Genomic DNA, 144,179 nt, shown 5'->3' on the forward strand with positions numbered 1-144,179 from the left:
ATAGAGATAAGTAGTTAAACAATAAAACATGGCTCATCCTCCTGTCCTGTTAATTGGTATAACACGAAAGTGAAACATGCCTTCAGAGAGTAAGTTGATCATTCATTGTGCATTGTTCCGCCTGAACGGCGAAGTAATGAATGCTATAGCAACAAATTGTAATGTCGCGCGAAGAACGTCAAGCAACTACAAACATGCAACGCACTGCTTACTTACAAAGGACTCATGAAAAGGATATACACCAGAGAAGCGCGAACTAACAATTGTCACCGTTCAAAAAACTAATTTGAGCGCAAACACACGACACATTAACGCACACGCACACCGAGGCATCAAACACGGTGTTTGATGCCTGCGTGTGCGTGTGCGTGGATGGGTCGTGTGTTTGCGCTGTAATTTTTTGAAATGTTATACCAAGTAGCCAAACAACGCATTCTTTTACAATTGTCACAGCTGTACGCCAACAGCGTGCTGCTGAAATACTAAGGAGAACGTACGGAAACAAAGCGCAGATGTACACCGGTCAAGCGTGAACTAAAAGCTGTCACAGTTGTTATTTGCTTATGTGTGAGCGGCGCGCTCCTTATGTGAGAGCGGCCGCTGCAGTGAGCGAAGTTACCTTCCTGCTCTCACTATCTCTTGCGACGGGAGCACAAGACGTACAAACTGCTCCCATCGCGAGGTAAGCACATGAGCATCGCCACGCGTGGGGTGACAATCTTTAAAGCGGACCTTTCGAGCATGTCTTGCCATATCGCTAGGGATGACGAAAACACGCTGAAACTAACGAGTTATCGACAACGACAAACATAAATAGCTCGCCGTTAGTACGCTCTAGAACGTGTTTTTTATCGAGTCGTTTCGCGCCGGGGCTCATAGGCTGGTTTCACGGCGGCGAAACGCTCAGGGGCGAAACTTATATGGCATAGGCTCGTTTGCCGTAGTTGTCTGTTGCAGCCACCCCTAGTACTCAAATTGTTTACTGGATGGGGCTCGCATCGCTCGAATCGTTCGAGATACTTCGATGGACGGACAGACGGATGGACGAAACTTCCCTAGCTTCGCCCACTCATCGTAATTCCCTCTTTGGAAATGCTGTGATTTTTTTTTCTGCTTTTGCGTACATTTTACAAAGCGTGTACATTTTTACGTGACGGGAATGCGTCTGTGGAACCATGATGGACCCAGGCATAAAAAAGCTTTCGTGTTAAAAGAAAGAAATTACACAGGTTGAGAAATAGAAATAGTGAGAAGCAGAAAAAAAGGCAGGTCCCATGTATTATACTTTGAAAACTGACGTTACGCGAAGCATGCGGATAAAAAGGACGTTAGCTACACGCAGTACAAACGCTAACAGCATGAACTGTGGCATGCTGAAATGTCTTATCAGCACGTGATGGTGGTTACGTGTGCACACGTAGTGAATACGCGTACATATGTGACGTATGTCCATGTGTTCATGGGTCATGAATAGGTATCCAGTGGGCTTCTAACACCTCCTCAACCTGCGCCTAATCCCTGTGAAAGGTCAGCACCGTCATCAGAAGTAAAGTTGTTCCTATAATCATCCGTTAATGCGGCGATGAGGGGACTAAGTACACTCAAGTATGACGTATAGTTTAGTTGCTTGAGATAGTTGGTGTCTGTTAAGAAGTGGTCAATGACACATCCGTTTGTCGTCGTTGGCACGAGATGTTTGGAGGCTCTGTATACATACAAGATGTATTTCATGTATTGTGTGAACCAGGCCTGGGTGTGTTTAGAAACGCCCACATTAATGTCGCCAGCAAAGAGGGGTGGCATGTTCCTCTCGGGAGAATTATTGCTGGTTGGAATCCCTGCGGTTGTGACGTAACTTTCAAGAAACGCGCGTAAGAATGTTTTCACTGATTCTTTTGATGCTCCGGGGCTCGAGTAATTTTTTATATATTTGAAATGACGGTAAGTGCGATGTTTGCTGTCGTTGTATTGATGTGGAGAATGCAGACATGGCCGATTCGGGTGCTTGAGTCTGTGTCTTCGGCGTGGGGAGGTTGGCGCAGTGTGATGCCAGTAATGTTACATTTGCAAACCACTGTATTGCTATATATAATCACGCCGGCGTATCTGCAGCAAGGGCGCTTGCAGTGGCCAACGCACTCGAATCCTGTGACCTTAATGAGATCATCACTCTAGCTTTCAGAGAGGACCAGCCCGCCAGTTTGTTGCATTCCAGTGTCTTCTTCAAGGTCTTGAACGAGTGAGTGCATGGTCTGTATGTTGAGAACGGTGAGCGTCAGGTTTTTCCTGTCATTGTGGTGGGGCACAAAAACGTAAGCGTGGTTCAGAACTGTACCAATAGCGTTGTTTATAGTTGGGTAAGTTCATCGGCGAGTCGCCTGTCGATGAAGCCACGAAATTTTCAAAGTGTATGTTCGTTGTTATCAATCACCTGTGGCACAGAACCGCATACCATTGGCACATATCTGGTGGCAGCCATGTGCCGCTGGTCTGGTGGAAAGAGTTTGAGGCCGTACGCGACGGCATTCTGACATTTTTATGTCATGACCCGCCAATCATATTCGTCAAATCATCTTGCACTAGGATACTAATTTTGGTTAACTTCAAGATGATTGGGTTTTTTCGAGAGCATCCAGACGTAGACGGATAGCTAGATAGACGGATGGATAGATGGATAGATAGATAGATACCAAAGTGTTGGCAGTACGCAAAAAAATGCTTCGCGTTTGATACGTTGACAGAGAGCGAAAGATGGAAAAAGTAATAGGCAGACACAAACGAACAGAGGTAGAGAAAAAGAGAGGAAGAAAAAAAAAAGAGAGGAAGAAACAGAAAAAGAGAGACAATCAATAGTTTTGTGCCTGCTTCATTCGTACGTAACGTGTATTTTGTCCAATTTTTTTAGTGCCTTGATGACTGAATAACTTTTTTTCCTTCATAAAATTTAATTTTCTTTTCTCTATTATATTAGCTGCTGATTTAATGGCTAATCTTTCGTAGTGAGTTCGCGTCAAAACACAGGTTAAAGCAAGCAAGCAAGCTAGCTGTAGTGTCCATCTAGATCAACATTTCAGTCAGGCTTGGACCCCCCGCTGGAAGGCTGTATTTATTAATTATTTCTATCTGTTTATTTTACTAATTATATTCGTAGCACCTCCATAAGCACCGCTCTCGATAGATCGAAGGCTTCCTCTGAAATCGGGCTTATCCAGCAGAGTGGGTGAACAGAGCGTGGTTTATATTGTCCTGTTTGGGTTCAGCCATCGGTAGGATTCAACTTTAACTGCAACTGCGATAAATCTCGTCAATCCGAACTCAGGTATTTCGAACTTACAGCTATTTCGAACTGACGCCCGGTCCTGGCACAACTGTGTATTTCTAAGAGAAAAACTTCCGATAATTCGAACGCATCGGTATCCACGAGGGAATAAATACCAACTGGGGGCCCCCAGTTTTTGTCGCTCCACGTAGAAGTCGGAGTATTCACAATATGTTGCAAAAACTAAACCAAACGAAACTTACGAGAGCTGAAAAACAACAAAACAGTAACATTTCTCAGGAAACGAGATTAATTTTAAGGCTTTTATTGTCCCCCTCGAGTTCAAATTAACGAGCTTCCACCGTACTTGCTTAGTTCTCGAATTACATACTTGTACTTGCAGTACAAGTATACAAATACAAGGCAAATTTTCACAATGTTAAGCAATGACTCAGCGGTTTGAGCTCTCGATATTGTTTCCTGGAGTGGTAGCCTATTGACCTTCTGATAAACTTAGATTAGAGTAGGCATAAAGCCCCGAATTCAAAAACGCTACGTGACTTGAACTTGCCGCCGACTTCAATAAAGTACAAAGGCGTTTCGAACACGATCTCTATAGGCGGTGCCAAGGCAGCACGAACACCCAGACGCGTTTCAAACTAGCTGCATTGAAGCTGGTTTCAAGTCAAGTTGTAGTCAAGGAACGTTTATGAGTACGGGGTTAGTGTTGGATTGCATCAAGTGTGAACTGTTGTTTCGCAAAGCTGCGTTTGAATGTTTACTCCGAAGCCTTGGCTGCTATCCGAAGGATTAAAACTTCACCTCACAATGCTTCTTTTCCCTCCTTTAGAATCTCCGCAGCTCTGGTTTGCAGGATGCTTCCGGAGATACGGAAAACAACTGACATGGCTTTTCCACTTAGCAGTTTGCATAATATAGGTTTTTTTTTGTCCTTACAAAGAAAAGCAAAAACGGCAAGACATTTATACTACTCTATGCGAACACCCGTAAACTCAACCGTTTACATTTGTTGGTGAGGTGGTGTTCCCTGCCGTGCCCTTATTCTTTTCATCCTGTCTTCGTGCTGCCAGAATTTAACGTGTTGCCTGTGCCAGAGACTTTTTCATTTAATAAAGTCTATTCGTAACGCACCGGGGCTCTCCTGGGGCATGAATTTTAAAGACGTTCGTTGCTTAGTCCCAATACTGTACTCCTCTACGCGCTCTATGTTACCACGAGTTGCTATATGCAAGAGATTTTCCAGAGCTTTGGTGAGACATGCACTTTCATGCCTCGGGAAGGCCAGAAAAACCTAAGAAAAAGAACCCACTGTCTGTGGACGGCGCTACTCGGTTAGCGAGTGGCGGACGTCAGTAAGTTAACATATATGCTTGCGTGTCACGTCTGTGGAAATGCCTCCCAGCGTGACTCTATTTCCGTTTCGTGTTTTTGTTCGCGTTCTTTTTTCTTCATTTCTCACTGTTATTGCTTGTGGTGCTTGCGCGCTGTTGTCTGCGTACAGGAACGTCTGCGGCGAACACGGCATGGGGATGGATTGGCAGACCTTATGCTGATCTCGTCTCGGCCTCTTGTGCGTGTCCGGCAAGGTTCACTGTTAGTAACCTGCAAGTACGCGCCTAGGCGGGGAAGTGTGTGCAAGTAATGTATATACACGTAAAATAAAGAAGGGGAACTCTAGAGGGGAGCTATAAACATACAAGGTAGTCATAAATTGACAAAAGAGTTTATTCGGACAGGTGCCAAATGTGAGCGGCAGTTTCCGCACGTTCGCACAGATAGACTGAACGCTGACTGAGCGGGTGAAAAAATTTGATTGCCACGCAAACGCAGGCAAAGCGTCTGTGGTAGTTGTATATGTAAAAGGTGTCGCTGTGGCCGCCACAGGCTTGATTTGCGGACGGCGTGTGCAAATATGTACACGTGCCTTACCCACATGCTAACGCGCGGATGTCCAAAGTGGGATTATGTGGCCCGTTTTTTAGTCGTGGTCGTTTTCAAGAGCGGTTTACTTTTCGGAGTAACAAATGGTAGTACTGACTCGAATAGTGGCGACCTGTCAAGTGATATTGGGTCAAGTTACATTAGAATAAAGACGTCTGTGGATTGTTTCTTTCATTGGTTAAACATTCAGAATATGTATTGGTATGGATAATATGTGTTTATTTACAACCCGCTTCGGTGGTCTAGTGGCTAAGGTACTCGGCTGCTGACCCGCAGGTCGCGGGCTCAAATCCCGGCTGCGGCTGCTGCATTTCCGATGAAGGCGGAAATGTTGTAGACCTGTGTGCTCAGATTTGGGTGCACGTTAAAGAACCCCAGGCGGTCGAAATTTCCGGAGCCCTCCGCTACGGCGTCTCTCATAATCATATGGCGGTTTTGGGACGTTAAACCCTACAAATCAATCAATCAATCAATCAATCAATCAACCAATCAATCATCAACCAACCAATCAATCAATAATTATTCAACGAATTAATCAATCAATAAATTGACGAAGTAATCAATCAATCAATAAATTAATCAATAATATAATCATTCAAATAATCAATTAATCAATAGATTGATTAAGTAATCAATCAACCAATCAATCAATCGATTGATTAAGAAATCAATCAATCAATTATTCAATAATTAAATATTACGTAATTAATTTTATAGTTGAATAATGGATTGATTGATTGTGCAATTGATTGAATGCTTGATTGATTGATTGATTAATTGATTATTTGATTGATTGATTAATTATTCATTCAATCAATTAATCAACCAATCAACGGGTTTATTTACAATGCGGCAGGCAAAAGACAAGGAACGGTCAGTCGCGGCCGATCAGCCAAACCTCTCGAACCCGTTCATCATCTTCTTCCTTCTTTGTCCGTACTCTTCTAGCACCGTGTTACATTTATATCGGGGCCAAACAGAATTGTCCTAGCTAGTCAGAGGGCTCGCTGAGTCACGGTCGAGCTAGAGAAGCAGCACGTGCGCACTTTTTCGCGCGTGCCGCACTTCTGGCCCGGCCGCGGCTTAGCGTAGGGCTTCAGGTGTACGAAATGAAGGAGTTTTGTCTTGCGTGGAGGGCAGTTGCCAGCTGTTACATTTGTGATGACGTCGGTGACGGCTGTCAAAGTTTTGATGAGGACGAATAGGCCGGTGTATTTTGAAAGAAGCTTTTGGCGCGGAGTCCTTGCTTTCGCACTGGTGTCCACAGCTACACGAGATCAATAGTTGCAAAGGTGACTGAAAGATGTCTAGTGTGCCACTTTTCAAGGACACAGTGACGCTGTATAAGCACATGGATGAGCGCACCGGAGTTATCGGCGAGGCCGCGCATATGGCACGCGTACAGGTGTCATGCATTAGCAAGCCCTCCGTGTCTCTCTGTCCGAGAAGGAACTAAGGCTCCTCGAAGGTTTCGGTGCACGCAAGTAGCTATAGTACTCTTACTTTTATTTTTCTGTTTCGTTTTCCTATAGTTTTTTGCATTTTTCTTTGCTTTTGTGTTTTTCCCCTTACTCATGCATTGCTCCTTCTGTCACATTGTTTTTGTCAGATGGTTTACGTCTCCTCTATATGTTTTCACGCTCTGCGCAATAAACTCAGTTGGAAGTTAGCGCTCGTCTCCTAGCTGTCTTTTTGTCGTTTTTCTGTTCTCGCGCTATAAATATCGTCATGTCATACCGACTGGCCCAAACTGACACACCTATAATGTAGCAGTTATAATTTGCCCCCCACTTTTATACAAATATAGCATTTATTGAAGGTAGCTTCCACTTAATTTCAAACAAAAAAAAGTGCTTTGAACATGCCTAGTTTCCATATTTAAGGACATATCAGGTAGGTTGAGCTGAATGCTCAATGTTCTGAATTATGTGTAGTATACGCTGTTCAAGCTATTGCTTCGAAACTACTCGACAAAGTTCGCTTCGAATTTCCTTTAAAACTCAAGCTTACTATGAGGCCATCGCTCGTGATAACAGCAGCACGACACCGTTGTTTTTCTTTCAGGCACTTGTAATGTTGCACTTATTTCGGGATTTATAAACATTCAGACATTCTGTTTTGATGAATAAAACTGATGCAAAATGGATGTTTTGGTTTAAAGTAAGAATAATATTGTGTACATATCATATCAGAGCAAAAACTTACACTAAACGTGCGTGTCAAATAACTCAGAATAATTGATGATAATAAGGTAAATGAAAGAGTGGATGTCTTTCTATTGAGAAGCTTAGGGTACCGTGATGCGTGTGCCTCCTCTCGCATCCATGTACCCTCTCGCAATTCCATGTACCCTAAGTCGCTCCACCGAAGCACGATGGAGCGACTTAGGGTACATGGAATTGTTTCCTGTGTCTTGGGGAACACACCTGGTCACACACATGCCGCAGTACGCGAACTACTTCCAGATACGCAAATCGAATACTATGGCTGCCTTTATTTTTAAGGCCCTGGCTTGTATGAACAGTACAGGTATACTAGCATCGGAATAATGGTACAGTGTCTGGAATTCAGTTTCCGCATTGACACGCCCAGAGTGGAGATTGTGGCCTGGCTTACTCTCCCTTTAACGTTTTCTTGCTCGATCACCTCCTTCGTTGTGGTTGCTGGCTTGCTGAGCTTTCTGAGTTCGCGCCTTTATAAATTGCGCTTCCCTTCAAGGCCGGGCAAAACGCGCCTGAAAGTAAAATAGTAAATGATAAATGGTGGTCGGTGGGTGGTTCAATTACACGGTTAATAAATCAGAGGAGTGCTATGTTACGGTTATTAATTTTCTCCGCTAGCGCGCGAGATGTATTCTGTTACCTACGCACAAGTTTTTTTTAATTTTCCAATTTTTGCTGCAGTCCTTCATTACGATCACTCGTCTTGTGTAGCATCACGCGTGTGGTACAGGCACTGTTGTGGAAAAGCTTGTGTGGGACGGTGGTACAGTGGCTGTGGTGGTCGGATACTGGATTGAAAATCACGGGTTTATTTCCGGCCACGGCAGTCTCAATTTGTAGAGTACACCTTTTTGTGCACGATATTTTTCATGACAATAATGACAGTCAGACTTGTCTCGTTTTCATGAACTCACCCTACATTAAATTGGAAATACTGTGCCGAAGCTAATTACCATTTAAATGAAAATTAACAAATGCTAAACTAAAATTGATTTTAGTATATTGGCTCAAGAGCATTTGTTTTTATGGAGAGCTTGGAGGCCTTTACGGCACGTTTTCTTTTTATTAACATATTATCATTGAGGTTTAAAGTTCTAAAACCTCCTTAGGATTGTGCGAGACGCCATATTGGAGAGCTTTGGAAATTCCAACCATTTAGGGTTCTTTAACGCGAACCTAAATCTAAGTACACAGTATTCAATAATTTCTGCATCCATCTAAAATGCGGGCCAACGGCCGGGATTCAATCTCGCGTCTTTCGAGGGCATGTCCTTTTTCAGGGGTTAAGCTCCTTATGTTAGAGGCTTGTTTGTTGGTGTTGGCGTCGGCGTTGTGCTTGGTAGCTGCGGCCGACGATGATGATGATGATGATTGTGCTGACGACGGTGAAGAACAAGCGCGTTCCAGGCTACAAATTCTTTTTCTGCCATGACGACACAGCGCATGCAAGACACCCACTCTAGCCAATGACGATGACGATGATGAAGATAATGATGATAATGATCACGGACAACGACTTGCTTGGGCAGTAGGTGACGTCACCAAACGATCCCGTCGCTTTGCCCACTTATCATCGTTCACTTCGTAGATATGCCGGGAGGTTTCTTTAAAAATATCGAAAGTTGCACGTGATTCCAAATATTCATCGTCGAATTTCAAGGCCGATATTGAAGCTAACCACGCCAGGGGCGCAGGAAGTGGTACCACTCTGTTACGTCAGACCAGGAGTACGCGTGAAGGGGAGGTGACGAAATTAAGTTCGTTATTCTCGTTTTTTGTTCTTAGTATCCACAGTGTCGGGATTGCTGACCCTGTTGTTACAAAGCTATGTTTTGTTTTTAAATTACCTAATAAGAAAGAGTAAAAAAATTGCTGTCTTTTCAAAAGCTTTGTCATTTTCAAGAAAACAAAGGCCGGCTAAGCGTTTCCCAAATTTAGCAAGTGGATCTGTAAGGCCTTTTATAACGAACACACAAAGTGGATTAATTCCACAAATAGATGATGTTATAGAAAAATAGAAAACACGAAACCATGTTCACTCACACGCCCTATTTTTTTCTTCTACCCGCTGCACCCAAAGAACTACCTACCAATCCGTTCTTTCATTGCAGTGGATCGACGATAACGAACTACGAGTCCTCATGAAACGAATATTGGTGACCGTGTCACGTGCCCATATGACGTAACGAGGCTCGTCCTCCTCCTCTCCCTCGTTCAAGTTGTGTTGATCTTCAGCACGAAGAAGATGAGGAGGTAGAAGTGAGAGAAATGAGGAACAATAAACAGGCCGCGCATCTGCGCCTCTCTACACGAGCGCAGTAGAAACAGTGCATTACGTTAATTAGAAACGCGTCGCCTGTCTCGACGCTCGGGGATGTTGTCAGTACGACGTCCTGCTAGTCCTTTGTTATCCAGCCTGAGGACGCCCTCGCAATGGCGGCAGTATCCTGTAGCTTGGAGTCCTGATAGTAAGTTCTGTAAGTTGAGAATAAAAAAAAGGAAAATACATCTTGTGTGTCCTGGCGCAACTTTGTGCCACCGCGAACAGCCAATGGAGTGCTGCTGTTCTATTTCAGCTCTCGGCTTAATTACGAACAACCACCACGTCGACCATGGCGCGTGCGGCAAAATAGGGGGTGCCTCAATGGACGTGTGCTTCAAATATTCGGTAAATGACATAAAATCTTCGAGAACGCTAACTAAGGTATAATACTGTAGTTTATTGGTTATATTGTATGACTTCATTGTTCACTTCTGTTTGCTTACTGCATCGTGAAATAACGCACGACTTTCTCTTACTGTAACATCTTTCTTCGGCATGGGAGTCACTCCTGTCAATTACCCTTTTCCCTTTACCCCAGTGAGGAGTAGCAGGCCAGAAACCCGCTTTGAAGGCTGACCTCTCCTTCTTTTTTTCATTTAACACCTTGTTTTTTTTACCTATCTTCTTCAGACAGAGTTGACGAACTGATTTGAAGAGAGAGAGAGATGTAAACATTTATTGTAGAAAAAAAGGAGAAGAAAACATTTTGGGACGAAAACATGACGCTACAATATGCTCAGCGTCCCCAGGATACTGGCCACGACCTTTTGAACTACGAGCAAGCTAACATCGGCTAACATCAGGGGCTGCGTGGGGTCATTATTAATGTTTTCGTTCACACTAAAAAAAATACCGGAATTCACCTGTTGCACTAGCAATAGGTCAATGAAATTCACTGCCATCTAGCATTGCCACTATCAATGATCATCAGTCTTTTCAGTCAGTGCTCAACTCGTTTCTCAAGCGCGATAACCTTTTTAAATAGATCCCTTCATCGTATTTTATACTGCACGCGATATTTGACTGTGTTCATTTGCGAATTGTTATTGTTTATTTGTGAAATGTGATTGGTTATTTTTAAATGGTATTGTTTCTGTATTACATATATCTGGTTCTCCTTTTCAATTGCTGTATGCCTGAAATGTGGTTGTATTTCATTCCTAATAGATACCCCCTCTTCCCATGTATATAATGTCTTCCGAGCCCTTAGGGCCATAGAATATACTTTTACAGCGCAAACATAAAACGATCCACAAAGAAAGCGACGACACACACCAGCGCTGACTAACAACTGACTTTATTTCGGGATATGTCAATGCATAAATACCTCCTGGGCAACCTCACCGCACATGCGCCACACATCTCGACAGATAACAGACACTCAGAGGAACAATCAGAGTTGACAAAAGAAATGAAACCGTGTATTACATACGTGATGAAATGAACTGAAACTCAGATGGGAGCAGCGTCAGAGACGTGTCGCTTATACAAAGCTGAGCCCTTTTTCTGATATGATAGGCTTCCAAAGCCAGCAGCGCATGTTCATTGTTACTCCTGCCAAGGATCGACGTCCCTTCAAAACGTGGCTCACAATTGCAGCAAGAATTAATATGAGCCACAAGATGGGCTCTTTATCTTCGTTCTTGTTAACTTTTTGAGCGTGTTCCCTGAGCCGCTCGTTGATACATCTTCCAGTTTTTCCGACGTAGAACTTGCCACACGAGAGCGGGATGGCATAAACCACGCCGACGGCACACGGGACATAAGTCACACCGTGTCGGATTTTGCAACCTCCTCTGTTCATACCGCAAGTGCGGGAGCACAGCTTGGAAAGCTTGTTCGGGGCAGACAGCGCCATAGCGACCCCATGTCTGCCTGCCACTTTCTTGAGCTGATGGGATATCCCATGCATATAGATATCATATAGATGGGATATCCCATGCATATGGATATCCCATCAGCTCAAGAAAGTGGCAGGCAGACATGGGGTCGCTATGGCGCTGTCTGCCCCGAACAAGCTTTCCAAGCTGTGCTCCCGCACTTGCGGTATGAACAGAGGAGGTTGCAAAATCCGACACGGTGTGACTTATGTCCCGTGTGCCGTCGGCGTGGTTTATGCCATCCCGCTCTCGTGTGGCAAGTTCTACGTCGGAAAAACTGGAAGATGTATCAACGAGCGGCTCAGGGAACACGCTCAAAAAGTTAACAAGAACGAAGATAAAGGAGCCCATCTTGTGGCTCATATTAATTCTTGCTGCAATTGTGAGCCACGTTTTGAAGGGACGTCGATCCTTGGCAGGAGTAACAATGAACATGCGCTGCTGGCTTTGGAAGCCTATCATATCAGAAAAAGGGCTCAGCTTTGTATAAGCGACACGTCTCTGACGCTGCTCCCATCTGAGTTTCAGTTCATTTCATCACGTATGTAATACACGGTTTCATTTCTTTTGTCAACTCTGATTGTTCCTCTGAGTGTCTGTTATCTGTCGAGATGTGTGGCGCATGTGCGGTGAGGTTGCCCAGGAGGTATTTATGCATTGACATATCCCGAAATAAAGTCAGTTGTTAGTCAGCGCTGGTGTGTGTCGTCGCTTTCTTTGTGGATCGTTTTATGTTTGCGCTGTAAAAGTATATTCTATGGCTATGAACCAACTAGGCCCAAAAGAAGTTTTACTTGAGCCCTTAGGGCATCCAAATAAATAAAACGTTGTTTCTATCTCTGTATCTTTTTATGTTATCATTACACGTATAATACGTTTACAGAAAACCATACTGTCTGAAATGTAAACATGGGAATTGTCGAGTAATGATTCCGTAATATAGCCACAGTTACGTACTGCTTTCTGATTGTCCAATGCGCGGTGCTCTTCACGGGGGATCATCTCAGAGCATGAACATGTTTTGGGTCGTGTTGTAAAGTTCCATAGAAAGTTCGAATTTTCAGGCGGCTTTTTTATGAACTCTGCAATTTAGGGCGCTCATCATTCGCATTGTCGTGGCGCTCTGGATAATGAAACTTCAGGCCTGATATATTAAAACCCCTATCAACGTGAAACTCGACCAACTAGCCCTAATAGCTGTTCTTCTTCACTGCTTAATTATTGTTCATTGGGGATATGGTGCGTGCGCCACAGCAGATATAGAAATGTTCATCACAGCGTTGTAGTGGTAAATGATCACACAGGGAATGCAAGGCAAGGTTCGTGCAATAGGAAGGATGAATTATCTTGCTCCTACGTGAGTAGTATTGCAAGAAATACCTGAGATAAAGGTACTCTATTAGTCGCAAAACAACATAGCAATGGCAGAACTACACATATAGTGTCGTGCTGCTGTATGCGTGGACTACCTCGCATGTGACCTACCCTTGTAACTAATTGGGCTGTAGTACTCGTTCACTGTAAGTGCTTTGTAAGCTTAGACACAATAACCTGAATGTATGCTTCGTACCCCAGTCTTTTTTTCACTCTATAGATCTTGCATTACTTTGTGAACACTGAGAAACGTAAACGGTGCAGTGCTATACCATCTGCATTTTTGTGTGTCATAGTTTGCGGGCTTCGTTCAATATCAGCATGCAGAACAGATACTTAGACCGCAGGTCAAAACTGTAAAGCGAAGAAACGAAAGTGAACTTTTTTTGAGTAGATGACATAGAAGAGGAGAGATCGTTATTGTAACGTCCGTGTTCGAAGGAAAATGACCATTGTATACCAGGTTTCCGCACCGCGCAGGGATATGTAGAATAAGATAACGTGAACTTGGAAGCGAAGGGGTCGGGCCGGCATAATGGACGAGGCTATTCATAGGTAAAAAAAAGTAATCTAAAAAAGTATGGTGGTAATAGAAGGGTGCGGTTTGAGGCCGGTTCGCGTGGAGGCTGGGTCAATGCGCGTGAATAATGGACGGCCGGCCGCAAACGGCAGTTTTTCCCCTTGGGGACAAGGCGTTGGTATCGAGCTGATTAGCGGAAGCTGCCTGTGGTCGATGGCTGCCGCCGGGTCATTTCCTTCGCTACTCTCATTGCTCCGTTGATATTCCTCGTCGAAGCTCGGGCGACGTTCAAATTTCATGTCTCCTCGCGAAAGTGCGTGATACGGGAGGACGACGCCTGGGACATCCGGGCACCTCGTTCAGAAGTTTCCTGCGAACAAAGCACGCGCGATGAAGTAAATTGAAAATCTCTAGGCACCGTTTTTTCTTGTATTAGCTTGAATTTTTTGAGCTAGATAGTAGGAAAATGATTTATTTGCATTTATCGTTGCTCTCAAAATTTGTGCAGAAAGAGATCGGGTCGTTGATGATAGATATTTGTTGGGTTTTAGATACAGCAGAAATGAATACGAGGAAAAGAGGGACATCCCCTTTTCTACCCAAAGTAGCAAGTCAGCGATTGGCATACCCCGGGCAAGCTCTCTGCTTTTCAATATTGAGTTTCCTATGTCTCTTTCTATCGCTCTAAGAATAACCTAAAGCAGCGTGCGAGAGATCTCAAGATAAAAAAAAAAATAACAAACGCTTATGTCTTCAGTGCAAAAGCCACTGTTTATTATGATGCATAAAGTTCCTTCAATCTTTATCATCTCGGTATTTAACGTACAGCTAAATTTAAGTAAAGGAGCCTCTAGCATTCTTGTTTCCGTCGAGAATGAGACCACCGCAGCCCCGATTGAAGCCGCGACTTTTGCGTCACTATAGCTGTGCGCTGCAGCTACTGTACCAACGCGACAGCTTAGATTTCAACCCAAGTTGATCGCGATATTGAAGCTAAAGAAATAGAGAATGCACAGCAAGCAATTCGGATCGGATGATCGCTGTTATCAAGTTACCATTAGTGTTACTTGGTAACGTTACTCAGCGCAAGTTATTGATAGCTTAAGCAACTTCGCACTTAGCAATCACGAACGCTCCCATGCATCCTGGCGTACCCAGTATAATGATGTAGTGGTTATGTTGCCCGGCGGCCGACCCGAAGGTCGCTTTGTTAAATCCTGACCGCACAGGCCGCTTTTTTGATGGGGGTGAATATATTTGATTGATTGATTGATTGATTGATCTGTGAAGTTTAACGTCTCAAAACCACGATATGATTATGAGAAACGCCGTAGTGAAGGACTCCGGAAATTTCGACCACCTGAGGTTCTTCAACGTGCACCCAAATCTGAGCACATGGGCCTGCAGCATTTTCGCCTACATCGAAAATGCAGCCGCCGCAGCCGGGATTCGATCCCACGACCTGCGGGTGAGCAGCCGAGTATCTTAGCCACTAGACCACCGCGGCAGGGTGGAGGTGAATGTATTGGAGGTCTGTGTACTTAGATTTAGGTGCATCTTAAAGATGCCCAGGAGATCAAAATTTCTGCAGCCCTTCCCTACGGAGTCTTTCATAATCATATCGTGGCCTTCGGATGTCTGAGACACGAAATTACAATTATCTTCTGGCGGGGCTTGCGCCGATTGAGAACACGTGTAACAGCCTGGACCCAGAATTGGAACAAGCTTACCTAGCAGAATTGGAAAAGTCTGCATGGAAGGTGTGAAAACTAACACGAATGCAGTACACCCCCCCCCCCCCTCCTTACGCGAACGACCCGGTTTGAAACCTCATTAAAATCCAAAATTTTAATTATTTATTTTATTTTCATCTTTATAGATTTTTCGGTCGTGCACAAGATGATTTTTAGCTCACTACCAACGACGCCGCGACTGACACCGGCACTTCTGCGAAACGAGCTCTTTTATTCTATCGCAATAATGATTGACCCAGTTTCATTTGAAAGATCAATATTTGTGTCTTGTTGAGCCAGCCATTTCTCTATCGCGATTGTCCCCGTTGCATGCCGTGCTGCGTGTGAGAGGCAATAATAATAACAAAAAAGTAGATGTTCCGGTACCTTCTAAAAGAATCGCTGTTGTAAACACAAAAGAATCAGTAAATAAATGGGCATTCAAAAAGTTCGTGAAGGTATTTATTGTTCAGATTAACGTGGCTAGCTCCTATTTTAATAAAAATTCTTCGTTGGTTTTGCTGGTAAGCAAAATAAAATAAACTACAAAGTGAAACAGGGCGTACTTTAAAGAAACGGGCGAGCCTTATCATTATACTGCGAACCCAATCTCGTTATGGCAACCTTTATTATGTCTGCTGTCGGGGAGGAGGTGGAAAAACTTTAAAGACAAAGAAAAAATCATTACTATACCGACTAAAACAGTAGGTGCTTTATGGAATTTCTCAGCCTAAAAACTCACTTGGCAAAAAGTATTTCGATAACACAAAAGGCACAAAAAAGCTCGATTCAAAGGAAAGGTCTTCATAAATAGAAACCGTATCTGAAAAGCGGAATGTACCAAAAGTTTCGTAAATGATCCCCGCCCCCCCCCTCCCCCCCGATTCTGTGTATCTACGTGTGTGTTCGATGTACTCTTATCAGGATTCTGTAATCAGTTTTTTTTTAGACGAGGCGTACTGGTACACCGGTTGGCTTTGATCGCGGCGTACATTAAGCCGCGTCGCATGCTTCGTTTATTTTAAGGACGTCACTTGCTTATTTCTCATTGCGTGCTCATCTTGTCCGTAGTTTTCTATCGTAGAGGAAATGAGAGAACATTTTTCACTCGCTCTCTAACACTTTCAGTTATTACTTTTTTTTGCTGGGCGTATATCGACGTTCTGATCGACAATGCAGGTTCAATGAAGTGTGGCACGGCCATTTTTTTCTGTTATGTTCGTTTAAACGCTACCCATTCGTTTGATGCGTTGGCATCCGTGTCGTGCCAAAGAGCCTTTTCAAGCGGCTCTCTTTAACGAATTGTTTTCCAGCGCAAACGCGAAACAAGCCTGAACCTCTGCGTGACGACTCCTGTGGATCTCGTCATTTGAAAGTGACGCTCTTTTACGCTTCGGTTACCACTCTTGGGCTTTGTTGATCCCGGTTGCCAAGTGCTACTGCCGAAGTGCGAAAGTTTAGTCCCTAAAACGTGACTTGCCCTGAAACACGAGCCTGACACATCGTGTTCGCATGCTGGCGTGCTTATAGAAGTCTGAGTCACCACGGGCGTTTGGGTGTGTTGCTTACGCTACCCAGTGCACCAAAGGTTGGACCGAATTGATGCCGGTGCTCTGGCAAAGCGTACAGAAAATGATCCACTGCTTCGCGTGCTGAAGTGTGGGTCTTGACGGGCGATTGGGTATGTTGCTTGCGTCAGGTAGAGCACCAAAGGTTGACAGTAAGTCATCTTGGAGCTCTGGCAAAACGTGCGAAGTATGGTTCAACGCCAAATCTTGCTATTTACAGGGCAGAAGGGGGAAAAGAGAGAAGAACGAGTTTGTTACACGCAGTGAGTTGTCAGTTTGGTGTTGGTGGCTTAAAGTTGCGGCCCCAAGTCCCTGGACTCGGGCGGCGTGCTCGTGCCCTTCTCGGGTACATTTATTCGCGTTTAGCAGTTCCCTTTCTATTTACGGCGCGTGCCGTACAACAGAACCTTTTAAAAATTCAGCACCACCTGTCGAACAAAACCAAGAACACGTTTTTGTTTTCATGTCTTGTTCACCAAAAGACATTCGTTGGCGTACCATCCAAGCGAGGTACTCGTCCTGCAGGAACGCAAGCAGAGTCCATTTGCATTGCAGGAAACGCTCATCGGCGTCGCTGGGACACACAGCCCGGCTAGTGTGTACTAGAAGCTTTTGAGTGGCGCGAGTGGCTGCCTGGGAGCGGCCATTTCGGCGTGGAATGATGCGGTGGCGCTGGCGTCGACCAATCTTCCCGGGGGAAAGCTGGCAGGCGTTCCGCGTACGTGTTGGTACCTCTCTGTCGTGCCAAGTGTGAAGATGATCTCCCTCTTTTTTTAGATGCGGAAGCATCTTATACTCGCGCCTTGTAGTGCGCCGTCCGCGCCGTCCGCACCGCTTCTCGAACATTCGACAGCTGACGCGCGCGCATGCGCCGTTGCGCCGTCGCCCACTCTTCCACCATCTGTGCATCCCTTCCTCCTCTACACACCGCGCGCGCTTCACTCCTCCACCATCTGTGCACCCTTCCTCCTCTACACACCGCGTTTGTCATCTACAATTCTCCTGATTCTCCAGTGGACGCGCATGTGGCGTCGCGCTTCGAGAACATTCAACAGCTGACAGTGCATGCGCCGTCGCGCTGTATATATACTCAAGGTCGGCGCTCGCTCGCTCAGTTGCCGCTCGTCCGTTGGTTTGTACGGCGCGTCGACGTCCGAAGTCGCCGTGAAATGAATGCCAACGAATCCACAAACACAATGATCGACGTCCCTTCGACCAGCGCCGCCTTTTCGCATACGTGTGTACGTGTTCACTCATTTAACACCCCCTCCTACAACCACGTTAACCAATTTAGCCATCGACCCAAGTAAGTCGCAATTTAACACCCCATTTCACAACCACGTTAACCAATTTAGCCATCGACCCAAGTAAGTCGCACTTTAACACCCCGTTAACCAATTATATGCTCCGCATCCTCCTCAGTGTTCCCCCGAGGGAAGCTGCGGGCAATTTTTTTTCTTATTCACACGCGCAAATAAAGGTTATTTGACATTATTGTTATTGAAGTTGCTGCTGACCACACTGCAGCCCGAAGCAGCATAGTACATTGTACAATATAACGAGCGCGTTTTTTTTATTTTTAAAGTGTACATATTTTATACGAGAAACCAGCTGGCCGGTACACACCAGAAGCGCCCCCCCCCCCCCCAAGAAAAGGAAAAGGAATATGCTGCACACAAAACGAAGAACTCTTGGTCAATTCCACGTAAAACACCAAAGCTGGACTCAAATAAAAGGCTCGTTGCTTGTGGCTGCTTGCACAAACAACAAAAAAGTAGGCTTTATTGATATTATTTGAAGAACAGCAGAGTTTTTCCAAATTTCTTTTTGGTTTTGAAATATGGGAATAGATTAATTGTTGTAGGACCCACAGAAATGCAAATACGTAATACTGCAGAAGAATGTCGTAGGTGAAACATAGTAGTCGAAGATTTTGAGAGTTTAAAAAACGCAACAATACTGCAAAGCAAAGTGGCAACTAATGATAATCTTAATTGATAACATAAAAATGCAAGGTTTACATATTTATAAAACAATACATTTGCAATTAGGTAAATTGTAAAAAACATAAAATATAGAGCCAGGATACAAAAGATAACATAAAACAAAGCAAACAGAACGACAGAGTTTAGGTTGTCTTTCCAAAATGCATTTAAATAAAAAAAGATGTTATGGTCGAAAGCTCGTTTGAAGGGACACTATATCGCAACAATGAATTGACTTAGATCGATGAATTATGCACCGATATCCCTAATGCTGCTAAATTTACCATCACAGGTTAGATACAAAAAGATTCAAGATCAAATATTTATTTTGAGATTTTGCGTCATCATTCTGCACGTTCTCTCGCTTACAAGCCTCTTCTAAGAAAAATTGTTTTTCTTCTTGGTGCACCGCCAAAAAAGTAAGAGTGTAAAAAAATATGCACGAAAAATGACATCATTTTTACGCCACTGTAGCAATTTATAGCCTACTCAATTTTAATTGCTGCTGTGCGCTTTTGACACTGTAGAAGATTTCTCCTCTTGAAGTTCATTTGCGCGTATGGACCGTGGGTAAGGTCTGATGGTGGCAAAAATGAAGTTTCTGCTGCTTCACAACAGAGTGGGATGCTTGCAACAAGCTGCAGAGCATCTGAGGCTTCTCGAACATTTACTAAACTGGACTTGCTGATTAGTTTCTCTTGCACGAATGCTTTACACTGCACGCTTCCATTGTCTGCGCAGGTGAAGTATACGGCTCGTTGAATGCAAAGTTCACGAGTGCTAGGATTCAGTGAGCCCGCTACGTACGACACGCCGGCAAATCTAGGAAACTCGTGCAGCGCCCATGACTTTGATGGTAGGACAAGACCACGAAGGTCACCGAGAGTGACAACCGCGTCAGACGAGGGACTTGAGCTTGCCTCGTCAGCTTCGTCGCCATCTGCAGAAGTTGCACCGTTGGTATCCACAAAGAGCTGTGCAGGAGTGCTAATGCGTCGCCGTTTTCTGTTGTCATTCTCAGCCGGCACACACTGATGCCGCCGCTTTGTTTGGGTCCGCGGAGCCGGAGTTTTGAGCGTCAAATATGCAGGCAGGTTGGGCAAGATCGTCGGGACTGCATCAGGGGCAAGTGTCGGCGTTCCCCTAAGAATTCGGACTTGAACACCATTGATTACATGTACGTAGTCTCTCACAATGAAATGCGGTTCGAAATGTAACTCGCACACACCACAATCGGCGTCAAGCGGCTTGTCAAGCCGATAGAGGTTCCGCTCCCAAAGAAGTCGTCGTTATTCGTCTTTCGGGGCCTTAAAAAGCGAAAACTTCCGACTTTGTTGCACACGCGGATATCCAGTTGTGCAACCTGGCGCATAACAATGATTTAGACGCTGGTTCTTCGTCATTTCGCGACTAAAACCGAGATGCCGGCCATGCCGCAAAGCCAGCCGAGTAAACCAAGTGGGAAGATTGGGCGATGGCAGCGCCGCCGCTACTTTCGCCGCAAGTTGGAGATGGAGAAAGCAAGGGGAGAGCGTTTCGGTCGCGCCACTCAAAAGTTCTAGTACACTCTAGCCCGGCACTCACACGAGTGAACAAGATATGGCGGAAGAGCCATGTTGCCAGAGTGAATTTTCTAAAGTGCCTGTTGCTGTTCAGGGGTGACTCTGATGCTTCGGCACGGGTGAGGGCGCCCCTGGTGGTCTCTCCTGTCCCTATATCAAACTTTCGCAGAAACTTCATGACCACTAAAATATTGTACAGTGAATCCCTCATAATGTTTTGTGAATATTTAAGCTACATGAGCGATTTAGTGTTTCGCTCCACTCACGCTACGATGTAGTGCATGGCAATTGCCTGCAGTAGTAATTCTGGTCTCCAAAATTCCAGGTGTGTTGCCATTTGGCTTCGTTTAAATGGTCTGAAAGAGCTGAGAACTGTTAGGAGATAGTATGGTACTACACAGTACACTGAATCGTTCATCAGCTTTCTTCGAATCTTAAGCTAGCTGTACCCTTAGATGTTTATCTTCATTCGCGGACATTGTAGCGAATGTGCATTGCCTCCAGCATCAGTTCTGGCATCTAATGATGCAGACATGTTGTCTTTTGAAGACGATTGAAAGGTCTAGAAAAGCTTAGGACAATTCTCCTATAAAATGTGTACTGCGTACACATTCTATGAGAAAACTGCTGTCTGAATCACTCACTATTTTTCCCGAACACTTATCCTTTTGTGCGACGCTTTGTTGCTATGCAAAAAAAAAAAAAATACCTGCGTGGAAGGCGCAGCACAGTCACAGCGAAAGCTAGAAGAGCGGCCTTTCATAGTCTTTTCAAAACACTCATTGGGTAACTACTGCAAGCACACTTGCTTGACACCCACTAGGGCATTATTAATAAACTTTTGGGTAGTAGGCTGGAATTCGGTATGCTATTTTTTGTCATTCTTCTGAGAAGCGTGGTATGCGCTAAACACTCAAGGAATTTTGTGCCAATTGTTCGTGCAGTGGCTGACGAAATGAAGAATTAAGGCTGAAGTGGGTATGAGCCACAGTTAATAATAGGAACAAGGACGAGCTTTTTTAATGGGTTCGAGCATTGGACGTCCCACTGGTTACACTATTCGCATTGTGCGACGGCTGGTTGCTCTATAACTGTCTGAAAAGGCTTCGTAAGTTGTATTAACGTGATTGATTTCCCGACATCAAATTTGCCCAAAACAACTTTGCCAACAAGTCACAAGTACCGGCGTAGCTCAGTGGTAGAATACTGGGCTGGCACCCAGCAGACACGGTTTTTGAGACCCACTGTGTATGTGGTGCTAGGTTTTTTTTTTGTCGCGTGATGTGGTTATAGACAACGCTGGCGGCGGCGGACAACTGCGCGTCACCCGAGTTGTGATCTCATACTAGCTTTTGCTGTAAAAAGTCACGAGAATTGAGAGCGTTGCGAGCAGCAGGTACATTTATATAAAAGTTTCACACAATACTCTTAAATTGTATACAACACAGGCCTTACAGTACAAATCTAGTGCACATAAACACACAAATTACTTTGCCTGAAAGAGCCGCTAAACCACCTCCAATAATTTGATAACACTGCAAGTAAACGAGCGTGTTGTGATCAAAATACCGTCATAATCGACAATTTTAAACACGGCAGCGCTGCGAGCAGCGAGTGCACAAAAAAAAATCCAAAATACGTTTCCTTCAACACTCTAGCCCTTTCGGCAGTGCGCATTCCATAAAGTGAATATCAGCTCAACATCTATAAACCTGCTGAGAGGTACATGCGCTCACCGCTCTTCCTCCATGAGCAGTGAGGAGAAGCACTGAGCCAGACGAGAGACGAACTGACGAACGAAGCAAAGAGGGAGACGATTGAGGGCGTATTGCCCTGTCGCGGTGGTCTAGTGGCTAAGGTGCTCGGCTGCTGACCCGCAGGTCGCGGGTTCAAATCCCAGCTGCGGCGGCTGCATTTCCGATGGAGGCGGAAATGTTGTAGGCCCGTGTGCCCAGATTTGGGTGCACGTTAAAGAACCCCAGGTGGTCGAAATTTCCGGAGTCCTCCACTATGGCATCTCTCAATATCATATGGTGGTTTCGGGATGTTAAACACCATATATCAATCATTGAGGGCGTATTTTTTAATATTAAAGGCACGTAACTGCGCTATTACGGCGCCCTCGTTAAAAATTCTTACGGCTACGTGTTCGTTGTAGACTCATGCGCAATGGCAACAATGCCAAAAGAATTAAACTTCTGGGTGGTTTAGGTGCCCTTAAAGCAGGGTTCTAAAACACACTGTCCGCTGACCTTTCCGTAAGGAATGATGGCTCATATGTATACATGGCTGTCTTCGTCCCATGGTTTTTTTTTATTGTGATAGCAAATATATGGACACTCTCCGCGGACTTTTGCCGCCACCGGGGTGTTCCGGAGATGTATATGTATGTGTATATGCATAAAAGGCACAAAAATAAATCCGTAAAGACATTTCCAGGCCCCCTGCCGGGAATTACCAAGTGATTCCTCGCTCCTCAGCGAGCTGCGTAAATGCGTTAAAAAACTAGATAGGGTTAGTCATCATGATATCCATCTCACTTACGGCGAGCTATATATATATATATATATATATATATATATATATATATATATATATATATATATATATATATATATTATATACGAAAGGAGTGTATACTTTGGCCTCGTTTTTCCATGTTTTGGCGCAATAATAATGAAAGCTAACAGTCAATGTCAAGAAAAGTATACGGGAAGTTATTAGACCCAATTGTAATGTAAATGTGAAGAAATAAAAGTAGGCGAAAAGATGAAAAGTCAACTTGCCGTGAGCAGGAACCGAACCTGCGACTTTCGAATAACGCGTTCGATGCTCTAACCACTGAGCTACAATGGCGGCTATCCCCCCCGCCACTTTATTGGGTTTATATGTGAATTTAAACGTGGGGTGTCAGTGAGCGCCACCTGTAGCCATAGCAGCTATATATATATATATATATATATATATATATATATATATATATATATATATATATATATATATATATATAGATGTTTCAATCTGGCTTGTTGTCAACGGTTGAGTTCATTGATAGTATTTAAATATTATTTTTCTTCTCCCTCTCTTCCCTCTTTCTCCTCTTTCTTGTCCCCTTCCTTAATCCCCCAGTGTAGGGTAGCCAACCGGATGTCTTTCTGGTTAACCTCCCTGCCTTCTCCCTTTTGTTGCTTCCTCCTCCCTTTATATTAGACGCGTGTTTCATGTCCAATTCCCCGTGGTGCTTGGGAGCTACATCTCAAGGAACAGGCAAGCAAGCAAGCAAGCTTCTCCCATCTCCAGCTGTTTCCGGCGTCGACGCCCACACTGCAATGTCTGGGACAATCTGAGGTGGACGTTTTGGTGAAGTGCATTTAAACTGTACTTTTCGCTACCGTCACCGGTATCATTGATGTCAACTGACGCCAAGGAAAGAAACGCCGAACAAACACCGGTTGAGACGTTGTATGTAGTTCGCCTTTGTGATGCCTTTGTTGTACGAACTCCTGTAGAACAGATCAACGCATTGCTAGTTGCGCTGAAGCAAGGTGGACTAGTATAGGTGCCCAAACACAGTAAAATTGTACTGCTGCGCACGCGAGAAGCATTGCAGCTCAGCGCACATTCGATTGTGTTCCCTACCTATTGTATGGTTCCTAAATCTTCCAGCCTTACTTCATATAACAGTCTGATCTGGTGCTATGCATTCATTTCTTCGGCTTTGTGCCGAAACTGTCACTTCTTATTAGTCATAACAATGCCTATTGAGACATAACTATAGTCTCAAGCGTTTTTTTTTTCGCGAGGCACACAGCATGGTCGACATGTGTTGAAGCATAACCATGGAACAAGAACTGTATACTTCAGAATCAGCGTACAGATTTCAGTCCTCTTAGAAATTGGGATCGACATGTTTCGCGAATCCCGACCCCAAATATCTTAAGAGTGGTTAAGTGATGAAATATAGAATGGGCCTACTTCGTAGTGGCAATCGTCAGCGGATATTTTTTTCTCTGCCCCCCCCCCTCTCCCCCGCATCAGCATTTTCCCTTGAGCTGGCCTTTGCGGTACTAAAGTTTGTTACTTCGGCGCGCTAGCTGAGGCAAGTTTGAAACGTTTGAAACTCCTGCCTTAAGAGGTAAGCCTTACCGCAACAAAAAATTTTGCGCGTAATGATGACAGTGAGGCGCCAACGGTGGTTACTATGGCAGGATGCTTGTGTCATTACGACAAATGTAATTTCTCCAGGTCGAGAAGCATTGTAACTTGCCTAGTTAAAACGGTGAAATAAAGAAAAACATGTTGCGTTCTCGCTCATATTTCAACTGTTAGAGCTCGAAAGAGTGGCGTAAGAAGCGAAACGGGTCGTTGTGTCGATTTGATTGCACCGAAGAAAAGTTCCTGAAAAGACGCCCCAACCGGCCTTATGATACATTACGCCGAACAATCGATCTGATTTTTATGTACATAAAAAATGCTTGTTACAACGCAGCGGGACGCATATGAGAAACAGGTGGCACATTTCATTTCTGCGCGTCTGTGGCCTAATAAAAATAAGTGCGCTCATCCATGCTCTCAGTCTCTAAAGAAATTATTAGAAAGTAAATTCCCGAATCCATTTTTTTTTCGTGGATGGTGCTGTAGCACAGTAATTGATTCCATGAATTTTCTCCAGGTCATGATCTCTTTCTTCAATGGTGTCTCATAAGCTGTGCTGTTTTTTTTTCTTTTTCCGTCTCTGTTTTTTTCCCTTCACGGGGAAGTATAGTAACTGTGTCTATTTAAAAAAAATCATGATGGGGCTCTGACATATACCTACGAATATTTTAGTACTTCTGTAGAAAAAAAGGAGGGAGTTTTAGTTTAGTGCGCTCACATTCCACGCTTCCTGGCTAGACGAATTCTCCTTTCGCGATCCATTTGTCTGCGTCGCCGAAGTCCAGAGGTCTCCCCGAGGAAAGATGTTTTAGTGCAAAATAAATAGGGGACTCGGAGTGCGGCTAAGTAGAACAAATGTTGGTCTCGCAAAGATGAACGGCGGCATGACGAACCGGCACGGACGGGACCTCTTATTGATGGATGGCCGGTTGTTCTGGCGAAAAAGTTTCCTCACATACGACTCCCATGTTGCGCCCTCAGTTTTATCTTCTTACGCTGCCACCACTGCGACTGACTTGTCCTCCGAGATTTTTAACGCTATCGCAGCCTTTACTTGCGCCGCTCCAGCTTCCTTTTCTCTCTGTACTCGTTAGATTTGTTCCTAATTTTGTTTCTTCGCCGCGGCGCCACTCGCCGGCTCCCGTTATTGGCGAAATCAATCAGAACGAAAGCGGTTCCCGCTCACTCGCACGCGCGCTTCACATCGGTCTCTGTTGTGATGAGTTGACGTTCAGTTTTGGATTAAGCCATCGCTCAGATTTCCCAGCCGTATGTCACTCGCTGCTGCCTCTGCAGCTGTCTGGACCTAGAACTTTGAATTGTTCGTTGTATGCTTCTTAATGTGTTTTTAGGTCAGCACGGCAGTGCTGTCTAACTTCGTGTCCTGTGCATTTTCCGCTGAAGCCAACAATTGAAGAAAACCGTTGTAGGGTATCTTGCTGAAAAGCCCGGGTGTGTAGGTATGCAGAGGACAGGAGAAGAGAAGGGTTTGAAGCACTGCAGTTGCATTTCAATGGACGACTTCTCAGACGTTTGTTTCAGTTGACTCTCATTGAGGTGCCCCAATTTTTTTAGCCCGATAGTGTCTAACGTTGCTTGCTTAGCCTAGGCGCGCCCTTTCTCCACCTTTAAATTGTCCTATGTGGGCCTAAGGGCGATGCAGTTTATACCTGGTGCTTATTTTGATGACTTTTTTGTGTACTAATCAACTATTGCCAAAAGAAAGTCAGTGGGTTTTTCTCGCTTAGGAGAAGGCTGGCGGAGGAACAACATTCTGTAAAAACTAGGCTCCAATATATAGGACGGAAACTTAAAACGAGTTTCGTGTCATCTGCTGAGCTTCCGCACTAGGAACCGAGATCTACGGCATCCTGAGAGGCTCTCGGCGAAAACGAGCATTCGGAGCATGTAACATTCGAGGGAAACGTTTTTCGAATTTTCAAATAATAATAACAATAATGTCTGGGGTTTCACGTCCCAACCGAAACCACTATGTGATTGCGAGAGATGATGAAGTGGAGGGCTCCGAATGTTTTGAACACCTGGTGTTAGTTAACGTGCACTTACATCGCACAGAACACGGGCTTCTACCTTAATGAGTTTCATGGATTGGATTGCCAACAGACTTGTGTGCATCCTCTAAGTGTGGTTGTTTACTGCGATCGCTCATTATCGCAGCTCCTACAGCAAGCTTGAAAGAAAAAAGGGTAATCTGAATGGATTGTTTTTTCTTATTTGGATGCAGTAATACAGAGAGATAACGAACATTGATGCCAAAGAAAGTATCGGTGATGTTATTAGCAGCACATGTAATGTAAATCCAGTGAAATAGAAGTGGACGAAACTAAATCTTGCTGCAGGCAAGGACCAAGCTGGCGACCTTCGAAGCACGCGTCCGACGCTCTCTTAAGTTTGCTACAGCGGCGGTTATCTTCCCGTTCACAATATGGGTTATGTATGTGCGTTTACACCCGAGAGCGTCGAGGGTAGCCGCGATGGCGAGGGTGGAACCGCGCAGTAATCTTATAGCTCGTTGCTATTTTTGCTGCTGTATAGACGAAAGAGCATGCACCGACAGGTCACATCTTTTTATAACACGTCCCATGATTGACGAGCCCATGGACGAGCTCTCATCCTGTGTCCTTTGTGAGCCTTCGTACTTATTAGCGCTTGTTTCATCGTGAACTTATGCCAACGTGCCCAACTAGCAGTCATACTAAACGTTCAAAGCCTTTGCGGTTACATGTGTTGCAGTGCTCGGCTGCTGACTCAAAAGTCGCGGGTTTGATGCTGGCCGCGTCGGTTTCATTTCGATGAAGGCGATGTGCTAGACGCCAGCAGAGTTGACTTGGGTGAAGATTAAATGACCCGACGTGAACAAAACTTCCGAAGCCATCGACTACGGCTTTCCTCATTGTGGTTCTGAAAAGTGGAATGCCCGAAAACGTGGTCGTAATGTCGAATTGTTTTACGTATACGTCCGTAATCCAAATGTTAACTTCTTAAAATTGTCCACTGATATTTATCTTACGTTTATCCTGACGCTCATAATCAGCCTATTCTCACTGGGTTTGGCGGGAAACCGTGAAATAAAAAAACGTCATCAATTTACTAACACACATCAAAAATCTCAGATTGGAGCACAAGCATTTAAAGTTTGCATTACTTCAAGCAGACAGCGTAGCCGCTGCATACACGGAATTATTAGGTTCAGAGAAAATCCGAGCATGGGGCCTTCCTTCAGTGAAAAAAAAAAGCTCCATCGAATCCTGAATTTGATCTTTGCATAGGTTAAAGGAGCCTCGAGGCGTAGTTTGTTGCTTTGCTCCTGTACCACTTCCGAAGAGTGCAGGCTTTGCCATTTCCGATGAATGTATTTCAGTTATGTATCGTAGCTTTCCTACAGTCTATCCTTTATATCGGAGTAAACCTAAACGCCGGAAGTCACCCACTGCGCCATGGTCAGCAACGCTCCAATAACACTTGTCCCGTGCAGCCAAAAACGCGACCTTCAATTAGGCAAAAACCCGTGGTGCTACCGTATATTGCACGCAGTCTCGCGGAATTGTCTGTTTTCCGTTCAGGCGTCTTGGAAGCTACGGTTTTTCACCCGTACTTACTTACGCAGTGTGGACGAGAGAGCGTTTTGAACTTTGCATGCATGCACTTTTGTATCACCTAGCCTTCTTTTCTAGGAAACGCCGTTCGCAGAGAAGTAGGTTTCTTTTCTTGGGCGCTGAGCCATGCTCCCAATTAGGGCTGCAGAAGTTGCGTCTTTTCCTTTCCTCAACCACTCTCTATTCTTGCTGCCACAACCTGAGACTGCGAAGTTTTTGCGCTTCGGTAGGCTTTCGGGAATGCATGCACCATCCCCGAAATGCAGGCAGCCATGTCCTAGTTTGCAGAATGAAGAAGAAGAGGTTCGAAAAGCCGTTCCTGCGCAGCGTACGCGAGGGGCTGCTGTAATAACTCCGGTAGAGACATAGATCAGGCTTTTGGGATTATTGCGAGCAGTGACAAGGAACGCGAAAAGCTTGTCCTTCGCCGTTGGTTTTAGATAACAGGAAAAAACGAGATCGTGGCCACCGTTCATGCCACTTGGAGGAGATTGGACATCTAGCGACGGCATAGCTACGTAAATTTTTATATCCTGGCAAAAAATAAAAAGAAATGGTGCTACTGCTTACGCACTACCAGGCTTTGTAAAGCAAGATGTGCAAGTTGGTTTTAGGGCAGCTGAAGTTGTGGCTTAGTGGTCATGACTTCGGGCTGCTAAGTGCGGCTGCATGACTTGGTTCACGGCTACGGCAGCTGTGTACTGATGTAGGCTTGACACTAATACAAAATAAAAAAAATCGCAGTAATTTAAGTTGCACTAAAATTCACACCCTCCCCCAGCTTCGTCTTCCTCCCTTACTTGATGACATGCTTCATAGTCGTATTGTCTTTTGGGGAGGCCAAATCGGCTGCATTTGTTCTAATTGAAGGATTGGAACTCTGGCGCCCAAAAAGTGGCTTATTCTCATGAATATGTCGTGAAACCTTTTCTAATGAACTGATAATTATACGCCAGCCTAGTAGCTTACTAGTTAAGGCGTCTCACTGCAAAACTGCTGGACGCGAGTTTGATTCCCGGCCAAGCCAGCCAGCACACACTACAGACTGAAAGATTTATTTTGATATTATCTCTCCAGACAAATACGACTAAAGCTTTATCGGGCATTTGGCTGACAAAATATTGCCGCTGGCTGTACCGTTCTCTACTTGTCTAGGTTATGCATATAAAAATTTTTTGTAAACTTTTTGTCATATATGAATGGTGCTGAGCCCTCAAATGTTCTGTATTATTTCTCGCTGTAGTTGCGATAGTGGAAAATGACGTTCATAAGCTGTGTATAACCAATCATAATAAATATGTTTATTGTAATGACCTACTATGATATACTTGTGGCTATGGGCTGCATTGATTTTGTATAAAGCCAGGCATTTCTGTGATTCACGACTTTGGCAAACCGTGTAAGCTCTTCGGCAATTTTTCATAGGTTAGTTCACTCGTTTCATCTAAAAACTACTACGGAACAATATGACGTTTTTTAGGCCATATTTCTTAGCTGACAGTGGCAGTGTCTTACTTTATTCATTGTCCTCTTTTTATATAACTTTCAAATAAATTGAAACAGAGGGTGCCGTAGCATCATATGCAATAGACATCACGTGGTAGCGGGAAAGAGTATGGTTGTTAAATGTCAGACCTGTGTACTGTTAGAGCACTGCCTGTGTAGCCTGCGCAAAAAATATTTGCCTGGGTCTGCAAGGTTGCAAATTACGTGCTTCAGCAATATTACAAAGACATTGGAAATGCTTATACACAAAAATCCATAGAATATCAACTATATGCTGCATGCGGAGACAGTTATTCCACAGAAGAGAAACTTCAAAGGAGCAAAAAACAGGGATAATGCTGGCAAAGGGGTTTTGAACCAAAATTGAATACACTGACTCCTCAATTATCCACAACTAATCAACCACAATTTTCAGATTAAAAACAGCGTAAATATTTTATCCTGTTTCAAAATTTACAACCACGTGTCGTGTTGCACATAGCGTTTCCTAAGATTAACTTGAAGGAACTCTGGCGCTGCGATCGTTCAGCCACTGTGGAGATGATGGGTAGTATACAGATTTGCCTAGTGTTCGCGCTATCGAACCTCAAACTCACTTGTGGCTTTGTTTATCGCTATCTTTTGGTTTTGTTTTGAATGAAAGCTTGGACGGTCATGAACTTCGCGAGCTGATTTGAAATGGTGAGCCTAAAAGGTTAAAGTAGTGAAGTGCAGCTACTGAACATTTGCCAATTTTCGTTTGGTGACACTTCAAGCCAGGCGAAGCCATCCAGAGCCAAAAGTACAAAAAATAGACAAATCCGTGTCATCATCATCATCATCATCACCGCCATTATCATCATCATCAGCCTGAATATGTTCACTGCACGACAAAGGCATTTCCCCTGTTCCTCCAGATAACTCGGTCCTGTGCTTGCTGCTGCTAATTTATACCCGCAAACTTCTTAATCTCATCTGCCCACCTAACCTTCTGTCTCCCCCTAACTCGCTTGCCTTCTCTGGGAATCCAGTTAGTTACCTTTATTATTCAGCGGTTATCCTGTCTACGCGCTACATGCCCGGCCCATGTCCACTCTTCTTGATTTCAACTATGATATCCTTAGCCCCCGTTTGTTCTCTAATCCACTCTGCTCTTTTCCTGTCTCTTAAGGTTACACCTACCACTTTTCTTTCTATTGCTCGCTGTGTCGTCCTCAGTTTAAGCGGAACCCTCTTTGTAAGTCTCCAGGTTTCTGCTCCGTAGCTAAGTACCAGCAAGATACAGCTGTTATATGCCTTCCTCTTAAGGGATAGTGGCAATCTACCTGTCATAATTTGAGTGTGCTTGTCAAATGTGCCCCACGCCATTCTTATTCTTCTAGTTACTTCAAACTCGTGGTTCGGCTCTGCGGTTATTACCTGCCCTAAGTAGACATAGTCTTTTGCAACTTGAAGTGCACTATTACCTATCTCGAAGCACTGCTCTCTTCCGAGGTTGTTCTATATTACTTTCGTTTTCTGCAGATTAAGTTCAAGACCCACCTTTCTGCTCTCCTTGTCTAACTCCGCAATCATGAGTTGCGATTGGTCCCCTGAGTTACTCAGCAATACAATGTTATCGGCGAAGCGCAGGTTACTAAGGTACTCTCCATTAATTCTTATCCCTAACTGTTCCCATTCTAGGCTTCTGAAAACCTCCTGTAAGCATGCGGTAAATAGCATTGGGGAGATAGTGTCCCCCTGCCTTACACCCTTCTTGATTGGCATTTTTTGTACAAATCCGTGTACTACTCATCATTCCCATGCACGCCGGAGCGCCGTACTCTGCTGCTCCCATAAACACTAGCGTCACAGTTCCCTCTAGTGTATTCAAAGGATAGTCTACGGTGTCGCAGTTGTGCCTGTAGAGCGTGCTTTGCCAGGCACGAAATAGTAAATGGGAAAAGCTAACTTTACAAACAATTCAGTATGAGTGTTTTGATAAGATCGTTACTATCAGCATTGTAATGCAGTCTGATACTGCTAGCTCGTGTATCTGACCACCTGAAAGATTACACACCTGATGATTTTTCACTCTTTAATAATATGTTGACATTGTGCGTGCTTTTGTTTAGAGTTTGCACGGCCATGCACACTCTGATATGATGAAGAAAGAAGTTTTATAAAAAAAACTACGAAATTGAGGCATCGACTATGTTGCTGTTCTGTTATGTCCACTGTAGGTGCACGTACAGATTCAGTACACATACCTGCGATATATGCTGCTGGGGTGGAGCTACGAATTTGTAAAACATACGTCTTCACTTATGAATATACAGCTATTCTCTTAAGGCACCACAATCCCCAACTCGACCCTTTTCTTTCTGCTCTAGATAATGCATGTTTTCTCTTTACGTCGAAATCAAATATTTTCCACGTAAATTTCTTGTGCCATTCCAAGGAAGATTCCCACGGATGTTGAGCATTTGAGTAGAAGTATTAGCATTGCTTTTTTTTGTTGAACTCAACAAATTTACGAGCAAGTTGCAGCTGCTTGATCCTAGTCAAGATAAAACATTTATGGGTGGGCTTAAAATGCATATAAACAAGGAATTCGCTATAACGGACGTGGTTATATTTAATATCGAAGTTGGGGCACCCCTGAGGGCAGGCAGGCTCAGATCTTAAACGTCAGCACCTGTACTATTTCAGAAAAAGACGTATTCGAGCGTATACATTCGCTTCAGTGCCCCATTTTTGAGAACTGAAAACGCATTAAAAGAAGAACAAGAGAAGCTACACAAATTTCATTGTTGCGAATGTCAGCAATGCGTGTGCTTAAACAGCAAACGAAATTGAAAGTTCCCTTTGACTTTTATTACTTCAAGACCCCACGTCATTTCAGTTCGTGGCTGCCCGAAAGAAAAAAAAAAAAACCAAGCGAAAGTGACAATACGAGCATGATGACGGGCAACGTTTAATGTTTGACCAATGCAAAATGATATGCTTTCAATGATGAGGCATGCAAAAAGTATGTGAAAAAATTAATACCAAAAAACATTGAAATAACAGGGATGACTATTTAGGGACCCTAGTAATTCAAAACTTAATATTGAAAAACTCTTATAATGTTTTCCCAAGTTCAGCCAATTGCCAAGAGTGAAGTTCTAGCAATTCTAAGCCCCTTCTAAAGAACATATTCAAGCCATGCATAACAGAAACTACATTAACTTCAATATTTCAAGCGTGAACAATGGCTACGCTCAAATAGCAAAAGTAAGTGAACGGTGAGGCGTGCAACGAATGCACAAATATTGAAATAAAATGTGCATGAACACTACAATGAGGGAAATGATTCTTTAATGCGCTTATATTGTGCAACTCTACATCGCAAGACTCTTCAAGCTTTCTTCTACATTCTATCAATGCTTTTCGCCATGCAGGCCAAAAGAGACCCGAAGAAAAGCTCTAAATGAAACCTCTCATTCTGCCCTCTTCTGCATTCATTGTGGCAGATATCATTGTCGCTTGGATGAATACCTGGTAAACGGCGCCTTTTTGTTTTCTGATGTTACAGTCCACTATGACTTTCTTTATTCTCTATTTAAATTCAATACAGGGCACATCATACCTTTCCTTTTTATGCCTGCTTTTTCACATTCTCTCTTTTTATTATACAGCATAAATTTGAGTTAAAGGAAGTCGCATGCTCCATCATAGAGAAACATTTTGTGTGTCTGCTGTGGCACATCAATAAGTAGAAAGTAGCACTTTGGTAATATAAAAACGAGAATAAAAATCTTTGTCTGGCACAATAACTGCGCTAATTATTCTGAAGATAAATTCACACTGAACTGATGGGGTACGCATGCGTGTATGGAAGGCTCACATTAACCATACCTAATTCCCAAGCGTCCGTAACTAGTCGCATGACAATACAACCACCTGAAAGCGTTGATTGCTTTTGTCGATAGGCAAAGAAAGAATAGTGGAGTGCGTATATTCGTTGCAAGGGTCCAAGGAAAGCATTTCGTTTTCATTATGGACATCTCCATACCTTCGGAACACAGCGATATGAAGATCAATGTCGTCGGTTTGAAGGCCACTGCTGGATGTAGGCTCATATTTATTATGGGAATCGTAAGGGATACTAGCGGTGGTTGCCTGCACTTTTTTTCAATAGAAGCAATTTTACTAAATGTGAGCTAGTACTCAGCAAGCATGGCGTGAACTACGTTTTAAATGCGAAGCATTTTTTAGCGAACTTCGGCGACCTTGAGCGTCTATCTATCTATCTATCTATCTATCTATCTATCTATCTATCTATCTATCTATCTATCTATCTATCTATCTATCTATCTATCTATCTATCTATCTATCTATCTATCTATCTATCTATCTATCTATCTATCTATCTATCTATCTATCTATCTATCTATCTATCTATCTATCTATCTATCTATCTATCTATCTATCTATCTATCTATCTATCTATCTATCTATCTATCTATCTATCTATCTATCTATCTATCTATCTATCTATCTATCTATCTATCTATCTGTCTGTCTGTCTGTCTGTCTGTCTGTCTGTCTGTCTGTCTGTCTGTCTGTCTGTCTGTCTGTCTGTCTGTCTGTCTGTCTATCTATCTATCTATCTATCTATCTATCTATCTATCTATCTATCTATCTGTCTGTCTGTCTGTCTGTCTGTCTGTCTGTCTGTCTGTCTGTCTGTCTGTCTGTCTGTCTGTCTGTCTGTCTGTCTGTCTGTCTGTCTGTCTGTCTGTCTGTCTGTCTGTCTGTCTGTCTGTCTATCTATCTGTCTATCTGTCTATCTGTCTATCTATCTATCTATCTATCTATCTGTCTGTCTGTCTGTCTGTCTGTCTGTCTGTCTGTCTGTCTGTCTGTCTGTCTGTCTGTCTGTCTGTCTGTCTATCTATCTATCTATCTATCTATCTATCTATCTATCTATCTATCTATCTATCTATCTATCTATCTATCTATCTATCTATCTATCTATCTATCTGTCTGTCTGTCTGTCTGTCTATCTGTCTGTCTGTCTGTCTGTCTGTCTGTCTGTCTGTCTGTCTGTCTGTCTGTCTGTCTGTCTGTCTGTCTGTCTGTCTGTCTGTCTAGCCACCTATGACTTTGAGCTCTCCTGGCCATTTCGATAGTGGTATTGATACCAAGCTTGGATGGCATAACATTACTGTGCGAAGAACATATTTGACTAGCCATAATATGAAGATCATGACAGATGATTTGAATGTAACGATTTACATTTCATGGTCCTGCAGCTCTGGCAGTGGCTTCGATCACATGACATGTTGCAAAACTGGTATAGTATGACATGATTGCATGGCGAACACAAGCGACAGACCCTAACATGAAAATCGTGGTATGCGTGTCATGTAACAACATGGCTCATGATGCGCTCGCGGCTGTTTCACTAGCGTCACATATACCAAATTTAGTAATACTGTACGTAAATGGATGACTAAGGTACAATCCTGGTGCAAACACAATAAACTTGAGAGGCGTGTCATGTAACAATATGACTACATGCTACGCTCATGATGCACTCGTGGCCGTTTCGCTAGCTCAACATGTACCAAACTCGGTATTACGTGACGCTAACGGTCGACATAGGTAAATGAAACATACAAACATGATAAGCACGACATGCGTGTCATATAACAACATAACTACATGCCCCATACATGATGCGCCCGCGGCCGTTTCGCTGCTTCACACATGCAAATTTGGTATTACGTGACGTCAATGGATGAAGGAGGCATTTGACTGGTGCAAACATCATTATCGTGAGATGTGTGTGATGTGAGAGCATTACTACATGCCACAGTCAAGGCGCCAGTACATTTCGACGGGACGCGGTGTGCGTTCTCGCCGACGCTCATTTCGTCGCGTCACGACGGCGTTGCCACGCCAGGCGCCAGTCCTGCTATATACTCGCAGGCATGCGGCGTGCTGCGCTGCTTTGACGCATGCGCATTTCAGCGCGTCCGGCGTCCCTCCACCACAAAAAGAGGGAGACACAGTGTTGTCTGGGTAACACATCGGTGCAAAATGCAATATCTCGCATTTCGCACCGGTCGCCGTCGGGCCACGCGGATGGACGCTGATCGCTCCTGGCGTCAGACTACAGATAGAGAGCTCGAGTTTTGCTAACGTATCGTCACTGTGCCTAGCGTCCACACGCGTCAACGCTACATAGGAGTATATTGGGATTTTCATGATGCACTGGCGGCCGTTTTGCTAACACCACATATACCAAATTTGTACCAAATTAGTTGTTAAGTGACGTCAATGGATGACGAAAGTACATGATTGGTGCAAACATAATAATTCTGACACCCGCGTCATGTAAGAACATGACAACATACCACGCACATTGCGTGCTCGCGCTGGTTTCGCTAGCTCCACATATTCTAAATTTGGTATCACATGAGGTGAATAGATGACGAAGGTAATCGACACATTCAAACATGATAATCATGACACGGAAGTCATGTATGACATGATTTACTTTCACCTCGTAGCGTTGTGTTGATTTTAAAGATGACATGTCAGCATTTCTAAATCGTGCTTCGCATATCATCGATTCTCACTGTACGTGGAATCTGCCTATTTTTAATGAGTGACTTACTAATCATAACTTAATACCTACTTTGTAAAAAAAAGTGTGTAAACCTTTCCCTGTTGCGAAAATGCGATCAATCGAAATTTGGTGTGTGCTTGCCTGGCCAGCACCTCCTCTGTTTTTTCAACGCTAGCCGAATGTGCCCGATCCAGCCGTTCACCACCTTTTCCTACAGCATTTTCGTACTCTCTCCCATCACCTGGTCTTGGCGTATGCATAGCGTTCTGGAGGGAAAGAACACTTTAAGTGGTGTCTTACTACTGGAATCATATGAAGTAATTTTTGTTCAGTTGTTTACATATACGAGGAGCGGCGACTCGCATCCCTCGCGTTCACTATCTTGGCGATCACGCTGGCTCTGCAGAAGACATGGTGTCTTAAAATAGCGCGTCTCCTTTAATGGCGCCATGTGGGTGACCAATGGGGAAACGTCACTCCGACGCTGCAGCATACACGAGCACTGTGGGGAGGCGGAGACAGCATTGCTTCGAACAACGAAGAACGAGCATTAAAAAAGCTGACAAATGCATCATATTGAAAGGGTAAACGCCTATATCACTTCCCCATTGGAGAGCGCTTAGGCGCACGTGTCGTAGAAGCAGGCTCAGCAGTTATGTGGCATTGCACCACAATCACTCCCTGAACTAAGACGGACCAACCGCTGCCGTTGAGCAGGGCACTTTTGCACTGGTATCGAAAAACTGCTGCACCCACCTCCCTGGAGGGAATTATGAGAAAAATGCGAATGTATTTCTTGCACCGGGAGTGCACAGCGTAACCATTTTACTGGCACAAATTAATGGTGCGACGAGGATTTGTACTGTAACTATTCATTTAGACAATCATCAGCCAGTGAACGGTCGAGAGTGAGGCACGCGCTTCACTCCATCTTTATATACGTACGAGCGAGAGGACGGGAGAGTATGGCGCAGGGAGGAGAGAGAAAACGGCGAAAGAAGGAGCGGTGGACCATAAACCTACCCTCTCCTACACTCTCCCCAAACACGCAGGAGCTCCACCGAACTCCCGCGATGCGAGCGCCCTCACACGCCAGAGCACGCTCTTCCTCTTCACTCACTTTCTGCTACTCTGCTCGCACCAAGGAGGTTTGCCCACACCACCTGCTATGGTTGCTAGGGGCGAGGATAACTATGCGCACCCGCAGTTGTTGCTGTGGGAGAGAGAGTGAGAGTGAAGAGATAACAGCTGCCGGCACGTGGACACCGACCGACGCCTGACATGACCCAACTAAGTAATACAGTCACATTTGAAATATAAAGCAGGCATTAGCCTGATGCACCACTCTTTCTTTCTTTCCTTCTTTCTTGTTTTCTCTTTTTTATTGCTAGGCTCTCTCTTCTAACTTTTCCTTCCTCTGTGTCTGGAATTTTACTGTCGCTCATGTAGCGAAACACTCCTGTTGATACAGGCAACAATGACGGGCATGCGTGAAACACAGCAATAAGACAAGGAAAGCCAACTACAATATTTTGCAACCTGTATTCCAAGCGACCGCGATAAATATCCGATTGCTTCATCAGAAACGGCTGATCACTCAGAAGCCCATAGTTGAGACATCACTGATTGGAAAGAGACTCGCGAACACGCATGTCACTTTGAGACTCTTATTTGTGGACACCCTGATTTCTGTGCACTCGCAGGTGGAAGGTATTTGCTCAAATTATGTCACCATCACCGAAATATGTCACTCGTAAAAGCTTCGCCTAAGCTGTATTCACACGACGCACGAAATCGTGATTTCGCCTCCGGGATCGCGTACTACGTACCCACATATCACCTGTTCCCGCGTACCCGCTTCGGTCTCTGTGAAGCGATTCATGAAATGACGAAACTCCACATCGCAGTTGGGATCTTCGGGGAGCACTGCCGAAATTCTCGCTTGAAATGGGAATTCTCCCCAGTCGTCTGAATTCTGGCCGCGGAGGGATTCGAATCACGTCACATGTGACGTGACGGATCCGTGAAGGATCACGTCCGTCATGTGAATACAGCTTTGATGGAATTTGCGCTTCAAAAGCCCCGTACGCAGAAAATGACGCTTATATGAGCACGCGCTTATATGAAGGAAAAGTGCGGCATTTCAACCAATAGTGATTGTTCAAAACGAGTATAGAAAAAATTAGGGTACCCTAAAGATTCGCCTTTAGGATTGGAAGGCGATAGCGGCATTCTGTTTGTAGTGCGTACTTTAAACACTTACTGCGTGAGACCCTTTCAAACTTACTGCATGAGATCCTATCTTTGTAAAAGGCGATTTGTCCTGATTGGTGTGTTAGTTTCAAAGTGATTTGCAGGGATGTCATAACCTTGTGGTGGTGTGTGTCCCTGTTGGCAATCGGTGCCTGAAAAGAAAAAAAAGCAAAAAACCTATAGAACATAGGACTGAAGCAAGAAATAAAGCGAGGACTGCACTCGTCTGCTTTAGAGATTTTTTTATTTTCAGATGGCGATTCCCAACAGGAAGAGGTGCCACCACTAGGAGATGACGTCACGGCTAACCTCCTTAAAACTAATAAGCCAAGGATGGCAAGGCGCCTTCGACAAAGATAGGTCCTCCTATCGAAACTTCGGCCAGCCTGTCTTAGGCACTTCTACTGCTCATCCTGATTATCCCACTACGTGTTTACATCTGTCGGCTTCTATCTTGATAAGAAGATGTTAACATACAAGTAAGGCACCAGCTACTCCTTAGCCCTTCAGTGCATATTTGTTAAGACATATAATAAAGGGACAAATAAAGAGCAGTGCATGAAAAATAGAACACCCGAGCTCATATATACCAGAACACACTCATGAGCACATGTCAAACAACACTACCACAAAAATAAAGATATGCTCGAAAGCCAATGAATAATATTTCTGATAATGTCTCTATAGTTAACATTCAATCCAGCCTGCGTAAAATAGCAGAGCACACGTATGGTTTTTATGGAGATGTATTCGCTCATGTGTACATAACAGTCGACACGTCATGCACATCAGCACACACATACGATAGATGCCATATAATACTGCACAGATTAAGTACAATGACTGAATATATCAATACATCAGTTCTTCTAACCACAAAAGGCAAACAATGGAGTTCTATACTCTTGGTTGCAATCGCTGACTACTTCATTTTAGTACAAGTGTTGAAGACAATGAAGGAAGAAAAATGCCAGAACAAGCCCCTATGACCAAGGAATGGAGTTATTGTGGAACATTTTCATTGTATTTCTGAAGTGGTGCATGCTTTACTATGCGTTTATGCGCAGCGCAAAGCGCAACACATATGTTCGAACACATTGCTGAGAATGCGGTGGCAAAAAAGTTGCCAAAATAGTACTGACATATTTCGTTCAGTGATACTATAGCGTAATATTTAAAATAATAGCGTATAGTTACCGTCAAAAGCCTGGAGAGTAATACGCATGAGAAAACCTTGAACGTGCGAGGGATTTTTTAATGTATGAGGCCAGACTGCAGAGTACACGTTGTGTACACGTTTTAGAACGTGCCGGAAATGTAACTGCTAGGCTTTACCCGTGGAATAAGCATGAGTATTAAGCTTCCTTATACATTGCTAATTTTAAACTTTCAACGCTGACTGCACAGTTTGCAGCCTTCTCTCAGTTCACGTAATTCTGTGCTCTATGGATAACATACATGAACTTCTGAATGCCCAATTATCGCTCTTACTTTTTGTAAATGTGTACACAAAAAGTACAGGCAATAAAAAACGCTAAGCAAAGCACGGATGATTAGCTAACGTAATCGAATTTTGTATTAATTTTCTAGTGTTTTTATTTTCCTTATCAATATTTTTACCGTTTTTAATTTATAAAAGAAAGAAGAAGCGTTCTGGTAAGAAATCGAAGTGTTGTGTATTTTGCCGCCTTTCGCTGTCGGATTACCTTGCCACGGCTTAGTGAAGCAGAGCGACACGCGCACCTGGTGGAGACGAATGGCTTAAGTTCACCGTCTACACTAATGAGGCGTAAAAGACGGGCTTCCTCTCGAATCTACCGGCTGGTAATCCTCTTTAGTTAGGCGTGAATAATCTTTCCTCGCTCTGACACCCGCCGCCTGATTACCCTAGAAAAACCCAAGTCATCTTTTCGGATTAGTTTTGTGCTTTCTTTTGCTATTTTCTGGTGGCACGGGATCTCCCTTCGGCAGCTGCTCGCGGTCATCACTAAGAATTCCGCCCTCAGGTTGACGTACTAGCCCCTTTCCGCGATGGTAACCTTGCCTTCCCTTAATGATGTTTACTGAAACTTACTTCAGAAAAACGTTTAGGTGTATGCCTAAAAACATAAGTACCAACTCAAGTGTACTGAAAAAAAAACCATGGTTTGCCTTGACGTCAGTCACCAGCAAAAGAATTGGTTCTACCAGATCTCTAGAGGAACCACACACAGAAGCAAAAATAGAGCAACTTACTGTGCATTGCTGCTACGTAAACCAGTAAAGGAAAGTCTCGTCGAACTTAAGAAAACTTTCGTGTAATTATATTATAGTAATTGCGTCTGAAGTAATAATTTTGGTGCAGTAGAGGATAGGTAGGAAAGCAAGGTGATCTTATTTCGGCGAAAATGCGGGGAGATGTACTAGCAAGTTATCCAAAACCGTCATTTTTTTTCAAAAGAAACACAATGATCCACGCCCACGCATATCACAGCAGTTGAAGCTCAAGCGAAGAAACATATAAGAGAAGGCACCACTCTGCAATCAGAAAACGACATGACGTGGTATTCAGTGGATCTTGTCGCGGAAAAGGCAGGCCTGCATGAACTAAAAAAAAAAAAAAAACTCATGACTATAGTTGAAAAGATGATTGCATTGCTGGGCTCAACGAGAGTGCCCCGACCCGTCAGTCTTATAAATGCACGTGGTCACTTTTCCGGGTCGGGGTTGACTCGGTGTGAAAGCAACAGCGTTCCCTTCGGTGGTGGCGTGTATACGATGTCGGGGCAGCCAAGATGAATCCACAGGAGAGAGGCGAAAGCCAGCGATGCTGGCCACGTTGGGTATCAAGTGACTTTCTCGGGGCGTAAATCAAGCGCCGAGATGGCCTCAGCGGACGCGGATGGAAGGGTAATGTTTGTACGTGTTTGGCGGTCGTAACGTTAAACGCGTCTCTCGCAAAGAGTAGGCTTCCTTCACCCTCTTTCTCAGCCTGCCTTAGTTTGTCGGACGATTCAGCAGAGCTGTCGTCCCTTCTTTGGCGTTGGCAATAACTTTTGGCTGAGGTAGTATGTGTGTCTGGTTTTCAGGAGATTGCTGTAGGCATGGAAAAACAGCCAATGATTGAGGGCCACGAGCGACTTCATGCTGCGTAGAACCATCGAGATGTTTGACTCGGTAACCAAATCCGAGGAATGCAAATGGCCAATCGCAAGAAAGTTACAAAACGACACACACACACGCGCGCGCGCGCGCACACGCACACGCACACAAGCTACTTACGCGTCTATTTCTTGCTGTATCACCCACCCATGGATTGCTATAAGAAAATTTCAGTGTTGTGTTATTCGCGCACCACGAGAAACATGAACAGGGAATTTCGCACGTAGTTTAGTCTGCAAAAATCTAACTGAATTTGATGAGGTGAGAAATACCTACTTTAAACCTACTCATATATGGAAGATAAGTCGCATAGATTCATCTAGTATGCATGTGTAGTCACAGTTCCTATTTTATAAAGCCAATATTCAACACGCCATTAAATCCAGTTGAAAGTTGGAGCGCGTAGTTGTGGAATTTGGACCTTGTGGTTAAAGCGTTGAGCAAGTAATGTGATAAAGTATCGGTACCAACTATATTGCATTGGATGCATTGCTTGTCACGCTGTTGAAGCTATGCAAAATGTTCGGCCAGCAAAATATGTAAGTTTGTGCTTCTGATGCTACGCCTTAGCCAGCATGAGAAGCCTTAAGGCAGCTTAAATGAGTCATTGAAGCTGGTAAAATACATGCATTACCAGACAGGTGTGTTATCGTGCCGTCAATTGCGATGGCGGATAAAAAAATTTCTATGTTTTTAGGCATCTTTGGTTTTTTTTCTGAAATTACGTATAAAATTTGTATGTAAAATCGCACGCTGCCCACTCCTGTTCCTCGAAAATTTTGATTTAGGCTTTGTTTGAAAGTGAGCGTCTGTTCCATCGACAACATTATGTCTCGCGCTGTTTATCAATTAATAAATCTACGTATAAGTAAAATTATCATCAAGACCGCATCTTGTCGGCAGGTCACTTAGCTTGTTTGTGATTCGTGAGTCTACCTTTTTGTACTGGTGGAGCTAATACAGACAACTTGCATGAACATACGAAGACTTAGAAAAGAAGAACTTCGTAACAATTGAATAAAAGTTGCTCAAACTTGCCGTGGCTAATTTAACAGAGTGGTTCCGAGGTTCGGCCAGTACATCCATAGCATATGCCAGATTGAAAATATGCTAATAGTTCAAGGGAACTTCAAGGCATCGCAAGAAATCGTACATTATATCGCAATAAAAATCTAAAAAAGCACCGCAAATAAACTAAATGTATTGTACAAATCGTTGAACCAACTATTTATTTGTGCAAAATTTAACTAAATTTATTTGCGGAAATCATCCTACTAACAATTTATTCACTAGAATGTTTTTTTTTCGGGAGTACTGTTACGTTGCTTACAGTGTTTGCTTTCACAGGCGGTCTTGAAATATATATTAGATCTCGAAATGGCTTTATATTCATTGCCGTGTTCGAAATGGCAGGCAATTTCAATAGGTAAGGAATGTCAAGCCTTTAAATATCCCGGAATACACTTCCACTGGTAATGTATTGGGGAGCACACAACTGCATAAGAATTGTTTGTTGGAAGGCATGCCTTGAAACAACTTTATCTCTATAGTGTCATATCCGGTGTTCACCTGTATACTAATGCGACATGCCCCGCCGCGGTGGTCTAGTGGCCAAGGTACTTGGCTGCTGACCCGCAGGTCGCGGGATGAAATCCCGGCGGCAGCGGCTGCATTTCCGATGGAGGCGGAAATGCTGTATACGCCCGTGTGCTCAGATTTGGGTGCACGTTAACGAACCCCAAGTGCTCGAAATTTCCGGAGCCCTCCACTATGGCATCTGTCGTATACATATGGTGGTTTCGGGACGTTAAATTTCACATATAAATCAATTACCAATGCGACACTTTCACCACATCTTCTGATGTACCATTTGAATTATGCTTGTTTAGGGTGATCAATCACGTGGCGGTGGTCATATGACTATGTATGCCAACCGTACCTGCTATCTCGCATTAGCTACGAGCTTTCGTTCATAACTGAGTTATAACTCAAGGACCTAGCAACCAGTATGACAATGTGTGCTTGGTACCATTAAGGCGTTGGTCGTTGCATATTTTTGCAATAAAAACAGCGGTTGAAGTTGCTGACAGGTCGGCCTGAATGTGTGATAAAGGCGGTAGATCTTTTCAACATTGTGCATCTACCAGTTCGCTTGAGCAACCGTAATTTCTTTTGGAGCCCGCGTGAGAATGAAAACGAACTGTAATGCCCACTCATCTCAGATAAGCACCTCAACGTATACAAGGAGTCCTTCCGAATGTTCTTCGCGCTAATCTCCACTCTAGGCTCTACTTCTCGACGTGCCATCGCTCACAAAGGCTTTGAGGTCGCTGCACTTTTCCGCCTGTCCGGATAATGACACCCGGTCAGGGGAGCATCTGTCTCAGTGTCTGCCGTAACAAACGGGGAGCCTAAGCCCAAGAAGTTGCCCCCGCTCACGAGACCCACCTCGACCAATTCGCTTTGTAGCGCAGTCCTGGCATTGACCATTCTAGCACACCCACATCTTCTGGCGACGAAGAATGGGCATGGTGCTTGGAGGTCGCTGGCCGTTTCGCCGTATGTCTCTAGAACCAAGCCTCCGATCTAGGAAAGCAAACCTTGGGCCCGAAGTGTCGGGCTGGAGACTACCGGTTGGTAAGATGACTGTGTTACGGGCATAGGCATCACATTCCAGTGTCTTACTTGGTGGCTTCGTGCTGTACGAGAAGCACGGGCATGAGTGAATAACGGCTGTGCCATCGCGTGCAATCAATTGTGTTCATGTTTTCTGCAAGGTGTCACGCCCACGGGAACGTTTCAATACACCGTTGAAGGTGCGGAGTATTTTACAACATTTGTTCAAACAGGCAGTTTATTATTCTTTCACAAAAAAAAACAATTGTAGTGCATTGCAAATGTTTTGTGCTGTAAAATACATATTTGACAAACAACCCTCTCGTTGATACAGATTTCTCAGAGAGCAATGCTTCTTAGTCGATGAAAATTTGTCGTGGTCCGGGTTTCGAATCCGGTACCAACTCCTTTTCTAGGCAGGTTGCTTTATGAATGCTTTGGATTTGAAAAGTTATGATTTTTTACATGTTGAAAGAGCTGGTTATAAGTTATCATTTTGATAACTCCATCGCCAGCCCGCATTTCCTATATATATATATATATATATATATATATATATATATATATATATATATATATATATATATATATATATATATATATATATATATATATATATATATAGCGGACATGACGGATCGACATGGTGGTGAAAGAAACAGGAGAGAGTGACAAATTAGTAATGTTTTACAGTAGTGACATCTGCTGTGCCAAACCGTTCTCGTCTCATCGGCCGGAGCTAGCAGAAGAGAGAAGGGTGAGTGAGGTCCCGGTTAGAGTAGGGCACGTGTCGTACGTTTAAGCAAAAACGTACGACACGTGCAGATGTCTAGCAAGATACAATAACTGGTGACCCAGCAGCATACCTTGATTCTGGTACTGAAAATACCAGCCAATAGTATTATGCATTGACGCCATTTGAGTAAACTCGTATGTAGAAGAATTAATGCAATCTATAGCTTTAATAAGTGACTGGCTGTGCACGCTCTGTTAAAATTTTTTCTCGTTATTCAAAATTATTATTTGCGATGTTTCCCAGTGCAATAAACAAACTGAACACCTTACAGACGCCTTTGCATGCATCATCCCAAATATTCCCGCTTTGTTCGTAAATTATTTGCATAGAGTATTGTGGTATAGGTTGCACTTTTTTATGCTTAGCCTTTTCGAAATTAAGCTTACACTACTGTATCCTGCCGACAGCCGCGTGTTTTTGCAGAGCGTGGCCAAGAGCGGAATGCTTTTTTGAGATTTAGCGGCCTGAAATTAATTATCAATGGGATAATTGCATGGAGCGGGGATAGCACGGGCTGGCCATTGTAACTAATCATGGCACACGAAGCGATCTTTCCAGCGAAGCATAGCACACGAAACTTGCGAGCAACTGAGCTTTCTGCGTTCCACATTTGAAAGCTTCTGGAACGGCCTCTAAGGCCTCCAATGTTATGCCTGCAACTTACAAATACGCACAAACTGAAGTTTCACCTCAGTGGTGGGCACATCTGTGATATTTCTCAGATGTTACTAGATCCTTAACGAGCGCAATTGTGCTCGCACAGTAATCGGTCGACAGAGACCAAAATATGTTTGTGCTAACTATTGAAACAGGGAAATAATCAATCACACATGTCTCGCAATCAGTCCCTTTCACGTTGAATAAAGGATTGATTTGCACTCCCATAATAATTTTAAGCCTCCATACCCACCCCATTATTTTACGCCAAAGTATATAGTTGTATACAAAAGTAGCACGACCTTCAGTTTTGAAGGTAATGAGCTTCAGATTCACTTGAACTGGGATAACAGAATTTTCAAGTGATTCCTAGATGTATTAAAACAACTCGGAGCATAACTATTCATAATGATTCGTGCCGGAGGGACGGTCTAGTGCTCTCCCATAGTGGAATACCAAGTTTTCTAAATCGTTCAGCACCTCTTTCTAAACAATTCAAGACGTAAATGTGTTTTTAATGAAAGAGTGGGGGAGTTTCTAGTCATAGTATCAGCACATCCAAGAGCTCTCAGTCCGGTGTTCTTTCACGTATTGACGTTTACGTAAGATCGCAATAACGACTCTAGTTTCTTTAGATAGTTTCATCACTTGAATAGTGGTGCCCACTATTGTAGGTAAGAAGAAGGAAATATGAATGCTTGTTCTGGGATGATTAGATAAGAGTATAGTGAACTGGAATATACTTTACTTCATTATATATGAGTGGTTTTTGCGATATGGGTTGTAGGGCTTGAACGAAAGCCTATATAAGAAGCATACAAAAGCTCTGGTTCAAAATAGCCAGTTTCGCCACTAGGGCGAGGCAACGAGGGCAATAGAAAGAAATTAAAATATCCTAGCGATTCTACGCTTTTAGCATTGAGTCTATGACGCTTTATTGAAGAGCGAACACAGGTCATGCGCTTAGCGATCCCAATCGGAGCACTCCCGAGCAGCGACAACAGTTCTTGTCCTCGTCTTTTGCTGGCACTATTGCTTGCGCCTTATCTATTGTAAAAATCATTCCCCTGCATAAAAGGAGCCACCCTGGCGACCAATGAAACAGGTACGAATGGCGGGTTATAGCGTGGCTTCAGTCGGTTGACGTGAATAATCTCACGGCCGTGACGGCGGCGGTCTGTGAATGACTGAACTGACTTGACAATATAGTTTACCGGGGATTCTTGACGCAGGTTGCAATAGGAGCCTTCGTACTTTGGCAGCAGCTTTGAAGAAAGGCCAGGAGCTGAGGAGGCAACGCCAAGTGACACCAATGTTCCTGGCGAATGTGAATGGGGACGCAGGCTGGTGTCTTGGTGGTCCTTTTGGTGTGCTTGGTCTTGTGTTGTTAACGATCGCGTTTGCTGCCTGCATTCTTCCGCATAGCTCGCTACTTCAGAGAGAGTGGCAGACTCTGAAGTATCCGGAAGATACAACGCAATGATATCCATAAATGAATAGGGTTCGCGGCCATATAGGAGAAAAAAAGGGAGAAAATCTTGTCGTACACTGTGTGGCGCTGTTGTAAGCATACGTGACAAATGGTAGTATGCTGTCCGAATTGGTGTGGTCAGCAAAGACATACATGGACAGCATGTCGCCTAATGTGCGATTAAAGAGCTCAGTCATGCCATTGGTTTGGGGATGGTACGCACTGGTCGTTCGATGAACAACGTTGCATTCACGCAGCAGGGCTTGTACGGCTTTTGAGAGGAACGTGCGTCCGCACTCGATGAGAAACTCGCGAGGAGCGCCGTAGCGAAGAAGCTTGTGAATAATAATAGGTCGACTTTGCATGATTTGGCGTCTGGCAGCGTGGCAGTCTCAGCATACTGTGTCAAATGGTCAATGGTGACAATCAACTAGTAATTCCCGGCAGGTGTGTATGGAAGGGGGCCGTAAAAGGTAATTCGAATACGATCAAAAGGTCGCGATGAACAGGGCACTGGCTGGAGCGGTCCAGCACGAGCGCACGTATTGGCGAACAAATCGGTACATTCCACGCCAGTAGTACCGCAGCCGGAGGCGTGAATACGTCTTTATTACACCAGCGTGACCGCGTTGGGGGTCTGCAAGGAAGGAGGCACAAATATCAGCACGTAGATGGCAAGGAATCACCGGCAACCACTTGCAACCTTCAGTAAGGTAGTTGCGGTGGTAAAGCAGGCCATCGCGCATGGTGAAAGGGCGGGCTGTGCGCCGCAGCTGGCGACTGGCGGTACTCGATGATGGCTTGGATAGGAACTCCGTTAAAGACACTATCTAGGTGTCTTGACGCTGCTCGGATGGCATGTCAGCGTGTGTTAGGGAAGCAGAATTGTAGGTTGAAATAGGTGCATTTGCACAGTCATGGGGAAACGGAGACCGGGAGAGAGCGTCGGCGTCTGAATGTCTGTGCCCTGACCTGTAGACAACGCGGATGTCGTAGTCTTGGAGACGTAGTGCCCAATGGACTAGCCGACCAGATGGGTCTTTTAGGGCCGATAACCAGCAGAGGGCGTGGTGATCAGTCATGACATGAAATGGGCGGCCTTATACGTAAGGTCTAAACTTAGCTATTGCCTGAATGATGGCTAGACATTCTTTTTCCGTGACCGAATAATTCTCTGCGGCTCTGGTCAGAGTGCGACTGGCGTAAGAAAAGACGTACTCGTCAAAGCCAGGTTTCCGCTGAGCAAGGATAGCGCCAAGGCCGACTCCACTATAGCGTCTGTGTGAATTTCGGTAGGGGCGTCTGGGTCAAAGTGACGGAGAATCAGCGGCGATTTCAGAAGATGACGTAATTTCGCGAATGCGTCGTCACAGGCGGATGACCATGCCGATATGCATTGGCTGTGAGCAAGTATACGTATTAAAGGGGCCTTTACGGATGTGAAGTCACGAATGAATCGTCGAAAATAAGAGCATAGCCCTATAAAGCTTCGGAGTTCTTTGAGTGTAGATGGCTTAATAAACTCGCTGACGGTGCGGAGCTTGCCTTGGCCCGTAGAACGCCGTCCTTGCTGACAACGTGTCGTAAGATGGTGAGCTTCCGTGTGGCGAAGAGACATTTCTTCAGATTTAGTGTTAGCCCAGCCTGTGCGAGGCATTCCAGGACACTTGCGAGGCGCTGGAGATGGGTATCGTAGTTCTTAGAAAAAAACTACGACGTTATTCAGGAAGCAAAGGCACGTGCACCACTTGTGACCTCGAAGTATGTTGTCCATAAGATGCTCGAAGGCGGCCGAGCATTGAAAAGGCCAAACGGCATCACGTGTAACTCGTACAAGCCGTCAGGAGTTACGAACGCAGTTTTGGCGCGGTCGGCTTCATTTATAGGTACCTGCCAGTACCCCGACCAAAGATTCAGGGAAGAGAAGCACTCCGCTCCTTGCAAACAGTAGAGTGCGTCATTGATTCTGGGGAGCGGGTAGACATCTTTGCGGGTGATCTTGTTAATGCGCCTGTAATCAACACAGAAGCAGATGCTACTGTCCTTCTTTTCCACAAGCACCACCAGGGATGCCCAAGGACTGTGGGACGGCTGTATGACTCCCCGACTAAGCATTTCAGTCACCTGGTCATCAATAACTCGGCGTTCAGTTTGAGAGACGCGGTATGGGTGCTGGCGCAGGAATGCATGGGTGCTGGTGTCTATACGATGAGCGATTGAAGTTGTTCTGCCCAAACTGGTTTGCTTATGATTGAAAGACATCCCAAAGCATCTGAGAAGCTTCAAGAGTTGGGTCCGCCTCGAACTTGGGACGTCCGAAGCAGTCGATGGTAGGAAGGCTTCTGGGCTAGATGTGTTGGCCGTTGTATCGAGATGAACGCTGACGACGTGAAGGCTTGCTGTGCAATAAGGTAGTGAGTTAGGACAGACTGAATCAATGTCCTCAAGTCGCGCCGTACTTTCTCCGCGGAACATAGTGGTTGAGACCGAAAGCAGGTTCATGACATAAATGGTTGCGCAAGAGTTTTCGATTATGATAAGAGGAAATGGGAGAAGAAAATGCTTACGTGAACTGAATTCTACCGACGGCGTAAAAAAGACAGTAGAGAAAACATATATAGTCGCAGGAGATTGGCACAAGAACAGACGACAAAGGTGGGATGTCCGTGTCCTCGGCAATGACGACACGAAAAAAAGATGACTTGGCAGGATCGACGTCAAAAATTGCTGATAATTCTAGCTTGGCACAGACACAATCGACAATAGAATGATGCGTGGAAAGAAAGTACCTCCCAGTATAACATCATGTGAGCAGTGCAGAAAGACAAAAAATTCAACTACATACAAAACGTCCTGAATGAGTAGGCGAGCTTTGCACGCCACGGATGGTTGTACGTGATGTGTGGTCGCTTTACGGAGAGAAGCACCAGAAAGTGGAGTCGTAATTTTTTTAACTTGCAGCACATTGCTTCGCTCAACAAAGAAACAGCATCTCCAGTATTGAGGAAGGCCGACACGGTAACACCTTCAATGTGGACTGTGATTTCGTTTGCAGGTTGGGAATGAGGCCTTGTAGATATTGACAGTGGCGCCGTTTTTGCTTCAGGAACTGCGATGGTCAGTTATCCGTGTGGACGGGTGGTGGACGACGAAGCATTGGTGATAGTGAGCGCCGAAGCGGGGAGGGTGATCGAGACGAGTTGGTGGTGACGCGGTCCGACAATGAAGTGTTTGAAGGAGCGTGGGAGGGCGTTGGCTGTTGCGGTTTTGTATGGTCGTAGCTGTAACAGGCGTCAGCGGCAGTTTCACGAGGAACACGGTGGCGACAGAATCACTCGACGTGCCTGGGTAGACCACAGTAACAGTAAATTGGTTGGTGCTTAGAGAGAGAAACGAGAAAAAAGGAAGGCAGAGAGGTTAACCAGATGCTAGTATCCGGTATGCTACCCACACTGAGGTTGGGGTATAGGGGGTTGAAAGAGAAAGGGAGAGTTAAAAAATAAATAAGAGAAAACACCGACACATACGCACACACAAAATCAGTCCACTCAGAGGCGTTCCGACAGGCCAGTAGTTCGTAAGAAGCCCAGTAGCGCTTGCACGGCTTTCTTCTGTGACGATGAGTCATGACGATGGCGCAGTATACTTTCTTCTGACAGCGGCTGGTCATCTAACCTGTTTAGTGTTTTAGAAAGGTGTTGTCTTTTCAGGTTGTATTTCAGGCAATCACACAGGATATGTCGAATTGTTTCTTCATCTCCGCAGTGTGCACAGCCGGCGGTGTCAGCCATCCCTATGCGGAACGCGTACGCACGGGTGAACGCGACTCCCAACCATAGTCTGCACAGAGCAGTAGCGTCACCTCGTCGAATGTTTGTTAGAAGCCGTAAACTTAACGTTGGATCAAGGGATCGTAATCTTGCATGCGTAATGAGAGGCTCATTTCAAAGAGCCATGGAGCGTTGGCGAGCAAGCGTGCGGAGCCTCCTTGAAGCGTCCGTCCTTGAGAGAGGTATTGACTGGCTGTTATCTTCTGAATGAGCTGAATGGGCAGCTTGATCAGCTCGTTCGTTACCGATAATAGCACAGTGGCTTGGCAACCACTGAAATATAACGTGGTGCCCTTTCTCTGTTATATGGTGTAGCATTTCTGCTGTTTCAAATACCAACTGCTCGCGTGGACCATGACGTAGATTTGACAGAAGTGACTGCAGTGCCGCCTCGCAGTCGCAGAAAATGGTCCACCGTTGCGTGATTTGGTCGCTAATGAAACGCAGCGCGAAGCGCTGCAAGCTCTGCTGCCATTGTTGTGGTTGCATAAGCTGTCCTGAATTTGATGGTTGTGGTATGCGTTAGAATAACGACTGCCGCCGTTGAGCTGTTTGGCAGGACGGAGCCGTCGGTGTAGACAGTGTCCGCGAAGGATTATTGGGAAGGGTCGCAGGATGGCGATAAAGTGGAACGTGTGGGCTTGCTGGTGCCTGCAGTGGGTAGAAGACTTGTGGGCGTCGACAAGAGTGGCAGTGCATGTGATGGCCTTCTCGCAACGTCAGCATAGGTCAACGGCACCGATACAGGTGGTGGCTGGTGCGTAGGTGGAAGAACTTCTGATACTTGCTCCTCAATAGTTTGGCGCAGTGACGAGGGGAGTTCATAACTATTACTGGGAAGATTGGGCGCAATGGGCAATTGTCGGGCAACCTTCTCACGGATGAACTGTTAAAGTTGGCACGTCTATACCCCGGGATCCGGAGAGATAGCGCCAACGGTCAGTGCTGACGTGCTGGCCATGTCGAAACTGGGACGTCGCGTGGAAATTGACTGCTTACGCAACTCGTCATAGGTCTGGCAGTGCTGAATGAGGTCTGTGACGGTTTGAGGAGTTTTCGCCACAAACATGTGGAGCGCATCGTCCTCGATGTCCTTCATAATATGCTTGACTTCGTCGGCTTCAGACATGGCAGGATTGAAGCGTCTGCAGAGGCCAACGACGAGCTCAACATAAATTGTGAAACTTTCTCCGGCCAGCTGGACGCGATCACGCAAGCACTGCTCTGCGCGCAGCTTGCTAACTGCGGGTCGGCCGAATACATCCGCGAAGGTCGTTTTGAAAGACGCCCACGCCCAGGTGGTAATCTCAGCCTCGTGTTTGTTAAACCAAAGCTCCGCGACACCCATCAGGTAGAAGTGGGCGCGGCCGAGTTTGTCGTTATCATCCCACTGGTTGGGGACACTCACTGTTTGATATGAAGCGAGCCAGTCCTGAACGACCTGCTCACCGGTGCTATTGAAGAAGACTGGTTCGCGCTCCCTCGGAATACCGGGACAGCGCAGAACGGGGCGTGTGGTAGCTTTCGGCTGTGCTGCAACGTCGTCAAACATGGTGGACGGCGCAGGTAGAGTTCGGCTAGAAAGTTCCATGATGGAAAGAGAACCAGCACTCTCCAGCACTTGATAGTACGCGTTCAGCGTTGCGAACGTGACGCGTTTATTGAAAAGCGAACACATGCCAAGAGCTCAGCGATACGAATTGGAGAAATCACGAGCAGCAACAACAGTCCTCGTCCTCGTCTTTTGCTGGCACTGCTGTTTGTGCCCTATCTTTTGTACACTAAGAAGAACGACAAGTGGCTCGATACTTTCAGCACGACGCTACAGCAAGAAAAGGACGCTCGAAAACGCATAGGTGTACACCTGACATATATGATCTAAGAACCTTAAGAGTTGATACGTGTTTGTATAGGAGGAACACACTGAAAATGTCCACAATGCAGAAGCTGTTATCGTTAGAGTTTTCTTTTTTTATTCATTTAAACTGCGGCATGCGGAATGAACTGCCACGTGCTGGCGTCTGACGCCTAGTGCACCCTGTGTGCCCTGCGATTTTTTCTCTCCTCTAAATCATGTGTGGAAAAGAAGGGGACCATTTTTTAAATGCAAAGCATTTGTTAGCGAACTTCGGTGACTTTGAGTCATATCTATCTATCTATCTATCTATCTATCTATCTATCTATCTATCTATCTATCTATCTATCTATCTATCTATCTATCTATCTATCTATCTATCTATCTATCCGCTTACGTTTGGGTACTCTCGTGCTCTCCCCATTTACTTGGCTTAAACCGAAATTAGCGTGAGAGGGTAAGATGGTTTGACGGATACGGCGAGCTTGTCAAGACATTAATAATGTCACAATCTCGTCGCCTGCGTCGTCAAACACTTCCCGCCAGACGGTGGCACATACCCACGGGTGGGTATGTGCCGCTGGTATGCGGGTATGTGCCACAGGTGATTGATACTGTCTGCTCAAGAACGACGAGAACACACACGGGCAATTTTAACGTCTGAGTGGTAAGAAATACCCGACATCGGTAGCGTCGACCTGACGAGTCCCAGCTGGAATCGAACCCAAGCATTCTGAGTGCCAAAGAAGCATTTTACCACAGAGCTATACCAGGTCTCTGAACTGCTTTTCAAATAGACACTAATCTTCGTGAAACGTTATTAGTGGCTTCAGTGCTGCCTACCCAATTTTATAAACATTGGATAAGTACTATTTTGATACAACTGTCGCGTTGGGTTAACGTCAGATGTGGGTAGTTGCCATGTGCTGTAGTTGATTTATGTAGCAGTCTGTAAGGCAAACATCTTCGCGAGCATCAGCGCTTCATATCAGCTTGCGGTGTCGCTAATACGCATGTTCCAGTTAACATCGTTGCGCAAGTGCAAACAAATGGTTATATAAACGTCTGCAACTCATTAACATATGTCTCTGTGTGCGACATTTGTACATTAGTGTAGCGACATTTCACGACGTGTCACTCAATATGAAATTGCAACATGGTCACCTTTCTTCCGCATGCTTCACATAACGTGGATTCCCATGCACGTGGGATCTGCCAAATTTTTCTTGCGCATAACAAGGACAGTTTTCAATTTGAAAGAATATGGAAAAACGTTGGTGATAGAAAATATGCTCAAGCTGTTCCGTGGTCCGCATACCGTGATGGCAGAATGTTGTATATAAATAGCTGGCCGTTATATTACCGGCACCAGCACTGTGACCTTGACAAGAGACCAGTGAGACGGTATTTGAATAAAGCATATCAAGGTTTGGCGAGGTAGTAAATACAGATGAATCTGTTCCTTCATGGTTAGTAAGCGTGTGACAATGAAGTTTTGACGCGTGATGTCTTTTAGCTGTGCATGACGGTCGTTGTAACATTTGGTTTGTCATATTCGTTGTGTATTTTATTAAGTTATCTTGCCCCATCGTGTGTCATGTCCATCTGGTAATGAAGAAAAAAAAAAGGCGGGTGGCTGTGTTGGCCAGCGCAGCAGGTTGTGGCGCGAGGAGTTGATGTTTCGAGTCCCCCGCACTTTAAATATTTTTTTCTGCAGATTTAATTTTATTGTGCCTTTTCACATATGTGAATGCATACAAATGTCCAGGACATGACGGTGACGGTGATGGTTACGGCGAAAATCAGCCAATAGTTTCCATATAATCGCTATAGCAATGAAAAACTACTGGCCCATTCAAATAAATTTCCGCAATAATCCACTCGACCCATTTTTGGTAAGCTTATATTCAAATGTGGAATCTATTTTGTACGAATTTAAGCCGGAAATATTTATTTCGCGCTACTTTTGTGTTTTACGACACATTTGCTAATAATTCGCAAAACTGGAAAGGAGCGCTTGACCAAAAGTACCTGAAAAATGACCCTATTGTTATCCACTGTAAGGGCCCCTAAAAACACAGCAAACCATGGAGCCTCTAGAAGCCTAGAACGTACTGCTTTAACGGGGCCCCGTAATAAAGAATTGCATCATTGCGCACTAGATACGACTGAATGGCGCACTTCGATGCATAGTCTACAATGTTTCACGAAGGTGAGGCATGCTACAGTTACATGCCTTTAATCTTCAATTTTATAGTTGCTATTGTCTGTTTTTTTCTTGCGTTCTGTTTTAGTGTCGTATTGAGGCAGGCTTTCCCCTCTTCGATTCTTTCGGAAAACAAGACAAGGTATGACACTTGATCACACAACTGGGAACCCTTTTGAGAGTCTGACTGGGGGCCAAATGCGATACTTGCCCTCATTTCTTCGTGATCCCGTCTGTGGTTGTAAATTTACACTTAGTGGAAAGCAGGGACAACGATATACCTTTTCTGACTCGTTTATCAGTTTATTTTCATGCCCCTAGTAAGTTTTTTTTACATTGCTGCCCCGAGGCCACCTCTTTTAAGATCCTGCTCGAAAAGCAGGAAAGCAAGATCTAGACGGAGAGTGTCAACTGAGATGACAACCAACAACAGCTTGAAGGTCAAGTAACAACGAAAGATGCGTGATTGATGTTTGCTCGAGCAGAGTGCGGCAGCTTGACTTCCGGAAGCTGTTGAGTGAGGGAAGTTAGTTTAAGAAGAGAATATGCCACGATATACAAACTACTTACTTGCTCCTTCTTTTTCTTCTTTTGTAGACCTTTCAAGCCAACGGTTTCACTATAGAAGATGCACTTTGCGTGAGTATGTTCTCTCATTTCACTTATTTACAGTGGTGATGACGTTATTACAAAACGTGCAGCACTGCGTCGCGTTAAGTCGCCTACTAGACATTACAACAAATCTTATCGATGGTAATATTTTGAGAGGACTACTGTGGCAAGTGAGATCATATTTAAGTTAAATATTAAGAAGTTTCAAGCTTATACTCTCTACTTTTTAAGAGAGAGCGGAGTGACTAGACGTGCTACAGAAAACTACCGCAGATGATGCCACTTGACGGCTTTCAACAGTTCGTAAATTCAAAACTATCGCAAACTTAAGCACGAGTTCAAACAGGAGTAGAATACGTCTAAAGGTATACATGGCGGATCAACGTAAGCAGTTTAGATAATTCAAGGACGTTGTAACATTCAGCGAAATTGGCAAAAGTTAAAAAGCAACATTTGTTCATGAACTGGCTGTGTTAGTACATTTTTTGGTAGAAATAACACTTTTCAGGGACGCACGTGTTAGTTAAAGTAGTGTTCTAGAATGTTTGGGTCTATGAATAAAACTTTAGGATGCTCCTACAGCTTAAAAAAGTGGATTTTTGATTTAGGCTCGAAATGACTGACGCGACAGTTGCTCAAAGCCACCAGGTGAACACTTGTGTGGTTGAATAGTACAATTTGTGAATGACAGACCCTGTACGAATGAAATAATTTATTGAAATCGTGTAGAAATAACAAGAGTTCTAGGAGATTTTTATATTATTCGTTGTTTTCTAGATGTAAAATATTTAAAACAGTAAAAATGCCTGCTATATCGAAGTATTTACTAAAGAAAACATCGAAGAGTTACAATGAGCACTTCTGTTATATGTATAGCAAAATTTAAGAGAAAAATGTAATACTCAAAAAAACGGCCCTTTGACCATACAGCTTAGCAAGATATTTGGACAAATCGACCTTTGTTTAGTATGAACAGAAGATTCTGTTTGAAGTTTAAAAAACATTGAAGGCCACGGCAAGGTTTTAACTACCTTTAAATTGATGACTGGAACCACAACTCTAAGCTGTAGCTCTTAGTGATCTTGAAGCAGGCAGATGTGGCACAAGTGTACAGGCAACCAAATGTAGTGAGAACAATTTTAAGGGTATATAAATAAAGTTTCAGTTATCATTTCGCAAAGACTACAAGATCTGCTTGCTGCAGTACAAGGCATATAGAGCCCACATTTATTGATGGATTTTCTAATGCGAAGCATTTCTTCGCTCACTGCAAGCGCTATCTATCTATCTATCTATCTATCTATCTATCTATCTATCTATCTATCTATCTATCTATCTATCTATCTATCTATCTATCTATCTATCTATCTATCTATCTATCTATCTATCTATCTATCTATCTATCTATCTATCTATCTATCTATCTATCTATCTATCTATCTATCTATCTATCTATCTATCTATCTATCTATCTATCTATCTATCTATCTATCTATCTATCTATCTGTCTGTCTGTCTGTCTGTCTGTCTGTCTGTCTGTCTGTCTGTCTGTCTGTCTGTCTGTCTGTCTGTCTGTCTGTTCAGTGTGATCTACCATCTATTATCTTCTATCTATCTATCATCTATCTATTTAATATATATATATATATATATATATATATATATAATGTGTGTGTGTGTGTGTGTGTGTGTGTGTGTGCATGTGTGTGCACGTCTGTCTGTCTAACCGCCTACGTCTGCGTGTTCTAGTGATCACGCCTTAACTTGGGGTAAAGAAAAATTAGTAAGGGAGGGTAAGATGGTTTGACGAATGCGACTAGCTGGTCATGACTTTCATATTGTCATGATACTGTCGCATGAATAGAAGTGACATTAACTTTATTTGGTCCTGGAGAACTGGTCAGACACCCCCCCCTAAGAGGTGTCCGCCGCAGTAGCTGGCCGCGTCCACGCCGGTACTGGAAGACCGTAGCTCTCCGCCCGTTCGCAAGCCTCCTGGACTGCCGAGTATTGGACTGAGAGTTCGGGGATTTTAAGAGCCCTCTCCCAGTCTTCGTCTGTGCTGAACTTTGCGCCATGTAACGCCGGGAACTACCAGAGCATGTGAGCGAGTGTGCAGTTATGTGCCTCACAACTAGGGCATCCTGGAGTTATGCCATCAGCAAAGTGGCTGAATGTGCTACGAGATGGGAATGAACCAGCCTGTAGCATCCGAAGAGCCGACGACTGTGGCCGAGTGAGGTTGGAATGCGGAAGCGGGTACCTCCGCCTAGACATCGATAATGGGACGTCACTTCGTTAAAGGTGCCAAGTGGATATTTGAAGCGAACCCACCTCTGTACCCGTCCAGGCCGCCACGGCACATGATTTCCCGCGCACGGTTATGGGCAAGTTCGTTGGCGTTAGGAAGATCCGGATGCACCTGTGAGCCCATGTGAGTCTAACACTCTTCGCCAGACAGTAGCCCGTACACGTGGGCGGGTATGTGCCACAGGTGATTGACAGTTTTATATCAACCTAGGAATGGCAAGTACTGGCATGCACTTTTAGCTCGTGGGCGTTAAGAGTGAGTGAAACAACTTTATATTCGACCCGGCATAAAGGGGGAAGAGGTAGTGGAATTGAAGCAACACTATAGCGTGAGAGATTATGTAGACTCCAATCAAAAGTATTGAAGAAACCCGACGTTTCGGAATCGACATGGTTCCTTTCTCAGGGGTGACTGCGGAGACTACGTAGCAGCGGCGTCTTCAAAACACTCGTGGGGCAAATAATGACCCCCCTATCTCTCTCTCGTTTTGCCGTGCAGCACAGTATATGTGTATACACTGGGAGAAGCGTTTCGAGAGAGCGGTTGATGTTATGAGCCGTCTTCTGTATGTGCCACGACTGACCTTCTCCTCCAGTTTCGCTCACTTTCAAGGATGGCCGTCACTTCGAAATTGATCAGGTGATCCAACGTCTCAGCATATTTGGCGAGTGCGCTGCGCTCTTTGTAGAGTTTCCGCACATCGTTAGCGTGTTGCTTCAGTCGTCCCGGTAGGTTTTTCGTCTAGCCAATATACGAAGAGAGGCACTCGGTGCACGGAGTTTGGTAAACGACACCGGGGGTCCTGTCCATTGTTGGCCGGTCTTTCGGGCGGGAGATGAGGTGGTCCAGCGTACACGAAGGCACTTGCGCGATGCGAACCCCTTCCTGTTTGAAGATCTGCGCCAACATCTCGCTGGTTGCCTGAACGTATGGGACTGGTACGCGTTTCGGGGGGCTGCCAAATAAGAAGGTTCATTGGGGTTTTCGTAACCTCTGTTGCTCTGCGCGGAGGATCCTTGAAAGCGAGCTGAACTGGAGGAAAAGGGTAATACTCGAGTCTTGGCACATACAGAGGACAGCTCATAACATCAACCGCTTTCTCTCGGAACTCTTCCCCCCCTGTATAAACATGGACTGCTCTCCAAGGCAAAACGAGAGAGAGAGAGAGAGAGAGAGAGAGAGAGTGTCAATATCCGCCCCACGAGTGCTTTGAAGACGCCGCTGCTACGTAGTCTCCGCAGTCACCCCTGAGGAAGGAACCAAGTCGGTTTCGAAACCACGGGTTTCTTCAAAACATTTGGTTGGAGTCTAAATCATCTCCCAGTTTCATACCCAAACAGAAAGACTTCTGTCCAATGTTTACATTCGCGACTATAGCGTGCTCGGACGTACCGGAGCTGGAGGCTACTCTCGTCAAACCCGGAGGAGGGGTGCCGCTTTCGGCCACCGGCGTTCGGGGATGCCAACCATGCGCTGGACCACGTCTCTTTTGTTGCCTGGCTCTTGGCTCATGATTTTGCTGCTTATGGTAGTTGGCATTGCTTCTTGGTTAACCGGCGGTGGCGCGCAGTCCCAGAGGACAGTGTGCTGCAATTAAGAAGGCACGAGCCGCACAGAGACACCTCCTTCAAGTGTTAAGAAAAATCTGTCATCGGTGGCGTTGACCAGATGAATGCAAAGAAAAAACATGTCAGAATTACAGCCAGAATTGAGAACCCGCATTGTGTGTGGCAACCAAGTATGCTACCACAGAACCACATGAGGTCTCATAATATCTTTTTCAATTAGACCGCAATGTTCGTGAAACATCCATTAGGTATGCAGTGATGGCAATCCTATTTTAGGAACAATACATTCAACTGCTACGATACTGCCGTTACGTCCTGTTAAGATAACGGTAGTTAAGCGCAAAGCACTGAAAGTTACTGATAGTTTATGTCAACCAAGGAACAATGCGAACAGATATTGGCAATTTTGATTCGAGACAATAAGAAAAATCAGTGCATCTCTACAAAGTGCATGACGACGAGTCGGTGAAGCTGAAGGTACTAAAGCCCATAATGTCTACGTGGAAGTTTCCGACTAGGACGGACGGATGGACGAATGAACGGACGGATGGAGGGGTGAACGGACAGGTGGACGTGTGCACGGATGCAAGGATGGTAGGACGCACGGATAAATAGATGGACGGACGCATGAATGCACGGATGGACACATGAGCCGACGGACACATGGATGAACGGGCACGCGAACGGCTGGACTGATGGACAGATTCATGAACGGACAGAAAAACAGACGTACAGCGCAGCTGATGATGCACTCTGCTTCCATATACTTGGTTAGTATGCGCATAACGTTGGTTATTTGCACGTTACTTTTGATTGGTGTTTTGGAGGTGTTCAGTTTCAGTTTGGGCTCTGTGAGGCGTGATGGATGCCCAGTAGGTCGGCCCTAAGGAGCTTCGCCCCTAAAAGCTGGCATTGGCAGCGTTGACTCCACGAACTCATAAACATCACAGCATATCTACGAACTGAATGATAATGAGTGGGGCTAAGCGTCCATCGGTCCGTCGGCGCTTCCATCCGTCCATTGATCCTTGCTTCCATCTGTCAGTGCGTACGTCTGTGCGTCCGTTTGTGCGTCCGTCCGTCTGTCCGTGTCTGTGCGGCCGTCCATGCGTCCGTGCTAAATTCGTCCATGCGTCCGTCCAGCCATGCGCCTTCCTGTGAAAATTGCTATTTCTGCTTGGAAATGCAGTGAAAATAACTTGTATGCTTTACAAACACACGTGTCCTGTATACATGCTTCACATTATCCCAGAAAAAATTGCAGTAATAATGTGTGGTACAAGCGTACATTGCCATCGGGCATCAGAACATGTGATAATCAGAATGACTGCATGGTTTAAAGCCGGTCACCCACTACAAATGCACACACGTTGCGGTGCCAATTTCTGGAGGCCAGGCACTGCGTGCAAAGCAAGTTCCGATAGAGTTTATGAACTAAACTTTGAAGTAACCGTTGCGTTCAACTCTTACAGGTTAAGGCTAAAAGGCCTGCAAATTTTACAACTAGACCGTAATGTCAGTGAAACATCCATTGGGATTGCAGTGCTCGCATACAACCTTATAAAAAGTGCATACGTACTCTTATCATACAACCGTCAGGTCGGGTTAACAACAATTGTTGTCAAGCACCATCGACTGCAGCTCATTATGTAGGTGTGAGGGTCCAGGGCCCCATTATCGCTGGCACAAGCGCTGTATATCAGCTTGTCGCTTCTGGTGTTGCTAATACCAATGTTGCTTGTTGGCTTCGTTGCACAACAGTAAACATGCGGCAGTTTGTAGGGACACTGAAGGCAACAAATAGGTAGACGTTGATTGTTGAAATAGTGGTTCAGAAACCTCTTTGTATTAGCTATGCACCAAGAAGAAAATTCACGTTTTAGTGGTCTGCATTGGGTTAGTGCACTTCAAATTAACCGCCTCAAGCTGAACGTGTCACGTCAAGTTTGCTATGCAAAATGTTGCCCGGCTTTACTGTGCGGCCGCTGACAGACACTAGTAGCAGAAAAACAAAAGCAGCGGGAACCACAGGGGCAACAACGGCCATTGAACAATTTCCTGCCATTGGCTCTCAGATGGCAGACGTGTTTTGGTTCAACTTGGCTGCACGAGATAGCGCGAACTAATTTAACCAGGGGAAATTGAACTTTTGAACCACTCACACCAGTTGCTCATTGTAATGTCCGGTGGTTCTTTTTGCCACAATTCAAACAGAAATGAACAACCAGTATTTTATTGCGTCTTATGATACATGCAAGTATCTTCGCTAGTTCGATTACTAGAGATTAATTTTAGGCGGTACGTCTGACGTAATCGGCATCGTTTTGTAGATGTCTTATTGCAGCGCATGTGTTCTCGTGCATTTACCACGATTTCTCGGTAAGTAGGGCACTGATGTTGATAATATTGTCATTTCAGACGTTGTCTAACATTGAGTTTTCAGCATGACATAAATTGTTATTTCATTTTAGTGGCCTTTAGCATATGGCTGTGCGTACAACATGTGTACAAATCTTTAGAGTGATTTCTTAACGTTTGTTTCAACAAAAAATTTCAACACAGACACCTTCCTTTCACACACTTCTCATTACACAGATTCTATGGTACGTGGGATCTGCAGAGTTTTTAGTTTCATTGAAGAACTATGAAACAAAATGGTATAAAAGCTGTACTATTTACTACCAAGTTCTTGCAAATAACAGGACATGGGCCTCCAAAATGACCCATGGCTGAAGAAAAAAATTCTTTTGTAGACTTTTTCCTCCAACTACAATCCTTCTCACAAACTTCCGCGTAATGAACGGCAAGCAATACGATCCCCACGTGTTCACGTAGTCAGGTTCGAGAACCTACCGGGAAACTCTACTTTATAGTAGTTAGGCTAAGTCGTGATGATGCTCTTTTTGGCGAAAAATAAAAAGGCTGCAGGTATTCGTGATTTACACCAGTGACGAAGAACGATTAGCGAACGCTCATGCGAAAGAGGCTCTATTGATTGAAACTGAACATAAACTATGACTATGATCACGTGAACTAAAAAAAAAACAAGCATGCAAACTAGCCATCGAGCTGATGAAAATACTCGGTGGTTCCGGCCATGATTCTCAATTTCTTCATTCGTGCCTTCAAATTTTCGCTTGATTTACGACGTATTTCCGAGTCTCATCACTAGAGAGACGTCTTCAGCTTGGTGGGAAGTTCTTCTGAGGAATAGCCCGAGATGAATCTCCGTTAGCTTCCACTTCTGGTTTTCGTGATTTATTCTTCAGGCGGGAATTTCAGTTAACTTCTTCAGTAAGTCCCTAGAGGTGCTGGGTTACGCGAGTGTCTAAATCACCGTAAAATGTACAATATCAATAAGAAATACTTAGTGAAGAAGCGAGAAAGAAATGTCCTGTAGTTATCTTCGCTTGGCTGCCACTCGGAAGTGCACGTCTTACAGCAAATCGGTCCTCATTCCTTTTGAACGACTCATCGATGCAGAAAGAATAAATAGTGAAGACACCCCTCGTAGCTTTGTTTTATGATTCGTTATCTATCTCTCGCGTTGGATGCATTTGATTCCGAATTCGTTCGTTGCACGATTTTCGATCATTGATTTATTGAACTTTTTCATTCACAGCGCGATAATATTCAAGATGCACTCAGATCCGTATAGGCCTCATGTTGCCTCTTTTATTCGCTGTGCTGCCATACTATAGAAAACGGCAACCAGCTTCAAGGTTTGTAAAAGCTCCGTTCTTTCTAAACGTTGGATATTCTCACACCTGCACCTAAAGAAGAACAAAATGTATGTCTTCGCTGGCATGGCTGGGTCGGCTTTTTGTATCCCAATGCAGATCAGTGGTTTGCATTTTGTAAAAGAAGAAGAAAATGTTTGAGGCCGTTCTTCGAACGAGTAAGTACTGTTTCTTGTACATCTCACAAACTTTGATCTCAGGTTGTCTCAGCCGTCGGCTTGAGTTGATCGCGGTGAAAAGTCATCGTTGCTGTTGGAAAATACACATATTTCGGGACTTCAAAACCTTTTTTGCACTGCTCGACTCGAGGGACCAAACTAGCAAAACCCGCACGGCTGTTGTAACGGGCACGCCTATTTATTATATGATGACCAAACCTTTTTTTTTGAAGAGCTAACAACGCACAATAGAATAAAAGGTGAGCAAAGAGGTGGAGGAAGAGAAAGAAAAGAGGAAGGCAGAGAGGTTGACCACATACTAGGGTTCGGTATGACACACACACACACACACACACACACACACACACACACACACACACACACACACACACACACACACACACACGCACACGCACACGCACACGCACACGCACACACACACAAGCACGCACACACACGCACAAGCACACACACACGCACACACACGCACACACACGCACACACACGCACACGCACACACACGCACGCACGCACACACACACACACACACACGCACGCACGCACACACACGACAGCGATCCACTCAGAGTCGTCAAGACAGGCCAGTAGTTCCCAAGAAGCTCAATAGCACTTACATGGCCTTCTTCTGCTACGTTAAGTCTGAACGATAGCGTAGTATTCTTTCATCTGACAGGCTGGTCACCTAATTTGTCGAGTGCATTATAAAGAGATGGCTTTTTATTATATATTCCGGAAAGTCGCTCAGAACGAGTCAGATCATCTCTTCATCTCCACAGTGTACGCTGCGGGTGTCGGTGTCGCCAGCCTTGTGCGGAACGCTTTATCTGCTGTGTCGTGAAGAACTTGTGCCATCTCAAAAATCAAGAGTTCATGCTGGCCGTGGCTTAGACTTGACAGAAGAGGCAGCAGTGCCACCTTATAGTTGCAAAGCTCGTCATCATTTGCGTCCCTTAGTCATTAAAGGGACACTTAAGTCAAATAACAATTTACGTTAGAGTGAAAGTTTAATGTATGGCAACATTTGAAACGACAATAACATCAACAAGAGTGCCCTACTTACCGAGAAATCAAGGTAAACACACAAAAACACATGCGCCTCAGTAGGACATTCTCAAAATGATGCTGATCACACCAGACAGACCACCTACAAATAATCAGTAGTAATCGATCTAGCTGCACTAAATAAAAGAACCTTCCGTGCAGCAAGAGACGCAAGAAAATGCTGCTTGTTAGTTCCTGTTTGATCTATGAAAAAAAAAAAAACAAGCGCTGGACGTTTTTTTTTCCCGTTTGAACGTACTGCAGGCTTTCCACGGCCAATGCAGGAGTGGAGAGAAGAAAATATACACTCAGCATCAAAAGAAAATACATAACAGAATAACAAGAAAGAATATACAATAGAAATAAACGCGAGTGGTTAAAAAATTCAAATTCTACGTAGTTATACTGGACTGGTGGTGCCATATAGAGGGATGTAGTTGAACCAAAAAAAAAAAAAAAACGTCTGCAAACTCAGAGCCAATGATGGGAAATTGATCAATGACCGTTGTTGCTGCCGTGGATTCCACTGCTTTCGGTCTGCTGCTACTAGCGCAGTAAAAGCGGGCAACGTTGCGCACGGCAACAGTGACATGAGTCGGTCCGGTCGGTTCGCTTATTGAGGAGGGTAACTTGAAGTGCGCTAACCCAATGCGAACCACTAAAACGTAATTTTATTTCAAAACGAACCCTTCCTGGGCTAGAAGTAACACTAAGAGGTTTCTGGACCACTACTTCAAAAATCAACGTCGACCTGATAGTTGCCTTTAGTGTTCGCATATGAAACGGACCACGGCGTGAAAGTGCTGCAAGCTCTGCTGCGGTTGATGTTGTTAGGTGAGCTGTCCTGAATGTGATGATTGTCGTAGGCGTTGGAATCACGACGGCTGCTGTTTAGCTATCTGGCAAGACGGAGCCGTCGGTGTAGACATGGGTACAGTCTTAGTACTTTTAGTTCACTACAAGCAAGATAAACTGCTTAAGGGCTGCTGTTGATAAATCTTGTTTTAGAAGCAATGCTCTTTAGGGCGTGGGCTTGTACGCGTTAGCTGTCGTAGCCACCCGCTAGTACTCGAAGACTCCACTAGATAGCGCTGTGGCGCTTGCTCTTATCACCAGCTCGTTCCCGCGATATCAACATGGCAGCAACTCGAGTGTGGTGGGTGCGGGTTCATGGACGAAGTGCTCAACCGAGACTTGGCGTTCATGCGGGGCGTACCTAAGACGGTGCAATGCTGGCAAGAATTACGTGTGGGACTTTTTGCCATGATTCGCCAGTTGAGCAAGCCACATGTGTTTGTCGCGCTTTATGCCAATTAAGTATACTGGGACAAGCTCCTAGAAACTGCGGAACGGCTGCTAGTGGTATTCCCGGTTTACCAATATACTTCTGGAGCTTGGCCCACTTATTATCATTCACTGCGTAGATGTACTGTCTCACATTCTCGGAGCTCCCTCAAGTTCTCAGAGCTCTCACTAGACGACTATGGCGGTGTGGTGCTCACACCGCTAGTACTCGGACTGCTCACTAGATGGCGCTGCGGCATACGCTCCACTACGACGCATGCTTTCATGTGATATGAAACTGCGTTCGCTCTTAAGTTAAAATGCGTTCGCGCTTGGCGTGCTTCCTTTTTCGCTGGAGGTCTGTGTGCTTTGAGTATGAGTGAAGAAGACACGGCAATACGATTGGAGGGCTCGGAAAGCTGCTGCAGCGAGCACTCTCCGACAGTACTTAGAGTGCTCACTAGATGGCGCAGTGGCGCTTGCCCCACCCAGATGCGTAGGAGACACGTGCTTTAGGGTGATAGCATACCGCGAGATGCGCTTGCTTATGGCATGCTGCCTCTTGCACACTGCATTCAGCGCGCTACGAGTGTGAGCTGAGGGTATAATTAAGGGGGAATGGAAGTCACGTCTCACTACCATTCACGACTAAAATTACGTTGTGTATATATACAGTGTTTGTCAAGTCTCTGATAATAGACTAGACAAAATGCAGGAAGGATTCACGGTTTACGTTTGTACTTCCGGAGCTTCGCACACTTATTTTCATCCACTCCGTGGATATGCTGTGATTTTCGTGGATGCCTGGTATTGTGAGGTTGATGACCGGCTGTTTGAGGCACCATGAAAAAAAACAAAGGCTTCCATTCCCCACATGCAGGAGATCCAGCTACTGATTTCAGAGGAGTGGGGGGTGCCTGAACTGACATTGGAGAGGGGGCCGTGGTCATGGCTTGTTGTTTTATGGGCGAAGCTGCTGAAGGTGTGAGTCTATACATTCTCTGAGGTATGTATGTAGTTGTAGTATAGTAATAGGTAGCCACCTCTAGTTTAGCTCTTGCAGTGTTCACTAGATGGCGGTGGTTGATGTGAGGTGTTATAAAACTAGATGGCGGTACTTGCAGTTGATGAATAGATGCAAGATGTTATAAAACTAGATGGCGCTGTTGTAGTTGATAATAAAAGAGGCGAGATGTTATAATATGAATGATGTCACATAAGGCGCGTGTCATTATTTGAAGGTAATCGTTCGATTTAGTGTGGCGACGTACGCTAGGGGGAGCGTCGTAAAGAAATTCGTTCGCTGTTGGCACGCCATGAAGCTGCGCAACACCGCTACCAAGATCCTGCTGTGCGAGAGCGGGAGGCCCAAGCGGCACGGCATATACACGCAGCGTTGCTCAGGTTTATCGCGATAGCAATTATATGTACACTGTCAGCGGGATTTTGCTGTAAGTGTTGATGTCACGCACCGTATATGTATAAGTATCTATATATATATAAAAACGCAAGGAAGAAAAAAATCTAGAAGAAAAAAAAACACTACGGCGCACGGAATCGAACGTGGCACATCTGCGTCGTAAAAGTGAGGCGTTAACCACTGAGCCACCCCGGAGAACTTTCTTCACCTTACAAACGGCAAGCTATTTATATCTACCACTTACCTCTGTTGTGTTTTTGGCATTAACAGAAAGATGGCGCATTGAGCATACGTCGCCATATCGCTCAGCGGCGGCGCTCTAATCTCCTACGCCTAGTTCGCCCGACTTAGAAAAAGGGTGCCACGCTCCTCTTGCACCCTCATTTCGCGGTGGCGAGGAAGGGAGGATCGTATGCCTTGGCTGCCCTCATGCTTTACGTGGAACAATTCTGCTGTAGTTACCGGGAGCACAAAGGCCACTGCAATCATTGCAGTCTCTGTTGGCAAAAGCGCGCGCTTTTCAGACTCAGCGAAGTAACAAATGAGAAGCTTATTCGCGTGCATGCGTGCCTGTGAGTACGTTTCGTGCGTGATTTGTGCGCGAGAAACGTGGGGCACGTTTAAATCTTCTTTCCACTCTGCACATGACCTTTGAAATTGTTGCTATCGCGTTCATTGCTTCACCTTTGCGGCAAAGCTGTGAATTTTTTCAATGATGATCGACTCGACGAATTACACGGATAATTCACGGTTTACCAATGACTCCCTCAGGAGCTTCGTTCACTCATCATCATTCACCCCATGGATATGCTGTAATTTTCTACTAGCTAGAAAACTGATTCACAGCATAAATACTGTTAATGTGTACTATCAGTGGTTTCACTCATTCTTCCTGATTGGTGACAGGAGGTGAACTACAAAAACTGAAGTAAAAGGGGGAAGTGCTGACTAAATTTTAGGGGGACGGGGGCGACCACCTATACCAACCCTTTCTGGATCCGCCACTGGCCGCAAGTGTGAAGCCAGTGGGTAGGGAGTCTTTATGTGCAGTTACTTCAATTTCAACAAAACTTTATTACCGATGATTTAGCCGTCAGTATGAAAATTTCACTGCTAGTTGATGCATGCGTTATTTGTCGATGTCCGTAGTTTCTTGGTGGCAAACAAGATTATTTTACGTAGTACCATCTACAAATGAGACTTGCAATCACGTCGGTCACATTCAGGAAATTTCGATCCTAACTGAAGAAGCGACTCGCGAGAAAAGATATCCATGTTTGTTGCAAAAATGGGAAAATAAAATAAAAAAGCATTCCTCTTTATAAAAGGCACCCTATATGCCTGACATGGGACGTGACCTTCTTTTTCTTGTCGCAACGTTAGCTTATTTTAGCCTGGGCTCTTCTGAGTTCCATGACGCAACTTTGTAGCAGTGACTTGAAATGACTTTTTAATGAGACGCCAGCTCGCGAAGGCAAGGTTTGCTGTATTTTGAGTGCTTTTTGTGAATGCACGTTGAGCATATGGCTACTACATGCAAAAACATATAGCAGGCAGGATAAGGATGCATTCCCTGGCTCAGACTCCACGTTGCGTATACGGACTATGCTAAGTATAGATCGAACAGTCGGACTTGACTTTTCTATGTGCACAATATGTAACACTTGAGAAAGCTTAAAGCATGCTCACTGTCATTGTTTCTGTTATGAGGCAGAACGACTGATTCTGAATGCATTCTGAATGCAACGACGGATTTTGAAACGCTTCTTCAGCTCCGAGATGCGGCGTTCTCTCGGTCGGTCGCCAAACACGATACGAAAGCTTTTACAGGAAGCTTAATGAAACTTTATGAGTTACTTTATTGCGTATGTTTTTGTGGGCGGCTGCGCGTGTTCTTTGTGTGTACTATATGTGACAACTCTATAAAAAAATACTAACAAGTATCGGCAGTTGGAGTTGAAAGTGAGGCGATAAGCCAAGGTAACATGTCCATGAGAATCATTAGAATCAGGTTTTCATCTACCTTTCGGTGATTTTTTGGCGTCAATAAGTCTGTGTATAAGCAGCCGGCAAGAAATTATCGCATGATAACGTGAATGAGAAGTCGTTACATGAATTGCACGAGGTGCACGTCACTCATGTGGTCACATAAACCACATATCCACCACACGCTTCGCGTGACGTGCGTGTTAGAGAAACGCCAATGGTTGTTCATGAGATGAGCATAAGAATGTCATGAAATGTCGTGTCGCGAGTCCGCAGGTGGGGTGTAGCGGGCACAGTGCTCTGCACCTGACTGGAAAGTTGCGAATTCAGTCACTGCTACGTCCATCTCATTTTGACGGTGACCAAATGCTAGAAGCCCTTGTTCTCTGTGATGTCAGTTCACGTTAACTAACATTTAGTGTAAATATTTCCGGAGCCTTCCACTAGAGCGTCCGCCATAACCGTATCATGATTTCGGGATGGCAAGCTCTAAGGTGCATTATTATACCGTGCCGTCAGATGCATGCCTATGGAGCCTCCATGACGTGAGTGGCAGCACGTCGCAGGCATACTCAAAAGATTGCAGTCTTGGTTCGTATACACTAGCAGCAAGTTGTTTCTTTTTCTACAATTTTATTTACTTTTAAATGTTCGCCGCAACATTACAAATAAAAACCACAAATCTACAACTAACTCTTGTTACGCCACCGATAGCTTTCGCAATCGTTTGATTTCCAATAGTTCTGTTTCACTAAAGGTGGGCCTCTCGATCGTTTTGTCTGCTTTCTTTCATTAGCACTCACAAGGCCTCGTAACGGTCGCGGTTGTTTCGAGGCATGACACGTACGCGTATTCTCGACTGGGATCGTTTTCAGTGGCAATATTTTACTGACATCGTTTTATTTTTATATTTCAAGATATGCATACATGAGAGTTTCTTCGAATATTTGCCGGGTGTTCACAAACAAAAAGAGAAACAGGCAAAAGTGGGAATGAGCTGCAATGTTTCATAAAGAGCTTGTGTAAAAAAAAAAATGAGTTACATCTGCTTAGGAACAGGAAACATTCCTAGATTCATTTATTTGCTCTGGCAGCCGTGAGCCCTCTGAGGTTCTTTGTTATGGTGCAGGAACGGTTTGAATATAGCAGCAGATTTAATGAACGTGCGCGATGTGAACTTCCAGTGCGTTGTAGAAGTTGCGTTCCCAAAAACTGGCGAGAGTAATGAAAGCTCGAAGTAACCTAGATTGGTAGTAAAAAAGAACAAACATAAAAAATCAACACGTAATATCGGAGGTAACTTCAACGGTGGCGTGATTTTAAAGGAACTTGTGCGACAACAAATGATGCTGGTGGTAATTAATTGACGAACTTCTGAAGAGATATGGCGATTCGCTTCCAGCACCGGCATTATAAAGGGGCCGTCTCCACAGACGAAAAGCGTAAACCACACTTCGCATGTGCGATCAGCCCTCGCCGCACCGTGCCCGTGTGTTTCTTTACGTTTAGCCTTTCCTATGATACGTACTGGTGTGCGCACCGATTCGAGACGAGTGCTCAGAGCACACTGCTCCGATCATTGTTCTTTGCTTTGTTGAAAACTTTTCGGCAGAAACAAGGCAGAAATATTGATATGTCAGTAAATGCGCGAGCTTGTGCCGGGATTAGACGGTGTGAGAATTAACGTGATAGTTAAAGAGCTCGTTTCAAAGAAATTGCTGTGTTGGGGTCCGCTTGTTGGTTGTCAGCGAAAAATCAGCGTTGTTCGAGAGCATGACATCTGGAAAGATGGGAAAAAAAATCTCATTGCGCCTCTTAATTCATCACTTAGGATGACCCCAAGACAAAAGCCACCTGCTTTCTTCTCTCCGTCAATGTATTGATGCTGTCAGCCGTCTTTCGCAAACTATCTGCACCATAACTTTCCATAAATATACTAGAGGAAAGTCTGGTGCTAGTGTCTATGGTAGCTGCAACGCACGGTGGTTCAGTGAACATAGGAACGATGTATAGCACACGAATTTATTTGTCGAATCTTCGTACTTCAGGCTCCGTTTGCATTTGTGTGGCTTCAAGCTATTTTGTCATGAAAGAAAAATCCCCAAGTGATTCTCAGCTTCACTCGACCACCTTAAACCTGTAGGGCTTATTTTTTGATTCAGGCCACGAAGTTCAAAAAGGTTAACTCTTTCCTTCTAAACAAAACTGAAACGTAGCAATAAACGAAGCCACAAGTGCGAGTCGAGGCCTACAAGTACGAAGAGTATAGGCAAATACATGTTCTACCGATATTCCCCTGACCGCTGAACAATCGCAGCGTTAGAGCCCCCAGAGTTAACTTTAAGAAGCTATATGATGTGAACCAAACGAGGTGTCGCACTGCCTCGGAGATCGGAAGTGCCTTACCTGGTTTTGCATTGCCTTCGTGATCAGACCACATTTGAACAAGTTATGATGCACCGTTGTGACGTCATCAAGTGACGTGACGTCGCATTATGCCACTGTTATTAAATTTTAATGCCATGAATCAGTTGTATGAGCCGGCATTGTGCCGTAATATGCTAACGTCATCACTTTATGATTTTTCTGCATGCCCTATCCCCGACTACGCGGTACGCCAGACTCCTACGCTAGAGGCCAACGGTCAAATTTCACGTTTGATGAGCTAATTAAGGCTTTAGCGTCAATAAATATTTTTTTTTGTTTCAGTGAGAATCGAAACTAAGGCTTTGTGCGTGGGGATCAGGTTTTCTAAAAAAAAAAAAAAAGCCACGCCATGATTGAAGCTGCATTGAAAATAAACATTACGCGAAGGTCGTGTATTGGTGAAGAGTCGCTTCTTTGCATGTAATCATAGCGTGGCGAAAACATGTATTTTCGCCAAACAACTGTGCAACCAGTCGGTGCTTTAAATGCTCACCCGTTACAAGGCTACCAGACGTATTTACTCATCATCATCAGCAAGGACATCGATGAAGCAACTACGTAGGTTCTCGTGTACGCGTAATAGATTCTTCGCTGGTTCGTAACAGGAGTAATTAAGCGCGGTGGGTGATTTAAAGCAGTATTGACCGTAGACATTTTAGGATAGTCTGAAACAGCCACCGCTACGAGCACAGACGTTCCTCTTCTCGCGACAGTTGCTGAAGCCTTCCCCGACAGCCGAAAATATATGCTATAGCACTTGAGAAGGCGGTGCGTACGGGCCGATCATGCTTTATCCTCGTCAAGGGGATGCTCAAGCGTCCTACAAGTTATTCTGTGACGTCCATTAGACTGCTCTTAGGACTTAAAGCCCCCATGTTATTTCGAACGAAGAGTTCTGTGACTTTATTAAGGAACTTCTTGATTCTTCAAGGACTGGTTCATACTCGTCGTAAGCCATAATTTACGCGCCTTTCAACAGTGGAAGGCGTTCGACCATCTGGATAACTCTCGGGCAAAGTGTAAACAAATTGCTTATACGTTTCATTGTCTCTATACCTGCTTTCGAGTAACAATAGAACTCAGTTTGGCTCGCACATTGCCTTTAAAATGCAACATAAAATGTTTTAATGAATATGCCTTTAGCTATATTCAATCTTTTGTTTTCTTTTTGTCCTTATTATATCACCATATCCTCGGTGTGCTCAGTAGTGTGATTGTGTAACTGCAAAGCTGGCAAATGTTTTTTTTTTCTAGCCAAAATTGACTAGATAGTTGCAAAATATTCTCTTTTAGAAAAATATTCACTGCGGCCTCCTCATCCCTTGACGCAAAGATATAAAGAGAAATCATGTGATCTTATTGTACTGTGCAAAATAAAAACTTTGTTTTATAGCGTTAACTTTATGACGACGTCGCGAGAAATTCATGATATGTGCTGTTTTCCTTCAGTTTGACAACAAAAACATCAAATGAGGAAACAGAAGTATGCCCACAAATGGACAAAGTTTGACACTAGATATCAAGTAAAGCGTAAATTTCGACAGCCCTTCAAAGCCAATCGGAGACAGCCGGTCGATGTCGAGTCCACTCTTTCTGCTTTTGCGCCGGCCACTTTGCATCGCACTTCTGTAAAGGAAGCTGTACGTTTTCTTTCTTCTATTTCCCACTTTCTCCCAACGGTGTCTGACGCTCTACCAATGCTCCATCATCCGCGGCGACATCGGAAACCCGGCTGCCAATAACCCTGGGGTGTCAGTTCTCTCGAGACGCTAGGCGTGCGTGTGTGGATGGCCGTATCATATGTCGTATGCGGGGCCCGCCGGGAGCCGGCGAGATTCAGCGCTTCCCAACGTCAGTAGCTTCTAAACGTATCTCCATTCGTTTGATACTGTACGCTTCTCTTTTTATGCCTAATTCAGTTCTTGACCCATGGGCTCGACTAACGTAGAAGTAAGACACAGAAGCGCCAATGATCGACGCAAAGTGCCAGTGCGACAGATGGGTTGTCCATAGCGAGATGAGGGAGCGAGATAAGGTCTGGCAGCTGCCAGAAGATCGTGTCGCCAATCTGAAGGAAACACGTCCGGCAATAAGGCTGGCGGGCAGCTCTCCAGAAAAGCGACGTAACATATCCAAACAAGTGAAGTAAGCAAAAACGAGAATAAGTGCAAATGAAGGTAACCGTCACTTCAAGCCGGTTGCTTCATGTGTTTCCTTCACGTAACAGCTGTGTTTGTTACTTTTCACCAACAGTATTTCCTTTCCGGTCATCTCCGATAACTCTGTAGTCACATTCTTGTATACCTTTCTTCAAGGTATTTTTAATCTGGTAACACAGTTGAAGTTTTCCCTAGTGTATGCTTCTATTTCTTGTGTTATTGCTGCTGAGTTTCACATCAAGGATATCGGCCTCGTAGAATGTAGCTTTAACCGAGAAATCTATGCGTTGCGTGCGTAGGCCTGGGTTTAGATGAACGAAGCATCGCAGGAAGCGCAGCATGTTCAGTCGTGCTGAGTTGTCATGTCATCCGGACTGTTTGTGAACGATAGGCAAAATTATTTAGGTCATTCTGTCAAACGGCGCAGAAAATAGGACAAAGCGCACACAGGCAGGGCAAATCACTGTGTGTTCCACGTCAAGTTTCTTGTGTTGTTCTCCCACAGTGTTCGTGAACGAACGAGCCTACATAAGAAACCTTGCATTTCGGTCACTTTGAAACATACATTAAAAAAAAACATATAAACAACACACACACACACACACACACACATACACATATATATATATATATATATATATATATATATATATATATATATATATATATATATATATATATATATATATATATATATTGCCACGCTGTGTTGGTGGCAGAAGACGAGAGCGAAGAAGTGAATGGCAGCTGTGGCTGAGTAAACAGTCCTCCACTTCGAGTTCCTGCCTATCGTTTGCTCTCGCGACAGACTGGTAGACGTGCTGGGTACTGTACTGCAACGTCTTATGCCTGCTGGTCCTGAACCAGAAGCAACCGCCGCCAGTGCACCAGGGTCTGCCGACATCTATCGAAGCAGCCGCCGCCTTCAAGGACTACCACCACAGTACGGCCCCTTGGCAAGTTCCGCGAGGACAATGTTTGCCACATCCGCAACCCAAACTGAGCATGACCCACTCGCTAACGTACCCTGTGTCATCGACACGCCTCGCACACCTAATCCATTTCATGGTGATGCCAGTGAGGACGTCGAAGACTGGCTTGACCATTTCGACCGGGTCGCTGCCATCAATGAGTGGGACAATCGCCGTAAGTTGAAGAACTTGTACATCTCCCTCTTAGACGCGGCAAGAGTGTGGTATGAGAACCACAATACTTCATTCACAAGTTGGCAGGAATTCCATCGGCAGCTTCGCGAGGCGTTCAGTAACTCCGAACGGAAAGAAAGAGCGGAGCAGGTACTTTCTTCGCGATTTCAAATGCCGAATGAGAGCGTCGCCATGTTTGTCGAAGAAATGTCACGATTGTTTCGACGGGCTGACCCCCACATGCCAGAAGACAAGAAAGTGCGCCTGCTAATGCGAGGCGTGAAGGAGCAACTTTTCGTGGGCCTTGTGCGCAACCCTCCCACGACTGCGTCCGAGTTCATACGTGAGGCCACAATTATGGAGCGCATGCTTCGGCAGCGGGTGTCGCAGTATGAGCGTCAGACGGCCATGTCCGCTGCGTGCTAGCTTGTACCAGGAGGTGATAACAGGGAGGTCCTCACAGAACTCATACGGCAAGTTGTACGCGAAGAACTTCGGAAATTTCATGCAGCACCCCCTCCCAGTAGCGCTGCTCTTACGGACGTCGTTCGTAATGAAATCAGGCAGTTCGTTCACTCCTCACCACCATCGCAAGTCGAACCTCTCACGCTTTCCTACGCGGATGCCCTACGCGCCTCTACGCCGTCGACGGCACATTTTGTTCATCAACCTACTGGGACCCCCAGACGCTTTCCAAGTCCAGCCCATCGCCTGCCTTCTCAGGCAGATTTTCGTCCTGGCCCGCGGAAGTCCCCGTCTGGCGTGCACCCGACAATCGTCCTTTGTGCTACGATTGTGGCGAAGTTGGACACATGTACCGCGACTGTTACTACCGACGAATAGGCCTACGCAGATTCCACCCAGATGCGCGTTGTCCATGCTATGGTGAGCGCCCACAAGAAATTGCGGATTACTTGGAAGGTAGTCATCACGCTCCTGTCCCGCCGCGACGACAGTCACGGTCACCATCACCACGTCCGTCCACATCAACGCACCACGCCCGACCCGCCTTTGGGTCCCCTGGTGTCAGTGGCACAAGCCCACGCCGGGGAAACTGAAAACGGCGACCTCCGGAGGTGAGGCCGCTGTCACGCGAACCGACAAATACCCTCCGCCGCTGCCTTACGACGTGCCGTTAAAGCCTGTTTGTGAAACCGCCAACACAACGTCCGCTGCCATTACCGTTTCCGTCGACTGTTATCCGGTGACTGCGCTTGTCGACACGGGAGCTGATTACTCGGTGATGAGTGCTTCATTGGCCACCCGTCTACACAAGGTGCTGACAACTTGGGACGGCCCTCAACTAATCACTGCTGGAGGACACCTCCTATCCCCTATAGGAAGGTGCACCGCCAGGCTTGAGATTTGTGCGTCGGCTTTTGTAGCATCATTCCTTGTACTGCCCAATTGTTCTCGGCCGGTTATTTTGGGCATAGATTTTCTGCAAGAGTATGGAGCGATAATCAATCTGCGTGATTCGTTCGTCAGTTTTGCTAAATGTGTTTCTCCCGATTCCGACATCGAGAACGAACATCGTGGCGTGGCCTTACGCGTAGTCGATGATTGCGTCACGTTGCCACCTCGAAGTAGTATCTTCGTGCTTGTTGAGTGTCCACGGGAGCAGTCAAATATGGGCATCGCCGAAAGTAACCTGACGTTATTGCTTGATCGGGAAGTGGCCATTGCTCGAAGTCTCGTTCAACTGTGAAATGGCCAGACTACGGTTTCAGTTACGAACTTCGGTGGCGAACGCAGGTATTTTGCGAAACGCACAGCCATAGCTTACTTGGAGGCATTAAATGATTTTGACGCCTTCCCTTTGATTACGACGATCTCGACTGAGAACAGCTGCGATACTGACGTGACTAGTCGCCTCAACGTCAATCGCCAGTTGTAAGAACCTAAGAAGGCAAGGATCCTCTGTCTCCTCTCATCCTTTAGTGACTGTTTCGCCACTACTTCGAAAGTCCGGCAGACTCCTCTAATGAAGCACAGAATTATCACTGAGCCCAACGTGCAACCCGTGCGCCAACATGCTTACCGCGTGTCGCAGAAGGAGCAAGATGCTATCCGTCATCAAGTTAAACAAATGCTCGACGACGACGTAATTCAACCATCGACTAGTCCTTGGGCGTCACCAGTTGTTCTGGTTAAAAAGAAAGATGGTTCATTACGATTCTGCGTCGACTACCGCAAACTGAACAAGATAACGAAAAAAGACGCATATCTTCTTCCTCGTATCGATGACTCCTTGGATCACCTGCGACACGCCCGTTACTTCTCTTCCGTGGATCTCCGTAGCGGATATTGGCAGATTGAAGTAGATGAACGGGACCGAGAAAAAACAGCGTTTATTACACCGGACGGTCTCTATGAATTTAAAGTTCTCCCTTTTGGCCTGTGCTCCGCTCCAGCCACGTTCCAACGAATGATGGACACAGTTTTATGTGGCTTGAAGTGGTACTCTTGTTTAGTGTATTTAGACGACGTAGTCGTTTTTTTCTACGACTTTTGAACAGCACATTGAGCGGCTTGAGGTGGTTCTTTTGGATATTCGCACTGCTGGTCTCTCTCTGAAACCGGAAAAGTGTTATTTTGGATATGAGGAACTGAAATTGCTTGGCCACATTGTCAGCAGCAGTGGTATTCGCCCCGATCCTGACAAGACTATGGCAGTTGCTTTGTTCCCGATACCGAAAACAAAGCATGATGTACACCGCTTTCTGGGACTTTGTGCTTATTACCGCCGCTTCATGCCAAACTTTTCGAAAATCACCGACCCTCTACAACAACTCGTCAAGGATGACGTCGCCTTCGTCTGGGGCCCCCAAACAATCCGGCGCTTTCCGCGATCTTCAACAACGCCTAGAAACGCCACCAATCCTAGGTCACTTCGACACCGAAGCAGACACAGAAGTCCGCACAGACGCGAGCAACCTTGGCCTCGGCGCTATTCTCGTGCAATATCAAGATGGCGTGGAAAGCATCATCGCCTACGCTAGCCGCACGTTGTCATCTGCGGAGAAGAACTACTCGACGATTGAAAAAGAATGTCTGGCGGTTGTATGGGCCATAACTAAATTCAGGCCCTACTTGTACGGACGCCCCTTCCGAATCGTCAGTGACCACCACTTTCTCTGCTGGCTAGCGAATCTGAAAGATCCTTCGGGCCGTCTCGCAAGATGAAGCCTTCGGTTACAAGAATTCGACATAACGATGGTTTACAAGTCTGGTCAGAAACACACCGACGCTGACTGTCTTTCCCGCGCACCCATCGAGGTCACTGAAGAAGACAATGATGAAGACTTCAGCTGCCTTGCTATTCTCGCATCATTAAACGTGGCTCAGCAACGCGAAGACTTAGAATTACAACTGATCGAATACCTTGATGGACGTCGCCCACAACCCCCACGCCAGTTCGTGCGTGATTTGTCATCTTTCTATCTACGCCAAGGCATCCTCTACAAGCGCAACTTTCATTCAACGAAAACTGTTTACCTCCTCGTCGTTCCTGCTGCTCTCCGCGATGATATCTTGCGTGCTTGTCACGATGAGCCATCGTCAGGGCATCTTGGCTTCGCGCGTACTCTGGCGCGGATCAAAGACAAATACTACTGGCGGAAACTTACGAAAACTGTCCGGCAGTACGTTAAGACATGCACAGCCTGTCAGTGCCGCAAAACTCCAACGATGAAACCAGCCGGTCAGCTTCAGCCTTTGCGACCCCCTCACGCACCTTTTGAAAAGGTCGGGATGGATTTACTCGGCCCATTTCCGAAGTCTACTGCTGGTAACCGCTGGATTGTGGTTGCCACCAACTACTTGACCAGATACTGCGAAACACAAGCCGCCCAGCGAGCAACTGCTTCCGAGGTGGCTGACATTTTCATCAAGAACATCGTTCTCCGCCACAGTGCTCCCGCTGTCGTCATCACAGATCGTGGTACTGCTTTTACGGCACAGTTGCTTCGACAGATCCTGTTGCTGAGCGGCACGACGCACCGAACAGCAACTGCGTACCACCCGCAGACTTACGGGTTAACCGAACGCCTTAACAAAACGATTGCAGATATGCTTTCGATGTATGTCGCCAAGGATAAGAAGAATTGGGATGAAATCCTCCCGTATATAACATTTGCCTACAATACGGCTTTGCAGCAAACCACCGGCTTTGCTTCTTTTCGTCTGGTTTACGGCCGCGACGTCACCACAATGCTTGACACCATGCTGCAACCAACTTTGCCGGGCACGATTACCCCGAACGCAGATGTACTTGCTCAGCGTGCTGAAGACGCCCGGCAGCTGGCGCGCTTTCGCATTTTATCGCGGCAAAATCAAGATGCCCGCCGATACAACACCCACCACAGAGCAGTAGTACACGAACCCGGTGACCTAGTCTGAGTTTGGACTCCTATACATTAACGGGGAAGCTCAGAAAAATTGTTATGTCGGTACTTTGGACCCTACCGAGTTCTTCATCGCCTCGGCGAAGTGAACTACGAAGTTGTCCCAGCAGACATGTCACACTGTTCTCGCAGACCACGCTCCTCGGATGTGGTTCACGTATCCAGGATGAAGCCGTGCTATTCGCGTTGACTGCAAGTCAAGAACTTTGTGATGAGGCAATCGCCTTCAAGACAATTGTGCATTACTTTCTTGCTTCTTAATTTTTCATGTCGTCCTTTTTTTTTCAAAGGACACAGACATTTTTGACTACCTTTCGTTGTTTTTCGGAGCCGTGGTATTCTTGCGATGCTTCTTCTTCTCTTTTTTTTTTCTTTGGGGAGAGGGTAATGCCACGCTGTGTTGGTGGCATAAGACGAGAGCGAAGAAGTGAATGGCAGCTGTGGCTGAGTTAGCAGTCCTCCACTTCGAGTTCCTGCCTATCGTTTCCTCTCGCGACAATATATATATATATATATATATTGGTATATATATTGGTATATATATTGGTATATATATTTGGTAGATATATATATATATCTACCAAATTTGACACTAAGAAATTGTGTTTTCAGAATAAAATTTTGTTTCAGCTTATTAAGGGACAGTGCAGCGTAGATATTGCCGAGATCATCTCCTTTTCAACAGATTATGCTTCAAGACAGCGATATGCACTAACAGTCATCCCCTTTACTATCCGAAACAACCGCTTTAGGTTCTAATTGTTTGTCCCATGGTCATTAGTGAATGGAATCAACTGTCCAACGTTGTGGTGTTGCAGCCATTCTTAAATTAGCTGATGTCTCATATTGTGTAACTTGGTTATTTTCCTTTTCACTGTGTTAGCAATTGTACTTGATGCATTGTTTCAATTATACTTGAAGCGTGCTTTATCTTATATCGGCATCGTCGTTGTAACGCATGTTTTTTCTGTCGTTTTCAAATGCGAAGCATTTCTTAATGAACTTCGGTGACATTGAGCGTATCTATCTATCTATCTATCTATCTATCTATCTATCTATCTATCTATCTATCTATCTATCTATCTGTCTATCTATCTATCTATCTATCTATCTATCTATCTATCTATCTATCTATCTATCTATCTATCTATCTATCTATCTATCTATCTATCTATCTATCTATCTATCTATCTATCTATCTATCTATCTATCTATCTATCTATCTATCTATCTATCTATCTATCCGCTTACGACTTTTAGTTCTCCTGGCCGTTTTGATAATGGTATCAGTACCAAATTTGGTATCGCATAACATGACTGTATGGCCAGCATAATTGACTAGTCATAACATGACTAGCATGAAATGTATGTAATAAATGTCATGATTTACATTTTTTGGTCTTGTTGCTCTTCCAGTAGTTTCGTTCACATGATATCTTGCTAAACTTGTATGGGATGTCATGTCTGCATGGTGAACAGAAGCGACAGACCTTAACGTGGAAATCATGACATGTATATCATGTCAGTCATGAGTCATGACTATACGCCACGCTCATGATGTGCTCACAGCCGTCTCGCTAGCTTCACATATACCAAATTCGGCATTGCATTACATGACGCGTATGGATGACGGAGCTACGTGACTCTAGCAAACATGATATTCATGTGATGCGTATCATGTAAGAACATGACTACGTGCCATACTCAAGGCGTCAATGCACTCAGACGTGATCCGGCCCGATTGTGCTCCAGCGTTCGTTTCATCATGTCATGGCGGCGATGCCACGCCAGGCGCCAGTCTGCCTGGCATATACTTGCAGGCACGCCCCACACTGCGTTGCTTTGACGCATGCGCGTTTGAGCATGCCCAGCGTTCCTCCATCGCGAAGCTCGGTAGACGTGGTGCATTCTGGGTGACGTCGTTGGAGCGAAATGCAGCTGGTCGGATTTCGCGCCGGCTGCCGCCGACAGACGCTGGTCGCGTCTGGCATCAGACTAAAGAGTGTTCGCGTTTTGCTAGCGTAGCGTCACTGCGCCCAGCACGCGCGTCAACGTTACGTCACCGTATATTGGGCCCTTCGTGTGCTCTCGCCGTAGTTTCGCTAGCTTCACATATACCAAGTTTAGTATTACGGGACGTGAATGGATGACGAAAGTATGTGACTGGTGCAAACATGATAATCTTGAGATGCGTGGCATCTGACAACATGACCACATGCCATGCTCATGATGCGCTCGCGGTCGTTTCTCTAGCTTCACATACACTGAATTGGTATTGCATGACATCAACAGACAAAGTTAAATGACACGTCGGAACATGATAATCATGATACGTGTGTCATGTAAAACATAACTACATGCTACGCTCATCGCGTGCTTGCGGCCGTTTCACTAGATCCCCATATACCGAATTTCGTATCACGTGACGTGAATGAATGAAGAATGTAAAGGACACGTCCAGACATGATAACCATGACATGGAACACATGTATGGCGTAATTTACCTCTGCCTCTGAACGTTGTGCTGATTTTAAGCTGACGTATAAGCCTTCGTCATTCCTTCTTCGCATATCATCGATTCCCAGTGTACGTGGGATCTGCCAATTTTTATTGTTTTTGTTTGACCTACTGGTACTATCATATACTTGTATCCCATCCTGCGAAAATCTCTTAATGGAGTGACAGTATTTGTAAGGAAAAATAAAATAAAATAAATCAAACTACAGAAGCGACTCATCACACTTAAACGTTTTTCGATACTTCAACGTCCACCAGGCTTAATCACGGCAACGCTTTAGTGAGCTTCTTAAGAAATTAGCTATACACTGAATGATTTAAAAATTGTGTGCAGAAAATTAAGAAAATGTACGTTGTTAGTACTTTTCTGGAAAGTTTTTAAAATATAAAAATTGTACATGAGGGGATCTGTTGCACTTATATGACCTCTTCAGTTATCGCACAAGCATTATAGGCACCGTCTACTGACCACAGGAAGCTGCGTCACTTTCAGTAACCCGTCCCAAGTTCTCCGCTGATATTGGCCGCTATAGGAGCACGCAGAATACAGGCGGGCTCTCGTGTCGTTTCTCTAGTCCGACCACTACCCGCCCACTCCGAAAAAGGGAGAGGGGGGTGCACTACGTTTCATTTTGTCCGACACCATCTCAATTTTGCCATTTTTATTGGCTAGGCTGTGCACCCTATCGCTGCAGTCGCATTGAAAAACTTGACCGCACGGTGCCTATAACACATCCGTGCAGCTGTGAAGTATAGCGTTTGAAGAAGTAATTGAACTTTCGGGTCCAGCACCGCCATCGTCGTCACCCGCACGAATCAGGACTGAACAATGAAAAGCACGCTATCCCACGTACGACGGTCGAAACTGGATTAAAATATAGTCGGAAACGAAAGCTGAACAATACAGATAACTTAAAAATGAACAGGTAAGAATATCCGCGCATGCACACACAATTATGTGGGAGAAGCGTCTGATTGCCGAGCGGCGCCGTGGGCAACTTGACAATTCCGGCGGGAGTGGGAACTTCAGTCCGCGACAGAAACTTCGCTTCCCCGCAAAGCCCTTCTACTACGAGCGCGTAGCCCGGCGAACGGCTATAGGGAGCGGAGTGAAATGGTCGTTTAATTAATGAACTCTCGAAGCCAGCCGGGCAGCGCGTTTGTTGTAAAGCCGTTCTTCCGCCTTCAGTGGGCGCACCGCCGCGCACATCTCGAGACGAGTTTTTGTGTAGCCGTCGGTCGTTCCGCCTCGCAGACAATGGTTAGTGCATTTGGATGGTGAAGGAAACCACAATACGCCAGGGCTCCTTGCTCTATACGACTCCTTGTAGAATATTACACGCCACCCAGCCACAAAGCTCGGAGTTGTGGGTGGGTGATGGCCCGGCGCTGTGTGTAAGGTTGGAATGTCGTCATTCTGAGGCGCCATATGGCCGGAACGGCGCCCCGTAGCTTCCATCGCGCTCTGTAGAAAACTTCGGTGTATTGCGAAACTCGCGTCCAACGTCACCTATAAACTGGACTCGAGGCTAACTTCATGCCATGGCTTTAGGGGGGAGGACGATTGAGGGAGGAGTTCCACCTGATTAAAGGAGCACGTAATTGCGGGTGTGACGGATGACGTCGGGTGAATGCGGCCGACGCCCGTTTACGCGTAATGCCGATGCATTCCGGTAACCACCGTTTAACTTGTGGAAATTTCTGGTAACTATTACTTTGGCTCCTCATTATGAGAGCTCCGCAACGATAAGTTGAAGTATGGTGATTGTGCGAAGAATTTATTGTTTGTGAGCTACACTCAATATTATGCTAGCCACATGAACTGGTTTGTTCTGCATTCTAAAAGAAAAAATCTTTTGTGTGTGTGTGGGTATGTGCAGAAATGTTGGGTGTATTAAAAAGCATGTAAAATGTTTTTATCATGGATTATAGTAATGACGTAGAGTATTTTTTTATCGAGTGGTCGATGCTAAGTTATCTTTACGGGGTGGCGTTGCCTTAATGACCGCCTAAAGGAGCACGTGAGTCTAATGCAGGGCCGCCACTTGACAAGTCGCTGTCCCAAGTGTTATGCCTTCATCTTTGATGATTGCCAAGTCATGGTGAGATATTGATATAAAAGGCCACATGAAACACTGAAGCGTTTTTCATTCGCAAGGCAGAAGTGTACGAGTGTTCTGTTAGGTACCTGTCAGACGATCAGTACTAGTATCCTAATTTATTTTTAATTGAAGTGTGATTTAAAGATTAGAGTAAGCTGTTATGCGTGTGTGCCATCGCTGTTTCTTTCTCTATGTTGCTTGATCTCCTAGCCCAGCCCCGCCGCGGTGGTCTAGTGGCTTAGGTGCTAGGCTGCTAACCCACAGGTTGGGGGATGTAATCCCGGCTGCGGTGGCTGCATTTTTGATGGAGGCGAAAACGCTGTAGGCCCGTGTGCTCATATTTGGGGCACGTTAAAGAACCTCAGGTGGTCAAAAATTCCGGAGCCCCCCACTACGGCGTCTCTCATAATCATATGGTGGTTTTGGGACGTTAAACCTTACAAATGAATCAATCATCTCCTAACCAATCGAATTTTCTATATATTCCAAATATATGAGCAATAAACTGGACGTGTGGGCTTTGCCCTGTCTGACTTCTTTGTTCAAACATTCTACGCATAAAAAGTATATTCGTTTTAGAACGCACTCAGCGTAATGAATACGTTAAGTGTAACCTGGGAAATAAGCGCCGATGCCTTCCTCTCGTCGTCTTTAAACTAATCCAAGCAAGCGCTGTCTATCCTATATTTAGTCAACAGTCATGTCGTGCTAAATAAGATATGCGCTATATGACGCTCGATGTTTGCCGGGAATTCTGTGAGTGTTATTCACCGCGAGCCGCTTATATTTATCGTGAGTTCTGGACAAAGGTAAACGAAAATGAACTACCAGCACCACCATAAGAGCAGCACACCTAGCCTAAAACTGTGTTAGTATTATCAAACATTGATCTTTACCTGTGGTGCACTCTGTATGAGGTAAATCTTCCAAATCCAAAAAAGGAAGGAGACGTTGGCTGCATAAGTGAAATTAGCTGCTTAGAAATTAGCTGCATAAGTAAAACTTGCGAACACTGAGAGCGTTGTGTGGTCACCAAGCTGTAAATAGTAAATGTCTTGGCGGATGAAAAAAAAAAAAGGAAGGAACACAGAGCATTGGACGAAACGTTGTTGAACCAACAGCACGAGTAGCATACAGGAGGTATACGCTGGACGAGGGTTGATAATGATCACGCTTTAAGAGTGAGCTTGAAATCAATGTAGCTATGGGAAGCACGTTCAAGATAAAAAAAGAACAAGCGCACAGCTGGAGATACAGAGAAGGAGGATTAAGAGGACGAGGACGAGGAAGAAACCGTAAGCAGAGAAAAAAATATAAGTGCTGCCAGTCTTGCTCGGGCCCTCAGTCCAGGACTCCACTGGTACGAGCGGCTCGCTGTGCCATGATCAAGCAAAGCTATTTGGCTCTGTTTGGCCTCGTACGCAAGCCATGCCTCCTATTACCTGTGTAACATGTGCGTTTGCTTAGTATCGTGTGGGCTGTCGACATGTGCGGGCCTCTTGGTGCACTTCATTGTTATGTGTCCGAGTGTCGATGTTCCTGAACACGACGAACACTTTTATCTAAATCGTGTGGCATATGTTCCTCTTAGCCGTTACAAATTTAAAACGCTGTTGTTTTTTATGCGTCCAATCTTTTATCTGTGTGCTATACCAGTCAAATATGCAAATATGGCAGAAGAACAAAACGAAAAAACTCGGCAGATTTCACGTAACTGGGAATCGACATTATGCGAAGCATGAGGAGAGAGTGTGACTGTGTTTCAATCTTGTTTATTACACGTCACGAAATGACGCTAAATATATGTGCAATTGTTGTACGCACAGACATATGTTGAATAGTTGCAGACGTTCATATAACCAGTTGTTTTCACTTGCGCAACAATGCCAACTGGAACGTGCGTATTATCAACACCAGAACCTTATAAAAGCGCTAATGCTCGCCAGGATGGTGGCCCTATACACTCCTACATAAACTTCAACGTACGGCTAGTAATTAGAATCGACGTTAACCCGACTGGAAGACTGTAATAAAGCAGTACATATGTAACGGTTTTAAAATTAGGTAGGCAGCACTACAACCACTATTGACGGTTCACGAAAATTAGCGTCTATTTGAAAAGTAGTTCCCAGACCTGGCGTAGCTCTGTGGTAAAATGCTTGATTGCCAGGCAGAGCGCTTGAGTTCAGTTACAGCTGGAACCCTGAAATTTATTCTATGCATTAGTCGGGTTGACGCTACCGATGTCGGGTATTTCTTAACGCTCGCGCGTTAAAACTGCCCCTGTGTGTTCTCGTCGTTCTTCAGTGGATACTAAGTGTTGATCACCTGTGGCGCATACCCGCATACCAGCGGCACATGACCGCCCGTGGGTATGTGCCACTGTCTGGTGGGAAGTGTTGGACGACGTACGTGACGGAATCGTGACATCATTCATGGCTTGACCAGCGCGTCATATTCGTCAAACCATCTTACCCTCAAATACTAATTTTGGTTCACGCCACGTTAAGGGGGTGACCACAAGAGCAACCAAACGTAAGCGGCTAGGTATATAGATAGGTACGCTCAAAGTCACTGAAGTTCGCTAAGAAATGCTTCGTATATATGTAAAAAAAAATCCTGTTGCCTATCAATTGGCACTCAGTAGCAGAAAAATCGTTGCTTCCTTGGTTGTCCACGTTGATTCAAGAGGTCCACAGTGGGCTAAACTGTTTATTTTTCCCTTAAATTCTGCGTGACGTGAAGCGTTGAAATAATGCTTTTTCCATATAATCCTCGTGTTAATTCGTCACCTAATACGGAAGCGCGTGTGAGCAGTTCTTTGTTGTAAAAAAGTGGTCGACGATATGGAGCACTATGTGCGTGTATTTATTACTATTATTATTATTTCGAATAGACTTCTGGTGAAAAATTTTATTTGTGTCTTTACGGCGTAAATGTAGCGCGATAGAGACAGGGACTAGAAAGTGTACACCACAAGCAGCGCTTTAGGTGTACACTTTTATGTCCCTGTCTTTTTCGTGCTACATTTAAGCCGTAATGAATCAGTACCAGCTCGCTCGCCTCTTAATTGTGCTTTATTTTATTTGTGCGAAGGCCAAGAGTTAAAGATATTTTGAAATGAAAAACCAGCATTTAAGTGGTCTGAGGCTGCCGGTTTAGGCGTGCCGGCAGTGCCTATGATTGTCACCCCTAGGGTAGATCTGACAAACTCAACTCAGCTAGCGGGCGACACTCAAGAAATTTAGTCAGTTGAGAGCAGGGAAAGAAAAAAATGTTAAATCGGAAACAGGGGAAGACAAAATGTAACCTAGAGCTGCCAGTTGAAAGAACTCATTTACGATATCGCGTGTGTAGATTATTTCTGAAGAATATTTAGGTAAATTAAAAGGAGCGAGTAAATAACGGGAGAAATGCCCACAGAGAAGTCATATCTTGTTGAGCCTCGGGTCGTGTATTTAAGATCATTTCCTTAAGGGAGGTCACGTCAATCGTCCACATCTTCCAGTGATCAACTACTAGCTAAAGGTGTAAATCAATCTATGCCTGACAAAAAACTTTATACTACCCAACTAGCCCATTGTGCAGAAAACTTTTCGAAAATACCCTACAAGTACGATAATTCACAGTACGGTTGGCAACTCTATTTCGGCCGCTCGATCCATGGACCTTAACAGCGATCATTATTAGACTTTATACACGAAACAAACTTGTTTATGTCGTTTTGACAGTGCACCTGTTAATATGCCCGAAAGTAGGTCTTCAATATAGAATTAAAAAAAAAAGTCATGGTGTCACCACAAGGGCGATGCAATAAACAAGATAGCATAAAATTGGAATGCTCTATGAAGTTAGAGTGGTAGCAAGCTCTTTTGGATTCGATATTGCGTAACACTGCGAAATGGTGGTGTAGAAGAATACGGTTTGTTTATGAGGGCAAATCAATGCAATCGACAGGAGGGGACAGGAGAGATGACTCAAGGTGCTATTCTGTCCCCTCTTGTCGGTCGCGCTGAATTGCAGCGGCAAACGTGTTGTACCAACAGCCCCTTCCTTCAGTATTTTAAGAATACGGCCGCTCCAGAGCCGGATGCTTTCTCAGCACAGTCGGTTCCCATTGAACACAGAACGTAGAAAGGTCTCAATGTGCTTTCGCGGTCATCTTCATGTCCCGTATAAAGTACAAGTTCCGTCCGAGCGCATCTGACGTTCTGCCCACGAGCTAGAGGGACACGAGTGAGAGGTACAAGCTCGGCCGAAGAAGAAATCAAACGAGCGGCAGCCCATCTCCATCGCTTGGAAGACGCATGTGATAGTATCGCTCCGCCTGTCAGACCAGCTGTTGAATGCTCAAGCAAAGAGGAAACACTCCACCCGTCTTCAGCGAGCATGAAGAGAGAAGAAGACATGTTAATCGAACAGCAACTGTGAACTTTGATTTTACGGGTGCGGTAGCCATCGCCGGCACGTGCGTTATCTGGCTATCTTTGCAGCCATCAGCAGCCGGATCGTGGGTCCTTCTACGTGCTGTGCTCTCAACGTAATGAGAATTCATGAAAAGTGTCCCTGGAGCAGCCGTACTCTCTTACACAAGGCTTGCCGTAGAGTTGCATGAGATCCAATAAAAAAAGTTAGCTGTCAGCTTTGTAAAGCATCACAATTTGTTGCTATCACATTCATTGCTACACCATTGCGACGAAAGTGGGAGTTTTTCAGTTGTCCATATTTTTATTATGAGTACTGTCATGCGTGAAAGAGTCACACGCAGACGGAAGAACGTAAACACATTTTTGTGTATGAAAGAAAGTAAAAGTTTTTGTGCATTAATAAAGTAGAGTGAGCCTAATGCATGACAGGGGTTTGAGAGTGGCACTCGTATTGACAGTGCTGGTAAGCTTGTGATTAACTATAAGCGATTATTTTTCTTACTTTCAATTGATGTATTCATTCTTATACCCAGCTTACGAAAGGTTTCGGCTTTCGCCTAGCATGGCACCGTCTCCACGATCAGCGCACATCGGACCATGCGATGGTTTTGTGTCGTTGTCTCATTGTATGTGACGCCATTAGGTCACTATAATTTCTGGTGTTCGGTGATCTCGTGATGGCAACAGAAATTTTGGGGCTCTGCAATGACACACAAGTTTCGGTGTGGCTACTGAAAGCTACTGGTGTTGAATGAAAAAATAGAAGGGCATGTTTCGATAATAATTCCTCGCTTTAGAAGAAACAAGAAAGTTTATTGCATACTAGTAACAACACATCAGGTGAGTAAAACTGTCTGGTTTAACAAAATCACTTTATTTATACGTACAAACAAGAGAAAATAGACATGATGCAACTTACAGCACCGGTATACTTTCACAGTTAACGAATTACTGAAGGAAACAAAGAAAAAAGGAAACACAAAGAGCACCAAATTTGAACAGAATCACATATCTGGGGCGAAAGGAAAGGTGTTTTGTCTCTCCTTTCTTGTAAGTTTTAAAATGGCAGTAAAGGCAATGAAATATTACCACTCCACACTGCAAAAACGTGCATGCCACTTTCTGATTAAGGCTTCTTCCCCTTCGCTTCCATCTGCTTGGTAAGGTATCAAACGATGATCATTCTAATCTTCTGTAACGTTGGGTATGCAGATAGTTGGGGTCGGTGGCATGGTTTGGTTATACAGCGCCGACGCCACAAGACGAACATCGTGACGTAATGTACGACTTGTTCAAATAAGCCCCTTCCGCTCTGTCCGCCCGAAAGAACTGACACTCCGAATTGACGACGCACGACGTGACACACGCCTTTGGCCGCATTCAAAGGTCGTATGGCGGATCGTTTCTCTTTTGCCGCAGTTGGAGCAGTAATCATTGCGAACGACGCCCCACTGTACACAGTCTCTGACGAGTTGGCAACGAGTCACACCGCCACAGCCAATCGAATTCTTTAACGACTTCTGGTACGTGGTTGTTTCGCCAGTTCTTCCACACTCTGCCCCTCCATCTTCATTCTTCCTCCTCAGTAATAGAGCGAGTGATCAGCATTTCGCTAAACGTGCCAATACAAGCTTTGTAAAGCATTTTTAGACGGCGTCGCCACTGACCGAACGATTGAGGCCCAACGCTGCTTTGTAAAAGGCATGCGGGTGTTCTGCTTGCGGACCACGGCACCTTTCCAACGTAAATGCGACTCCAAGAACTCAGGTCTAATATAGCAATAAGCTACGACCAGGAGAGTCATCGTCCTGAAACACTTTTTAAATGTAGCTGCAACTATTTTTGTGAATGTCGAAACACCTAGCAGGCTAACATCCGTATTCTAGAACGCCCCTTCTCTCAACGCTCCACCTTCACTTGAGAAAGCCGATGAGAGCGTCATCTATAGGCAAGGCAAGTCACTGCATATAAGTGTTAATTTGCTGCTATTTTTGAGCAGCGCAGAGTCATTTTCAGCCGAGCAGCGGCGCAGTGCGCAACTCTGTCAAGTGAAGGGAGAAAGTCGAGTCGAGGAGCGTTTGTGAATACGGGGGGGGGGGGGGGGGGGTTAGTCTTCCACAAAATTTACAGAGAAAACTGTTATGAGATCTTTTAGGCTGGTGCTTGTGACTTGCCAAACTTGCTTTAGGCAAGCATGACCTCGCACCAATGGCAGTGGGGCTTGAACCCGGGTCCGCTGGGTGCGAGCGGAGCATTCTACCACTGAGCTACACCAGTGCTTGTGACTTGTCAAAGTTGCCTTAGACAAGTTTGATGTCGGGAAAGCAATCGCGTTAATACGACTTATAAAGCGTTTTACAACAGCGAAAGGACAACCAGTTGTCGCACAATGCAAATAGCGTAACGAGTGGGCCTGTCGAGTGCTCCAACCCATTACAAAAGCTTGTTCTTGTTTCCCTATCAACTGTGGCGCATACACACTTCAGTCATAATTCCTCATCGTCGTCAGCCACTGCATGGACAATGGTCACAAACAAAATTCCCTGCTAGTGTTTAGCGGATACCATGCTTCTCAGACCAATGACGAAAAATAGCATATAAGGAATGCCCACCTACTAGACAAAAGTTTATTATTATAGCCTTAAAGGTTACCAAGCAAGTGTGCTTGCAGTAGTTACAGAATGAGTGTTTTGAAAAGGCTCTGAAAGGCCGCTCCTCTAGCTTTCGCTGTGACTGTGCTGCGCCCACCGCGCCAGCCTGGCGTTTCTTTTTTGAGAGCTTCAGAAACTTGTGTTGAATTTTTAGTGTCTTGCTGCCCCAAAGGAAGGCCCCAACCAACGAATTTAACGACTCGCAAATTATTTTGGTACAAGCGTAATGTGTCTCATATTCACGGTGCAAGAATACTTTAGGTGAGCGAACGACGCGAAGCGAGCGCAAGGCGGGGATGAACCGAAAATGTTCTCGTTTGCGGCGTGCCGATAGATGACTCGCTGGACTGAGGACCGTGGCTGGCTGCTGGCGAATTCTGCGAAACACATCCGGAACGTGAGCGACAGTTTCCCTATCGGGGAAAACCGGGAAGTCGTGCGATATCAACCACGCGACTCGCATAGAGCGGCGCCGCGAAAGAGAGGATGATAAGGGAGGAGGTTGACAATGCGGCGAGTGTGTTGTGGCGACGGTAAATGAGCGCCACTACTTTCCTACATCACCGGAATTTCCTACACCACAAGGGGGGAAGGGGAAGCCGGGGCAAAATTTGTAGCGCCATCTTCCAGGTTCCTAGCTAAGCAGAACATTATCGGTAAGCGGATTGACCCGACGTTCGCTCACCTAAAGTATTCTTGCGCCGTGCTCATGTTACAAGCATAGGCGCACGGTTTGGTTTTGATTAACGACACTTTTGCGTCAAGCAACAAATTGAAGTCAGCGGCATACGCGAAGACCTGCGTGGCTCTATCTACTGCGCCCTCCCAATTTCTTTTGACTACCTCCCCGTCTTAAAATCATACCCCAAGAAGTTGACCTCTTTGTTATAGGTGAAGAAGAAGACCGCTTTAGTGTTGGCAATTGTTCGATGCTCAAGGTCCTGAAGTCATTCCTACAAACAGCCACAAATGCACAAGTTCTTGAAATCATGTATGTATATTTGTATAACCTAACTTTTAGATCAACCACAGAGATTCCGTGGTTGGCGAACAAACCGACGAAACACTCAGGTTACCTTTATCCGCACAATGGGACACAACAGCTCGAATGAAAGCTCCTTAGTTTTACTTCGTAGGAATTGAAAACGTACTTGAAGTTTTATGATAAGATTCGGTAGAAGATTATATAGCAACGCTGTATAACGTTACAGAAGGAGCACCGAGCGATTCTCCTGTTTCTTTTTTAAACATTTCTGGTTGAGCGTTAACTTCTGGTTCTCCCAGCATTCAGAAAAATTTCCACAAAATGAAAAGTAAATCAGTGTTTCTGGTTTTATGCAAGTGGTTATATTGAATACAACTGATTTTGTAGCGTAAGATTATATAAGATAATGAACACGTTACCGATCAGGACAAATATTAAAAGCTAACCTTATGAGTTAACTGAAAAGTAGATGGTTTTCTTTTGAGCAGCTAGGATCATTGCTGCACGTTGCGGAGCAGATCTCAACTACGCTCATCTTTCGACGCGGCCTCTGAGATCAGCCTGAAGAACTTAAGTATATTATTGCTTCAACAGATGACAGCCATGGTCCCCTATTGGTTATGGTGATTGGCAGCTGAAACGGATATCGCGGAAAGGAGTATGGGCCGCCGCGGCTGCATTACGATCCAGGCGAAGTGGTAGAGGTTCGTGTGCTTTGATTTAGGCAAGCGTCGAAGAACCCCAGGTGGTCGAAATTTCGGAAGCTTTCCCATACTGCCTCCCTCATTATCAAATTCTAGTTTTAACGTGACAGCGTTAAAGAGCTCATTTTCGGAATTAAAGAAAACACCAATTATCATTCTGTGTTGTTTAACTTTGTTCATTGTAAGTTAGGCTTGTCGGGAGTTCAATTTGGAAGAGCACAAAATTATGTCTTGACAGATTTAGATAGAAAAGCAGACTGACGTTTCTTGGCATGTAAAAACAGGTGCAGTGAAGGGCGGGCTTTGATGAACGTTATGCTGGCGCAACGCATTTCACTACTTCCTTGTCATCGGCAGCGTTTGCATTAAGTATTTAAGGCTGCGATTGGCATCTATAGTTATGGCGTTGAGCACCTGTCAGTTTCTCATTGGTGCAGTTCAATGTATATCTGTAGCCATCAACAATGATGACAAAAGTGACAAAAGAGTTAGCTGTTTTTTTTTTTTTACAAATCATTCCCTCTCGTGATTCCTAATAAACAAAAGACGACCTTTTAGGGGCAATGCTTTTAGGCATGGGTCATGCGTCTCCTGTATGTAGTAGACACCTCTAGCTTTAGTACTTGAAATGACCACTGGATGGCTATACTTGTATACGATGAATATATTATGAAAAGATGCGAGATGGCGGTACTTGAAGTGTTCACTAGATAGACGGACGGACAAACATACAGACAGACGACTATGCGGACAGAGGGATGGACAGACACAGATGACAGAAAGATGAGCGGATGGACATACATAGAGACAGACAGACGCACGGAGAGACAGACAGATTGACTGAGAGATGGACGGACAGACGGACAGACAGATGGACGAAAAGACTGAAAGATGGACGGTCGAAAGGATGGACAGACGGACGGGGCTAGCGTATGATTCATGGTTTTTTGATAAAGCCTTTCGAAGAATCGCCCCACTCATCATCAATCACGCCATGGATATGCTGTGATTTTATATTCAGAAAGTTTACCCTCAATCAGCATTGGTTCAGTCATGAAAGTGTTTTTTTGCCAGTTGGTTTATCCTGAAGCAAAATAAGAACATTGTATAAATGAGGGTCAGTCGTAGCGACAACCTGCTGTATATGAGGTCAGATACTCGGTGGGAGAAATAATATAATGTTTTAATACTTAACGCTTTATAATGGAGGGTACTTTAGTGTGATGATGAAGCAAGAATAGCTAGAGATAGGATGAAATAAGGAAGGAGACGCAGGGATGCTTGCTGATCGTTATCTTGAAGAGGAAAAAGATGGTGCCCAATTGAGGAGAACAGAAAGGGAAAATATCTTACTTATGCTGGCTACGACGCGTACTAATAGAAAGTGGCATACATTTTAGTAATATTTTTGGTCAAGTTGACACTTTACCAAGTAAACAGCTATCCGAACATACGTTATGGTCTTCTGTACAAAAAGCAAGTAATGAAAGGAGAGACGCGCAAGCCAAAGAAACAGTTTTTCTGCGGATTGCTTCCGCTGGCGTCCGCTTTCCGCTTTCGTTGTCTCCATTTTCTCGGCTCACCTTCTGTGGCAGCGCGTTGGGTAGGAAGCGGAAATGACGTTAATAACAGTGGAGGCAACTTCCGAACTGAGATGGGTGAGAGCGCACGTTCACATGCACTAGCGTCCCGAATAGTGCGCGTCCTCGTGTGTTGTGCAAAACAGTTTCGTTTGTAGAAGTTCTTTGTCAGCTTTGTTTTTGCTCGAATTTACCTGCAATATATATGCGGTAGATATATCCGCTCAGGTTTCGCCTTTTGTTCTATATAGATGAACAGATACGGTTACAGTAGACGCCAAACTATAAAGAGACGCTGAATAACTTACCTTCGTATAAAAAAAGTTTTGTTGCCTCACAAATAAGTGGCGTTTTTTTTTTTGTTGGCGGACGGGGGGACTGTTTCAACCATTGTTCCGGTAGTTGTCAGGGGTTGCTCATTCCCACTTACTAACACCGTCTCATCCGCAAAGATTGCTGGCAAAGAAAAGTAAGGTGTACTAGCAAAGGGGTGTTTCTTAACTAATTTGTATCTTGTTTAGACAATGTGAGAATAAAAAAATTCACATGTCAATTTCCATTTATTTTAAAGTAAATAGGCATGGTGCGCAACAGCCTCGCAATGGTTCATGTTTTATCACTCAGGGTTTATAATAAACAGATTTCAAGACAAAAATTTTGAGAACTTCAATCATTTTAGTTCGTGCAAATGAATGTTAAGTATAGCTTAACTCGTTAGGCAATACTTGTTCCGTCGCGGTGGTCTAGTGGTCATGGTAGTCGGCTGCATACCCGCCGGTCACGGGATCGAATATCGGCCTCGGCAGCTGCATTTTCGATGGAGACTCAATGGCTGCAGGCCCGTGGGCTCAGTTTAGGTTGCACGTTAAAGAACACCAGGTGGTCTGAATTTCCGGAGCATTCCACTACGGCGTCTATCATGCTCATATGGTGGTTTGAAGACGTTAAACCCCACATATCAATCATCATCGTTAGGCAATACTTGTCGAGCACTGGCGGTGGCAGCCGCTGATGTAGTGTGGCGGAAGGTGACAATTTTACCGCAAAAAGGTTACTTCCAGCACATTTGCACGGTGCCATTCAGTAGTCAAACCATTGGCCATCCCTGTTCACGCTACCGTCTTTCACTGTTTCATCGTCACGCAAAAAACTACATTTTGGTACTAGCTGCGCTAAACGAAGCGGGTCGACTCAGTGCTGAGATTTCGCTTGATCACATTTGTTGTTTTGCTTCGATGTCAATTGCTGAAGTCTTTCCCTACGCGATCGAACAGGCTGACATGCAGAGCATGCAGGCCCTGCAGTGGAAAACTTTGGCGACAAGCGCTCGCCTAATTGCTCAGGCGTTCTTCATTTGTAACTACCGCGGGGTGTCGTCTCGAATGACGAGAACCGAAAGTCGGCCGAAGGGAGAAGGCTAATTGCCATTGGCAGCAGACGGAGAGCGAACGATGCTTATTAGCGGACGTGATTAGATCAGCGAGCGATTTCCGTATGGCAGTCCTCTCGCCGTCGTAATGTAGCGGGGAATCATGCAAAAACCTCGTCCGTGTGTATCTAACGCTTTATTTAGAAAGGACGTAGGCGGGTGGCCTTTCTTTTTTGACCTTTATATGAGTGTCCAATTTTATAATTTATTGAATGGCCCCAGGCACATGTGCCTTTGTGTATTGCGTATGTGCTCCCCTGTATTACGTGTAAGGAGATTAGCGACATCGTTGGAACCTTGGTTTGAAGCATCGCTAGAGACGTTCGGGAGACAACGAAAGAACTGGCACCGTCCTTAAGTGCCGTGCTAGCATCTTCGTGAACACATCTGACATTAATACAAGGAACAAAACTTCGTTTTAGTGAAATGTCTCAGTTCATTCGCAGTGCGTTGTCCTTTCACCCGATGTAGTTCTCTAGTGTGACGGCAAGAGAGAGCAAGAGAGAGATGTCTAAATATCTGCCATGGCGCCCAAACTTTCTCATTCTGTAGCAGAATTTAAGCAGCACCAGCAGATGACAGAAACACCAACAAATGTCGTCGCTACGTGCGTGTATTCAGCTTTAGTACGTGTACGTTCATGCACAAAAACAAGAAGCCATTATGTCTAGCTTGTTTGCCAGACTTCTCTTAGATGACAGTACCAGCGATCCAGTCTAATGGGTCGGGACAACACTTTCTCTGCCAAAGCGTGGGGACCGGTTTCCCGTCTCCCAGTTTGTGTTTGTGGTGGCGAGTGGTCGACAGCGATGCAGTGTACATACACGTACTCGGGTGGCAAACAAACTGTCCTTGTGGCTGCCTCGTTATCCAGCTCTGGCGCCTCGATTTGCTCTTTCTACCCGTGGCTGCTTCCTGTGGCGCTACATGCGTGTTTAGCTGTGGGAACGTCGTTAGACGCCAGAGCCCGGGTACCGAAAATGCATTCGCTTCATTCGTTAACGCAAATTGCTTTTTCTCGGCATTCGTTTTATTTTGCTTTTATGAGTGTGCTTCGAGAGCGTAGGACTGCGTGAAACGGGGCTATTGAAGAGAAATAAGCGAAGGATGAAACAAACATGTCACGAGATGACACGTACATGCGAATAAAAAGCGACGAAGTGAACAAAAAAAAACGAAATGATAAAGACATGTGAGATGAAATAAAAATGCAATAAAATATTTAGCTTCGTCAAGCTCATGATAAAGTGGAAATGGTGCACCGGGATTTGACTGCAACGAACTTAGAATGCATGGGTTCTGCATCATATCTACAACAGGTGCTTTGTCATTGAATTGTTTCGTTTTTATTTTGCGTGAAAATGGTAAACTCTTAGTAACGCGGTAGACTCTCTGTCTATACCAGCGGTACTACTACTGCAACAGACACGTTCTCGCGTCATTTATTTGCTTGTGGCTTAGCAGCGAAGTTAGTTACACTGTATGCAAGGCCGAAAAATTCTAAATATACCAATTGTTTTTTATACTATTACACACAATGAATGAATGATCGAATTACTTATTCAGACATGAATTCGTATACAAAATATGTCGCGTCAGCAAGTTGACGATGAAGCGAACAGACGAAACGTGCTTTATGACATCGTGAACTTTCAGGATCATCAAACGATCATCAAACTAAGCACTGCACAAGTGGTTCCGGCTGTCGGTTGAAACAAACTGAAGCTATTGTTATTGCGTTGCTGTACCACTGCTGTATTACTAGTAATAACTGATCTGAATAATATAAATAAGCAAACGAACAAAAAACATTCCAGCAATACGGGTGAGCCGGCCTCGGCAAGAAAATATGAAAATAACTCTTTAACATGAGTCGAAAACCAACCTTACTTTTTTGTAAAACAAGCAATTCATAGGCTCACTGCCCAAGAATCATTGAAGAATAAGTAACCATTAAATATAATCGCTAAAAGTCACTAAAATAATAAGCGCTAAACTACTAAAAACTACTAAAAGAATATGAACTGAAGCATAAGTATCATATGTCTTTAATATTTCATGGCAAATGACTGAATACCATAATGTGTCCAGGGAGTGAGACAACTTTATTTCGTGCCGCTGCTCGGGTCAAGCGAGGCATGGGCCGGTAGACTAGCCCCAGCGGAGCTCCCTCTCAGAAGTGGCGGCCGCATCTTGGCTTTGGCGGCGTCTTCGGCCAGCCGGACAGCCCGGAGATGGTCATCCGGGAACTCGCTGAGCAGCATGGCCTTCCACTCTACGCGGCGTGGTTATCCTAAACGTAGTATTGGCACCCGGTGGTGTTTGATGGTGTGCGTCTCTGGGAGACATGCCCATATAATGTGGTCGAGAGTGCCGTAGAATATTGTGCTAGTCAGCTATGACCGAGTCGCCAGATGATGGTTCCACGTGAACTGCTCGCTGTGGCTCCATCAGTGACATTCGACCTTAGTGCTATTTTCTAGAAGCGACCTTTAGGATCAAGGCTGGTGTCTACGTTAGTACGACGCCTACTGCGTACTCTGTTCTATGACATGGAAGCCTAATTCAGGCTCTCAATATCATTTGCGTCCAGCAACAATTTGCACATGCATAATATTGTTGTAATAATACGGCGCTCAGTCTTAATATCGTAATGATACCGCACTCAGTCTTAGTCGGTGTCAATACACTCGCATATAGTCACGTCTCACCTCATTTAACGTAAGAATGTTTGTTTGACCAGTGGAATCCTAGGTTATCTAGACACGTTTCTGAGAACGTAGCTTGCAAGAAGTGGTGTGTAATGATGAGTGAGCTGTCGAATATCCATCTACTTCTCATGTGGAACGTCGAACCATGCAGTTTGCCTATGCAAATTTTGCAAGTTTCGAAACCTCACGAGGCATGCCTCAAAGTGCGGTATTTGACCGTTGCGTTGTCCTACGTTTCATTGGCGTGTTTGTAGTTATGGGACTTAGTGCTATACATACAGGTTTAAATAAGAGTATGCGAAATTCTGCTTAGAAAAAGTTTATTTACACTATATACAAAAACGAAATTGCGGGACTCTTAAGCTACACTTTCAAGAGTTTACTGCGCTAGCGAAATCTGGTCCCTAGTGCGTACTTCAAAGACTTAGTACATGAAATCATTTCATACCTGCTATGCACCCACTACGTGGCCTTAAGGGAATAGGCACAGTAAACTATGTGCCTTTTGTAGTGGGTGACCGGATTTTGAATTATGAATTCACTATGATAATCGCATGTTCTGACAACTGATGGCTATGCGCGCTGGTACCACGCCTTATTACTGCAATATTTCATGGTGTACTGTGAAGCATGTATACAGGATGCGTGTGTTTGTAAAGCATGCAAGTTACTTTCACTGCATTTCCAACCAGAGGAAGTTGTTTCACTGTATTCAAAAGCAGACGCGTGGCTGTGTGGTGGAACATCCGTTTGCCATGCAAACAACCCAGACTCGATACCCACTCGGACACAAAGACCCAGATTCGATACGCACTCAGATTCTAGATTTAGGGGGCGAAGCTCCCTACGCCGTGCGTCGTTCGTTCCTCTGCAGTAGTAGAAGTAGTATGTAGCCACCTCTAGTTTATGAGTTGCTCAGTAGATGGCATTGAGTGCATATGTCCTTGGGAATAATATAATTAAATTGCGATAGAGGGTTTCACAGCATATCCACGGATTGAATGATTATGAGGGGGGGAAGTGTCCGTCTGGATTCACGGACGGATGAATGCACTGATGGACTTACGGATGCTTCGCCACACTCATCATCATTCACTCTTTGAATATTCTGTGCTCTTATTAATTATTTTATTTGAATCATTCTGAATTTTTCGGTCACTCATAAGATGGTGATTTTTCGCTCACAACGAACGACGCCAATGCCAGTATTTCTGCAAAACTAGATATTTAAGGATATCACTTTCAAAAATTCATAACGTTGCAGTTATGAGGGGCACGTACACATCGGTGTATTTATGTCCCACGACTAACATCGCTCAACAGCTTTGCGGCACTGAGTTTCAGGGGCGAAGCTCCTCAAGCCGTGGACCACGTGTCCCCGACCTATACAGCAGTAGTAGTTGTAGTAGTACTAGGTAGCCACCTCTCGTTTAGTCCTTGGAATGTCCGCTGGAGGGTGGTACTTGTATATGATGAATATATGATGAAAAGATGTGAAACGGCGGTGCTTCGAGTGTTCACTAGAAGGATGGGTGGACGGGGCGGACGGATGCATGGACAGACAGACATACGGACGCATGAACGAACTGATGGATGCTTCGCCCCATTCATTATCGTTTCCTTCATGGATATGCTGTGATTGCTCTTTCAGATAGCCTTGAACATGCGCCTACACTCTCTTGTGCGGTTTTTTAGGCATACTGTTAGGCTCTTGGTTCAGATTTCTTTAATAATAAGATTGCTCTGAATCAGGTGTCTACCTCAGCAGAAATCACTAAATAATAACAAAATGTGGTGCTGTTCTTGGTTTATGTTAGCCGTTAAAACTACTTTTTTTTGCATTTGAAAAAATCTGGGAAAATTGCTTTCTTTGCATCGAGAAAAAAGTTTTGCAAAAGAAAAAAAATACATTTTGAATTGCTCTCCGCATGTGCATTGTTTTGAATTCATGCGCAGGTTTACATTTTCGTGTATATGTTAACATTTTATATCTTTAAACCTAATATTTATGATCACAAAAGCTTACGAGAGTATATACCGAATCCGCAAGTGTTTGCATCATGCAAATACATATTCGCATGTGGCAAACAGCCAGTCTCGGGAGGTACCGTGTCGTCAGGCGTATGCCATCGAAGACGACGAATACCGGACGGAAAACTCAACTCGGGGTGAGTGTCAACTTTTTTTTTTTTCGGAAGACGCATTCAAGTGAGCGAATAAAGAACACTTTGGCGTGACGTTACGCAGTTAAGTTGCGTCTCATGGCCGCCGCAAGCGCGAGCCGTCCGGGAGCGTCAGAAGGGCTCTTCGAAAGGAGGTGTTGGGAAGGCCAGGATAACGCAGAGCTTAGCGGGCCGCAGAAAGTAGATCGCCCCGAGTGCTATAAAGAAGCGGTCGTTTCGGTCGCCAATAGGACTGATTTACGAGTCGCTGTCGAGCTTCTGTCGTCGGACCGGTGCCACCGCTTTGGAGGTTGCACCTGCTGCTGCTGTTACGACTGCGAAACGCCGACGTTACGGGCCCGAAAGCATCACGGGGGGGGGGGGGGGGGGCGTTTTGCCGCAGAACATATACGCGTGGCAAAATGCTCGCCTCTCGGAAAAAAAACAGGCGAAAATAAATGCCGCGTTGGAGTCGTTGGTGATAAAAAGGTCAGCGACGGCGGCAAACTAACGGTCTGCGAGATAAATGTGCATGCTTCGAATCCGAGCAGATGCTGCAGTGCGTGGAGACAAAGGACGATGCTGAACCGGGAATCAAAGCTGTGTTGGTGGTCTTGGTGCCAGCGTTTCAGGCAGCTGGGCAGTGACCGTTTCAACAGGTCGAAAGTAGCTTCCGCTTTAATAAATGCGTGTAAATCAGAAGCCTCTTGCTTATTGGGTAAGTCGCGTTTTCGAGCGATTCAGGGGGGTTCGGTGCGCATAAATCCTTTTTCTTTAACAGCCCAACTCTTTAGTTTCGCTGAAAACATAATACAAAACATGGTTTGACACGAGAACACTGCCGAGCTGTGCCTAGCACGTGCAACGCTATAACTTGCCTGGCCTGTGCCCTGTTCGCCCTCTTTTTCATGTACTGCCTCGCATCCTTAACATTTGCACACGATACACCCTCTCCGCTGCTCCGATTTGTCTGATGTGGGATGCAATTAACCAGATGGGCGAGAGAACTAGTACAACTTGAGGAAACGTTAGGCAATGGAGATAGAAAAAAAGCGAATGAGAGAAAGAAAGGGAAGGCAGAGAAAAAAGCAAAAGACGAGAAAGAAACTGACTCAGACAAAAACACATGTAAAGGAAGGGGCACAAACAGAGCCAGAGAAAGAAAAGAGCAAGATAGAGAAAAGAAAGAACAAAAACAGCCAATGAGAAAAATAGAAAGAAAATAAGAGGAAGCGAAAAATATATAGAGAACTAGAACAGCGAAAGAAAAAGAAAGATGAAAAGAGCGGGAAGGAGAAAAAAAAAAACAGAAATCAAAAGAAACCGAGTCAAAATCAGTGATGATTACGGCACTGTGTAAGCGAACTTTGACCTCAGTGGTTTAGGTGTTCTCATTTGGCGATAAATTGGGAATCTAACCAGGATACAGCGGACTGTTCCACAACAGCAGCCACAGACGGGCCTCTGTCCATGTGGCTCTTTATTTCCCTATATGGCGTCAAAGCACGCCTTCACCGTATACCTAAGGGATGACGTCATGAGCGACCACACGGTGGCGCTCACTACCGAAAAATCACGAGTGGCCGCCACCATAGTTTTCTAAAATTGACTAGAGGAGACTCTGGCACTGCGATCGTTAGGCTAACATGGGAATAATGGGTAGTAGACAAATTTGTCTGGTCGTCATGCCTGCAGGCTTCGAACACACTTGTGGCTTTGTTTAGTGTTGTGTTTTGGTTCTATTTAGAATGAAAGAATGAACTGTTGCGAACTTCGTGACCCGATTTGAATTGGTGAGCCTAAAATGATTAAGGTGGTGAAGTGCTGAACATTCCCTGATCGTCATCTCTTGACAAGGTGGCTCTATAGCCATAGCCCACGAGAAGCCAAATGGAGCTGAAAGTACGAACATCAAAAATATCCTTGTATTACGCATAATTCTCATGCTGGTTGAAGCGCCATGCATTGCAGCCCCCACGAACACTAGTGCCAGAGTTCCCCCTGGTGTACTTATGAAAAATTATCTGGCTGCCACGGAAGCTGTCGTCTCGCTACTGTCGTTACATTTTCTTCTCTACCTCTTCGCTATAATTGTCTTTCATCACCCACTTCGCTTCGCGTTCGCTGTATTGGTTACGCCGACGGCAGTGCCAGCTACCGTAGGAACGGGTGCGTATAGGATTAACTCTAAAACTTAACTATTATGGGTAATCTTGTGTCCTGTAAAGTAGATAAAAATGCCTCACCTACAAAAGAAAATTTTAAGAAAATGCAAATGCGTTGCGTAGCGTACAAAACAGCGTTTCGCACGTGAAAACCTAGCATTAAAGAATAATGTTTTCTTTTTTTACACCATGCAGCCAATAGCACCGTTTGCCACACATGGCATTTTTATGTTGCGAGAAATGCGTTATATGTTTCCAGCTCTTGTAGCTAGCGTGCACGATTAAAAAATACTATGAAGTGAAGAAAACAGACCGCGTTCTTGGCTCGGTGTCGGCGTTTCACAGCGGTGTCTCGAGCACACAATAGGTGACCGGTAATACGGGCAATCGCAGACAACTGTGGGATATGACGGCTTCCGGTTCGACGCATCACGCGGGTTAGCAGCGGTACGCAAGCATTTTTGTACCGCTACGTTGAAAAAAAAAAAACACCTCTCTGTGCAATGTCAGCGCTATGGAATTTTTTTTTTGCTAACCGTGACTGTGACGATGACAAGCTACGAAAGCCGTGAACGGTAAGGAAACGTATTTCGCGCACTGAAATGATCTGCAATGTTTTTATGCTGCTCGAGGGTACTGTCAGTTTCGCTAGCAGATAAATCGATACAGAAAGCAATTTTCATTGTATGATACCTTACTGCAGATAAAAAAATACCATTTTAAAGATCTCAGGGGATGGGGATGAGTGTAGCAGTGTGCTAAGAGTTCATTTTGGGATCACTGCTTCGGCAGACATCATCGGTCAATCGGCATGAAGCGCAGCACTTATTGAGCGCGTCGAGATATCTTTTTTTTTTAGCTTTCAGCGCCATTAAGATGCATTTCTTAGTCAAAGCCAGATGCTTATTTGAACGCTGATTTTGATCAATCTGCTCGGCACGGCGGCACATAACCAATACAGTCAGACATAGACGGTGCCGAATAATCAAAACCCTGCGCTTGTTTAACGAACGTCTTCCTTCGGGTGCCGTCCTGGCGGACAATTTGACCGAGATCAACGAAAATGGACTCGTTCAGCGCTTCGTGTAAACTTACTCTTGAGTGAAGCTTCCGCGTTTTTTGTCATATATATATGGGTGCAATGGCCGGCGCTCACCTCGTATGGCAGGAAGATTTCGCCCGCGCGATCCCATAATATCTTTGCAAGGCGCACCTGTGCGACAATTTCTTTCTAAATAGAGTATTCGTAGCAAATTCATGCGTAAGCTTTTCGCTAGTGTGAAATACACACTTACCTGTGCTAAAATGGTTTTCGCACACTCTGGCCTCAACGTTCCCTACTCAAAGGCTAATTGTCACTGTGGCTCTGCTCACAGCCGCTGCCCACCTCATTTTTCTTTCTTAGTTCCATGGAAATTATACCTGCGTTTGCCATTCACGCTCGATTTGGAGGAGCCAACGGATGAACCACCAACCATGGTTTATCAGGCCGAAGATAAACAGGCGACCGCGCACGCAAATTTCGAATAATCTGAGGCTTGTAGCTCGATAACGGCAGCACGTGTTGCTCACGAAATGACGATGGCCTTTCAGATTACCGCAAGTTTTAACGTGTTGTAATAATATTTTACGGTAGGCTAACTTCGATGTTGGACATGAGCGCTTGTGCAGCCATTTTTGGTCTTTCTACATTCACTTGAGGTTTGCTCTCGCCATTAGGAGCGTGTTATTTTACATTACCTATAGCACACCGTAGCCACATGCAAATGTGGGCGTCCATATATAAGTATGTGCAAACTTTGTGCTGCACGTCTCGAGGTACGCCCAAAGTGAACTTTGCATACCAAAAGGATACGCATAGCGTGCCTGCAGCTACGGTATCACGCACATTTATCATCTTGCCACGATTTCCTTGCGAGCAGTGCAATATATTTCTGAAACTTACCCTAACGATACGTCGGAGACATGTACGTAAACACCCTAAAAAATCTACTAATAACGAAAACACAAAATAGCTACCGACTGTACGTGATCATGCGAAGTCCGAGCGAAAAGATAAATTAATCAGCGATGCAGTGGGTGGCCGCAAGTGCAACCGCAAACACTATCCGCCACGCGCTGCGCCTAGTCTGCACTCAATTCGTCTTTCCCGCGTTGCACGTCTCGCGGCAGAGTAATAACCTGCCAGGAATCGCCACCGCCTCCTTCTGAGCGGCAATGTTTCCGCATAGCAAACAGGCAGCACGACTGACCGCGTGTACACACTTCCGAGCCGCACCATCTACGCTTCCCTCACATATTTGACCCTTTCTTTCTTGTTTGTTCGATGCGCAGCGAGGCACTACGGCCATTTGCATGATTGATATTTGTCACTTTGTTTGCCTGGCCCAGAAACGAGAGTCGTGTGTTTAGAGGGGCTGCAACTTGGGGCGGCAGTGGTATGTACAGCGACGATGTATGCAGGCCCAAACTAGTGGTCGGTCTGTAATGTTTTGGGCGTCGTCGACGAGCACGTTGCAAACAAGTCGTGCCCCTGATGTACCGGAAATATTTTTTGCTTTGAAATTTGTGGTTGATGTTACACGCGACCAGTTGCGCTTACCTATACGCACGAGGATGCGCCAGCGGCGCAGTTTCGATCACAGAAGAGGTTACAAGCGAAAAATTGCGTGAGTTAAAGACCGGTTAGCTTTTGCTTTGATTAAGCATGAGAAAAGAACTTGAGAGGACAACGTAGTGGAAGGAATATGAAAGGCATTTATTAATACACTCTTTAGCTCTTGCAATGCCAAGCACTGATGAAAAATTGAAACGCAAACACACATGACGCTACTGGCACGAGTGAGTTGCTTTATGGCAGCAATATTAATAATAATATCTGGTATTTCCTCATGTATTGTATAATATAGCTTTCCGTCGTCCCCCATAACGACGATACGATACGAGGGACTCCATAGGGGAGGGCTTCGGGAAGTTTTTCATCATCCGATGTTCGTTAACACTCACTGACATCGCACCACAGTACGCGGGCCACTAGCATTTCGCCTCTATCGGCATGCGATCGTGGTGACAGGTAGCGAGGCGATCTCCGGATCAGCACATAAGCACCATAAGCGCTACACGATGGGGGTACACGTTGCTATATGGCAACAACTTAGTATTCAGTGAGGAATCTACAACAGAGAGCAGCACCCCGACTGCCTCTAATGCATCAAAGACAGCGAAAGAAAAATTTATTAGAAGACTTCAGCTACTTCTACTGCGGCAAACTATTGGAAATCTATATATGCGTTGAGAAACGACGGCCGAACGCACTGAAATGCTTATTACTTTCAAGGTTTGCACATGAGGGCCTACTTTCCTGACGATGGCAGCCTGCGGAAACGTTGGAAGGAAGTAATACACGTTTTCGCACGTTTCTCAATGCATACAAAGAAGTGAAACAGCAGAAGGACTTCTTGTTATATATATATATATATATATATATATATATATATATATATATATATATATATATATATATTCTGTGACGCAACCCATGAAACAGTCATCAGTCATCAAAATACGCATGCCCTTTTATAGCAGACAACGGCGCCTTGAAGTTAAAAGAATCGGTCACGATGACACGCACCTTTACGGCACAAGATTGGATCACGTAGGTTTGTTGGTTGGTCGTTCCCCTGTGTTCTGGGGCAGCCCATCGTGAGAGATCGTCCATGAAATTGGCGTTATCCTATTTTTTACAGAAAAAAATGCCAGGCTTGAGTGGAATGCGCAGCGTAGTCACAGCGAAAGCTAGAAGAGCGGCATTTCAGAGCCTTTTCGAAAGACTGATTGAGTAACTGCGGCAAGCGCATTTGCTTGATACCCACTAGGGCAATAATAATAATTTTTTTGGTAGAATATCCGCATTCGCTATGTTATTTTTTGTCATTCTTCTGAAAAGCACTGTATCCGCTAAACACTTGCAAGGAATTTCGCGCCAATCGTTCATGCAGTGGCTTACGTTGATGAGGACTTAGGCAGAATAAGGTATGCGCCACAGTTATTAGGGGAGCAAGACCAAGCTTTCGTAATGGGTTGGAGCATTGGACGACCCTCTCGTTACGCTATTCACATTGTGCGACGAATGGTTGTTCTTTCGCTGTTTTAAAACGCTTTAGAAGTCGTGTTGGTGCAATTGCTTTCCCGACATCAAGCCTGCCCATGGCAAGTTTGCCAAGAAGTCCGAAGCACCGGTGTGACTCAGTCAGGCAAATTGCGATATACCGAAGCCACACCATCTCTCTTTGCCAAACCAACATTCACATGGTCTAGTATGGCAAGAAGCAGGACACGAGAGACGCAGTCAAATGCCTTTTCGAGATCGAGCTGCAGAATCGCCACACAACCGTCCGTGGCGTCGCCACACTCGAGAACGCATCGCATTTTCTGTATATTGGTCGCACTGGAACGTCCCCACTAGCATTAGGCGTTCCGTCCGTCAGGGATGCCCGCTTAGTCCTCTTTTGTTCAGCGTCTATATAGAAACGTCATGCTGAGCAATAAGTGAAAACAGCAGCATTCACGGTTTTTAGGTTGCAAGCACCAGAAGGTAAAATTCTGCCATATGCGGATGATGTCGCAGTTTGTTGCACAGACAAAGAAAGTGTGGTAGAGGTTATTACTGTAGTGAAGAGTTTCAGCAATGCCACTTGTAGTGGGGTGAACTGCGGAAAGTCCTTCGGTTTCTGGCACGAAGAGTTGTCATCAAGACCGAAATTGTATGATGAAGTGGGGTACGTCAGCTGTCAATTACCTAGAGTTACCACTGGAACACTACAAAGAAAATGATGACTATTGGCAACAACAGGCAAAAGCAATTCAGTTGAAGGCGAATATACATATTTATATGTATATATACGTCGCAGGGGAATCACCTATCAATGTTCTCGAGGGCTACGGTTTGCAATTAGTTCTTTGTCTCTTAAGTGTGATACGCGATGCAGGTGTTGCATTGTTCATGGGACAATATACAGAAATTCCATCGTGTCTTCGCGGTGTTCGTGTGGGCTTCAAGTCGAGAACGATGCAGTCGAACTAATTTATTTAGGCGTGTAATGAAAGGTGGTTTGGGACTACCACACCTATTCATAAGGCAACTCATAAACAGGTTCTTCTTTTTCGTTACGTGAGTGATACATTTCTGCGTATGGTGTGCCAACTTAGGCTCACGAGAGCTTTACCTGGATATGTAGGGGGCAGAGACCATATCAATGGCACTGTCCGCGATCATCTGAAGGAGGTGATCTGAAGTATCCGCTTTTTGTCTGTCACATTATCTAATGAATACTTATTTTCAGCGTCACGCAAAAAGCTGTACAGAGATGTTTGTAATACAAATTTACCCGTTCCAATGTACAGGGTCATGTACAGTGGAGGTCAAGGGCAGGATGTGCTAAAAAGGGTTGAAATAATGCTAGCGGCTCCTGCTACAAAGACCTTCTTTTTTAGGTTTCACACCGGTGCTTTGCACGTCAAGGTATTTCTTGAAGAGCGGGGTGTACGTCTTTCTACCTTGGGGGTCAGACTGTCTCATTTGTAAGAAGCCAGAAACTATTGACCACGTATTTTTTTGCATTACTGGGAGGGAGTGTATTTTTGGGATGAATTGCAGAGGACAATCAGAAAAGTATTCCCGCTAGACCCATACGGTATTCGATTTCTCTCGATTGAAAATGAAGATAGTTGGCCATTTGACTTAATAGTGTTAACAGGCCTCCACTCTTTATTGCGGGCCCGTATGGCAAGATTTCGTTGTGATTTAGGTGCACGGCCAGCAAAAATGTACTTTCGAGAGTGCATGGCGAATTTTGTGGAACTAACGAAAACACAGGAGTCTGTTCCTAAGTGGTTGTCAAGGGTGGAAACCCTGACAGCTCTCAAGGAATTTGAAAGCTAGTGTCTATTTAGTAGGGCTGCCACCACTTGTTTTCGCGACCTTTAGGGCATTGTTCATGTACATAGTGTCCGGAAACAGGCAACGAAGCAAAAAAAAAAAAACCAGTATTGCTCAGCGGTAGAGTGCTGGGCTGGCACCCAGGAGACCCGGGTTCGGGCGTCACTGTGTCATTGGTGCTAAGTTTCGTTGTTTTTTTCTAATTTTCGCGCGATATGGTTACGGACACCGGTGGAGGCGGCGTTTGCGGCGCACAACTGCGCGTGACCCAAATTGTGATCTCATAGCAACTTTCGCGATAAAAATGTTTTACGAACGAAACAAGTTTATATAGTAATGGGTGGTGCCGTGCAGGACTTATAATGCTGTAGTGCAGGGCTTTTACGGGAAATCAGCAATAATTTATTGCGATTAGCAGATGGGATACATCGAGCCTCCGATAGCCAAACTTTAAAAACATTGGAACGTTGTAAAAGAGGAGTTGATGCCTTTATGGCGGCACGGTCTAGTCATCCTTGTTTAGCATAGAAAATATACTATACTAAAATAATAAAAGCCCATCTAATATGGCATTGACTAAAACACAAGGTTAGGCATGAGATTGCTGCTAGATTGCGTCCATATTTCCCGCAGACAGAAGAATATTGTCTTTCGATGTCTTTGACAGGGAAGGACGGAGATAAGCCGCTAGTTTTTGTCACTAGTTGTTGAGCTATGAGGTGGTGGTAGTGGTGCATTATTGTGCTCTTGCATCAGTTCTCGCCCCATTAGGCAGCATCAATGCTGCCTACGCTTCGTCAGTTCGCTCTCAAGATTTCTCTGTTCTTCAAGTAAAGCCATGCGGATGCCACGGCCGCGTCGGAACGCTACAGTAGTGTTCCAGTGTGGCCACAGTCATTCCAGCGGGCCGCCCACCCTAAACACGTAATACTGTCACGGCAGAGCTGGATTGATTGATATGTGGGGTTTAACGTCCCAAAACCACTATATGATTGCGAGAGACGCCGTAGTGGAGGGCTCCGGAAATTTCGACCACCTGGGGTTTTTTAACGTGCACCCAAATCTGAGCACACGGGCCTACAACAATTCCGCCTCCATCGGAAATGCAGCCGCCGCAGCCGGGATCCAAACCGGCACCCTGCGGGTCGGCAGCCGAGTACCTTAGCCACTAGACCACCACGGCGGGGCACGGCAGAGCTGGAACGCAAGTAGCGTAGCAAGTGCTGCTCCAATTACGTCTGGGTATGCACTCCCATTCCAAAATGACTCAGTGAAAAGCAGCCGCGTCGCTATATACTTCGGCCATAGGTGGGCGAACAAGGGGGGTGGCCGCCCCTCTAGAGTCACTTAAAGCGAAAGGGGAGGGGGTGTGCACAATCAGCCTCATATATTGAAGTAAACGAAAGGGGCATTGTGAAATGAAGGGGGGGGGGGGGAGGAGAGGAGCAAAGTCAGCCCAAAACATTGGGATAACTAGGAAGGAGCACTGAAACGAACCTCCCCCCCCCCCCCCCCCTCAAAAGGGACCCTTCACTCGCGTATTATTTCGATTATTAGACTGTCTCCGGTGACCTCACCTCATCACAGTGACGTGCGCAGGCTCTGAGGTGGTCACGTTGTACGCTTGAAACATTACTATGAGTTCTAATACTAGAATATTAATGTCTCTTTATTCGTGTTAGGTTCTGCACCATCTTGTTTTGAAATCACGTATTTAGTCTTTAGTTTAAGCACTGGAGTGGTGTCTATTAAAGGTGTGCAATACTATGTGACGTCTGCCGTTGGTCATTACAGACACGTTTTTTTTTTTTACCATTTATGGCGCCCGTTCTTTTTACACGTAAAACTATGAACTCAGTGTGTGAAAGGTGAGGCTAATGATGCTATTATTTCTGTATATGTATCTATTCACCCGACGTTCTGAAGGGAAAGCTCACACATTTTCCGCATCTTGAATAGTGTACGCGCCTCACTAAGCTGCAGCTTTTTTTACGCCTACGAACAGCCGTGCATGTCGGCGTTACCACCATGGAATTAGGGCATATGTTCGGCTAATGAAGTGGTTGCCTCCCTGATTGTTGTGCACTTCTACTACACTGAACGTAACACTACATGAAAATCTGTTAACAGCTTCAGCTGCCACAATGGCTAACTATGATCACGGGCGTTATACAAACCGATAGAGATGTGCCAGCATAGATACACCCACGGTAAATGGTGCTATAGCTGCCCAACCCAGACATACGTTGTCCAATCTTTCATATATATATAGACAATAACAATTAAACAGTTCCGGGAAGACACGTTTCCGTTACGTGTTATAACAATTCCTATGATGGAAGAAATAGCCATGTTTTTTTTTCTTTCATTCTGTGTGCGTTTCGCTGCACTTATCTTCCGTAATAAGCCGTGCATGCTCGTCACAGAAAAAGGTAAGGTTTGTGTGAATTCACTATGTCTGAATTCGACTGTTGCACCGGCTCCAACTTGTATGTATCCCGCTTGGCGTATTCACCTTGCACCTTTTTTAGACATACATACGCACATACGCACACATGATTGCATGTCCGTAAAAGCAGCCTAACTAAAACTTGTACGGTTGTAACCAGGTGATCAGTGGTTAGGGAAGCTGTTGAGCTACAAGAATTGGCAGATCTCACGTACAGTACAGTGTAATCGATGATATGTGAAGCACGAATTAGAAATGTTGATATGTCACTTTAAGATCAGCTCAACGTTACGAGGTGCCCCGCCGCGGTGGTCTAGTGGCTAAGGTACTCGGCTACTGACCCGCTGGTCGCGGGTTCGAATCCCGGCTGCGGCGGCTGCATTTCCGATGGAGGCGGAAATGTTGTAGGCCCGTGTGCTCAGATTTGGGTGCACGTTAAAGAACCCCAGGTGGTCGAAATTTCCGGAGCCCTCCACTACGGCGTCTCTCATAATCATATGGTGGTTTTGGGACGTTAAACCCCACATATCAATCAACGTTACGAGGTGGAGGTAAATGATGCTGTACAGGACTTCCGTGTCAAGATTATTATGTTTAGATGTGTTGTTTACCTTTGTCATCTATTCACGTCTCGTGATACCAAATTTAGTATATGTGGAGCTAGCGAAACGGCCACGAGCACGCTATCAGCATGCTTTGATCATGTATGCGCCATTCATATATTTCGTCATCCATTGACGTCACGTAACACCAAATTTGGTATATGTGGAGCTAGCAAAACGGCCGTGAGCGCATCATGAAGGTGCCAATATACTCCAATGAAGCGTTGACGTGCGCGCACGTTGGGCACAGCGACGCTACGCTAGCGAAACATCAGCAATCTATAGTCTGACGCCATGCGCGACCAGCGTCCGTCAGCACGGCCCTACGGCAACCGGCGCGAAATGCGACATGCTGCATTTCGCGCTGATGCGTTACCCAGACCATAGAGTTTCTTAATATACACTAGAGGGAACTCTGGCGCTAGTGTCTATGGGAGCTGCAACACATGGCGCTTCAGCGAGCATGGGAATGATGGGTAGTACACACATTTGTCTAATTTTCGTACTTCTGGACTGCTTCTGGCTCCGTGTGTGTTCGTGTGGCTTGGAGCTGTTTTTTCACGAAAACATAAATTAGCACATGTTCATCGTTTGCGCTTCACAACCTTACTTTTTTAGGCTTACCGTTTCGAATCAAGTCACTAAGTTCAAAAGGGTTCGTTCTTTCTTTCAAAACAAAACCGTAACCAGCAATGAACGAAGCCGCAAGTACTATTCGCCACCTGCAAGTACGAAACCTAGGCATATGTGTGTACTACCCATCATTCCCATGGTCGCTGAACGATAGCAGCGCCAGAGTGCCCTCTAGTTAATTTTGGGAAACTCTATGACCCAGACAACACTGTACCTCCCTCTTTTCGTGACGTAGGAATGCCGGACGCGCTGAAATGCGCATGCGTCAAAGCAACGCAGCGCGGCGCGCACCTCCGAGTTATGGCAAGGAGGGTTAAAAAAATTGCTGGAGTGGAAATGATTGCGCAGAAGTGAAGCCCTTCCTCTGGCATAATGGCGGTGGTTGCGTCCATCTTACTAGGCGCATGATAAAGCATCGCCGTTCAGAGATTAAAACAAAGCGTTTCTCTCGCACGCCCAACGAGTTGAATGGGGAACTTTTTCGGGCCACATAGTGCTCCAAGTGCGTCCTAAAGTTACTAGTTTTCCGTAGTGAGCCTCTAATTGGAGGCAAAGTTCTTTGAAGATTCAGTCATACATACTTGTTTCTGTGTGTTATTTCGTCGGGAACAACTATCTTTTATTATAGAACTAACTTAGCATTTACATAACGTATCAAAGCCACTTGATCTTTAAGTCGGCACTATCAGAAAAGAGCATGTTTCCGCCATCTTGGCAGTGGCAATAGGTGGCTTCACTTCTGCCGGCAAGCCATCGCAGGAGCTTTCACTCCAGCAATTTTTTTTAAATCCTCCTTGGTTTATGGCAAGACCGGCGCCTGGCGTGGCAACACCGGCGTGACGCGACTAAATGAACGCCGGCGAGCACGCGCACCACGCCACGTCGAAATGTATTGGCGCCTTGACTGTGGCATGTAGTCATGTTCTCACATGGCACGCATCTCATGATTATCATGTTTGCACCAGTCACATACCTCCGTCATCCATTGGTGTCACGTAATGCCAAATTTGGCATATGTGAAGCTAGCGAAATGGCTGCAAGCGCATCATGAGTGTGGCACGTAGTTATGTTGTTACATAACACGCATGTAATGATTTTCATGTGGGGGTCTGTCGCTTGTGTTCGCATGCAATTATGTCATACGATACCAGTTTTGCGACATGCCATGTGAACGAAACCACTGCAAGAGCTGCAGGACCATGAAATGTAAATCATGACATTCATGACATACATGTCATGATTTACATGGTATGACTAGTCAATTATGTTCTTCATACAGTCATGTTATGCCATACCAAGTTTGGTATCGATACCATTATCAAAACGGCCGGGAGAGCTTAACTTCGTAGGAGGACGGACGGACGGACGGACGGACGGACAGACAGACAGACAGACAGACAGACAGACAGACAGACAGACAGACAGACAGACAGACAGACAGACAGACAGAAACGTTCGAAGTCGCCGAAGTTCGCTAAAAAATGCTTCGCGTTTCAAACATAAGTACAAGTATAGCAAATATAATCACGTCCTTCATTACACTCCAGTACTCAAAGGTCAAGGGCTCGAAACAATTGAATACGGGGAGTTATTTCTTACTTCATAAAAGTTACCGTTAAGTAAATAAGAGGTCTGTGTTCTAGCGATGAAAATGACTGACATGATCAACGCGACGAGAGAATCAGACGCTTGAACACTGAACCACTCGTTCCGATATAATAGCACCACGTCGAAGAACGAAGACCTGTATCGAAGTAGTTTTCATAATTCTGGTGCCTCGAAAGCTCGCGTCTGCTGTCAATGTGAAGCCTCGCGATGAGGAACGCATCGCACATGCCGGCGTTGTGCTAAGAATGGTGTAATTATAACCTACCATAACCGGTTCAGAACGTCTAACAGTTTTTCGAACTAAAATATACGCTGAAACAGCCGATAGATCAAAATGGCCACTTTTGAGCTTAGGTAAAAATGAGGTAAGAGTGATCTATACGCAGCCTTCATCGCAGACAATCGCAGACAAACGCGTGGTCACTGCATGATGTTCAAATTTTATGTATCCTAGAAGAGGTCGAGTGCTTTTTGACTGACGAGCCGTGAGACACATTTTCGACACTTTTGGGGGGCAAAACTGTTACAACTAAGGCACTAGAAGCACTGTGGTGGGCCTGACATTTACATAAGAGGCAGTAGTGATTGCGGAGAACAGATAATTGACTTATACCTCAGCCAAGAGCTGCTTGATTTAAACATATGGCCAGCGTTTTCCAAACCACTCCAACACCAGCACTCTAAAAAACTATCGAGTAAAAAGGGTGTCTTTTTGTCCCACAACAATAATCGTCATCAGGCTTGCGTGCGCTTCCTTTCTTGAAAACTCGGCGCTGGCCAATTTCCTATCGAGAATGCAATGTAACCCTGATAAAGGGCATGTCGATCGTGACCGGAATGTACCGGGCGCGGGACCATAGCGCAAGGATTGAACGCAATATAGATGACGATTATTGTTGTGGGACAAAAAGACACCCTTTTTACTCGCTCTTTTTTTAGAGTGAGGACACGGAAACTTTATGGTGTACCATGGTTTCATAGGCTTATCTCATGCAGGACTGGTTGTTTTTTTGTTTTGTGGTCATCAGGAATGTTGTTGAGCTTCTTCCTACATGTGTCAACATAGCTATTGCACTCTGGGCTTAATTATTTTTAAATGAGTGCCGATATTTTTATTGAATCACGTGGTTGGTTGTACTTCTGGATTTCTAGACGTGAAGTCATACTACAGGTACTATGATACAAGTTCGTGGCCATGTTTTTTTTTACTTTTAAATTGTGTTTTTGCGTCGTATCTATCGCGTGTCGCTTGTGTGAACAAGTCTTCGGTGAAATTAAGAATGACGAAAGCCCAGCTAGCTGGTACAGATTCATTGTAAGAGATTGCAGGCACGCAAGGACAGACGAAAGAGAAAAGTCAGGTTAATCAGTACGTCTGTGTTGTCTTGGCTTCTCTATTGTTCCCGCGTTTGCACGCCCACCATCTGTAATCAAAAACTTTAGAAGTTGACACTTCAAAGGGCACACAGTGACCTTACCACGCCCAGGAAGACAAATAAGAACCTGTCGACAAAGAAGCGAACGTAAGCAGTGACAGAAAAAAGGAAGACCCAAGCAAAGCTCAAATGAAGTACGTGACATGCTAGGATATCTTTGAATAATTAAAATAAATAGATATTGTTTTCAAACCTAGCTGGATGGAAAAAGATTAGTTCGTCCAAAACAGCTTGTTTTGTTAAAGCAAACACACTTAAAAAGGGGTATTCTTTCAGATTTCGGCGGCAATCACTGCCTAAATTTTTGCTGGTGAATGTCACTGCAAAGATCGGTATGATCACGCCATACGTCATCACACCTCAGCTTAATTTTTATAAAAGAAAAGGAATAAGGGCTGCGCTAAGACCTTTTTTTTCTTTTGAAACAATAAAGAATAAAGTTATCAAAAAAAAAAACGAATGGCATAACGCCTTTTTTATTTCGAATGTGTGAAGAGAACCTTTAAAAGTTTTGTTACCAAAGCCGACGAAATGAAACGTTGTTTGCTACTCGACGGGGGGTGGTAAAGGAGTATCGAGCCAGGTGTTGTCAAAGCTGATGCTGATGTAGATGCTGACATAGAAGTTGGAGAAGATGTTGACAACTCCCGTCAGAATCTCCTTTGTGTACGTAAGCGGTATACAATGATTTGGTCGTTGGCATTTCAGTCATAAAAACGTGGCATTACTGTGATAGACGCCGTAGTGGAGGTCTCTGACAATTTAGACCATCCGTGGTTCTTCAACGTGCACCTACACAGGCGTCGAGCTCTCTCGCCTCCATAAAAAAAAATGCTGCCGCCATGGCCTGTACTCGAGCCCGTGACGCACGGGCCAGCAGACAAGCACCATGAGCACTAAACCACCATGTCGAGTTAGGCAAAATACAGCGATCGTCACTTGAAAAGCCCAACTTGAAGCAACAATACGGTGCAACCCAGCCAAATAGAGAAGTTTTGCAACTAACGTGGTTGAATACGAATAATAGCGCTTTCGATCAAACGATGCGGGATAAACTCGAGCGAACGAAATTCTGCTTTGTAGAAAGCTGAACAGGCGTGTGAATAGAGTACATTTTATGGAGAGAAAGGGGGAGTTGTAGGCGGGGGGGGGGGGGAGTGCCTGTGAAAACCAAATAGACTGAATCGCATTCACGCCGCCTCCACACTGCGTTTCTCATGGTGGTAATAGCGCTGCTGCTCAAAATACAAAAATAGAGACATAGGACGAAACAGTTCTTGAAAGACCTGATGAGACTCGCGGTGGAGACAGTGGTGGCGTCGTTCCACCGCGGGTTCTTCAAGTGTCCATTAATTAAACGACTGTGCGCGCGTCCTCACAAATGGCTCACTCGAAAACGCGGCCTATCTTTCCACCATTGCACAGCGCACTCAAAGGAGTTCCAACTTGGAACAGTGTGCTTCTTATTCTCGCAGTTTACTCGAGAAGCGGCTGAGCATTCAAACTGACGGTTGCGAGGTGCAGGATCATTTATCTCTCGGAAATGACAGCTTGTGTGCGGTGCTTTGGTGCGTGCAGAAAAATTGCTCGGCATTTTTTTTTTTCACTGTTCACCGTTCCTTCATACTCTCCGAACTCAACTGCCATCCGCTATCCGTGCTTAGTTTTGCCTGGTAGAGGCAGTATGCGCTGTTTGCGATACGTGTATTCATTGCGATTCTATCAGGTGGAGCTTTGTGCACTATGCCATGCAGGGTTTTGACAATGTGCCCTCAAAGCGAAGGTAACGTTTGAAGTATTTTCTTTCTTTCTTTCTTTCTTTCTTTCTTTCTTTCTTTCTTTCTTTCTTTCTTTCTTTTTTTCTTTATACACCAGTAACAACCTGCTATGAAAATTTCAGGGGTCAGTTGTCAAGAAGTTATGTAAGTCGATTGTGCCATTTATAGAGCAGAGAATAGAGTGTAATCAGAATTTAAACTTGATAAAACGTTTGCACAGGCTGGTTGGCGATTTAGATAAGTTAGTCGATTATGCCATTTATAGAGCACAGAAGAGAGTGTAACCGGAATTAAAACTTAGAAAACGTTTGCATGGGCTGGTTGAGGATTTCAAATAGTCCTGTTTGCACAGAGCAACAACAACGCGTGAGGACTATACACTGCTGAAGAACGGACACGTCATATGCTGCCACTGATTAGTTGACAGAAAAGAAGTAGGGGTGGAGTTACGTATACGCAGCAATATCGCTGGCAACTTAGAGGAATATTATAGCATGATTGAGAGAGTGGCAAGTATGATAATTAAGTTTACCGATAGGTACAAGATGAAAGTTGTACAGACATACGTGCTTACATCGAACTATGATGATCATTCAGTTGAACGCTTCTATGAAGACGTAGAATCAGCCAATAATAAAGTAAAACCGCAGTACAGTATTCTGATGGGCGACTTTATTGTCAAAGTAGGCAACAAACAGTCCGGTGACCGTGCAGGGGGGGGGGAGGGGGGAGGAGGAGAATATGGCATCGGCTGTAGAAACGTCAGAGGGTGGTTATCAGTAGAGTTCGCAGAACGTAGTAATTTATAAATCTTGAATACCTTCTTCAGAAAATGGGCGAAGCGTAAGTACACATGGCGAAATCGTAATGGCAAAAAAAAAATAGACCTAATTGAAAGAGACACCCAGCCATTGTACAGAATGTAGAAACAGTGGGCGAGATCTGATGCAGTCACCATAGAATAATAAGAGCTCATATTCACCTTCATTAAAAAAAAAGCAAAGACAAAAACTTATACGCAAGAAGCCAAATAATGAACTAGCGATGAGAACGAAAATACAGGAATTCAGAGTTTCGCTTGAGAATTGATTCGAGGCACTGAACAAGGTAACCGACGTTAGCGTTGACACACTGAATGATAATCTTACTAGTATCAGCAAAGAGTATGCATAAGAAGTCCGGGGTACAGTCCCTAGACAGGACACTGGGAAACTGTTTCAGGAGACAAAACATCTTATTAAGAGACGACAAACCAGGAGAGCCTCAAATGCAACCGACAAAAGAGACCTAGCGGAGCGTTCCAAGTTATTACGTAATGTAGCCGACGTCAGATGGTATAACATGACGGGAATCAGCAAGCTGTAAAAAGTGCCAGAAGCCTAAAAGCTGTGAAGGCAAACTTGTGCATTGGTGAAAATGGAGTGTATGCGTTATGGAACAAGAAATGCGATGTCATAGTCGAGGTGATTTAGGAGTTCTACAGAGAGCGGTACAGAAGCCAAAATAGCAATGATGATATCGTAAGAAACAATTATGGTCCAAGGAATTTGATATCCCACTAGTAATGAAAAGCGAAGTAAATAAAGCCCTCGAAGGAATGCGAAGAAACAAAACCGCTGGTGAGAATACTATAACAAGGGACACCCTGAAAGATGACGGGGAAATTGTGTTAGGAAAACTTGCCATCTTATACATGAAGTGTCTGGTGACGGAAGTGGTACCAGTATCCTTGAAGAACACCAACATCACCTTAATTGATGAGAAAATAGAAGTCAAGGACGTGACACATTACAGGCCGATCAGCTTACTGTCTGTTCTCTACAAGCTATTTACAAAATTGATAGCTTATAGAATTAAGGCGACTTTAGGTTTCAGTGAAACAAAGAACCAAGCAGGAGTTCGTACAGTGTACTCCACGATAGACCATACTGATACTATAAATCAGGTAATAGAGAAATGCACAGAATGCAACGCAACCCTATACATATATAGCCTTCATAGACTACGAGAAAGCGTTCAATTCAGTCGAGACATCAGCAGCAATGCAGGCACCGCAGAATCAGTGCATCGAATAGCCCTACATAAATATGCTGGAAGAAACCTACAGTGGAATTACAGCCACCATAGTTGTCCATAAATAAAGTGACAAAATCTCAATAAAGAGGGGTGTAAGGCAAGGAGACATGATCTCTCCAATGCTATTCGCCGCGTGTTTACATGAGGTTCTCAGGACCCTAGATTGGGACGAGTTAAGGACAAGAGTTAATGAAGAGTATCTTAGTAACCTGCGATTCACTGATGACATTGCCTTGATGAGTAACTCAGGGGATGAATTACAGCTCAAGATTAGATAACTGGACGAGGAAAGCAGAAAGGCAGGTCTTAAAATTAATATGCACAAAACATGTAATGTGCAGCACTCTAGGGAGAAAACAGCACTTTGCGATAGGTAGAAATAAGCTGAAAGTTGAAAAGGAATCTGGCTACTTAGGACAGGTAGTAACGATGCAGTCTATTCATGAGAGTTATTACCTCGAAGAACAAGGATGGGGTGGATCACATTCGGCAAGCATTCTCATGCCATGAACGGTAATTTGTCACTAATCTTCAAGAGAAAAGTATATGACAACTGCATCCTAAATGCCGTTACTTACCTACGGAGCAGAAACCTGGAGGCTTACAAAGAGGGTTCAGCCTAAATTGGGGATGACGCAGCGAGATATGGAAAGGAAAATGATTGGTCTAACCTTAAGAGACAAAAAGAAAACAGAGTGGGTCATGGAACTATTCAGGGTTAAGGATATTATAGTTAAAATCAAGACAAAAAAATAGACATGGGCTGGGCAGGTAGCACGTAGGCAGGATAGCCGCTGGTCATCCGGGGAACTGACCGCATTCTCAGGGAAGGCTGGGCTGATAATAATAAAACGTTCCCAGGTATAACGTGGCAACGAAAAGCACAAGACCGGGTTGATTGGCGGATAATGGGATATGCTTTTGCACTGCAGTGGGCGTAGTCAGGCTGATGATGATGATTACGATTATGAAGAGCAGCCACTAGTTCAAAATGGCTGGGCTTAAACTTTGGCAGGCCCTGCCGTGGTGTTCTTGTGGCTAAGGTACTCGGATGCTGACCCGCAGGTCACGGGATCAAATCCAGGCTGCGGCGACTGCATTTCCGATAGATGCGGAAATGTTGTAAGACCATGTGCTCAGATTTGGGTGCACGTTAAAGAACCCCAGGTGGTCAAAATTTCTGGAGCCCTCCACTACGGCGTCTTTCATAATCATATAATGGATTTGGGACGTTAAACCCCACATATCAACCAATCAATTAAACTTTGGCAGGGCAGCTATATCTTGACAGACCGACGAACAGAAAGACAAAAATTGATGCTTTCAAGTATTCTAAGAAAGACGGTTGTCCTTTAAAAGTTGTAAGGACAATGGACTTACATAAATGGCTGTATACTAATAGTGATAGCGTATACTCCAAAAAACTACGGGACAGTGACGATATGTAGATTCTGTCTCTTTCTTTTTTATTCTTCTTTCAACCTTTTCTTCTCCGTCACCTTGTGCAAGATAGCGTGCCAGTTATGTTCGACTGGTCACCATCCCTTCTATTTCTCATTTTTCTGCTTTCCTTCTTAACCACGTCAATTGTAGCAGTTATTGTTAAATTAACACACAGAACTCAATAGGAACGGCTGAACAACACTTTAAAAATGATGACTCCTTGACTGCCTATTGCTGAAGTGATCTTGAGTACAAGAAAACGCAGCTGTTGGAAAATACTTTTGTTTAATTGTGAGACACACCGAAAGGAGGACATAACACAAATCTACTTTACTTGGAAATAGAAAGAAGAAAACTGCTAATGAAATAATTACAAATAGCTACGCATGTAGAATGTGAGAACAAAAAGTAAGAAAGTTGATGAAAAAAATGAGAAACCTTGGACATATGCTTGAGAATAATGATTCGAGAGGAACTGGGGGTAGCGAAATGAATCTGACCCGGCGAAACACATCTTTGTTCAGATGGCAATACTTCTTTCTGGGTTCTGTACACATCGCTAGATACATTATTCCAGGACATAGGTACAGAATGGACGAACGAGTCGGGGATTATTGCCGGACGTGTTTTTCCAGTCAGTCGTCGAGTTTTTCTGGCAGCTCGGGAACATTTCCTCGGACCTTCATCTCGAGGAAACGGACAAGCAATCTGTCGTACCGACGTCTTACCGCTCTAGCCCGTTTAATATATATTCTTATCTTTCTAGGATTTTTTGCTTAGTCGTGCTAAGGTGTCGGTAGCAGGAACAGCTAGAAACGTCCGCGATATGGAAAGAAAGCCGGATGCGTTTCAGTCTCAAAAACAAAACAAAAATCAAACAAAGTCCTGAAATGTAGCCTGTGAGTGAGAACGTTAAACCTGGCCATGGTGTCTTGGAGTCGAATGATATTGTGGGTCGCGTTACAACCCCGCCCTCCCCCTTCTCCCGCTTCTCCAGAAATCTGATACCCGGAGGTTATTGGTAGCAGGGTTTGCAGATGTCTTCGCGGATGATGGAACACAGACAGGGAGACCGGAGGGGCCAGCCGGATTGAAGGAATATGAAATGAGAAGAAAGAAAAGAAGGGACATCATTTTAGAAATGCGAGACAAGTAAGCGATAGATTGGGCAAAAGCCCGAACGCGATCCCGTCCGGCTTGGCCAAGTTTGCCTTGGAAGGCGTCAATATTCGTCCCCTTGGTCAGTGTCGCGATGACCTTATTTTTTGCGTATAAAGCGTGCGTGCGTTTCTCTGTATTTATGTTTTTTGCCTTCTCAAATTTGTCTGGTTCTCGAATGGCGCCTAATAAGTATTTGCGCCTATGTTAGCCTTCTCAACATTGACAGACGGAATAATTGGTTGTTTCAAAGGAACTTCTGTCCTTCGATTTTTAAAAATTATTGGGAATATTTTAGAAACGGTCGCCACACACACACACACACACACACACACACACACACACACACACACACACACACACACACACACACACACACACACACACACACACACACGCACACACACACACACACACACACACACACACACACACACACACACACACACACACACACACACACACACACACACACACACACACACACACACACACACACACACACACACACACACACACACACACACACACACACACACACACACACACACACACACACACACACACACACACACACACACACACACACACACACACACACACACACACACACACACACACACACACACACATATATATATATATATATATATATATATATATATATATATATATATATATATATATATATAGGCAGGCATGGTGGTTGAGTGGCCGTAGCGTTGCATATAGTCTAGTAGATCCTCCGTGAGCGGTCACAACGTGGTTTATTTCGACGTTTCGGCCTAGAGTCTGGCCTTCATCAGGAATATTCCTGATGAAGGCCAGACTCTAGGCCGAAACGTCGAAATAAACCACGTTGTGACCGCTCACGGAGGATCTACTAGACTATATATATATATATATATATATATATATATATATATATATATATATATATATATATATATATATATATATATATATATATATATATATATATATATATATATATATATATATATAGTATGCTATTTGCACTATTTGTGAATGTAACTATTCATACTACGGTGTACCACATGATGTCTGGGGACAAAAGGGAATAGAAGGGCGTTAGCGATAGTTTGTTCTCAGTGCCCGTAAGTTAATATACGGAATTTTCAAAAAATAAAGAGATACTTTCAGTAAAACGTACGATTTTTAATTTAGTCATAACCTGTCCGAAGATAAACAGATGGTGTCGCCATAGCAACACGTCAATAAATTTTCCTATCATCCCTTGGTGGCAGCCATTGATAACCGCTTTTTTGTCGTGATTGATGGGGTGGTGCTTATTTGGACAAAATAATGTTGCGAGGTGGCCTGCTTCTCTAGCAGCTACTGACACTCTGTAGAACTATACGGTGGAGATTCGATAACGAACCTGGTGGGTTTTTATCATGATGGTCTAGACATATGCGGTGATGCCGTTTAGAGCACGCTTCGTTTGGCAGTTGAATAACATGGTTCAACATGCAACTGCTGCCCACCCTGGCGGCTTCGTGGTTATAGTGGTCGGCAGCTGGCTCAAGACTCAAAAGACACGGATTTGCTCCCACTTATGGCAGTCGAATTTTACTGAAGGGGATACACCAGAGGCCCGTGTAGTGTCCCATGTCAGCGCACGTCAAAGAACAACAGAAGGTGAAATTTTCCGGAGTGCTACATAAAAGCGCGCCTCCTAATCGGATCATCGTCATAGAATGTTAAGCCTCGACAATTCTTATTACGTATTTGGTGCTCCGAACACACTCCAAGGTAAATAGGAGTATTCGGAGCGTTCTTCCGGTTATTCCATTGCTCAATGATATTCGTCATCTAGCTTGCTTGTGTTTTTGTTCTTGAAGACTGTGCCCTCGCAACTTTCATACCAAGAACGCTGATAGCCGTAAGCAGTTAGAGACTGAGAAAATTGGACAAGCACCGATAATGCAAGAAAACTACGAGAATAGGAGGAAGGTAGTTAAAGTATGGGAAATGTGCCCAAAAAGTGCCTTTATGTCTGAGCATACCCGCTTTTCTTGCTAACCACTGTGATGGGCCGAGCAAAGGTGTCCTCGCACTTTATTTTTTTTTCTTTACATATGGTTCTAGGACTGCATGGGATTTTTTTTCTTTATTTATCCAAACCTCGCTCTCGATTTCCCGAACCTATAGGCGTAGTTTTTACAAGTGTAGCAAAGTATTTCTAGGTTACAGCTGGTGAAGGTTACAGCTGGTGAAAGAAACCGTCAATATTATATGTAGATTAAATTTATGTCTTCCCATTTCATTTAAACTAAGACCCATATTCGCACATTTGCTGGGGCAAAGCTGACTTAAAAGTGTACCAAGCCGGCGTGCCTCTAATGTTTGATGAGTCACAAAAATTACAATCTTTGGTCCTGCTATTGAATATAGGGAGAAAAAGGAACTGTCCTTGACTTTGAAAATGTGTGTCGGAACTCGAGAGATGTCTGGTGAGCTAAAGGTTTGTTTTTGAGAGGAATTGTCTTATAAGAATTCGGGCCACCTCAGAAATTACGTGCCTTGCTTCGGAGCCATCCTAGTTTTTAAGGGACGTTGATACTTAGCTAGGATAAACAGGCCTGGCCGCACCGTAGGACAAAGGGCTTCCGCCACCAAGAGTGTGACCGTACGCGTTCCTCGCCGCCTACGCTCTGATGATTTTCATTCGCGGTGGCGCTGTTGGCCACGTAAACACATTGGAGGGATAAGATGGCGTTCAACATGTACAATGAGACCTCCGCTTGCATTAGTTGCTCATCGGTAAAAATAACCAGCGGGGCCTTCAGCCGTATTGATGTATAGAAAGCCGTCGTTAGAGAGACTGATTCGCAGAAAACAGTAAACTTGTTTAGCGTATAAAACCGTTCGCTTTCAGGGTAATCAAGTCATTATTACTATTCAAAATCTTGTTAAGTTTCACATAAAAGCTCCCTGCAGAATTTCATTTTATGACAGACTTGGATTCTTGGAGGACAGCTTCGTCTTGTACTATGATAATTAGAAATACAAAAGGTACATAAAGGCCGAAAAGAATAAAGCCTGCGAGCGCACAAAATATACGATCGCAAACAAATTTCACTGCGTACGTATGTATTCAGTGTACCTGAATTCAGAACTTGATGCTCTAATGAGAGAGTACGTTGGCAAATGACAAATAAGCTTTTACGAAAAACTGTGTTGATTTACCCTCAGGTCTGGCTTTTTATGTTTTAGCCGTGGTGCTTCGCGCAAAAAAAAAACAACAACAACAAAAAAACGTGAAGCATGATACTTTGTGGACATGCTTACATATATCGGAAACTTCCTTGGTCTTAAGGGCGCAAGAAAGTAGAACGAACGTACACACTACACTGCTAATCGACTAGGGTTGTTAGGTGTTGAATAGTATACACCTTACGTGTCCTACAGGACGCACCCTCTACGTATCTATGTCGAGTACCGTAAACAGTATTAGAACATTATTGCGCTGCGATCTATCTCAATGAGTTTTATAGTTCTAGCTCCTGTAATGAATTCAAAATCATAGGGTAGCTCATCACGGAAGCTTGTTCATTAGTAATAACTGAGGACTCCTCATTAAAGTACCATTCCTTGACTAAAGTATGCCTAAAAAGCGTACTGCATTAATATACTGTAGAAGAAAGTGAAAAGAAAGGACAACTACAGATGAGATGACACAGCCCCATGCCCAAGTTGGTGAAAATTGCCAGACCCACAATCGAGCGCGATTCATTACAGTTACAATCCCAGCGCTTTCTTTCTTTCTTTCTTTCTTTCTTTCTTTCTTTCTTTCTTTCTTTCTTTCTTTCTTTCTTTCTTTCTTTCTTTCTTTCTTTCTTTCTTTCTTTCTTTCTTTCTTTCTTTCTTTCTTTCTTTCTTTCTTTCTTTCTTTCTTTGTTTCTTTCTTTCTTTCTTTTTTTCTTTCTTTCTTTCTTTCCTTCCTTCCTTCTTTCTTTCTTTCTTTCTTTTTTTGGTTCAAGAAGTTTAATTTGCTACACAGGAGGTAAATCAGTGTACAATGAGGGTGCAAAGGCCGTTGTTTAGTGTCACAAAAGTACGTGGACGTGAAAAACACCTGTGACCTAAAAGCAGTCAATCTAGGACGACAAAAACTAACTTCCAGCCTAGTTCGCTTCCTGGATGACGGAAGAGCGTGCCTTTTTGTGTGATAAGCGAAGAGAGAAGTCCTAAGAGCAATTTAGAGAAGTGCCGCTTATTGTGAGAAACAGTGTCAGAGGAGAGACAGAAGCCAGCGCACACAGCGAAATTGCGCGGGCCCGTCAAATGAGAGCATCCTTGTGTTCGACAAGGCGTGGGGTGCACCTTTGTTTTTCTTCCATTTCCCAATCGAGGAAGTGAGTGACCTGCGTCTCGTCTAATCGTTGGAGCTAAGTCACAGCTGACGCGGGAAGCGCAGCAGTTGAGTGATTGCGTTGTCGTGCGAATTCTCAGGTTAGGCAGACCCCCCTTTATAATTGTGCATCATTCGAGAGATGGTGATTTGAACCTAGTAGAACAATGTCCAAGCTTCTCTCTAAAGGACAGTGCACTAAATGTTGTCGTTCAAAGGATTAAATTTATTATCGTGAAGTCCACAGTAAGTTTGTGGGAAGCTATTTAGGTTAATCGAGCGTGCTCACCATTACGAAGATGCCTGATGCAACTTCAGCATATGTTCCTATATATGCCTGAGAGTATCGTTCAAAACAAATGTCACTTCGTTCGGAACTTTGTATATAGGCTACTGCACATATAGTGTAGTTACTTAGACTTATTTTTTTTTAAATGCGAAGCACTTCTTAGCGAACTTCAGCAACTTTGAGCGTATCTATTTATCTAGCTATCTATCTAGCCGCTTACATTTGGGTGCTCTCGTGGTCACACCCTTAACTTGGCATCAACCAAAATTTGCATGGGAAGGTAAGATGATTTGACGAATATTACGGGCTGGTCAAGACATGAATAATGTCACCATCCCGTCACGTATGTCGACAAACACTTCCCGCCAGACAGTGGCACAGACCGACAGGCGGGTATGCGCTGCTGGTATGAGGGTATGTGCCACAGGTGATTGAAACTTAGTATCTACCCATGAACGACGAGAACACATATGGCCAGTTTGAACGCGCGAGCGTTACGAAATAGTCGACATCGGTAGCGTTGACCCGGCGAATGCAAAAAATAAATGTCAGGGTTCCAGCTGGAATCAAAGTGAAACAATCTGCGTGCCAAAGACGCATTTTACGACACAGCTACGCCAGGTCTCGGAACTGTCTTTCAAATATAGACGCTAATCTTCGTGAAACGTCAATAGAAGTTGCAGTGCTGCCTAGCCAATTTTATAAACATTACATATTGCCGAGCATAAGCCGAATGGAAGGACCTTGAACTCGTAGAGTCCGTCAGGAGTAATGAAGGTGGTCTTTTCGCGGTCGCGCTCATCAACAGATATTTGCCAATAGCCGCTGCGTAGATCCATGGAAGAAAAGTAACGAGCATTGCGAAGGCGGTCCAGCGAGTCATCTATTCGTGGTAAAGGATACACGTCTTTCTTCGTGATCTTATTCAACTTTCCGTAGTCGACGCAAAATCACAGAGTACCATCTTTTTTCTTTACTAACACAACAGGGGACGCCCAGGGACTGGTCGACGGCTGGATGACATCGTCCTTGAGCATCTGCTGGACCTGTTGGCGTATAATGTCTTGTTCTTTTTGCAAGACTCAGTACGCATGCTGTCTGATGGGTCTCTCGGTAGGCTCGGTGATGATACGATGCTTGGCAAGCGGTGTTTGGTTAACTTTCGAAGTCGTAGCGAAGCAGTCCCGAAATGAGCCGAGCAGCTTCAAAAGACGTTCCCGGTTTGCAGACGGTAGACCCTGGTTTACGTCGAGACTGCTTGAAATGTCATGGCGGAATCTTCGGACGACGAAAGAGCAGATAATGTTGAAGGACCAGGGACGTCGGCAATATCCTCAAGGTATGCGATCGCAGTGTGTTTGGTAAGATGGCGATACTCCTCGCTGAAATTCGTGACTAATAGGCAAGCCTGCTTTCTACTGGGCTGAACAATACTTCGGGCAACGCAGATTGGTTGTGCAAAAAGTAGAGACAAATTTCCTTCTGCACTCACAGCATCTGGGACATCTTGGTCACATTCAACGTTGATGAAAAGGCTGCTGCGGGGAGGCAGAGTAAGAGATTCGGAGGATACACGTAGGGCAGCCTTCGATGAGCGAGCGTTTTCTGGTTCAGGATGAAACGGGTTCTCGAACGACACCTGCAAGTCTCGTAGGTCAATAATTGCGCCGTGTTCGCGAAGAAAGTCCAGCCCTAGAATGAGTGGACGGGAGCACACAGGTAATACGAGGAAAGACCCTGTGAACGTCGAAGCACGGACTCGAACACGGGCTGTGCACATTCCAGTTGGCGTGACGAGGTGGCTCCCTGCCGTGCGCAACGGCGGTCCTTGCCAAGGGGTAGTTACCTTCCTCAGTTGGGATGCTAGGACACTGCTCATAACCGAATAATCGGCGCCGGTTTCGACGAGGGCAGTGACGACGTGTACGGTGATGTCGGCGGAAACAGCCTTATAACTTTCGGAAACGACTGGAAAGTCAGAATGGTCTTCGTCGGGTCTTTGCGTCGAAGGAGGCTCTTTGACAGTTCGTTGGGTCGCGGCTTCACCCCCAGGAGCCGCGGTTTCTAGTTTCCCCTGTGGGGACTCGGTGACCGGCCTCTGAAAGGAGCATAACATGACGAAGGAATGCTAGGTGACGTGGGGCGGCGAGTTGATGGTGATCGTGATTGGGGGCGTTGACCAAGGCGAGGAGCTTGCTGGCCCGTAAGGTACGCTTCGATGTCGCGGGGACGCTCACCATAACGCGGGCACTGTGAAAGCCACGGAGACCAAGTTGGCGGTACTGGCAATTACGGTAGACGTGACCCGCTTCGCCACAGTGGTAGCAGAGTGGACGGTTATCTGACGTACGCCACACGCTGGCCTTTGTGGTGTTCTGCCGCGATCCAGACGGACGATAAGTTGGTGCACTCGGAAACCTTGAGGCGGGTGGCGGAGTCAAAGAGGTGCCCTGGAATCGATGGCTAGCCTGATCCATCGTCCCCAGGCTAGCCTGATCCTCGTCCCCAGGCTAGCCTGATCACCGTCCCCAGGCTAGCCTGATCAGGCTAGCCTGATCTATCGTCCCTATGGTGGGATCAGGGCTATGTGTTACAGGAGATCGCAGAGCCGCTGCATAAGTCAGCACAGGGGCCTCAGGCCTTGTTGGCGCGAGTGGGGTGACCACCTGTCGGATCTCATTTCGGATTAAGTATGCGAGAGCACTTATGGGTGGTTGGGGTCCCGCTGCTTGGAGTTGGCATAGCTCGTCCCGCACGACGCTTCTTATGAACTCTTCGAGGGCCTGCCTCTCACTGTCAGCCCTGATAGAGCATGCAGCAGGGGTCACGTCGTGGCGTTCATACTGTGACGACCGATACCGGAGAGTACGCTCCATTGTGGTTGCCTCATTTATGAACTCTGCCACAGTCGTCGGTGGATTGCGCACGAGTCCGGCGAAGAGCTGCTCTTTTACCCCACGCATTAAATGCCGCACCTTCTTTTCCTCGGACATTGCAGGGTCAGCACGCTTGAAGAGTCGAAGCATGTCCTCGACAAACATCGAAACTCTCTCGTTGGGTCGTTGGTTCCGAGACGAGATAGCCTGCTCCGCCCTCTCTTTCCTTTCAGTGCTGTGGTACGCATCACGAAACTGTCAGCTGAACTCATGCCACGTCGCAAAGGAACCCTCATGATTCTCGTACTACGTTTTGACAGAGTCTTCTAACGCAAAGTAAACTCTCCGCAACTTGCGAGCTTCATCCCATTCGTTGATGTTGGCAACTCGATCGAAGTGGTCAAGCCAGTCGTCAACATCTTCATAAATGTCTCAATGAAATGAGTGTGGTGTTTGCGGCACATGAAAAACATGCGGGAGAAAAGAATAGGCGTCGTTGGTTGAACTCGCCTGGTTGGTAGTTGAAGTTGCCATCTAGTCTTGAGAGAGGGGACCGTATTCGGGAGATAGTCCTCGCAGGCGGCGACTGCTTCTTGTCGTGGGTGCTGTAGCTGTCTCCAAGTAGCTTGGTGTGTCGGCTGAAAATCTGCAGCCGAGGCGCATTTACCCAGCACCTCCATCAGTGCCACGAACGTAATAACAGACAGCGACGAATCGACGTCTTGCTTGCCCTCAGATCAGGACGCAAAAACCATCTTCTCTCTTCACTTCCCAGGAATTCCACCTACAGTTGATGGCTCATACCCATTACCTGTGACATTATGTACTCCTTTGATACAGCAGTAACGTCTGCTTAACGTCAGTTGTATTTAGTTGCCATGCACTGAAGTTGATTCACGTAGCAGTGTCCAGGGCCGGCATCTTTGTGAACATCATCGCTTCACATCAGCTTCTGGTGTTGCTAATATAAATAATGTATTTGGCATCGTTGTGCAAGTGCGAACAACTGGTTATATAGACATCTGAAACAATTAAACATTAGTCTGTGCGTGCAACATTTGACACTTGTACATATCTTTATCGTCATTTTATGACGTGTCGCTCAATAAAAAAATTGCATCATGAAGACCTTCCCTCCGCATGCTTTGCATAACGTCAATTCCCAGGTACGTGGGATCTGCCGAATTTTTTGAATTTTGTTTCCACATTTCGCTAAGTGGGGCTTGCCCTAAGTCTCACGGTAATGTACCCAGTGAGGAAGGAAGAAACAGCAGAGACTAAACAAGAAGGCTCCTTTTGATAGTATGAACGTATGTGCTCTAACGGGAGGGCATGAGAGCATAAATTACCCATTGACGCCACTGTCTAGTCGACGTACCGTGTAAGCCCATGCTATGCACACAGCCACTAAACTTACAAAACACGTCAATGCATAATTAAAAGTTTTCCGTTATTCAAATCCGGAAACAAGTAGTCTTTATTGAATTACAGACTCATGTCTGTCACATAGAAGTCTTGTAAAATACTCAAGCACATGATTTTCCAACGTATCATAGAATTCTTAGACTGCCATAATGTCTTATCTGACAACGAGCATGGTTTTGGACGTGGATCTGGCGCCATAACCCTTGTGAAAAAACCATAGTACTATAGCGCTTGTGAAAGAACAGCGTGAGATGCATGCTGTGTAGTCGTGAGCAGACTATTTATCCATCTCTCTCTTGCTCTTCTTCTTTTCTCTCTGTCACTCTCCATTCTAATGTTTCCTCTTTGTCCCACCGTAGTTGTAGGGTAGCCAACCTAGTCAAATCTGGTTCACTTCCCTGCCTTTTCTCTCGACTTCTCCCTCTCTTTCTCATTCTTGTGATCATGCAGGCCCTTGATGCCGGTGACCAAACTGACGCGATACTTATTGATCCTCCTGAAGATTTCGATACTGCGTAACATGATAAAGTTCTAGAAAAAACTCACTGTTATAGTCGAGAGCAAAGCATTGGTAAACTAGATTTCTTTTTTTACATTAGTAATCACTGATGTTCAGCGAACTCTGTTGTGCTCTTTCATGTATTTTATTTGCTCATTCCTGCGGTAGCCCTGAGGGGCCGCAGTATGTAAAACTGAAGAATTCTTAAACACATAAATAAACAAGTAATAAATAAATAGATAAATAAATAACTAAATTATTTAATAAATAAACAAATAAATAAAAGATAAATAAATAATCATGTCACTTTCAAAGCATTCTGCGGGGATCGAGCAACATTTAAATACAGCTTGCTGAATCAAGGAATAGAAATGGCGTCATTATTAGACTGTCATAAAAGCTGAGCAAGCACTGAAATCATAGTTGGCATTAACTCGGCATGACTCCTGTTTCATAGAAGTACATATAGTTTATTGCTTTGTTAGAAACTTATATAGTGAGCATTGGAAGCAGAACTACCATTGCACGGACCTCATGCCTGCGCAAGGTCTTCATCCAAAAGAGTTTAAAAAGGTGTCATTACTCTGTGGCAGAATAGAAAAATAGAATGCTTTGTTTTTTTTTATCTCGAATTATCAATATTATTGTTTGCCTTCATACGTCCACGCTACTGATGTCAGATTTTCTTAACGCTCTCGTGCCTAAATGACCAGTTTCTGATCTTGCCGTTCTTGAGGATGTCGTTTTATCACTTGTGACGCATACCCGTGAACCATAGCCTATGGTTTACGAGCATAGGCCACACGGCGAAAAAATTTTGACTTTGTACGCGACCAGACTTCCACCAATATAAAAATAAAATTTTCAAGACAACTTGGAAGTTGGTATTTTAAGTGATTAAATGTAAAAAAAAATGAGACACAGTGTAATACTAAACGACTTTAAATGTGAATAGCTCTCATTAGTACTTGTGTATGTGAATGGTGAGTTTAAATATTAAAAAAAATATTCTAAGTAACACGACAAGATTAAATTTAAGTTTTCTACCTACATGTACCAGACGTATAGACAGTGATTTCATCGTTCTGACCTTTTTATTTTTACTTGCCAATTTTCATGGCTATCCGATTTCTCTTTCCTTGGTCTTCAAGAAAAAAAGTTATTTTTTGTCTCCAAGTTTTGTTTCAGTAGAAGACACACTCGACAGAATTCCTGATATCTAAGACAAGTGCAGCTGACAGACGCCATTTGGTTATGCTGCTGCTACTGCGCAAATTGAAAAAAAAATGTAATGGAAGACTGGAACCTTACAATCAACGATTCAATTTAGGCTTGCCCTTCTGTTTTCCAGAAGGTTGGTTTTACCGCGACTCGGGAACTGACCAATAATTACAGAGAAATGAAAACGAGAGAAAGAGAAAAAAAAAACGAAAACAAAGCCTTTGAAATCTCCACGTTACACGGCAGGCACGTCATTAAGTATGTTTATCAGTATAGGCCTTATACGCTCTTGATTTATGTTCGTGGTAAAGCTTGCGACTTTTAAATGCGAAAGTATTAGATGCTTGTTCAAACGGGAACTTGACTGTCGGTGGTGACCATACCACCACGTTAGGGAGGGATGCAAAAACATCACATATGGAGGTGACCATATGATGTAAACACAACGCCATAGCTCGCAAATATTTCACGTCACATTACGACACAATCTGGCACGACATCTTGTGACGTAATGCCACGCAATGCCGTTGTAGCGCTCTCCTTTGGATGGAGAGCAAAGTCAGAGAGCATGAGACCTAAAGGAAAGAAAATGGAAACGGCGCTTGGCCGTAGTACGTCAAGCCACAGGTCGTGCTCTCCCTGCTCTCTTATATGTCACCTGACAAGCACAAGCAGTTGGATTTCACATTCAAGTCATTTTTAGTGAATGAGCAAGAAACATTGTGAATTATTTTTCGTTTACAGACCATTTCCTGACCATCAGAGCATAGCCTGAAAATTTGACTTTTTGTATATACACCTTTGGGGCACGTACCCTTTTTTGGAAATACAGCAAAACCGAACGATGAGGGGCAATCAAACATGTCCTTGCTTTGATGAGTTGTCGGTTAATCAGTTTGCGCCCTGCAATCTGCTTGCCTGCTATTTATCTCAAGAAAAAAGCTGATTGAGAATTCTCTGCAACACACCGGCGCATTTCGGTCTTTATTTGTACGATGTGCCCCTGCCGATCCCGACGACTCGGGTGCGAGTCCCGGCCGTTAGGGCAACATTCCGAAAGTTATATAAACGTAGCATCAAGAATTGGCGCTACAAAGTACTACTGTATCAAAGATAATAAATTCGAGTACTCGGCATAAATAATGACGGGTTTTAAGAGAAACTGAGGGTACTAATATCTCTGCACCAGCGGGAGAGTGTAGACAAGTATGTTAGCAGCACTATTTATTATCGATGAACTATGGCTGGGAGGGTGGGGAGAATGGCTTCCCGTTTTCTATGCGTATGTATGCATGCATATTTTGACTGGCTTGCGACAGCATTATACCATTACGAGGGGGCACGATTTCTCACGCCCCGCATCGCTGGGTGAACTGCGCGGATATAAAAGGGTGACTCGGTACTACGACTGCTGAATGAATGAAAAAAACAAAACAAAAAAAACAGCTGGCTTGGAGTAATCAGATACGAGAAAATGTTGTAAAGTGAGTGTAAAGAGAAGCGAAAGATGAAAGCACTCTTGTTTCCCGTCTAGAATCCTTCGCAGATCGGCATTAAAGAAGCCGACCAGAAAAAAAAAAAAAAAACGGGGGCTTCAGTGTACTCGTGATGTGAGCTAACGTCGTCGCGGATATGGAGTGTATGCTCGCATTCAGCCCATGTATATAGCACAGTAGATGACAGCCATACAAAGGACGTTGACTGTGTCAGTCGTTCTCTTCAACACGAAAGCAAATGAAGATATACAGGACACGCGTATTGTACGTACCATACTTTGTTGAGGAGGGAAGCGGTTATCTAATATTTCATTATCAAAGGAAAGCAGTGGCAGCTGCTAAGGTATACATTTGTTAATGATGAGTGCGCACATGGTCCCCTGCAGAAACGTATAGCGAAATCTAATCTTGCTTGCAATATTGCATACATAACTGTACTACATTTTTTTCTGTCTTCTTCAAAGGATTCAATTTTATCGAACGCTGGTTTGCATTTTTTTCTCCTCACATGCCTGAAATAGTGAACTGCGTGTGCAGATGCGATTTCGGCACAAGTGTTCGATCTGCGTTTGATAATTTGCGCAGGCTCGCCTTTCTAGTGCATATCAGGTAAAAGCGGTGTTTTTCATGGTAATGCCTAGCCTTTCTCTTGTGACAGCCATGCGTAATTCTTTTAAATTATGGCATTCTTTTGAAACTATGGTATATTTCGCATTGATACAAGGTATAATGATTTTTGGCCTTTTTAGCGCAACTAAAAGCACAGTACGATCATGAGGTGAATCGGAATAGCAGATTTAGGAGCAGTTTTCGCCAACTAAGATTCTTGAACATCTACATGAATGAGAGAACTCAGGTGTTCGGGCATTTCGCCACCATTAAAATGCCATCGCAGTAACCCGGAATGGAAACAGCTTTTTTCAACCTAGTGACGCGACACCTGACCGTACGGAAGATAATGCTTTGTCCCGATTCATTTGGACATCACCATTTATCTGACACGTACTAACTCAAACATTTTAACTCTCCCCTCTTTAGTAACTGTATGTTCAATGCGCTAAAAATACAATTATATCTCCGAAGACATGAAAACTGACCTGTAAAAACATCGACAGGTTCCACGTTGTCCAGACCTTAACGAGCGCTAAGTCGACAGTCAAGTCTGTTCGCCAGAATCGATTATCAGGCGTGCGGGGAAGAAGCGAAACGTGGACGGGCCTGTTGCAGTTCAGTTCAGCCACACGCGTCAGGCAAAGCCATTTCCAGGCATGGGTTACACGCAGTTCATGTTTTCACTGGTAATCACAAGACAGGCATCGCGTTTCGGGAACACTTTATCCGTAAATACCGCCACTGAAACTTAGGGGCTAAATTGTGAAGCGCAAAGAATGTATCTGACCATGTCAAAGTCTTGTTAGGAAGAAGACGTGAATGTGGAAGTGAACAATAAGACAGGACAGTGCGGGGCAGCGACGCATTTTCTTTTTTTATGGACTCTGTATGGACTATGGACTAAGGCATTACAATGGTTTATTTGAAACGTGCAAATAGTCTGACTGAGGGGCAGTGTTCCAGCGCTAATGGATTAAAGGTGGACGTGAGGCTATTGTCAGCGATGGTTCGCTGAGCCTTTGGCAATGTGGATTGTCGGATGATAGAGGTGATAGTGACAGTTGTAATGTAAGGGTGAAATGAAAGAAGAAATGCACCACAATCAATTCACTAATTTTATGTTATATAGATGACCGGGTGTATAAAAAATGAATTTAGAATTTTTAAAAGTAAGGGAAGGGCGATATTTGTTTCATGCTTCCAGAATAACTCCTTGTGTAGCCAGGGGCGTTTTATGATGGTTTAAGACATCAATTTTAACAGTGGTCGGAAAAGTTAGAAAGTTTACTTTTTTGTTAGTATAGCTAGGTAGTTATCTCAAATGGGAGAATGGAAGTCCTCTATGCAAAGCACTTTTTTTTTGCAGCTTAGCGGTCTCGAAAAAGCGGCCTCTAGTGTTCGTGGTGAAGTAATGAAGTACGAGCAATATCAGCGTTGAGACGAACCTCAAAACGCGGAAGAGTTCTACTGACATATTTATATGAGACGCCGAAAATGAGTGAGCATTGTTATGTCAACCATCAACCGACTTCGTGGTGTGGGCGTGCAGGCTGCACGTGCAATTACAGCATTTGTGGTTCACGTACGTTGTTGAATAGGGAACAACGTCTCCTTTATTATTGTTGTCTTGAGTGGTGAAATTATATCGGTCGTCTGCTTGTTTCGCTTAGCTCTGTTTCGGTTTCGCCGCGGAATGTAGTTGAATTTCATTATTTGCAATTACTATGAAAGGCCACTTATTTGAAATCTCAAAGCTACAAATAAATTGTCACATAAAAATTCAAATCTATTTGGCGCAACTGGCTAAACCATTTAATTAGAAATATAATTAATTTCGCTTTCTTAATAACTTTCCCAAGTGATGTCCTTGGCCATCCCAAGACGCCTGCACACAGAAAAAGTTATTCTTGAGGCACTGAATAAATATCGCCTCCCTTGCTTTTGAGGATTGCGCGTATGCGAGCCACTTACTTTTGAGTGGCTCCCTTACTTTTGAGGATTGCGCGTATGCGAGCCTGGGACCTTGGCCATTGGCCAAGGTCCCAGGCTGTTCTTTTCTGTAAGACGTCGTGAATTTAGATAACGCAGCTTGTTTTCCATAGCACGTCATTGATACTGGTATGATGGGCAGTGGGGGCATCAGTGCTCAAGCGTCTCCTCGCAGACGCGAGAATGCATGCCGCACTGCCGGCTATTCCACTGAGACATGAATACGCACTCCTAAATTCCACGCCAACCCACATGTGACACTGCAAAGTTTCGTCGTGTCGGGAAAGCCCAGATGGCAAACGAAGTTGCAAATTTGATTAGATTGAATACAGGTGCGTTTGGGAGAAACCCTGTCTATTCCGTTGTAAAAACGTGATACGGCGAGCAAGTGATTGTAGTCGCCACGCAGTGTCAGTTCTCAAGAATGGTATGGGCGTCCGCAGTACTTGGTCATGACCCAATCGAGCAGCCTCATTCGTGCGGCCATTGCCGTCGATTCCACAATGACTCGGCAACCATTGAAATACAATGCACACGGATACGTGCAACCTAACAACTGGTTTATTTTCGCTTGGAAACCGTTCAAATAACAACCCTCCGGTTTGCGCAATCTGGTGAAAAAAAAAAGAAAAAAACTCCCGAGAAACGCAGATGGCAGAAGTCGTGATCCCATGCCTTCATGCACAGTTCACAAGAGCGAAATTGCTTTCTCGAAAAAGGCACCAGAGGGATGGTTAACGCACTTTGTTTTTTTTTGTGCTGATCCCTGTTTCTATCGTTTTGTGTTCATGGACTTGCGTGAATCGGTTAAGATGGACTGAATTTATTTCCCCCTCCCCTCCACAAGCTTTTTAATGGGGGCTGGCAGTATTACTGGGCTTAAAAGTAAATAAAGGTTTCACCCTTTCTCCTTTCGTGTAGCGCTGCCTCTGCGATTGGCCTACTCTTGATGCATAAAGTTTTCTGAAGTTAACTAATGGGAACTCTGGCACTGCAATCGTTCAGCCACCATGAAAATGATCGGTGTTACATGGATTTGCCTAGTCTTTGTGCTTGTGGGCTTCGGACTTACTTGTGGTTCTGTTTATTGCTGTGTTTTGCAATTGTTTCGAATAAAAGAACAGATCATTGAGAGCTTTGCTAGCCAGTTTGAGTTGGTGAGCCTAAAAAGGTTCAGGTGTTGAAGATTACCCACTGAACCTTTGATGAACTTTGTCTGGCGGCAAAGCGGATTCAGGCCACACAGAGCCAAACAGAGCCGACAAAACGAAGATTAGACAAATCGGTGTACCACACATCATTACAATGCCGCCTGTAGTGAAATGTGTTGCTCCCATGAACATTAGCGCCCTAGTTCCTTTTGGTGCCTTCCCCAGTGCAAAGTAGCAAACCAGATGTGCCTCTGGTTAACCTCCCTGCCTCTCCTTGCATCTTTATCCCTCTCTCTCTAGTTCCTTTTGGAAACTTTAGTAAGAAATTTTATGCTGTGATGTAGCGACGACTGGCATGATGACGACATAGTGACGTCACAATCACGACAGAACTTTCTGAGACATGTGATTTTGAGTTAACGTCATGAAATAACGTCTTCAGGGGATGGATTTTCGCTTCACTCTAGTTGACACCAATGCTGCGGCCGCCGCTGATGGTCAAATTTGGTGTCTGATGAGGCTTCCAAAGCTCTCGCCACAGCAACGTGAAATACAAAGTCAGCAGTGTTCAAAGCCAGCACTCAAAGCGAGCGTTTTAATTGGGGCGTGCTCGCAACATCGTTTTACTGTACACGCTGAAGGTCCCGCCGGGACTTGCTGGGACAGTAATTGTCCCGCGTCTGAGCTTCACGAACAAAGAAGGAAACCTTCGAGTAATGTGGGAGTGCACACTCGAAGGGAGGACACTCTCACGAGACAAGCTGTCTGCCTCGAGAGGTCGTTCAAGCCACGCTGTCACAGACAGCGCGACTCTAATTGTAAGCGGAAGAACGGCCGAGACGGACCGGTGGGTCGCGGCAAACACAAACTTCTGCACGCTTGTCCACTCAACTTTTCTCTCGGAGCGAGTGGGGGTTTTTCGAGTACGGTTGCCGAGGACTTCGTGCTGCAGCAGCGATGCTCGGACGACGCACACAGCTACGGTTTTCGCGGTCTCTTCGGAATTAGCGAGCGTGGCTGGTAAAGTTGCCCCGCCGGACCCTGGAGAGAGCGTCCAGCCACTCGGAAAACGAGAACCTTCCGACGACAATTAAGCGCGAGGAAGTTCGCCACAGAAACGTGGCCAGGTTTGCCACGTAAGACGTGTCCTTTGAGCGGTCTGTCATAATTGACGTCTTTCGCAGGTTCACCGAGGAGGCACTTGAGAGTTTTGGGCAGCCACTATTTATGTAATCTGACTAACCTTGACGTTGCACGCTCGAGTGTGCACTAAAGTGAAGTAGCTTGACGTCATGAGAAAAGGTGCAGTGATAGAATGAATAAGTATAAAACAGCAGGTACACCTTAGATGCCTCATAAAATGTAGAAATACACCGTAGGCGGCATCGCGGCGTCAGCATGAGTGTCGTAAAAAAAAGGTGGCTGATACCTTTGTCACAGGAATCGGTAAAACATGAAAGTAAAACGCGTCCTTACAGAAGCAGTTCATGTAAATATATATAAGAGAGCTTGCACAATTTGCCTTGGTGTTTGACAGCTACAGCAGTGAATAACGTGGATGTATCTCCGCTGACGCTTTGACACACATCTACTTCCCGACGACTAACCTCCATCTATAATGATTAAACAAACCTTGGAGCTCACAAATGCTTGAGGCAGTTGTGGCAGTTCACGGTGAAATTGAAACCAGAGAAATCGATGCGACAGCCAGAAAAGCATGACTGATTGGACTTCGAGCTTGGGCTAAGGTCGTTTATTCGCGGCATGTTTGAGTTATTGAGCACCACTGCCCAACCAGAGCGAAACGCAACGCGCTTCATGTGGTCCCTTTAGCCGGCCGCAGTTATTCGGGGAGCGAGTGTAAGTGAATTACGCGTAGCTATACATCCGGGCGATACAGTCGCGATGTAGAGAAGGATTAAAATATTGCATTTTTATTGCTCATTGGTTCGAAAGGTTGTGGCTATTTTTGGTATGGACGGATGCTATGTGCGACGCGGGCGCTCGTGGTAAAGTTGCCGCCTGCAAAGGGGTGTTAGCGTGTCGACAAATTTGCCTTTGTGCTAATGGAAACGCGCTGAATGGGACGGACGTTTAGAAACGACGCGTTTCTGGAACTAATCGTGGTTGCCACGGCCATGATGCATTACTGCACTTTACCAAGAACGGTGTGGGAAAACATTGGTAGATATAAAAGGCATATTTTTTGAAGCGTACGAAGTGTGTGACCGTGTGGCAGTGGATAGCATGCACGGTATCTGTTGTGCATCTGTTGTTGTTGGTAGTAGAATCTATGACTCAGAAGTCATCGGTTAGGCTACCATTGACGAACCTTTTCATCTTTGTCTTCTGATCATACCTGTTTTTTCGGCGTCATTACCGTGACGGAAATACGTCACTGAAGTCATGGTGGACCTCGGCATAAAAAAACTTTCGCGTTAGAAATTATGATCACGTGGTGAAATAACTACATGTAGCATACAACCAGGACTCATGGCGTCATTGTGGCATCACTGTGACGTCTCACACGTTATGGCGTAATTTGTTGATGTCATCCCATGACATAGTCGCTTAGATAAAAATAGATCTATCACGGTGATAAGGTGAAACCAGGAAACGTGCTAAAAGCTTGCAGTGGCATTGATTCTGGGGGCTGGAGGCAAAAAAAAAAAAAAAAACAGGTCAGACACAGACAGATTTCGAGGAGAATGCGAAGGGGAGATTAGTACTTCGACTAAGAAGACAAGAAAGGTGGTTTTCCACCCCGCCACGGTGGTCTAGTGGCTAAGGTACTCGGCTGCTGACCCGCAAGTCGCGGGATCAAATCCGCCGCAGCCGGGATCAAATCCCGGCTGCGGCGGCTGCATTTTCGATGGAGGCGGAAATGTTGTAGGCCCATGTGCTCAGATTTCGTTGCACGTTAAAGAACCTTAGGTGGCCAAAATTTCCGGAGCCCCCCACTACGGCGTCTCTCATAATCATATGCTGGTTTTGGGACGTTAAACCCCACATATCAATCAATCAATCAATCAATCAATCAATCAATCAATCAATCAATCAATCAATCAATCAATCAATCAGTCAATTGGTCAATCAATCAGGCAATCAATAAATCAATCAATCAGGAAGGTGGTTTTCGATTTCGAGTAGTCTTCGGAGTCTGTATAAAGGAACATGTAGGATTTTTCTCATGCGATTCAGCAATCTACTATCTATTCCTAAGAATGCTCCTCCTCCTTGGGTGATTTGAAATTCCGTACAGGCAGCTTTGCGCTTTCAAAGACGGAGACCAGTCAAAGTACAACAAACGATAAACGGAGGATACCCGCATCGAGCTGATGCCGAGACACACGTCCTATACTTTCTGCGCGGCGTCTCTCATAATCATAGGGTGGTTTTGGGACGTTAAACCCAACAAATCAATCAATTATACTTTCTACGAGTGCTCGAGTTTATTCGCAATATGGATACGTTCGCAGTAATGTATGGTAAAGCGGGCCGTATTATCAGAGGCACTGCGAACGATGCGTTCAATCTCCTGGTTTTTGAGGACAAATTGATTTTGGAGGCCTTCGTGAAGGCATGCCTCTGCTTTGAAGAGACAACCAGTCATCGCACTGCCGCTCAGTTTAGAAGCCTTCAGAATACTACCGTAACATTGTACAGGACCTTGATAACTAACCTGATTGGTTCAGGAGGCCTTCATAGCACATAGAAGAGAATCTGTCCACAATGGGCAGTCATTTTGATGGTTCGCCTCCAAGGACAGTGTCTCGTACCACCGTACAAATCGGTGAATAGCAACAAACAAATGTGAACAAATACGTGGCTTTAATGAAATGATAAATTAGCTGAATGTGATTGCTACTAGGCATGCGAATGAAGACAATCATCAAGTAAGGAAAAAGAGCAGTTTAAAGCTGCAACAAGGACCTGTTCTACAAAAGAAAAACTGTTCCTCAAGCACGCGAGCCTCGTGCACGTTAATTCGCACCATGGTTGTGATTTGTCATGCCTTCGCTTAAGAACAATGTCTCCAGCAGTCTTTCGGGCGAATGCTTATTTTACAAAGTGTCTAATCATTCTGACAGCTGTGAATCATGTGCGCCATCAACATCACTTAAACGCGAACGTCGCCCATTATGGGGAGTAAAATTCGTACTTAAAAAAAAAACGTGCGGCAAGTTACGACTACCGGGCTTCTCGCGTGACCGACAAGAATATGTCCCTTCTGATTTGAGAGTCGTGGCATGATTCAGAGGAGCTCTATGTTGCCGCTCCAATCATTACCGTTTCGCATTGAAAATGTCGATGCTTAGCGATTGGTGCAGCGCGCATGGACCGTTGCGACTGGGGCAAGGCAGGGTCCTTGTCTGCAACGCCACGCGCAAAGCTTATCGATCCGTTTGCTCTGTGATATCCTTATGCTCCACTGCTTGTACGCACCTCGCCGGAAGCGCTCTTCGCGTGACAGGTGGCTATTATACGCTCTGCCAGAAGATGGAGCTGCGCGGCCGTCTGTACATTGCCGCACTCTGATGATAGGAATTAGAGAAGCAGCGACGGCTCCGTGCCGCTAGACTCACACGATGGTCCGAGCCCGTTCACGGCGTGTTTCCCATTCAGGCGTAACTCCCATACAGCTGTGGCAAACATGCGAGGCACACATGTCTTTGCAAAAGGTTCTTATTTCATAGGTTCATTCGCGTAAAGCAATTTCATTAATATAGTCCTGTGCGCAAAATCAGGCCGCATCATTTAAAGTGTTTCTTTGATATAACAAGAGGTAGGGTGCCCCAATGCACACGCCCCCACTCAGCGGAGGAGCGGACATAGAGGCACTCTAACAAGCAGATAGATTGAGCGCTACCTGGCGTCAAAAGAGATTGGTGTGCCAGAAGAGCGCAATAGGTCACCATCTCTGGTACTTGGGGCATAAACCCTAAATTCCTCATTAGATGAGGAAATTCATGATCGGCGTTTGTTAGATTTGCTAATGCTTAACGATAGTTCGCGAGTGTGGTGCCGCCGTCAACCCGAATCATGAAGAAAAGAAAGCAAGTGATGAATGTTAGTCAAAGGTCACGTAATACTACCGTGAATGTGTGTGTGTGCGTGCGGAATCAGCGTACCAGAACTCCAAGATCTCAATGTAAAATCATGCCATCAATGACGTCACGAGTCATAAGTATTTATGACGCCGGAATGGTGCTATTATGAAGTCACAATTTTGTGTTACACGATGATACCATCTGTCACCCGATGATGATTGAGGCTACAGGTGTATGTAGAAAGTGGCGCAATTGATGCACTCGTAAGTGTGTGGTCGAGTGAATACATGTATTTGAACGCGGTTAGTGCCAACACTGCGTTCAAACTACGGTAAACAAATGCTTCACTACACAATACATGCGCTATTAAACAGCTATAAATCGTTACAGTTTGATCTTTTTGTTGCCTTCGTCAAAGAACTGAAAAGAATGTACGTTGTTCTTGCATAGATTCATGTTGCAATGTTTACACATCTTTGATTTTGTTGCCTTCTTAGAATGAAGCCTGCGCTGAAATATGCTTAAGCATTAGTATGCCCCTATATGTATATATGCGTGTGTGTGGCTTGCTTTGTGTTTGTATAAATATGTAAAATTTAGGAGTACATACGTTTATGTATATATAATGCGGCCTCATGGACAAATACAAAGGGTTGTAGGCTAGTTAGGCTGTCCAGAGACAATTTTTTTAACACTACCCCAATCTGTATCTCACAAAGATGGAAAATAAGCTTATTAATATTGTTTATACTATTATCCTTAGTATTAATTATTCAACACGAAAGCCTTACATGCTTCATAGAGCTTAAAATTTTGCCATCGGCGGCGCTGGTGTCAGCACGAGTGACGTAAAGAATGATCACGTAATGACTTCACCGACGACGCAATAATGGTGTCAAAGGTCTCCAAAGTTTGTGGCATCATAACTACATAACTGTGACGTCACAAATCATGAAGTAATCACACCACATCGTCGTCCGCTTGGTTGACGCCAGGTTGTTAAGGAAAGCAGTGCAAATTTGAAATCATGTAAAGTACAGTGAGCCAGAAATGCCACCGCTATTCTAAAACCATTCCACACGGTTTCAGACCAGGTTAGGTTTCGGGGGTGACCACGTAGCATTCGGAGGTGACAAACGCGAGGGAAGTGGGGCATATGTAAGGAAATATCTGAAGTTCTACGTCCCGAAACAATGAGATGATTGGGAGCACCAAAGTAGAGGGCTCCTGAAGTTTCGACCATTTGGTGTATTTTGACATACAATGACATCGCACATTAGATGGGCCTC

This window comes from Rhipicephalus microplus, chromosome 2, assembly GCF_043290135.1.
Source record: "Rhipicephalus microplus isolate Deutch F79 chromosome 2, USDA_Rmic, whole genome shotgun sequence".
Taxonomy (NCBI): domain Eukaryota; kingdom Metazoa; phylum Arthropoda; class Arachnida; order Ixodida; family Ixodidae; genus Rhipicephalus; species Rhipicephalus microplus.